At 40.7% G+C, this 139,932-nt stretch overlaps 14 protein-coding genes, 1 long non-coding RNA gene and 1 other non-coding gene across 24 annotated transcripts; 5 read left to right on the top strand and 11 right to left on the bottom strand.

Annotated features, from left to right (window-relative positions):
- Positions 1-15,099: 15,099 nt before the first annotated feature.
- Trnav-aac lies at positions 15,100-15,172 on the bottom strand. The gene has a single exon. It is a non-coding gene; the product is annotated as a tRNA-Val (tRNA).
- A 118-nt stretch (positions 15,173-15,290) lies between these two features.
- Positions 15,291-23,459, top strand: LOC112574169 (fatty-acid amide hydrolase 1-like). 4 transcript variants are annotated; one of them, XM_025255056.1, is made up of 15 exons: positions 15,291-15,559; positions 16,558-16,793; positions 17,090-17,203; positions 17,819-17,874; positions 18,408-18,500; positions 18,700-18,771; positions 19,328-19,389; positions 20,116-20,322; positions 20,447-20,487; positions 20,840-20,964; positions 21,628-21,753; positions 21,894-21,991; positions 22,379-22,476; positions 22,721-22,767; positions 23,420-23,459. In XM_025255056.1, exons 4-13 carry the CDS (start codon positions 17,833-17,835, stop codon positions 22,410-22,412), a joined length of 900 nt encoding a protein of 299 aa, XP_025110841.1. In that variant the 5' UTR covers positions 15,291-15,559; positions 16,558-16,793; positions 17,090-17,203; positions 17,819-17,832; the 3' UTR covers positions 22,413-22,476; positions 22,721-22,767; positions 23,420-23,459. The 4 variants fall into 4 exon arrangements, with proteins under 4 accessions (XP_025110841.1, XP_025110842.1, XP_025110840.1 ...); XM_025255057.1 differs by having other exon boundaries at positions 15,291-15,593; XM_025255055.1 differs by lacking the exon at positions 15,291-15,559 and adding an exon at positions 15,634-15,864.
- Positions 23,460-26,796: 3,337 nt separating this feature from the next.
- On the top strand, positions 26,797-30,366 carry LOC112574182 (putative defense protein). Its single transcript, XM_025255074.1, has 5 exons — positions 26,797-27,065; positions 28,748-28,943; positions 29,184-29,332; positions 29,977-30,071; positions 30,206-30,366. The coding sequence occupies exons 1-5, from the start codon at positions 27,060-27,062 to the stop codon at positions 30,225-30,227; spliced, it is 468 nt and encodes a 155-aa protein (XP_025110859.1). The 5' UTR covers positions 26,797-27,059; the 3' UTR covers positions 30,228-30,366.
- Positions 30,367-33,592: 3,226 nt separating this feature from the next.
- Positions 33,593-39,196, bottom strand: LOC112574176 (putative defense protein 3). Its single transcript, XM_025255067.1, has 5 exons — positions 38,919-39,196; positions 35,994-36,186; positions 35,615-35,769; positions 35,183-35,274; positions 33,593-34,688 (listed from the first exon to the last, which is right to left on the bottom strand). Exons 1-5 carry the CDS (start codon positions 38,922-38,924, stop codon positions 34,502-34,504), a joined length of 633 nt encoding a protein of 210 aa, XP_025110852.1. The 5' UTR covers positions 38,925-39,196; the 3' UTR covers positions 33,593-34,501.
- Positions 39,197-42,964: 3,768 nt separating this feature from the next.
- Positions 42,965-48,680, bottom strand: LOC112574174 (putative defense protein 3). Its single transcript, XM_025255064.1, has 5 exons — positions 48,427-48,680; positions 45,939-46,131; positions 45,596-45,750; positions 45,122-45,213; positions 42,965-44,627 (listed from the first exon to the last, which is right to left on the bottom strand). Exons 1-5 carry the CDS (start codon positions 48,430-48,432, stop codon positions 44,378-44,380), a joined length of 696 nt encoding a protein of 231 aa, XP_025110849.1. The 5' UTR covers positions 48,433-48,680; the 3' UTR covers positions 42,965-44,377.
- Positions 48,681-51,064: 2,384 nt separating this feature from the next.
- On the bottom strand, positions 51,065-52,093 carry LOC112573690 (paraneoplastic antigen Ma3-like). The gene has a single exon (XM_025254269.1). It carries the CDS (start codon positions 52,091-52,093, stop codon positions 51,065-51,067), a length of 1,029 nt encoding a protein of 342 aa, XP_025110054.1.
- A 2,654-nt stretch (positions 52,094-54,747) lies between these two features.
- On the bottom strand, positions 54,748-58,447 carry LOC112574175 (putative defense protein Hdd11-like). 2 transcript variants are annotated; one of them, XM_025255066.1, is made up of 5 exons: positions 58,032-58,447; positions 56,736-56,928; positions 56,409-56,566; positions 56,004-56,095; positions 54,748-55,904 (listed from the first exon to the last, which is right to left on the bottom strand). In XM_025255066.1, exons 2-5 carry the CDS (start codon positions 56,833-56,835, stop codon positions 55,685-55,687), a joined length of 570 nt encoding a protein of 189 aa, XP_025110851.1. In that variant the 5' UTR covers positions 56,836-56,928; positions 58,032-58,447; the 3' UTR covers positions 54,748-55,684. The 2 variants fall into 2 exon arrangements, with proteins under 2 accessions (XP_025110851.1, XP_025110850.1); XM_025255065.1 differs by having other exon boundaries at positions 57,992-58,446.
- Positions 58,448-59,974: 1,527 nt separating this feature from the next.
- LOC112574181 (putative defense protein Hdd11-like) lies at positions 59,975-63,467 on the bottom strand. 3 transcript variants are annotated; one of them, XR_003101371.1, is made up of 5 exons: positions 63,176-63,467; positions 61,963-62,155; positions 61,032-61,184; positions 60,689-60,780; positions 59,975-60,492 (listed from the first exon to the last, which is right to left on the bottom strand). XR_003101371.1 is itself a non-coding variant. In XM_025255072.1 (3 exons), exons 1-3 carry the CDS (start codon positions 61,143-61,145, stop codon positions 60,225-60,227), a joined length of 474 nt encoding a protein of 157 aa, XP_025110857.1. In that variant the 5' UTR covers positions 61,146-61,908; the 3' UTR covers positions 59,975-60,224. The 3 variants fall into 3 exon arrangements, 1 of the variants encoding a protein (XP_025110857.1); XR_003101372.1 differs by lacking the exon at positions 63,176-63,467 and adding an exon at positions 62,358-62,476; XM_025255072.1 differs by lacking the exons at positions 61,963-62,155; positions 63,176-63,467 and having other exon boundaries at positions 61,032-61,908.
- Positions 63,468-65,720: 2,253 nt separating this feature from the next.
- Positions 65,721-68,458, bottom strand: LOC112574173 (putative defense protein Hdd11-like). The gene is made up of 5 exons (XM_025255063.1): positions 67,891-68,458; positions 67,009-67,201; positions 66,629-66,789; positions 66,307-66,404; positions 65,721-66,001 (listed from the first exon to the last, which is right to left on the bottom strand). Exons 1-5 carry the CDS (start codon positions 67,894-67,896, stop codon positions 65,758-65,760), a joined length of 702 nt encoding a protein of 233 aa, XP_025110848.1. The 5' UTR covers positions 67,897-68,458; the 3' UTR covers positions 65,721-65,757.
- Positions 66,000-67,232, top strand: LOC112574187. The gene is made up of 3 exons (XR_003101373.1): positions 66,000-66,134; positions 66,672-66,754; positions 67,102-67,232. It is a non-coding gene; the product is annotated as an uncharacterized LOC112574187 (long non-coding RNA).
- Positions 68,459-69,164: 706 nt separating the features above from the next.
- On the bottom strand, positions 69,165-74,032 carry LOC112574171 (putative defense protein). The gene is made up of 5 exons (XM_025255059.1): positions 73,665-74,032; positions 71,684-71,888; positions 71,315-71,475; positions 70,652-70,746; positions 69,165-70,384 (listed from the first exon to the last, which is right to left on the bottom strand). The coding sequence occupies exons 1-5, from the start codon at positions 73,668-73,670 to the stop codon at positions 70,054-70,056; spliced, it is 798 nt and encodes a 265-aa protein (XP_025110844.1). The 5' UTR covers positions 73,671-74,032; the 3' UTR covers positions 69,165-70,053.
- A 3,240-nt stretch (positions 74,033-77,272) lies between these two features.
- Positions 77,273-84,179, top strand: LOC112574172. 2 transcript variants are annotated; one of them, XM_025255060.1, is made up of 10 exons: positions 77,273-77,408; positions 77,778-77,899; positions 78,667-78,740; positions 78,855-78,921; positions 80,794-80,869; positions 81,324-81,392; positions 81,621-81,689; positions 82,058-82,199; positions 83,720-83,807; positions 83,994-84,179. In XM_025255060.1, exons 2-10 carry the CDS (start codon positions 77,800-77,802, stop codon positions 84,062-84,064), a joined length of 756 nt encoding a protein of 251 aa, XP_025110845.1. In that variant the 5' UTR covers positions 77,273-77,408; positions 77,778-77,799; the 3' UTR covers positions 84,065-84,179. The 2 variants fall into 2 exon arrangements, with proteins under 2 accessions (XP_025110845.1, XP_025110847.1); XM_025255062.1 differs by having other exon boundaries at positions 77,303-77,371.
- Positions 84,180-84,304: 125 nt separating this feature from the next.
- LOC112574159 (histone acetyltransferase KAT6A-like) lies at positions 84,305-105,121 on the bottom strand. The gene is made up of 8 exons (XM_025255039.1): positions 104,207-105,121; positions 92,446-92,608; positions 91,994-92,106; positions 91,373-91,454; positions 91,041-91,217; positions 90,568-90,622; positions 89,455-89,623; positions 84,305-89,080 (listed from the first exon to the last, which is right to left on the bottom strand). The coding sequence occupies exons 1-8, from the start codon at positions 104,825-104,827 to the stop codon at positions 88,937-88,939; spliced, it is 1,524 nt and encodes a 507-aa protein (XP_025110824.1). The 5' UTR covers positions 104,828-105,121; the 3' UTR covers positions 84,305-88,936.
- A 5,698-nt stretch (positions 105,122-110,819) lies between these two features.
- On the top strand, positions 110,820-121,509 carry LOC112574165 (chromodomain-helicase-DNA-binding protein Mi-2 homolog). 2 transcript variants are annotated; one of them, XM_025255048.1, is made up of 9 exons: positions 110,821-111,958; positions 113,482-113,734; positions 115,029-115,141; positions 115,463-115,544; positions 116,319-116,438; positions 116,872-116,946; positions 117,858-117,911; positions 119,222-119,405; positions 119,883-121,509. In XM_025255048.1, exons 1-6 carry the CDS (start codon positions 111,257-111,259, stop codon positions 116,934-116,936), a joined length of 1,335 nt encoding a protein of 444 aa, XP_025110833.1. In that variant the 5' UTR covers positions 110,821-111,256; the 3' UTR covers positions 116,937-116,946; positions 117,858-117,911; positions 119,222-119,405; positions 119,883-121,509. The 2 variants fall into 2 exon arrangements, with proteins under 2 accessions (XP_025110835.1, XP_025110833.1); XM_025255050.1 differs by lacking the exon at positions 117,858-117,911 and having other exon boundaries at positions 110,820-111,958.
- Positions 121,510-121,645: 136 nt separating this feature from the next.
- On the bottom strand, positions 121,646-122,622 carry LOC112574185. Its single transcript, XM_025255077.1, has 2 exons — positions 122,609-122,622; positions 121,646-122,512 (listed from the first exon to the last, which is right to left on the bottom strand). Exons 1-2 carry the CDS (start codon positions 122,616-122,618, stop codon positions 122,157-122,159), a joined length of 366 nt encoding a protein of 121 aa, XP_025110862.1. The 5' UTR covers positions 122,619-122,622; the 3' UTR covers positions 121,646-122,156.
- A 5,513-nt stretch (positions 122,623-128,135) lies between these two features.
- Positions 128,136-138,674, bottom strand: LOC112573689 (degenerin unc-8-like). The gene is made up of 15 exons (XM_025254268.1): positions 138,585-138,674; positions 138,144-138,403; positions 135,838-136,065; positions 134,712-134,894; positions 134,318-134,571; positions 133,751-133,831; positions 133,443-133,534; positions 132,926-133,092; positions 132,487-132,576; positions 131,904-132,027; positions 131,545-131,620; positions 130,938-130,993; positions 130,414-130,531; positions 129,898-129,973; positions 128,136-129,740 (listed from the first exon to the last, which is right to left on the bottom strand). The coding sequence occupies exons 2-15, from the start codon at positions 138,336-138,338 to the stop codon at positions 129,591-129,593; spliced, it is 1,890 nt and encodes a 629-aa protein (XP_025110053.1). The 5' UTR covers positions 138,339-138,403; positions 138,585-138,674; the 3' UTR covers positions 128,136-129,590.
- Positions 138,675-139,932: the final 1,258 nt, after the last annotated feature.

Here is a 139,932-nt window from a genome sequence, read left to right as displayed (position 1 = left end):
GTGGCTACCTGGTCTAGCGATGCTGATCAGGTGCATGTCGGGTAGTGTTTGAGACATCAGCGGGTGTACAGCCCGCTGCATCCTATACCTGGTGTCAGGCTCGGGTACATTGAAACAAAACTGTCCATCATGGCGGTCTGGAGATGGAGTAGAACAGGAGAATGGACTGAAAAGTAGTGCTTTGCAGCTACAATGTCCACCCTACAATTTTCAACCTCAACCCTACAAGAGATATTTATTTGCTATTAACTCTTAATACTAATATGTGTGTGTGTTAGTGTGTTTGTATGTGTACATGCGTGCTTGCTTGCCTGTACGTGTGTGTGTGGTCTGTTTAAACACACTCAGGGACTACAAAGAAGGCTTTGGGGAAACTTGGAGGACAAAATTCTTCTCCACCCCTCCTCCTACCCCATTCACCAGCAGGCTCAGTCGACTTACCCTGATCTGAGGTGAACGCCTTAACTCACACCAAACTGTCAAATCTTTTATTCTCGTATTATTTCTATATCTGTCGTGCTTACAGCTGCCTTCAAAAACTTGCCCTGGATATTTTTGAGACCCCTCCCTTCCCTCAACCCAAACTGTAATAATTTATTTAAAAAGCCCAGGATATTCTCCGTGAGACATAAATCACTGTAAGGAGTCGGGCATGTCCCCTGTTGCAAGGGTCTACAGAGGAAAGAGGAAGAGGAACGACAGCAGCATCAGAGCAGCTTTGTACAAAGGTGGTTGCGATAGTGATGGTGGTAGTAATACTAGTGATGACAGCAGCATCAACTGTGGTGGCGGTTGTATGGTGGTAATATGGCAGCGATATGGAAACCAGTAACGGAGAAAAAAACAACAAAATGCAGTATGATGCAAGGAAACTCTGATTGTGTCTGACATGTCATGGATGTCAGACCCTTCTCCATTTAAACAAGTAAATGTTCATTATTGCTTATGTAAAAGTGTTCAATCCTTTCAGTACTCACTCCATCTACTACACTTGATGTGAAGCAGGAGTCATGTACCTGACCTGTGAACAGACTCGTCAGCATCGCATCTAGTCACGTGGTCCAACACTTCCCTTCTTTGTTTAGGCACGAACTTGTTTACTGGCCTGCTGGCAGACGATTTTTCCAGTTATTTCCTAAAACGAGGCATGCTACTACTTCTGGTTTATTGACTTTTCAGATTAACTACTAAAACGAGGCAGGTGTATACAGAGCTTCCGGTTTGTTCACATTCATTGTTCAGGCTCGCCGAGACTAACAGCAAGAGGCTAAGCGTTGGTCTTGGCAGACAGACAGCAATCCACCTACACACCTCCGTGGTTTAGGTTTCCGATGACCTAACTTCTGAGGTAACAAGACACTCGTGATTTTTTTTTAAAACAGTTATCCAAAAATAGACTAACAGTGAACAGAGTAATGACCGATTTTCAGCTGAATTGCGTAAACGGTTAGGGTTGAATGAGCTGTTAGAAAGGGGACCTGAATATGTCCTCGCTTGGACTGCTGTGTCAGGAGAGTAAAGAAAAGCTTTCTTTCACGTGCACTTTAATAACAATAATACATAATGATTATGCAACTTTACACTCACCTGTCACATCGTATGAGTGAGATATCGGGGGTGAGTGACACCAGTGATGTCAGGTGTGTGATAACAGTGGTGTCAGTCTGCATATAGGGCCTTTCAGCACCAATCTGCCAAGTAGCTAGAGTTATGTACAAATAAAATAATAAAAAAAAAAATCCTGGCGTCGTCCTCGTGATTGGAAAATTGCTCAGGTGGGTCTGAACTGTTGAGGCCGAGCGGATCACCGCGCCAGTCTCCATCCCTACCCACCAACCTCCCGCTGACAGACCAGGCAGCAAGTCTCACAGGGTGATAAACGAGATCAGACAACACATTCAAGTCGTCCGACAAATTGCACATTGTCAGAATTTGTTGTAGCCGGGGTCATGGGTCAGCGCTGCACTAAAAAGTATCAATACACAGAAGCAAGGGGACAGACAGTGTAGGTATAGAATAGGATAAAGTAGGTATAATGATGAGATAATGTAAAGTAGGGATAATGTAGGGATAATTTAGGTATGTGATAATAAAGAATATCATCTTGACAGACTTCAAAGGATCCAGAATACTGCTGCTGGCCTCATCTGTAGACCATCTAGATATGAACATATATCAATCATCATTCGCTCGCTTCACTTGCGTTTGTATCCTACAAACATGTCCACTTTGACTGACTGTGCTGTTTCTGGCATTGCCCTCAGTACCTGTCCTCACTCACTCCCATCTACACACCCGCACGACTTCTTCGCTCATCTTCCGACAACAAATGTATATTTTAAAAAGATTTTTTTTCAATTCTAGTAAGACACAAGACTTACGGCCCCCAAGCCTGTCCTATCCTAACAAAAGACTAAAAGATAATTAAAAATCAAATTAAAGGTCAACACGAACGCAACATCTTGTCTTTATTATCCGATTAAGTTCATTTTAAAATAATAATTCCCAAAATATGAGTAAATAATCATGTTTACATTTCTCCAGGGATACTGTAAGGGGGCCCGGCCTGGTCAATTTTTGTTTTCAGGTCTAACGACAGAAACCAAGGCATTGAGATTCGAATTGTAAACATACATTATATACTGGCAAAATAATTTACGAGTCGGCGGCCTGGGTAGGGAGCTAGCTACCCCGACAACTCCCGATTCACCAGCGGCCGAGCAGAAGAAATTACCAAACCAGTCGACTCAGAGGGAATTACCGAAAATCATATGATTGCGCATGCGTTGTTGGGTCAAAAGTTGAAGGGGCAAACCTGCAACGACAGCGAGAAAAAAATCAAAAAGCAAGCGAGAACTTGCGGAAAGGGAAACTTGTTTGTTGCAACCAAACGATGTTCTCTAAGTAAACGTTAGACAAGAAGACATTTCATACATTTTTTTATTCATAAAACAAATGAAGAACTAGAAAAAATTCAGGGTCGTCCTCTGGTAAAATTAATTGACCGCCTCGTAATTTGATGTGGGTTAGCCATGAGTTCATCAATCCGCGGTTTATAGCGTTTTACTCAACCATGGTAGGGCAGAAGGCTGGATAAGTGTGCTTTATAAATGTGAATCCTTACCTCCTGTTTCCCAAAGTCTATTAGTAAATAAGTCTTAGACCTTTGGCAGAAAGACGAGGACAATACACAGATACGATCCTCAACGCTCCCACCCTCGTCACAGCAAAGCTGAAAGGCAACTTGCTTTAACGTCTGGAAAGGTAAAAGTACACAGTAAAAAATAAGTTTGAAAGTTGTTTTAAAATAATTAAAAAATATTTTTATCTTGTGCTTTGATAATTGACAATTTTATTGAAAAGATAAAAAAAAAGATTTGTGCTTACATACGCAAAAAGACAGAACACACATCTATTCACTAAAAACGGTTTTGCATGTGACACACACACACGCAGAAAGCAGACTTCCTTGCTAACAAAGGCTTTGTGTCAGAAGAAAGCCGTCAATGGTTGTATCAGGAGGCCGCAGGAAGAGGTCTGAAAGGATCCCGAGTCTGCATTTTCAAACTTGAACGAGGACCTCAGTGAATCGCTTTGAGCGCCATTGTGAGTCTTGCCGCCATCGACAATGGAACTGGGCTCGTCGACAGTTCGAGTGTGCGCCCGTAAATGATTGCATGAATGCACGGTTTGTGTGTGTGTGTGTGTGTGTGTGTGTGTGTGTGTGTGTGTGTGTGTGTGTGTGTGTGTGTGTGTGTGTGTGTGTGTGTGTTTACATACGTGTGGACGTTGAAGTACGTTCGTATTCGCAGGGTGCATGTGTGTGTCTTTGCGTAACAGAAATAAAGAAACGAACATGATGAAAGATGATGAAGAGATGGAGAATGGTCGTCTGGCATTAGCGATTGATAATTACAAGTGAACGTTCAGTCCAATTAATGGCATGCATGCATGTGTGTGCGTGTGTGTGCGCGAGCGTCTATACATAGATATATGTACAAAGGTTGGATCAAACAGAGAGAGAGAGATGTTGGTTCTCTTTAAGGCATTCAAACATTTAAAAAATTTTTTAAAAGTCGTTATGTAAATTATTTTGCAGCCTTCGTCAAAACTACAGTCCATATTTGTCTATTGACATCGGGGTTGAGAGAATCTATAGACCATGACAAGTATGGCGCTGTTGTAATCCAATAAAAATAAATGAAGAGTAAACTCTAGTCGCACTTTGGTCCACAATCGCAAGGTTTCCACAGCCAAGCTCACAGTATCTATGGACTGTTATGGATTGTATTTAGTTTCGATGCAAGCCTAACCCTTCACTTTCCACCCTGAGACCCTGGCAAAGCTTGCTTACTGCTGGCATACCCGGGGAGGTGCACCCGGACTGCACCCGGTTACCTCTTGGCGAATCAATACCTTGGCCACGCTTGCCACAGAAATTCCAAGAGAGAGCACTGGACCCTGGAAAAAGCAGTTGATAGAATTTTCATGAGCTTCTGCGATGACATTTTTCATGAGCTTCAGCCACAGCGCGTATTAATAACAATAAAATATATTTCTAACCGCTCCTTTTTCCATACTAGAAGCTGGAAGCTCGCAGTGAAAATTGGAAGCAGAGGATGGTAAAGAGTAATGGGAAAAATATATAAAACAAAGTGGTGATGTGTGTATCTGTATGTGTGTGTGTGTTTGTGAGTGTGGTGGGATGGGGTGGGATGAGGGATTTGAAATCGGTACATGTCCTTTTGCCCATTCTTCATCATTCTTCTTGAAAGGAATATTCTTCATGCATGTGATTTGGTTATAACTACGGTTAATGTCCGTTATTTGGGCATGGAACTTTTTCGTTCTTTACTACTACCAGTCGCTCCAAATGAAAATCACTGCGCAGAAGATATTTTGACATACCTCTACTACGCAGGGTGGATTTGGACAAGTCATTAGAGTATTGTGTGGAAGAGATAAAAGGAAGGGGCAGGGATCAAGCTAGAAAGAGGGAAAGTGAGAGAGCGATCAGTCTTAGAGAGAGAGATGCAGGACGGTTGACATCAACGCCATGTTGTAATATTCCTCCTTCACTACAAAAGTCGAGCTCTCCTTGTCGGACATAAATAAGCTTCCAAGTTAGTAAACATCTCATGAATGGGATTGAGTTAAAGGTGTGATAGAACGGAAAGTTCGCACTGAACTAACAGCTGGAAGAGTTGGAGATAAAAATTAATCTGGGCGAGACTGGAAACCACGTTTAGAGATAAATAAACATTTCTCAAAATTTTTTCAACAAAACAAACCTCATAAGATTTAAGAAAAAACCAACATGAATAGACAGGTTTTGAATAGACAGTCGGACAGTTTTTATGGTGATGTGATAAACATACAACAACAACAACAACAACAACAACAACAACAACAACAACAACAACAACAAGTATTTACAGAAATAACTGCAACAAGTGTATACACACACATACGTATATACACACACGCACACAAATATGTGTACGGGTCACATGTATAGCATTAAAAATGCAGAATGGACAGATAATTATTAAAAGCTCTATCATTATCTGTGCCTAATGACCAAAAGTCTGGATTAACTTGATAACGAAACGTAAGGATGTGCTTGAGGCAAGAAATGTAGAAAAGAAGCAAATGAGGACAAGACTTTATGTTTGATATCACTGAGGTAAGTGGAGAGATAGAATTAATGTTTGATATAAACAAAAGTAATCATATAGTCTTCTTCAACTGTTATGTTCTTATACCAGTCTTTGTTTCAGTTGTCAGCTTTTTAAAAAAATTTCAAAAATGTCCTGATAGCCAAAACCATGTTTGTACAATAAATAACAAACATCAGAAACTGTTGTCTTCTGTTCTGTTACTTATGAGAATATTTGTTTTCCATGAGATGAAGAGTTATTGCCATAAAAATGTTACTAAAGAGATAAGAAAAAAAACTTTTTACAATACAAAAGAATATATATGTTCTTGAAAAACTAATTGTAATTACACAGAAACTCAACTCTTTTATGTCTGCATATATTTATTTACCACAAGTTGACAAGATGTTGCCACAAGAAAATGTTTCCTAAAGATATTAGAAAGAAACATATTTTTAAAATATAAAATAAACGAATGCATGCGTGGCTTCAACAAACAAATGAAAATATCCAGACACATAACATTCATATATATACATATATGAACGTGAATGGGTGGGAGGTTAGTTGACTATACAACCATGCAGACCTTTAGATACCCGTGTGTGTGTGTGTCCACTGCCTCACTAATGTACCTGGACTGAGCCAGCAGAAAGATTTCCCCACAAAAAGTGTGTCAATCCGACATTGTTTCTCGTGGTTTTGTCGGGTATCGACCCGCCAACGAAATGCATTTGATGTCATGCGCTGACTGAGAGGGAAAGGTGGACATTACCCTGGGACTGAATGGCGACGTGTTTCGTTTATCGACTCCGCACAACAGCCTTCTAATCAATCGGTGACGAAGTCGCCATCGCGACCCGCTCCACCACCAGGCTCACGATGACAACGACTGCTTCCCTCAACGTCGCTCTATTTTTAGAACTGAAGATCAGCATCCCCCAACCGCCACTCACCGCGATGTTGGAGATACCTCGGGCATCAACACACACACAAGTGTTCTGAGTAATGATCCTTTCTCTTCTCGATTTATTTAACCAGCAACCAGCGGCAAACGTGTTATCTCCCCTGTTCTCGCCAGTTACCGTTTGCACTTCGTTGTTCTGCGAGATTTGTCTGCTTTTATTTACCTTTTTAAAATTATCAAGTTATTATTATTGGTTTAATGTCTATATTTTTGAGTCTGTATAAGTAGATTTAGGGTCGGAAATTTTTGGATGTTTTGGTGACAGTGGTATAAATAAATAAGTCATGGAAGTTGACTAGACTTGGTAAACAAACCTAACTGGTCTATTCTCCCCTCCTCCACCCGCTCCCCAACCTAACCCAAAAATAGTGTAAAGGAGTTGCACGTATGTAAAGATATGTAGAGTTAATGGCCGCAACTAATTTGTTTCGGCTTTTTGGTATGAGAGGAAGGCAGTGAAGCATGAAATGTTCGAGAGGTGAGCAGCGACTGTGACGGACAGGTGTTGAAAAGGGCGCGGCTTGACATGTACCCTAGTCTACATAACGACTTTGAGTTAGTTCTTGGGTAGAATGACTAGTCTGATGGGCGCTATCTGTGAAAGAAACTAGTAACATTAAAATGATTTAGTTCCACTCCTCGTGGGTTCTACAATGCCTTGATGGCGAGATACTCTCTGTGCCAGTCTTTTATTCTGCTGGCCTAGAGATGTTTGATGTTCATAACGAATTGCATACAATTTGTGGGACATCTTGTGCAATTCGTTTCACTATCTCATTTTTTGTGAATGAACGTAGATAGAGGTAGACATCTTCATCGGCTCGGTTCTAGAAGTACAGTTCACACACACACACATGCATATTTGTCTATTTGTCTTCAAAGTTATTCAACCTCGTGTGCAACTAAGCCTGACTGAGAGACCAATGTAACTGTTTCACTTTATGAACAACAAATTTCACATGATCTCTCGTGTCTTCTCTCCGAGGTGGAGCTGTTGATAATTAAAAAAAAAAAACAGTGACCACAAGGTTGCAGAAAATTCATCACAGGGACCTCAACATCTGCATTGTCTTCTCTGGTGGAAAAGTCTTCATCAGAAGCTGCTTGTCGCAGTTTGTAGCAATCCAGGACCAACCAGGTTCACATTTCAACCGTTGTGTCGGTTGAAGAGCCACCCACCCACAGTCCTCGTGTGTGTCCTCCACCACATTATATTTGCTCCTGACCATCTCCACTCTCCATTTGAAGATGTCCGTATCAAGATGCACGGTTTCGTTGTCGCACCTACTTGATGCTTTTTGTATTTCTCTTTCACTCTGTTTGCCGAGTGATTCATGTTTGGTGGGTGAAGTAGGAAGCTGCTCTCTCTTACTCCGCATTTGACGAGCGGATGTTGTGTGGAGGAATCAAATTATTTGCTGGATTTCGAGAATGAGAGAAAACAAGTCCACTAATTCACACAGAACAAAGAAATCCGAACAGAGAGAAGGTGACTTCTAGCATGTTCTCAAACCTAAAAAATATAAATGAAAAGAAGAAACAAAAAATAGAGAAGGAAAAAGCATAAGATAGAAAGAAAGGTTTAAAATATATTAGAGTGTTGTTCATAGCAGCTTTCACTTCAGTTCCTACTGTTCACTCCTAATGACACGTGCACTTTATGCACTAAAGCCAGGTAGGCATGACATGGCAATTATTTTTATTGCGAAGCATTTGTCAGCTTAGTTAATAATTAAACAGTAGTAAGTAACTAGGGGTGAACAATTAACTGTTAGAATACCTCCTCCTTCTTTCTTTGATCCCATTTCTCCTTCTCCACCCCTCCCTCAATTCCTTCTCTTAAATTTCTCGGCTTTTATTCTGATGGAATGATAAAATCGAAGAAGAAATTAAAAAAAAAATAAATCTTTTGTGTATGTTTGAGCATCAGAGTTAGTAAGTTGAAAAAAGAATGGGATGATTAGATGTGAGTGCCCTATTTCTTTTAATCTGTGTTTGTGTAATTTTGGACAAATATATCTCGGTGGTTGCTACGAGAAGAGGGAAGCTTGGGTGTGGGCCCGACTGCTGATTTGGCGAAAGGAGGTCAGACATACTTTGGTTTCTGTTCACAATGTTCACAGAAGCTGTTTGCATGACCTGTGTCTGTCTGTCAGTGAGTGTGGTCTTGGCACAGACCTGGTGTCAAGCCGCCTTTACAGGATTGATAGAAATGTGTGTTTTAGGTATCTTGTCCGACATTAGTTCTTGTTCTATCAGAGCTCTCTCCATTGTTTCTCTTCCGCCCCACACGCCACTGGGCGAGATGGCATTGTCGGTTATTATTTATATACGGGTATGGGTATGACTACAGGTGGGAAGTAAAAATGTGATTGTGGTCAGTTTGGTTGTTTTTCTTTCAATTCTTTCTTTTTTCTTTTTTCTTTTTTTTTACCTACTGAGGATAAATTCAGTTTTATATAAGCAGTATATATGATGTCCAGAAAATACATATGATAATAATTATATTAAGTAATACTTTACTTTTTAAATAGTTGTATACCAAGCTGCAAAAGATAAAAGTGTTCTGCATTGCTTCAGCTCAAAAAATTAAATTAGTTTTATTTATCGACTTTAATTGCTTTGGACAGGATTTAACCGGTGAAATTGTTTCAAAAAGATAATAAATTAAATCACTAACATTAGTATTGAAAAAAAGTGTTGAAAGATAAAGATACCTTAGTGTTCACATGACATTCCGTGTAGTGAACTGGACAAAATAAAAATGCACAATCCTCTGCAAATAATAAACAAATTATTATGATGAAGGACGGAGGGGAAGACCTCGAATGTAACATAAAAAAATGGAAAGTAAAGTGCTTCTGTACTGACTTTAAGAAATGTCACTGACTTAAGATATCGAAACGGTTTGAGGAAAAGTCATTAAACTAATCTCCAACAGTTGCGACACTCAGAGACTTGTTTGTGTAGTTCTCTACGGAAGTTCTTTCCGTCTCTCTCTCTCCCCTCTCTGCTCATTTGCATATCTCCCCGTTTCTGCTGTAATCCCACCCATTGCTCTCCTTAGGACAACACGTGATCTCATCACAATGGCTCACCAAGCAAAGACGTCTGAAGGTGTTGTAGAGGCGCTGTGTGTTTGTGTTGTCCAGGACACCCGCACGTGCAGGTGGCCTACGTGTCAGCACATGAAGAGGGAGCGGGTGCTGTCAGCTTTTCCATCCCTAGCCCCAGACTTAATCAGCTTTTATCGGTCGATCTTTCTTGCTGTCCGATGGTGGAGCTTGAAACGCCCGTTATTGTTGCTTCTGAAAATTCCGGCTTCCATCTCTCTAGCTGCGGACGCAGAGTTGCTTGGTGCTGCAACTGACGAAACACAAAAACATGAATTACAGATTTTTTTTTTTGGTCCCGAATGGTAATATTTTTTATTTGTCCTATATGTTTTGTTTGTGCTTATTTTTCCTGGTGCAATAGACCGTATCCAGTTGAAACAAGCGCATGCGTACTGAGTCAGAGTGAGGCTGAATGTGCACCGTGTGGTCGTGATTGGTTACAATACTTTCTTTTTTTCTGATGTTAGGAAGAAATGTAACCAATGAATAAATAACATAGCAGAAGAAAATGAGCCAACAAGAACTCGTTTGACGAAGTCACTATTAATTAAACTGCAGACAACTCTATAATTTCATTCACACGTTCAGAACTTCTTGACTATCAGCTATCACGGCAATAGTACTAGAATGGACCTCTCACCCACTTACAGATCAGTACTATGTTAGTTGTATCTGTACTAAAAACTAATTGTTTTTAATAAAGCAATCAAAATGCATGAAATATTTCTGAACAGATTCCAGTCCAAGAGAAAGAGGAGTGCTGTTACCAGCAGCAGTGCCCTCGTCGCTGCCTCGAATACTAAATTAAAAATAAATTACTAACGTCCTGGCGCTCCAGACAAGAAACGATCATAAAGTTTAGCGGCTTTGCATAGTTTCGCTGCCATGGTCTGGTCATGGAACCCATGGTGAGCTAGCGACAAAGCGAATTCTAAATTGTTGTTTGAGCAGCTCAGTGAAGACATCTATTGGTTCTAAAGTAAGGCATCTATGTGGTGACCCACGCCCATTCCCGCAATGATGGTTGCTGAAACAAGTAAATAGAGTAGGTGTAGCTCCCTACCGACATGAAAAGGTCAGCTGAAGACCTTTATCTCATCCACAATATAGCTTATCACATCATACTCTGGATGACAAGAGAATGTATAATTTTGCCAGTTATAGGCGTCAATGTGCATAGCTCTGTCTCTTGTTGTTTATCTCAGCTTTCTTCAGACTTTTATTAAAATGCATTTGCCATAGCTACAAAGAAAGATTTCTCTGTTTGAAATACTCGTGCTTGACTACTCAGTTGAATATTTAACAGCGCTTGTGCGGTCTATTTTCCCTCTCAGTATGCACGTGCACTATCTGAGCACTTACCAGCACCTAATGAGACTGAAACAAAACCAAGAAATAGAGGACCGCTTGGAAAACAGATGCTCAGCAGCATGAAATTAAAAAAAAAAAAACAACTAAAAAAGCGAGAACAGATATTTAGAAAATCTGAGACAATTCATAAAAACAAGATTGTGTATATAGAATGTATTAAAATATTAATTTAAAAATACGAGTTACAAAAAAAAAAAAATAGCGGAAGAGATGTGGGCCATGCAGGCAGGAATGTTGTTTTGCTTGAAGGTAGGAGAGAGAGAGAACACCACAGGGACGGAAGCATCAGTTGCTGTTCTGCTGTTGAACCTTCTCCCTACCACCACCCACAAACCATCGCTGCTATGTTCCCCACATCCTACTGCAGTTGTTGCCAGGTTTGTAAAATATCTCTACATACTCATGTTCCTCATACCTGTCGTATTCAGCATGAACCTAACGGTGACATAAGCTCTCAGACCGACTGAATCTGACAGATATCACTAACTTTGTCACCCAGTGTGACTGTCATGTCACGGTTTTTTGTTGTTGTTGTTGTTTTTTTTTTTTTTTGACAATAAATTAAAACTCAGTAGCACTATTTTCCCAAATCTGGGGGAATACCCCACTTCCGTTTTAGAGATGCGCGTCTACAAACATCACCATGCATAGAAAGTGGTCAGGTCTGTACACAAACAAGACTAATTAACATATTATTATCTCCAATTTGCTGAGGTCTTCACACGTATCCATGTATAGTTTTAGTGTCTGTGTTTTTTACTTCTTTCTGAACAGGTTTACAATGCTTATTCCCGTATCTCGAGAATGGAAGGAATTTATCTCCCCAGATTTGGAGAAAAGTTTCTAACACTAACCTTTACCCTTTACCTTTGCTCCCTGTTAGTCTTTTAACTTGATTTTTAAGTTTACGTAGAAACTAAACAGTCAGCAAGCCAAAACTCTTATGGGTGAATGTCCCTCAAAACTGTCATAACCAAGGCTTTTCGTCTCCTTTTCCTTCATATTCAGTTTTCTTCATGTTTCATCTGCTCGCTCTGCCTAATTATCTTCCTAACGTAAATGCCATAGTGAAATGCTTTATGTACCTTTCCGGTAATTTTCTGTTTTCTGTTGAACTCTTTTGAGTTTAAATTGCCTTTATATCCTTAATTAATTCTTGTAGAATAACGTGAGGCTGCTGCTTAAGCAGGACGGATCTGACAGGTGGAGACTGACTGTCAAAGATGGTAATGTGCTTGAAGGATTTACACTGTCGTGTATGTAAATTGTCCCTAGTTCTGCCGATGTTCCCGTGACATTAATTTGTCATATTAACGAGAGTGAGAGGTATGTAGGAGAAACAAAAGTGGAGACAGAAAGAAATATGGACAAAGAAAGGGAGGCAAACAAGAAGCATGGGCTTAGAAAGGGAGGCAAGCAAGAAAGGATAGACAACGAAAGGGAGGCAAAAAAAATAAATATAAAAACCTGAAAAAAATATATTTGTCAGAAGAATTTTCATCGCCGTCAAGGGAAAGAATTGCAATTTCTTTTAAGCTTAAATATTTAGCTGGAGATCGGAGGGGGGCTAGAAAATATTAATGTGTCCATTTGTAATTTGTAACGGTGCAATATTGGTGGGTCTTACATGATTCTGTACTGTTTTTTATTTATTTTTTTTTTTACAAAAGTTTTGTTAAGTGTCTGCTCAGAAATCGTTCGTCACAACGGAAGAAACTGTATCCTGGGTAGAACGACAGGCGGGTAACGGATATTAGGTTTTTGTTTTAATGAACTGCGGCTGAAGACTTGATGCATTTTCTCATCAAATATAAACGAGGAAGAGAGGAAGATGCTTTACGACAAGCTCGTTAAAGTCGTTAGTGTTTTGTAGCTGATTGAGAGACTCGGCACGAAATGAAAAAGAGATGAGTTGCAACTTTGTAAGTCTTGAGTTAAAGCGGCGAGTTTGTATATATTTTAACAGGAAAACATAAGGAAAGATTGAAGTAAAAACATAAAATGTATTTGATGGTCAGACCAAAACGAATAATTCATTTGTTAAAGATGTAAAAGGGATTTTCTTTCTTCATAAAATAAAATGCACAGAGCCTTTAAGCTCCAAAGAAACTTCAGTAGCACTTATAAGAGTGCAAAGCTTTCTTCACCGGGGATTCTATGAAGTGGGACATTGATAATATATTTTTCATAATATATATATCATAAAAGTTAAACCTGAGGTGTATCGCTGCATCAGAAGTTGCCACGCATTACCTTTAGACTGTAACTAAAGAACTCCAGAGAGTTGGAAGCAATATAATTCAGCTGTATACCTCATATTCATTTAACGTGTGTGTTTGTGTGTATGTGTATGTGTTGTGCGTGTGTGTGTGTGTGTGTGTGCGTGTGTGTCACTGGTGCTAAAAATAGACATGCCGTCATTTTAGCCTCATTGATTTACCTTATTGATTTTTAGAAAAACAAATAAGCAAACAATCAAACAAAGGAACATCATAGAGTACATGTCTAAGCACACGCAAATGTATGCATGTGCCAAAGCACAAATGTACGAGTACACACACACACCTTCTCTCAAAGAAACTACACACACACACCTGAATGTTTTCCTGCCTTTTGATGACACCTCGGCTCACATTAGTTTGGCTTTTTTTTTTTTTTTTGTTTGGTTTTGTTTTGTTTTGTAATCCAATATGCATGCATCTAAATCATCAAAAAAGAACAATAACGAAAAAAAAAAAAAATCGGGAAACTACTTGTAAACGATCGATCCCTTCAAAGCGAAGGAGTCCCGTCGAACTGTGTCCCATTCAAACTGGAGTGGAGACTGTGTAAGTATGTTTTCCGGCAACAGAGAGCTCTGTGGCATGTCAAAACCAGTTTTACTAGAAGGAATGGACAAACATCTTTTCATGTGCTTGAACTACTCACATCTAAGTTTGAACTAACTGTATTTACATGCCTCTTTCACGGTGAAAATCTAAATGAAAAATGCTGAAGAGGCGCAAGGACGAGCTTTGTTCGACTCTTTCTGGCACTAACGGCCACACGTGAAAAGCCTTTAAGAACGATTCATGATCATAGCCAGACCGTTTTTTCCTTTTTCACCCACCGTATTTCTGTCAGGAAAAGATAAATATATTATTGAGGGGGTCTGTTCTTCCTCTTTAGCTGTCTGTCCGTCTGTCTGCCTGCCTTTTTTTTTTAAATCTAGGGATTCTTCTACTATATATATATTTGGTCAAATTACATCAAACTTATTTATGAAAGGCAAACAAATAAATGTTCGCTGTGTTTTCAACACTATTTCGTTTGGATTCTTAAAAAGTACAAATGATTTAGAAAGTATTCTATTTAACTTTAAATTTGAATTTAATTTAATGTATTCAATTTCCAAAAGTTGTAGTCCAGAAAAGACCCAAATGTGATGCACTTTTTTTTTTACATATAGTCAAGGTATTGACTTGTGCTCATCTCTGATCACCTATATTTTATAATGCTTGGTTTCAGGAAACGTTTCGCAGGTCTCTCTCTATATATTTTTTGTTTTGCCATGATAGCACTTGCCATTCTAACATGAGCAAATGAGGAAACAAGGGACACAAGTAATGAAATCTAAGTCTAGAGCAGTTGTTTCCCTTATAAATAGTTTCCCTTTATTGTCCGTAACAATTCGTTCTCTGGATGCTTAGTTGTCACAAGCACAAAAGTTTAAAATCCTGCATATGTGCTGAAAAAAGACTTACCCATTACAGTTCCACTGTGATTCCTGTAACTGATTTCTCACAAGTCTGCTATATACAGCTGTAGTGGCGTCCGTTCCACATATCAAACATCCGCTTTATTTTTCAAAGACCGTTAAGAAAGATGAGCAAGACAGACAAGAAAAAAAGGATTGCTTTTTCTAATATTGAATAAATATTATTAATATACACTTTCAGGCAAATGTCATGTGATAAAAGAAAAAGAAAACTATGAAGAAAAGAAGTGTTTCCGCTGGGGCTCGAACCCAGGACCTTCCGCGTGTTAGGCGGATGTGATAACCACTACACTACGGAAACATTGGTTCAACGTCGACTAAATATTTATATATACTTCAATTATACATTTCCCTTCCGACTCCCTCTTTTTTTTTCTCCCCCTTGAACAGTGAGTTGATGTTGAAATGAAAGTGAAAACCCTTCTGGCGAGCAAACAGTCCTGAAGTCATTATATGTCGCTCAGCCTTTATCGAATAACATCTTCCTTTCTCTTTAACACTAGAAATGATGAACATCGTCTCTTCACTTTTTGGTCATGACTAAAAGTAACAAATTTTAGCGGCGCCTCCCAACACTTCTTTCAGTAACACGAGCGATCGGTGGCTGGGTGGCTGCAGGCTGTCAACACATGTTTTGCTGACGTCACGTACACTACCACAACTACTCAACCGTACAGCTACAGCTGCTGTGAGTAGTACGGAGTAATATATATAGCTCCGTGGTGAGCAGAATGAGTTTTGACTTGATGCACGTATGCATCTAGAGTTCTGTATACAACATCGATATATACGTATATTAATTATAGATACACTAGGCAATCAGTGATTTGTTTAGTGCTGTACATGCAGTCGAGTGCAATGCTATATATATATGTACGTATATAATTATATATAGTAATATCGCGCTCGATCAATTCCCGGAAAAAAGCCAACTCGACAAACAATTAATGTCTCACCATCGTTAACAAAAATTCCGTCTGCGCGATCGTGTTGGTGAGTTGATCAGGGTGGATATGTGTAGTGCTGCTGGTGTAAAATGTGTTTATATTCAGTACGTTACTTATAAACGAAGCCAGTGATTACTTTCTGACGATTACAAACCTCAACCCATTCATTTTCACTATTGTTTGTTGTAAAAACACCGCAGCGATAAAAGTTGATATATTAATAAATTGACCTTGGGATAACACACCATGAGGTGCCGAATTCACCCCATGACTATATATGTGCGATCTATTTCAAATAGAATATGGTGCAAGTCTCTTTAAAGAACGCGCATCGTGAAAACGTGTTCATTTATTGGGTTGGGTAAACTTAACATTATTATTTATTTCTAGGCATTTAAATTGTAGGTGGTTATCATTCTCGCTTAGTGAAGATCAGGTTTTCTTAATTGGGCCAACAGAAGTGGAGATAAAAATACAGCAAGCACTTGTGAAAAGTCAATAAAAGTCGAACGTGTACAGACCTTATCAGTGCATGAGCAGGACTTTAGTCCTTCAACAACAGCCAAAAGGTACTTTGTACAGTATAACTAACCGGTCCAGAAATATTACTACGTATTCCTGTGTGTGTTATTCAAGTACATTGGTAGTGGAGTTTATGTGTAGGTCTCTGTGTATGTGTAACATAACATTATGTGAAAACTGAGACAGTTAATACCTTGTGTGTGTATACTTTCTGCAGATAAAATGTGGATGCCTGCCCTACATTGGCAGTGGGCCCATCAAGCTCACACATACTTGGAAGATATTAGACCTGGGCTGTCTAGAGCACTTATTCATGGAGTTGTAGCTGGTGCTACAACTGTCTATGTTGGTAGCCGCCTCTACCGCAGATACCAAGCAAGAAGGCGGATAGAGGAGAGAGGCAATCAGGCAAGACAAGCCTGTGAGAAGTTAAGACAAAAACTGAGGAATTATGTGAGTTTTAATCCCATACATGTGCCTGAATTTTTCTGTGCAATTGTGCATGAATCACTGCATGAGTGACAGCTATATCTCTTTGCATTCTGCTATCTTTGTTATTCTAAAATAAAATACAACATTCTAAACATAAAAGACAGATATTTTTTGTATACATTATTAAATATATCTTAAGACAGTTGTTTATGCAGTTGAATTCTTGCTCATTACCCTGATAAATTTAAAGTAAGCCTTTGTTCAATTGTTTGGCTTATAGTTGGCTCTGTATTGAATTATATCTGTATGTGTGTTAGGCTGATCTGCAAAAGGAAGAAATGATTGTGAATTTGAGCATACAGGCGCTTCAGAAGCAACTACAAAGTGGTGAACTGAAAGCTGTGGAAGTATTGATAGCATTCCAAAGAAAGGTAAACAAAATTTTGTATATGTGAAAGATGAATTATAATAATGCAAGAAATTCTACATCTGAAAACTCTAAGAACTTGGTTTTTTCGTGTCTTTTATGATTTGTGAAGTTACAGGGGTAGTAATCCATGCGATTTTGGCTCATCGTTGAGCAGAAGTTTGACAATGGCTCTCAATCATGTTTATGCAAACTATAGACATGGATAAAGTGGCTTACATTCAATTTACGTTGTAAGAGTTTATCAATGCCATGGTTGCCTGTCTTTCTTTATTTCCAAACATTTCTTTCAAATCAGCCTTCATGATCATGTGTGGGTCTGGCTTTTAGCATTCTCAAGCCACATCAGCAGATTGTTTACATCAAGCATCTGTGCATTTTCATCATGATGGTGTAAAATAATTTCAGTTCAAGCCTTTTGCATTCAGCTGGTTTGCACCAGCCCTGCACATGTGCTTTAGATATCAAACATTGACAATTTCCTGTCAAAGAATTTCTAAAAAGATGCATATGTTGCAGGACTACAAAACATTTGCCCCAGCTTACACTTAATCTGACTACCAATTCTCAAACTCTTTAAGCCTTCATGCAAGTTATCAAATGTTCTATTTATCTTCAGGCCTTGGAAGTGACATGAAGCTGAACTGCGTGACAGAGCCTATTCAGGAAGCAGAGGTCAATGGAAACTATATTTTATCTTCATCACTTATGTTATTTTGTAAATGATTAGGCAAATAAGAACAGCTCTTTATCCACAATTTTGAATCAGATAGTTTTGGGTGAAGGGCTGTCTTTGATTTGAGGGACTTTGGTGGTGGTTTTTTTTAACCTTGTATTTGCTTAAAGCAGGCACCTTGACAAACAACATGCAGGATTAGTCTTAATATAATCTCTTCCTTTCCTATAAGGTCTAAGGGAAGAAATATATAGTGTAGCTTTTTTTTGAACCAGTAACACTGGCTTTTACGATTTGTTAATATTTTAGGTGAAACCAGAGGTATAAGTTGTTTGTTTGTAATCATGTGGTTGTTTTAATGTAGTTTTATTTCAATTGTAATAAAGAGACGATTATAACAGAGTGAAAAATCAGAACCTGCTATGTTCAGAAAAATACTAGAGAAATAGTTAAGACCAAAATTTGGTATTCCAGTTTAGAGAAATTGAGCAAACTAAAATATTGTGGGATATATGTGATGCCTACAAAATAGGAACAAGCACAACAACTTGACCTGCTGCCTCCAGAAAAACGAGGGCCCCTGCATGGTATTCCTGTCAGCATCAAGGAGAGCATATCGCTCAAGGTATTAAATATGTCTGTGTGTGTGTGTGACTACCATGGATATTTAGCAAGTAAATATGATTTCATTTCATTATTAAGAATTTTGTCTATGATCATACCCTTGTAGGGATGTTTGGTATCATTCCATCAAGAAAACCCTATTGCATACCAGCTTTATTTGTTTTTATTTTATTTTGCTTGTATTCTACCTTTTTTCCAAGGGTTATGATTGTACGGGTGGCTTGCAAGCTTTGGCATTTCAGAAGATGGAGAGAGATGCAGAAATTGTGCAGGTATGCTATTGTAATCCTTTCCTCTTATCCACTAAAGGGAGATCAAATTTCTGTTTAATTTTATAAGATAGTTTGCATGGTCTGCTTCTTGAATTAAGAGTGACCAATTTGTCAGGAAAGAAGTATATTTGATTACCAGAGCACAATAAATTGATCATTGCTTGAATCATTCAGCAACAAGTGTATAATTATGGCACAAAATTGTTGTTTTTAATTTAGAAAGCCTGCGTAAGTTACATACATTCCTAAGAAATGACACAACAGTAAAAACATAAAACTATTAACATGAGTGTGTGTGTTGTTGTTGTTGTTGAAGTATGCTGATTATTAATCAAGCTTCTAAAGCTCAGTAGCTTTCTGATTGTCATTCTCTCAAAGACATCATGACATCTAAACAGCACAGACAGGCTTGCATAAATTCATAATGCAATTTTTATTATGCAATTTTTATTATTCGAATAGCTCGTTGCGCAGCAACTTGAGAGAGAGAGCATAGCTAGGATTGTTCTGTAATAATGCTTGAAATGCATCAGCTCAGTTCATGACAATTTTTTAGGTCTTGAAAAACCTTGGAGCAGTGCCATTTATGCGGACAAATTTTCCACAAGGTTTGATGACGTAGGTGTTTAAATTTTTTTCTGTATTTTTCTTTACTTAAAATTGCAAAAAGCACAGCCTGATTTTGCTGAACCATTGATTCTCTGTCTTTTAATACTTTAATACTCATACCTGCTGACTATCACCCAAAATAGTCAAGAATGACAGGCGCTGTCAGCTACAGCGTCTATCCATGTGCCACTCAAGGGATGACTGACTGACTGACAGTATACTTACCCCCAGCTGACCCACCTATTGAATGAGTACCTGGCCCGTTGGAAGGTTAGGTGAGGAAGAGCAAAGAGGAAGAAGAAATGAGCATTACCCTTTTAAGTTGTTGGTCTTATGTTTGTAAAAACTTTCCAACACATACAGAAGTTTATGGGTCTACCATTGCCTTATTCATTCTGTGTTAAACAGTTTCCCATAATGTTTTTAATAAAATTTATATAAATCTGAAGATGATAAAACAATATTTTGTGTATTGTAGCAGTGATACTTTTTTTTGTTCTGCATTTTGACAAAGTGTGTAAAGATTGCTGCTGCAGTGCATTTTTCTTAACAATTATGTTGCTTCTTTCACTCTGTAGTCTCTCCTACTTGTTAAGCATTTCTTTGCACTGTCGTTATTATGACACTGTTATACTCTTTTTAAAAATATTTTCAGTTTAAGGATAAATGGAAGGAGATAAATCTTTATTATCAATAAACAACAATAATCAACTGAGATATCTTCATCATCTGCAGGTTTGCATGTTCTAACCCAATATACGGTCAGACACTGCATCCACTGGACAGCAAACGTGGCCCAGGTGGGTCATCAGGAGGAGAAGGTGCTCTGATTGGAGGAGGAGGATCAATCATTGGCATTGGATCAGACATTGGGGGCAGCATTCGTATACCAAGTTGTGTGTGTGGGGTGTATGGATTGAAGCCCACTGCAGGCAGAATCGGGTATGTTTTCTTGTGTGTGTTGTACAGCTCATAAAATGAAGTAAAGTAAGTGTTATTAGTTTATTCCTGTGAGTAGTTTTTTGCACTTAAAAACGGGAAATGTTGTGGGTTATTTTCTACTCAGATCTAAGGGACATTATGCAGTTGGATCAGGCCAAACACTTGGTAAGAACACATTTTGTTTTGTCTCATTTTTGGATTGCCTGTCATTGTTATCAGTCATCTTTACAACCAATGTCATCATCATCACCATTATCTTCATCAATGTTTCTTTGCCTTTGAAATTGTAGGGGCACCAGTTTAGTTTATGTTTCTGGACTGTACAGTTGTCTTGCGTGGCATCAGTTTCAAATATTAGACCAATTCATTTATGCTTTAAATGTACCAAGCATGCTGCATCCAAAAGCAGATACCCACATGTAAGACTTTGGTACAGCAAAGCTTCTCGATCACTACTCTGTGATTGTTCGCATTTTGTTAAACTTTTCAATTAAAAGTTCTTTATAACCTTCTGCAGTAAAATTATCAGTTGGACCAATGGCTCGAGATATGGGAGGGCTGGTACTGGCAACAAAGGCTGTGTTGTCTCAAGAACATTGCAAGCTTAGTCCTTTACTACCACCTGTTCCTTTCCGAAATGAGGTGAAGACTGAAAAAAATTAAAATCTATCATTTTGTTGAATGTGTGTTTCCAAAGGATGACAAATGTTAGCTAATGGATTCAGCTTTGTTGCAAGGGATACAACACACTATTGCATTAAGTTTTATAGAACCACACTTATCTGCTGAGAACTAGACGCTAGTTGTTTTTTTTATATTATTATTTTTATAAACCTCAGTTTAATTGATGATCTCTGTTGACACATCTCAACAAATACATGCTTGATGAATAATTTAACGTATATTTTGTATTCTGTTATCCTTGTAGCCTAGGTTAAAAAACTGTTTCTAATTTCAGTTATTTAGCAGCGAGATTATTTCTTACTTAGTGTCTTGCAGTGGACTGTTTTGCAATATAAACCTTCTTCCATTTACAAGATACAACTTTCAAATTCTGATGTGCATGGATACGTTTGTGTGAAAGCTATGTAGCCAGTGGCTAGGAGAGCTAAGACTCTTTATTGCCTGTTCCAAAATATTGGTGATGATTGAGGGCTTTTTTGTTCTAAACTGGAAAGGTTTATTTGCTCAGATGAATAAAGTCTAATCATCTGAGAAAACAAATGTGTAATTAATATATCACTAATGTCTCTTCTATTAAACACTTGATTAAAAGTAACCAGAGAGCATTACAAATCTTTCTAGATATTTGAGAAGAAGAACCCTATGAGAATTGGTTTCTACACAAAAATTGATGGTCTTCAATCCCACCCTGGTGGAGTCCGTGCACTATACCAGGCAAAGGCTGCCTTGGAAAGTCGGGGACATACTGTAAGATCTTCATATTGCAGCTGTTCTTTTTCTGTTCTGCTGATTCTATAGAAATGATTATAAGGTTAGAAGCCTATAATATAATTTTAATAACAATAGCCATTTAGACATATAAATAAAATGTGTTGTGACTGTTTTAGGTGATAGAATTTCAGCCACCTTTGAACCTCTCTGCATTCTTTGAACTTTATGTATCTGCTGTTTTTGGAGATGATGGAAAAGAGGTTCGGAAATATCTGTAAGTAGTTCCCTATTCTAATAGACAAATATAAATGCTATCTCTAGTCAAAGCCCAAAATATTATCTGTAATACATTTTTCTCATATTCTTTGTATGTATGGTATGTATGTCCCTTTCCCTGTGTGTGTGCATACATGCTATTACCTTGTTGAAGCCAAAAAGTAGAAAACAAACGATAAACCAAAGAATGTAAAAATAAGGATTGTGAAACACAGGGCCACTTTGTTACACAAGAGTGGTGCTTTATTTAATTTTAACTCTAATATATTCATTTTTCTTCAGCATATCTCTAGTGCTTTGTACCAGTAGCAAAACTGCCTCATTCATGTTTCACAAAAAAGTACCGCTGTAATATGTTAATTTTTTTGTTTGTTTTTAATTTCAGTGACAAAGATGTTGTGGATCGTTGTAATCATTGACATATTATGCGCAAAAGACATCACTTGTCGTCAGACGCTGATTGGAATGTGTCTTAGGCCATTGGTAACAATGTTTGTCATTTGTCACTAAGTAGTCATCTGTGCTCCAGTGCTCATTGATGTATGGCATGTTTTCGAAGTTGTATGGAAGTAATTAGCCACTGAGGTTGTTTCTTCTCAAAGCAACAGATTTAAAAAAAGAGAGTCTTTGTTGTTTGAGTGGATGATTATATATCCTATTTGTGATTTTGGAACATTTTAAAATCATTTTCCTTACCCATCCCCCTCACCATGTGGAATTATTTCAGGATCCTGTTCTGGGACAAGCATTTCTTGCTCAAGCACGGTTACCACAGTCAGTGTCTTTTCTTATCGCCATTAGTGCAAAATATAATGTTCTCTCTCCCTACCTCTCTTCATTTTTCTACATTTAAATATAATGTAGTCTTAATTAATAAACTGACATGCATATCATCTGTAAATATATGCAATTTTTATAATGTTATACAATTTATAAATTTTCCAGCAGTGGAAAAAGCAGTTTGCTATTATCATTAGCAAAAATTGTGTATATGGGAGGGGAGGAGTAGGAAGTAACCAGTTTTGAAACTTTTACTGTGGGTGATGAGGGTGGGAATGGAGGTGGGGGTACAGAGAGAATTGCAGGGCTTGACCAGATGTCTTTTAAATTGACCATTACCTTCTGTACAGAGACAGATTCTTTTACATTTCTGTATATTTCTGGGGTATTTACAATGTAGTTATTAAAATGATAACTGATGCTGTCCATTTAAGACTTTTTGGCATGTCGAGGTTTCTTTTAACAATAGTTATTCACCTTTGTCATCATATTTTTATATTTGGCATTTTGGTTATTGAATAATCTTGAGTGTTTGGGGGATACATTGAGCAATTTTCTTTACACTCCTATCTGTTTGAACTCTTGGATGTTGTAATTTGAATATTTGATTATTCTGTATCAGAACTCGTTTATTCTTTTGTTTCAGAAAAGTATTGGATTGGTGGCACTTAGCAGACAAAATTCAGGTTAGCAAATGTTTGAGCTCTTTTGTGGGTTTGGTTGTTTGTGTTACGCCGGGCCAGCAACTAAGGATATATCGCGGCAATCTTTCTTCTTTTGTGGATGGTGGAAAGTGTACATATAAGAGAGATAAACAAATTCACCTCCATCTTTGTTTCTTTAAACTTGTAAGTATAATGCAGTTATTCATTTTCATGCAGTTATAAAAGCAGATGCTAGTTTACAGCTCAACTTATGCCATGTAAGTCAGTTTTATTTGAGAAACAAGTACTATATGTGTTGGCAGGCGTACAAGGATGAATTTTTAGAGGCTTGGAAAAGCAAAGAACTGGATGCTGTGATTGGCCCTGTCACTTTGTTTCCAGCTGTTACTTGTGGAAAGGAAGAATTCTTCTTTGGTATTTTATTCTTTTTTTTTTTTTTACATCCATTAGCATTCTGAAAGATATTACCATCATGTTTGTTTTTCTTCTTGCTTTTCATTTAATTTGGCCCGTTTATGGAATGCAGGAATATTAAGATTTTAGAAAAATAATTAAGACATTAACTGTAATGTTTTATGTGGGAAGTATCAAAGAAATAAATTTCTTGTTCATTTTTATTTTTATAATTTTTTTTTTTGTTTTTGCAGTATCTTTGGTAGCAACAACACTGTACAACTTGCTGGACTATCCTGCAGGAAGCTTACCTGTCACTGCAGTAACAGAGGAGGATATAGTTAAAGTGAATGACTCCACGTCATACCCACTTACTGGATTATTTGAAAAAGCAGTGAAAAGGGTGATTAATCTTTAATTACAAGAGTGTTTAAAATTATGCATGCAAACACTAACATAATGGGTCTGACATACATGTATATAAAGTCTCTTCATGCAGTTTTGATAGAAGCATATATTTTTTTGGAGAGGCTTTTTGGACGGTAGCAAAGCTGTAAATGTAGCAAGTGTATAAATGATTTCATGTTTTTTCAGGATTCTGCTGGGACCGTAGGCTTGCCCATTGGGATACAGTGCATCGGCTTGCCCTACCAAGAAGAAGTAGTCCTCCGTCTCATGCAGGAACTTGATGCAGCCTTACAGAGCATGTGACAACTTCAATCAATGGAAACGATCCAGTTTGTGAAATTGCATGAAACACATGAACACATTGTAAATCGACAACTATATATATATAGTAGACTGGGTATTTCAAAAACCTCTCTTGAGAAAGCTTTAACTGTACATCTAGGCGCTCTTTTGAGAAGAGTTGTTGTTATTGTGCCAAGAAGTCAAATAGTTTTGCCCTTTTTGGCTGATTTCATACACAAAATAATGATCCATGTTATAGACATATATATAGTATTCTGAACCTTGTTCTTTATATTTTAGATCACGCTTATTGGATTTCTTATTATACACTTAATTGTCCTTTTGGGTGTTTTTCTTCTAAAACAATAAAGTCATGTGATTCCCAGAACTTCCTTTTATCTGTGTTCACCCCTCAAATAAGGTACAGGCTGGCTGCAGATGTGTTATAATTTTGAAAATTTGCTTTCACTATGTATAAGTGTCTTGAGGAATTGCTTTTCAAAACAGCCGGCGGTGACTTGGAACTGGTGAGGATCCATTTACTTCATCGTTTATTGTAGGTCGACAATAATTATGGCAATGACAATGTGTCACGCCTCTCTGCGTCTGCACGCTCTGTTTAGACGGCAATGTAGGAACAAGTTCTGATGGACTACAGTCTCCTCACAACTTCAGATAGCTATCAGAAATTTTTACCTTTGGGAGGGATGGAGGCGCATGGAGATCACAGACGCTCTTTAATTAATGTCTGTGGGTGGGAATAGACATGTTTTGACTGTGCACGGATGGCATTCCGTTCACGCAAAGAGGAAACCGCTTGAGGGCAAAGATTATGGCGAACAGCTTGATTGGTCAGTTTAAAAAACTCCCTCACCTCGCCCATCACGCACACAAACACAAAAGTACCAGGTACTAGGTTGTCTTGCCGGAGACAACACAACCTAACTGCCCAAGGCTGCTATGCATTCACCTGGCCACGTACACGTGTATTGACGGACCATCTGCTTTGAGGATGCTGTGTATACTTGCTTTGAACTCTTTCATGTGTCACCAATGCTGCAGTCCTCTTTATTAGCTTTAGTGGCGGTCTCCGGTCTCTGGGTCAGTGTCTCTGTTTGCCCATTACTGTTTCCTCCTGGGTTTTACACTGACATGTCTCACCGACACACTTGCCGACCCCTGCAGCAGGAACTGCATACAGCAAAAGGACTGCAGCAGAAGTGAAGGCTGCATGCATAAATATATCTCTCCCCCCTCCACGTTTTGATTATCCTGCCACCTTTATAAATGAATTGTCATTGCCTTAGGCTTGATGGTTGGCATCTCAGGGGTTGACTTTTCTCCCCCTCCTCTTTTTGACGATGCCCACACGCATATATATATACACTACCATGTTAAATTAGAAGTTTTCCAAGTTTGCAGATGTATGTCACAGTTTCTTCTGCATAGTATTTATTTCGAGCCACAAAATATATCATAGAAGGCAGGAAATAAACATTCTGGTGAGCATCGCATACCTACCAACATAGCCTATGGAATATTCTTGCCATGTGTGATTGAGAATAACTGGATTTCTGGATTTGCCAAGGTTACAACCGCCGCCTCTCCCTCTCACACAAGCACACACCCGGTTCTACCATAAGGCTAAATAGTTACCTAGGACACAAACACTGAGGTAGTAGCAATCGTCTCACCTGTGACACACGTAACTAGCCGGGGTCCTGCACACACGCACCACCACACTGCTTTATGCATAAGATCCTTTTATTATTCTACAGTCTACACTCTACACCTTTTGTAAACAACTGTAATTGACTTCCAGCCTGTCTGCTGTGTGTGTGTGAGAGAGAGAGAGGAAGAAATCCTGATTTGAATGCATCATATTTTAAAAACTTGCATTTCCTTCTCTTTCGGTTTGAACAGAACTCTTTAAGCCACGTGAGTTTGTTTAGGAGTTTAATTGTTTGCAGTTCATGTCGTTGAGGTCAGCACGATGTTGTACACACCTTGAGAGCAAATAAAATAAATGAAGCAAGTTAAGTATTAGGAGTTTGTAGTATCTTTAAATGCACCTTTATTAAGTTCTATTGTACTTCAAAACTTTTTTCATTCAATAACTGTTTCCATCTGGTTTTGTGTACATTATTGTGATAATTGTCTTCATTAATTTCGTTTCTCCATAAACTGTTATCATCCATTATATCGTCAAAATTAATTTTCTGATGTACATGGGAAGGGTCTTGATGGGGGTAGAGAGCTGCTGTTCCTCATATAGCTTACTTCTTTCTATTTGCTATTTTGAAGACTTCTCTCGTGTACCTGTACAAAATAGTGTCTATTCACGGACAATGCCAACCCTTGCTGCTTCCTGTTGAAAGACAAACAAACAGCTCTAATTGAGACCAGTGACTCATTTTACAGCATTCTGTGCACACGTTTCACTGTCGAGGGGTTGGACTGGGAGACAAGGATTCCATCCTAGCTGTCTCTTGGATACAGCAGTTGCTGATCATTCTTCCTACATTTCTTTCGATCATCATGAAGGTAAGAGTGCTACCAGTTATTATTTCAACCTGTTTCGTTCGTAAAACCATTGACTTCTCGAATACATTTTTGAAAAAATATTAATTGGACTAAATCTGAAGCTCGCCAAGTTTTGTAAGCATTATTATTATGGTTTTGTAAGCGTTTAGTTTTTATTTAGTTTTTCAGCAAAATATTTTAGCTCTAGTCTTCTTACATTTAACTTTTTCATTTTTTATTGCATTTTTGACAATGTTCTTTTTTGTTTATTATACAATGCATACAAAACATAAAATAATACCACATAAAACAACATAGAAAAAATTTACACAGAGATGGATTTTTTTAACATATATATACACAAGCCATATACCATACATAATGACATACTAACAAATATGGCAATCCGTCTAATATAATGAAAGCTATTACAGATAATGACATTATTTAGGAAGTCGCATGGCTAAATGATCCACTGTTTCCAAGAGGATATCTGTGAGCCATTAGTATATGAATAAATATTGCTCCAAAATATATCGTGACTTTAAAAATGTTGGTATTGTTGGAATCTGCATTTATATATATTATAAATAACAAATTTTGCTAGAAAAATAATGAAGTTAAAAGGTTTAATTCAACTCATTTTAGGTTTATTAAGATTCATAATCGCAGGAACATAAATTCTTAAAATCGTGATAAAAACTGCACAGAAACGTTTTTATTTATTTTTCTGCCATGCCTATTCACATGTATGTTTGGTTCAGGTGAGATTTAGGTTAATTACTGAGTAAAATATTTCGCTGCTCCTTAGTTAAATATACAGGTAAGAACTTGCATCCAGTTACTGTAAAGGCAGACTGTGGTGACTACGGGGTAGCTCGCTTGGAAACACGTGGAATACGGTGAGAAATTCCGCGATGCAGTGTTGACATTTTGCCAGGTAAACTGCCTCACACCCCTGACAAACACAGGACAAGTTTCAAACTAAAGCAAGCAGGTCTCGCGGACCTGACTTTGCACTTGCCCGTGCACAACCTACCTTCCACAAACCTGAGTGTCAATGAATGTCCATGACATCCCTTTGGACACCTTCCACACATCATAGGCTAGTCAGCCTTTATTCTTCTCTCAGTACTTTTTCGTTGTGGCAGAGGGCGCACATCTTTTGCTTGGTTATGTTTCTGAGGTATATGATGTGTGTGTGTCTGGGAGGACGTGGTGAGCTATTTTGAAGGAGGTGTCTAAGGTGCTTGGGTCCACGTATTTGTTGTTGAATTTTTTGAAGATGTTTGCGAAGTTTATTTGTGGGAAGGTCCGGAGTACTCTTGGGGGCTTAGTGTGTTTGGTTACAAGGGCTTGATACAGGATTTTTGTTTTTGTGTCTGAATTAAGGATGAATTTGGGGTTAGCCACGAGAAGGTTAGTGTTGATAGCTGTTGATGGTTGAAGGGGCTGTGTGGGTGCTTGTTTGTGAAGGGGTAGTTGTTGAACCTCCTTCTCAGGTCAAGCCCTAACCATAGGTGGCCAAAGTGCGTCCAGTCCTGTCTCCTGAGTTAAGATTTCATCATCAACATCATCATCAGCAGCAGCCATCCATCATCCATCATCCATCCATCCATTCCCATCATCATCATCCTATAGTATTTATCCTAATAGACCAGCAGCTTATAAAGCACCCAGAACTGTGACTTGTTTTCTACCAGCAGCGGTTAGCGGTCGTGGCTGTGCTATTAGCTACGCTAGGCTCCCTGTCACGTGGTTATCAAAATGGCGCCCCAAAGGATGCGTGTGTCAGCATGTTTCCACGACACCAGGCCGAGGCTCAAACAAGTCCGTCGCCTTACAATATTATACTGAACACTGCTACATACACTCCAGGCTCCAACAACACTGTTGCAGGTAATAATAGAGATGAACATTCAAAATAATACGAGTAATTAACAGTTTTTCTGATATTACTGCATGGTTCTTATATCTTCTAATTGCCTGTTTGACAGGTAATTTTGCATGTCGTCAAATAAAACCATAAAATAAAATAAAAAATCAAACAGAAATTAATAAAACTACCTAGAAAAATGACCATTGTGAAATAGAACTTCTCGGCTTAAAATAACAAGCTGTTGTTGTGTCGTCCCACAGTGCTTCTGACTTCACCTCAGCAGACATTTGCAGGAGTGCTGGTGGAGGCGAGGTCAGCTGCAGACTGCGGTAACACAAACCCTATCGGCACTTTCCTGCTGGCCACAAATGAAAGGGACTTACAGCTGCTCAGCTGCATGGCAGCTGGAGTGAGTAGCGTTGCTGCAGACATAGCTGACACTGTAACCACGCACAGGTCAAAGGTCAGAAAAACAGACGTCACCGCTGTACATGGACACGTTTATGCCGTAACGCCCTCTGCCAATGAGAGTTTGGGACTTTATGTTAATTATCTGTGTACAAACGTGACGTCACAGTTTCGACCTCTTTTTGTGCGCGGTGATGTTTGTCGGCATGTACCTCGAGAACGTTAGGGAATGTGTTCACTCGGATTTTGAAAAATAGTAAAGTAGTCTCGATATTCTCTCTTGTGAACGAGAGAAAAGATAGCCTTGTGACTATTTATCTTAGGAGGGCAGTGAGGTGCTAGAGACTCACATAGCGAGGAGCCAGCTTTTATTTGGGTGGCGCTCATCTCCTCCCTCTTCCCTCTGTCTGTCTTACCTTCCACAATGGAGTCAGGTACCCATTCCACAGCTGGGTCAATGAGTGGGTATTGAATCGTGTGCCCACCTTCTGGTTAGGCCAGTGTTGCTCTGACTTCTACTCGCGAATAATTTATTTTACTGTTTGCGTAGGATACCAACCACAGGCATTGTGCTGAATTTTACTGAGAAAAAAAAAAATGCTAATATTTACAACTTACTTTTTTACCGAATGATTGATTGATCAGGATGCCGTGACTCAGAAGAGCTCTCTCCTTAAAGCTACATCTAAGGTCTTCTTGTGGCACCCCCCTGTCCAGAGCTCGGGCCCCGTCTACTTCAGGCAAGTCACGTGTTTTGTGTTGACTTTTCTATTTTCTCTAAATTCTCCTGTGTCAACTTGTAGAACTGTTCACTTAATGTCTGTTCGCCATTAGAATGTCGTAAGTGACCTGTCAGTGTCATCTTGGTCTGCAGAGCCACCGTAGTGAAGTCCTAAGGCCGTCTTCTGGACATCAGTGGTGTCATCCGTGCTCAGCGACACCACGCAGCGCAGCAACCTCTCCTTCTCTACCCCTCCCTGCTCCAGTCAGACGACGGCCACCACCGCTGCCCCCACCGCCGCCACCCCCACAACCACCACCACTACCGCTGCTGCCGCCACCGCTACCACCACCACTACCCGCTGCTGCCGCCGCCGCCACCACCACCACCACCACTACCACGGCCTCAGCCATGTCAACACAGATTCCTCTGACGTCAGTGATTTTAGCTGTGGCGCTGCAGTTTGTCGTGTGGCTTGACTGATTAACAAAGTAGCGTTTTCGCTTGTTTGTTTTTTTACCTAGCGATAGAAAGACTTGGGCACGTTACACCTTACCAAACCTTCTGCCAATCGCCATGACAGCTTTGTTAATAACTACACCTGCCAGTGCAAGCTAAGTTCAGAAAGCTTTGGGGTCAAGAACCTCTCTTTGTTGTAACGTTAAATGATTTTCTACAAAATAATGTTTATAGTGGAGTGTATCGTCGTTAAACACAACAAAAATAAATGTCAAAAGAATTTTGGTATTTTTTTTTCTGTGTAGCGTTGCCAGATAAAGAAAGAAATTGTATTTTGAGGTCGAAATGAATGGCATGCAAGTCCTTGATCAGATGTCGACGGGTCACGTGACGCCAACCACTGGTACTTCTGCATACCACAGCCAACGGTCTGGCGTGGATGTATTTGTGTAAGTAGTCGTGTGAAGTGCTCGTACATCACCTCGTGCCGAAGTGATTGCTTTCCGATCGTGTAAACAACTTTTTCTATCGGCTGTCATCATCATTTTCAACCCGCGGGGTGTTACCGGGATGGTGGTTAGCATTGGGGGAGGGGAAGAAACCCTTTCAGAATTTTTAAACCACAGCCTTGCCTTCTGGGTGCGATCGCACTGTAGAAACGCACCCGGCCGCGTATCCAACCTTTGCACCCCGCATTTCGGCAGGGAGGGGTGAGTAAGCGCAAAATGAAGGGCAAAAAGATTTAGATGTTAAAACAGGAGCGGGGTCGACGATTTCTTAAAATCTAGTCGGTGGGTCCCATGACACACTGCAGATTTGGCGAGCGATAACACGAGGTTACCCCACCCCACCCCACTCTTTGCTTTAAAAAACAACTGTGCATACTGCGTCTTGCAAGTCGCCATGTCATGTTATTAGCTCCACCACTCGTCTTCCTTTAATTATTATTATTTGGGGTTGTTGTTTTTTTGTGCTCAGAATTTCTTTTGTTCACGTTGCCAGACAAAATAATATTGAAACTCCAACAATGCCTCCTTATTGGAGGAGGGGGAGGAGGCACTGAGTACGAAGTCGAATAAAAGCCTTTGTCAGTCAGCAAAGCCTCTGCACTGCACGGTAAAGAAGGAATGAAAATAACCGTCACCTTACATTTTTAATCTGTCACCTTACAGCTACAGGCGGCATGCACCTGGGTATCTGAGCCCTTACCCAACCCTCACCCTCACCCTCACCCCTTCTCGTGGGAACTTTCGTCTCTCGGTTTGGAATAAAGATCGTCACAAGCGACCGTAACTAAGCTTCCGATGACTAAGAGGCGAGGAGTTGTCAACGCCTCTCGGTTTTCCGCTAGGTATGAGTGTCAGGTCAACCGTGAACACACCTAGAAAAAAATATAAAATAACAACCTTTCTCTTAAGTGCTTGAATGGTGTAGGGGAAGATAATGTGATATAGGGTAATTATTTCTCGCCCCCAGGGCCCCGCAAAGTGTTTTTGTACAAACGTTTCGCGCTGTCAGTGAAGAGTGGTTCAGGGAGAGAGACAGAGAGGTGTTGTGTACATATATTAATAATATATATGTATTGATTTCTCACGCTAATAAACTGTCAATAGTTGGGACACAGAGTACAGTAGTATGTACACATTTTTTCCCTCCAAACGCCGCTCGGCTCTGCGTGGAGCGAATACAGAAGCCCATAAAAATGGCGACCATTGACGTCATTGTCAACCGGCCGGCAAGCGTGCAGTTGCCAAGTTGCCGTGGCGTGTTGTTCAGAAAACAAAAAAGCTTATGAATTAACAAGAGACTCCCGATGACAGATGACAGCTTTTCAATCGGTGCACAGAACTTTAAACCTTTGAGTTCACGAACTGAGCCAGTGACTGTGCAGTTTCCCAGCATGCCTTGCTCGAAAATGATCTTGGTGGAACAAACGGTATAGTTTGGTAAGTTGTAATCCCTCCCGCCGAGACATGTACCTGAAAATTAATCTCAGCATTCTGTTTGCTTGTGATGTAAGTGAAATGAAGCGACAGAAACATCCACTGGATGTGCACCATGTGTCTGCTCAATGTTCTTTCTGAAATACACTGTAGAACATGTACAGATGCAAGATACTACTCTTCATTGCAGTCAGAAAAAGTTATCTGCTTAAACAAATTAACCCAGATGAAGTATCAGAGATATATAAACTGAAAGTGATTAAACAAAATGGTCAACAACAAAAATAGTAGAATCGGCTTACAAAAATCAACACCCATGTGAAATATCTGACAACTAAAAGTGTGAACGGACCTGCATCCAGTTTTGATGCTGTATGACTTTAAGAGCCTGATTATTTTCAGTATTAGCATAATATTTCCATAATATTACAATTATTACCACGTTGTCATTCTTATGGGCGTTACAAAATGAAGTATGTCCTGATCCAGAGGGCATGTGGATTACAGCCTCGTTCAACGTGAATACCGATGTAGTGGCTGAATAAAGAGACTAGGTCTTGGTCTACAAACCTGATGCAGGCCCATGGACATACTTGGTAATGAAAATGGACTTCTTACTGAAGACATTTCGCGCTGACAAGAACGAAGCAGGCTGTGTGATGTTGTCTTCGTGGTGTGTTCAGCATCAGTCGAGCATATTCTCGGTATTTAAACAGATCAGTCTCCATCAAGAGTTCTTCAGCAGCTTCTTCATATTCACATTGATCGTCTATGCTGATTAATATTTTTTAATAATCATGTTTTGGTGGTTGAATAGCATCAAGGAGGGGACGGACAGACCACCAGCTGTGAGTCTTCCTGAACGGGGAGTAGAACATGTCCACGGACTACCACTGTTGTCTCTCATCTTCCCCTCAACAATTAGGTGGGGTGTGTGATAGATGATCAGCTTTTCTGGCAGTTTGTTGAGTTCTTTACAGTCAAGTAACCAGCAATTCTGTAATTATTCCTAAAGGGGGTGTGCTGTCTAATTTTTTCTTTAAAATATTAAGAAGCTCTCAGAATAAACAAGTTTTGCTTAACTACAATAGACGAGCTACTAATTTTACCGGCTGCCAAAAAAAGGACAAGAGCAAAGGTGTTTAAAAAATAGCTTTGTTGTATACAAAAGACATGATACAGGTGTTAAGCAATAAACAAGTAAGTTGAGAAAAATATTTCTTTTCACACTTTTTCATGGCAATAGGCGATGAAAGACTAGTAAAGGTATTACCATGTGATAGCTGCATTAGTCGGGAGGAGAAAATAATAGAAGAGAGTGTTGATATATTCTTCTTTCTTACTAGTCCCTCTGCGGCAAAGTTTTCTTAATAGATCTTGAGAGGGGAAAGTTTTACGCCTTATCCCGACTACTCATCTTAAATTTACAATGAAAAATATTTTCGTTTATAAAATGAATCAGTAAGCATACAGAAAAAAAAGATAGGCAAGTACAAGTTTATTATGAGTTCTAGGATGTGCATAGTGAAGCAATATCCGAAAAAAAGATTCGGTTCTAAAGAATTTGAATTGGTAAAAGATATATTGTCAAAGAGAGGGTCATGTGTCGACACAGAAGCCAGTTGGTCGACCAGAATATCGCCTCATCTTCTACTCAGTTCAGGTGTTACATTCTCTTGCCGGTCTGTCGAGCTTGCTAATGCAGACAACACCTGGCAATAAAAGCAGATGAATAACCAGAGTTCAGCAGTTAAACTGTCAGGAGCTACTTAAAAAAAAAAAGGTCAGCGTATGAGGCGAAGTAATTCGAAAGCTGTTGTGATCGTGAACAGTACAGATGATTGTTGCTGTTAAAGGTAATAATTAGTGCATTTCATTCAGGTGTCAGAGCACTAAAGGTCTTCTCGACACACCTTGTCAAATAAACGACTGTAACCGGCAAACGTTTACATGGCGATCCTGTAACAAGAATGACAGAAGTCACATACTGGGCAATGAGTGTCCTAAGAATACGCCTTGGTGCCTAGTGCCTCGACACTCGGCGAGATCAAAGCACAAGAGCAAAGGAGGTGAGAGCGAGGACAGTCGTCAGCAGCACAGTGGCGGCGACCGCAGCTCCACCTGACGTCTTCTGTACAGTACAGACCTGTGGGGTCCCCGTGGCGCCCGACGGCCTCAGGAAGTCCGAGGACACATCGGTCCAAAAGGTTTTCTCATTGTACACCACCGTCGCCCTGCGAACCAATCAAAGAACATCGGTCAACATGCGAACCAGTCAGATAGCACCAGTCAACAAAGATAACCGTCCGAAGGGAAAAAAGTAGAATAAGATCTTCCAATGGGAGAATATTATCGTTCAATGGGAGAAGTAGGATATGATCGTCTAATGCATGACCAGACCTACTTATTTACTCCCGCTCGTAGCTTTTTTTTTTTTTCTTGCATTAAAATTTTTAGCTTTACAGTTTAGTTCTGCATTTTATCAAAGTCGGTTATTTCATATAGAGACGCAAAAGTGAAACATCTTATATTGTTTCTGGCATCATGATTATGTGATAAGAATCGGATAAGCAGTGGGAGAAAGGAGCAAGGTGAAACTGTGGGTCATCCAACTGTGTCTCGACATAAAACATTCCCCCGACTTTGGTAACTCCGCGTTAGTTGTAAATTACGAGTGCTTCAGATTCCTTCAACTAACACACCTCAATCTTTAATGAACACTTGTTACCTGAAGTAGACTGTGCCCGGGATGGAAGATGGTGATGTCCAGTTAAAGGTCTTGGTAGTCTGGGGGATGTCATTAATCTGAGTCACAGCGTCCTATGGATCGCAAGAAAGTGCCAAAATTGTTTACTTCTTATCTATGTCGCGATATTGGTATGGATAAGTAACTGTATAGAATTGTTGGTAGACATTAGCATGTATTAATAATTTAAGGTATGTTTATAGTATAACAAATGTAAGAAAATGACGATATCAAGAGTACAGGTAGAAAGTTCAACAACAACATAATTATGAAATACGTCGGTAAACAGCTCGTAAATAACAACATAAATTAAGTTTTGACTATTATGTGTAAATAAAAACTCCAACAACAATTATAACATATGAAATTCGTTGCAAAAAGCTTAAACGAAAACATGCATCCGTTCACACGTACATTTGCTACAGTGCACGGCGTTAACTTCAGGAAGCCGTCGCTCGGGACGGTGAAGGTGCCGTGGGGAGAAGTGTTGTTGCAGTTGTCGGCAAGACGTGCCTGCACGAATAATCCCTTAAAGGTGGTTGTCTGGCCGGACTTGACCTTCAAAGTCACTGTGATTATTCAGAAAACAATAGATTGTGAAAACAGACCTGTCTGTCCGTCTGTATACTGTCTTCACTTGGCCCCTGACACTGTCTGTCCGTTTGTGCATCTGCTTGCCTGTCCGTTGTCGGTCTACCTGAAATGCCTGGCTGATTCTCTGAGTCCGTGTGCTTGCCTGTCCCAGTCCCAGTATCTATTCTCAGGTCACACACACAGTTCCTCGCTCACTTACCAGTGTACACGTTGCTGGCTGTGAGGCTGGTGCTGCTGACCGTTAGCTCGTATGGCGGCGTGCTGGACTGGGCGTCCGCGTGGTGTCCGCTGGGAAACATGTTGGTGCATGCTTCTGTTGGAGCGCCGTCTGGGTACGCCAGAGATGGTCCGCAGCACGACAGCAGCACAGCAGAGAGCAGCACGACCCACGACTGAAAAAAGAAGCAAAGAGAGTTTACACATACAGAGGGATGAGGAATGTCCGGCCACAGCAGCCCTGATGTCAATAAAACTATCAGCTTTGTTCATAGCAACATACAGTTATATTAAATGAATCCTAATCATAACGATGTTTCATGCAAAATATCGCACGATGCACGTAAGATAGTACTGAGATGGTACTGTGAAAAACTTTTGTATTAAAAAAATTATCTCATTCACATGTAATCATTTATACCTTTACAAAACAGAAACAAACTTAACACAAATCTTAAATGTTTCGTTGACAAAAGATATGTCATAAGATATATCACAAAGGGACTATCATCACTGATGTGTGGTTCTGCATGGTTTGTCTGCCAGTCCTCATGGTATTGTGAGTGAACGTGAACTTGTTGAGATTAATTACATGTGCGCTCATTTCAGTGGAGAACATCAAATCAGTTTTCTAGCAAGAAATCCAGCGAATTGAAATTATTCACTGATAATGAAAAAAAGGAGTTCAACAAGGCTAAAGGAGTAGGGTGGGGGATGCTGCCAATTGCAATGTTTGAAGATGTGGGAAGCTCTAAGAAACTCCTTTAAAAGAATAACATTCTTAACATGTGTCTATAATGTCTTCCTGCATGAGAATTTTATTTCAGGTATGTGCTACTTAGCATAATTAATGACTTCTTTGAAATAAGTCTGAGTTTATGAGATGCTTACTACAGCAGTGCAATTGCAACAATGGTCAACCCATCTACTTGCTGAATTAATTGCCACACACTAAAGGCAGTTGAGGTTCATTGTCTCATTTACCAATACCTCTAGACACAACTAAACTATAACAAGCTTTCATTATAATCACCACATTCCCTTGTTCAAGGGTGCTGCCTTAGGTTCATAAAAGGCCATTTCTCCCTACTTATATTTGTATTTTTTTATTTCATATTTTTATTGTCTTCTCTGGAATTCAGAGAAGAGCTTGCTTTCAGCATGGTATGCATGAAAACATGTATTTATAGATATAATAACACACTTTCAAAATTTACATATGCCTGATAACAAACAAATAAATAATAATTGTAGATTTGAAGAAATGAAGTTCACCATCTGATGAAGTGAATAAAAAATAAACTACAAAATTAAAATGTGGGTAAGCCCAAATAACCAATGGTTATCCAGGTTGGTGCTAGCCACAACAGTTGCATGAAAAGTTTGCCAAACATTAAATAATCATCATTTTATCAGAGGAGGAGGTAATTCTTACTACACATACACAGTTCCATATATTTCAGGGTTTTGTATATGTTTGCCACAAATGAAATACCATACTGTGAGACAGAATATTAAAATCTTGCCTTCGTCTGATCGCTTTTCTCTGTGAACGCTACATCTGTATTTTCTGTATTATTTTCGTTCACCTTTACAAGGTGCTGCACGACTATACTTCTACACCCTGTCTGTTTTCAAGAAAAGTAAAAACAGTTGAAGATGCAACTTGTTTACTATAGCAGCAGACAGCAGCCGTGTGGTTGAAGAGAAAGTCTACTTCAAAAAAATGATTCTTAGTGATACATATGGCTGCTCACAATTCTATCAACTCACGAAGCACAGAAACCTAATCTTCAAGTTTCACATTTCGAAAAAGCGGACTACACCAGTCTGACCTCTCAGTGGCGTAGGAATCGGAGGGAGCAGCCTCCCGCTCCAAAAAAGAAAAAAAAATACTGACGAAACAATAATGTGTGAACGTCGTTCACTGTCAGCAAGACGTTTGTACCCATCCACCCCTACAAAGCCAAGCATCTTCCTGTTCTCCCATACAAGGAAGTAGTCACTTTGCGGCTACACCAACAACGGCCATGAACACTCCCTCGTGACCCCGAAAAGGGTCAGGGCGTGGCTCAGATAGTGTGAGGGACATGGAAGATAATAACGACCTCGAGACAATATAGCTGAGATAATCGAAAATAAAACAATATAATAAAGGGCGTGACTGTTGAAGCATTCTGGTTACCTGACATTTTTACGACTTCTTCCCGACAAAGACAATGGATTATATTCGATCAGGTGAGTGCGTGTGAAATCGAGGCTGGTGAAGGCCAGTCAGTGCACCGAGCTTCTCCATTTAAATGACAGCGTGGGACAGGTGGCAGACAGAGTATAATGTTCCCAAGAAAGCCGCCAAGTTTCTGATCAAACCTTTACTCTGGCGGTAGACCAATTATTAGTTTTATCTTTTTCTTTCTCTTAATGATTAATTTGATCAAATGTAATTAATTTGGTATTTCCGTTTTACAGTCGGAACACAGCGAGATGGAGAACCTGCATCCTCATCATGATGATAGTGTTAAAGAACTGCAGCTGTGACAAGTATCTATATTGATGTACTTTGCTGACGTCACTCAACTGCAGCTGTGACAAGTATTTCTTATTTTGTAACTGACAACAGCAACTTGTATCACAAGTATTTATATTTATAATATCGCGTACTTTACTAAATACCTCACAACTACATTATTTTACAACTGTCAATAGCCGACTCCGGCAGTTAATGTCTGATGAGCAAAATACAATATAAATATGAAGTATATTGTAAAGTAATATACTAAAGTAACGATAAATGTATATCACTGTGAATTGTTGAACGAGATTTACACTACAATGATAGAACGCAAGCTATGTCAACAAAAACATGTAGACCCTAGGTCCCAGGAGAACTAGGAGAATACCAGCCTACCTGCATTGTGGAAGGTGCGTCAATCGATCGCGTGTCAGAAGCGTTAAAATGACAGGTAATAAAGGTGTCCTTTGGGCCTTCTGCCGCGCACTGGATGAAAAGAACACAAGGTTGTGTTTACCACAAATCCAGGTCAGTGGGAATGACCTGCAGTAGCTGTGCACTACTGTCTCAGTAGTTTCCACCAAGATGGACTTTCCTCGGAGGCTTTCAACAAGACTGAATCTGCTTGTAGCTTCTCTATCCACGGTTAGCTGATCACTGCTCGGGCGTCAATAAAATTGTCGCTGACGGGTGGAGGGAGACTGGCAGGTGGAGCTGCTGTGACAAATGTAGTCTGACGTCCAATCAGGGCGTGACCTCTCCAGCACGCATGCGCAGATCATAATCGACAGGTATTGGGCAAGGAGCAACGCTAGGAGGGTGAGGATTTCATGTAGCTTCCTTAGTCATGCAGACAGGAAATTCATTTACATTTATTTCTAACCACTCTTAAGCTTCTAAAGGTGTGTGAGTGCGTGAGCGTGTGCTTGTATGATTCTTATTTTCAAAAATAGATTGTGGTGGAGTTGAGGTGGGGAAACGGTCTACACCGTATGAAACGTTCTCAGGCGTGACGAAGACAGTACTGAGGACGAAGATGACGCGATGGACTGTTGTAGATGAGGAAAAGTAAGTGAAGGTAAGAGGAGTGTGTCCTAGCAAAGATGTTTAAGCGCCGTGTAAACAGTTCTAAGGCTGACGGCGACTAGTGTGTACATAGTGCAATGGCTTGAAGGATGGGGTGGGAGACGGGTGAACATGGAAGAGATTAGCTTTGATTTTTAATAAAGTGCTGAAAGCTGAATCAGATCACGTGATACAACAAGCTGACCTACGTTTCGGTTTGTTCCCTAGTAGTAGAGAATGGCAAAAACATGCCCAACTACAAACAGCTTCGCATTACACAAAGAGCACACAGCCATTGACATCCACGCTAGAAAAGGAAGAGGGCGTGCAAGCAATTAGGATAATTAGGATAATTGGCAGTTCTTAAGGACTTTTATGAATTGAAAAAAAAGCGTGCAGGTCTGAAGTACGAGCATTATTGACTTCTAATGATCGATCTCAGAGCAGACGTGAACAGACAGGATCTCCGACTGATGACGCCATCGGTCATGCGCGCAGATGACTGACGAGGGCGGGTCCTTGCTTTGGAGTTTCAAAGTTTCCCAAAGTTGTTATCAAAGCGTGGGACGAATGCAGAGTGAGGGTAGTGAGGTGCCACACCTCAGGCTCACCTGTGAGGACCTGCAGCATGATGATGCACACTAGTCGGTTAGATAACGCAGCGCGCTTTTTCATCCCTTCCCTCTCCGCAGCCCTTCTCCAGCTTTTCAATGGGTACTTCACCTCACAGAAAGAGTTGGAAAAAATAAAGCAACAAAAAGGTAAGAGATTTGAACCGCCCTCAAAAAAAAAAATCCTAAACAAGGTCGTCTTTATAGACGCTTTTCTCCCCGAAATATTCCGGGACTACCTTTACTGTCTTCTATTTTGTTTTATTCACGCACCTGCGCGCTCAAGAGAGAGAGAGAATCGGGAGACAAGTGAAATCAAAGCCTGTCGGTACTTTAGGTATTTCTCAGTTGACTCATAAGATAAGAATAGGTAGAGCCGTCATGCTCGCGACCTCTGACCTCGGTCAGGGTAGTGATATTATAAGGCTAAAATTAGGGTAGTAGCAATTACAGCGATATCCGACAAGTAGTTCACCCTGTACGGATCAACCTTGTCTGCTGAATGGAATCAGGAGTAATAAACGAACAAATAAGAGGGTGGGTGGAGCGAAACAAACGTTCTCCGACGCAGTTCTCTCCTCCCTCTTCACCTCCTCCGTCGGTTTTCCCACTTGTTCATTCCCCTCGTCTGTAGATCGGACTTTGTACACTATTTTCATTATAATGATTTGCTTATTCAAAGACAAGGTGTGGTGAGAGAAAAATAATCGTAAAATGATGATCAAGCACACACTCTAGGGCGCAATCATCATGTACACCCTAGCAGTTAACGTGTTCCGTTACCTGAGGCTTGGTCTCGCTTCATTGCACTCAGTAACAGAGAGCAGATCAATGCAGAGGTTGACAACTAGGACGGCAGTCTCACCTGCTTCAGCGGCATTGTGGGAACAGGTTCGTGAGCACTTAACGATCTCCATCCCTGTTTTTACACAGGTACTCCACACGCATAAGAACACACTCACTGTGTGTATGTGTGTGGAGGGGGAGGGGAGGGGATCGGTGTTTTACTCCGAGCATCTAAGGCTATATCACCAAGGCAGCCAGCCCTGTAAACAGATGTCACACGCACAGAAAAAACGTCGTGCCCGAGACGAGAGCTGAACCCAGGACAACCAACCCTCACTGTATTGGTGACCGGTGGTAGCCGTTGCCTCACGGGACCGCCCTACACAGTCACCGAGACAGAGGAGGAGAGTAGAGGGAGAACGAAAAGAGAGAAGGAAAGTCAAGGGGGAAATGGAGGTAGATAGAAGTGAAATCAAAGCCTGTCGCTAGTTCAGTTAATTCTCGGTAAAATGTTATCCGTTGACGCACAAGATAATAATAGGCAATGCTGTCATACTCACGACATCTCGAGTCACCAGGCTAAAAATAGGGTAATTACTAGTTAAGCCATGTCCGATAAGGAGTTCAAAGTTCAGTCCTCTATTTGGAATGGGAAAACGAATGAAAAACCCCGAACAATAGAGCAAGCAATGACTTGTTGCGTGTGTAAATTAAATTATAATTTTATCACCAAAATTAAAATTGGATCGTTATTAACGAGAGTGATGGATCAAACATTCGATGTGCTTTTTTTTCTTAGATCCAGTCCTCACTTTAAGAGGGAAGGTATGTAAAAGTACAAAATAATATTATTAGAAAAATGCATGAAAACAATTTAAAAAAGGTATTGCACGAACTTGCACAAGCAGTAATTACGATCTTTCTTCATGTCCACGATAAGGTGAAGAAAGGGAAGGAAGCCTGGTCGTGAAATGATGACAGGCATAACTCTGTATGCGATATCAGCCGACCTCTTCCTTCTGTGACCCTTGGTCTCGCTTGACTGCACTCAGTACACAGAGGTGTGTACTTTTCTTTTGGATTACAGTCCGGTGGCGCAACAGTTAATATAAAATATAACGACAAACTGCACCTGTCTACTTTAAGCATATAAATTTGTTATATAAATATATACTGAAAATATTCTGGAAAAAATAAACACACTCGCTATTCTTACTTCACAGCCAAAAATGACCTTATTCCTACATCTAAATAACTATGCTCCCCGCTAAGTTAATTAAGAATTATAAAATTCAGTTCACTACTAATGGTGTAAAAAGACAATTCATTAAGTACAATTACAACTAAAATCACAAAGTAGTCAACAATTGTGAATTTAATTTTCAAAATCCAACTCACTTCTAACGGTGTACAAGAAAACTCAATTACTATAAAATAAATTGCAATCACAATAAATAAATAATATACAGCTGCAGGTTATTACCGTTTGTGAACGTATACTCACGAAGTGACCGCAGCGGCTGAACGTCCGAGCACGAGGCTTTACTCACTGTCCTGAGAGTAGTTGCCATGACCACAAGAATGTTTGACGCCGTCGCTAGGGATCTGACGTCCTGAAACGAGACTCGAGGACGGTCATCGTCGTCGCTCTGGAATGAATTGAGGTCCTTCCAATTTACACACGCACACGCACGCGCATTCCAAATGAACAAAAAGGAAAACTCTTAGAGGTGGATGAGTTGATGCTGAACTACTCTGAGGGATGGACCACCTTGCCACGTCTCACATCGTCCAGTCTGGGGCCAGGGTTCCTTCAACGTAGTTGACGAGGTTTGAACCTCTGCTGTAACTCTCATCTTTGACTACCCACGTAAACAGCTGTGTTTGTTTAATAGTTTCACACTCGGTTAATATCTGTCTTTTTATTTAAAATAATCCTTGAACTCGGTTTACACAGCTTTCAAACCCATTCAAATCCAAAAAAAAAAAAAAAAAACCCAAAGTTCCGACAGAGTGCGGAAGAGAAATTTATGCAATGAATGTACACAAATTTTTACATAGCATACAGCATAACATACCTTTAGGACTTTTAGCAGCTGGTATACTAATAATACTCGGGATAATTGAATTGAATTTGAATTTATTGTAGAGGGTCCAAGCAATCCAACAATGCAAGACAAAAAATACAATACACATAAGTTACACAGACAGCATAATGCACTGAGTAATCAATTGTTAATTAAATTTCGTACTTTGAATATCTCATAAATGTATTTTGTTACACTAATAACTACAGAATTAATTGCAGGCATTTTCTAGTCATGTGGATAAACGAAAAGAACACTTGGACAAAAGGGACATAACAGGATATTAGCATTGTCACTTGGATTGATAACAAAACACAAACAATGTGGCTTCGGATCCCTATATTGTAAACATCGTTCAGATATGTACATAAATAAAAAGACTTTAAATGTTCGAAAAAAAGAAGAACGATCTACAACTTTCGTAAGCATAATATAATAATCGGAGATAGAAAGACAAAGTATTCAGGCTGTAGACGAATAAAGAATGTATTTACTCTTGTAATGGCTGTACCTATCTCCTCTCCACTGCCTTACCTTCTGTTACCCTGTAAGGTACTCACTCCACAGGGTGGTCAAGCAGGCGAAGTGGGATGTGTCGCTCGAACACCACTGCTCTAACCTTTCGTCTTTTGATGTCGATCACGTGACAGTCATTGTGCTCTGTCTTTCTCTCTCCTCCTAATCTCTCTCTCTTTTACGCTCCTATTTGTTTTAGTCTCTGTCTATATCGGGTAGCACCTCGCTCTCATGTCAGGACTACGCCTCACCATCTTCGTTTCAGGTCGGAAACATGTCAGAGGTGATAATCGGGAGGTCAAGGCCAGGAATAAACAACACAGCGCTTTGCACCCGGGGTATGGTTACAGCTAAATGAGCTTCTTCCTTTCGGCAGAAGCGTTAAAACAAACCACTTGGACTGTATAATATACATATTATGTATGTGTTGTGTTGGACTGTGTACTGTACACAACATTTGTGCAATGTGTAAATCAAACAGCTGCTGTGTACGGACATAATGTACCTACCCTTTGTACCTGAGTAGATTTCGACAGAAAATTAAAGGCAACCATGTGATCTAAAGAATTGTGCTTTAAACAAATCATCTAACATTTACGTTTTTAAACTTAATGCAAACCGGCATGTAAGTAGAAAACAACCGCCCACAAAATAAATAGAAAAATCTGTTTAATATCCTGCGCAATACTTTCCATCTGACTGTGAGATTAATTTTAGCAGACTGTTAATAGTGCACTGTTACACAAGAGAGAAAGAGTTTTTGTTTTCAAACGACGAGAGTTTTACGAGGTCAGATCCTGGCAGCAAGAGCGACAACACACACGACAGCCGTCAGCACCCTAGCAGGGGCGACAATCGAAGCATCTGACGTTCCCTCCGTTGTTGTTAACGAAGTTGTCGATGTTGTTAACGAAGTTGTCGATGGAGCCAATATCTTCTGCACAGGACAGTACTGCGGGTTTAGTTTAGCGCCTGACGGCAGCAGGAAGCCTGAGGACACATCAGTCCAAAAGGTCTTCTCACTTTTCACCACCGTCGCCCTGCGAACCAATCAAAGAACATTAGTCAACGTGTAAACCAATCAAAGAGTCAACAAAGATAATCGTCCGAAGGGTAAAGTGGAGAAAAAAATCCATTAGAATAGAATATTATATTATCCAATAGAATATTATCGTTAATTGGGAGAAATATGCTAAGATCGTCATATGTTTGACCAGACCTACTTATTTAAATCCAGCGAAACTCTTTTTTTCTCGCATAAAATTTTTTAACTTTACAGTTTAATTCTGCATTTTATCAAATCGGATATTTTATATAGAGACGCAAAGTGAAACATCTATATTTGTTGCTGGCATCAGGATTATGTAATAAGAAATCGGATAAGCAGTGGGAGAAAGGAGCAAGGTAACTGTGTCTTGACTTAACAGAACATAAAACATTCCCTAGACTTTCGTAACTCCGCGTTAGTTGTAAATTACGAGTGCTTCAGCTTCCTTTAACTAACACACCTCAATCTTTAATGAACAATTGTTACCTGAAGTAGACTGTGCCCGGGATGGAAGATGGTGATGTCCAGTTAAAGGTCTTGGTAGTCTGTTGGGTGTCATTAGACTGAGTCACAGCGTCCTGTGGATCGTAAGAAAAGGCCAAAAATGTTTACACTTTATCTATGTCGCGATATTGGTATGGATAAATAACTGTACAGAATTGTTCGTAGACATTAACATGTGTTAATAGTTATAAGGTATGTTTATAGTTTAACACATGTAAGCAAATGACGAAATTAAGAGTACAGGTAGAAAGTTCAAGTACAACAACAACAACAACAACAACAACAACAACAACAACAACAACAACAACAACAGAATTATGAAATATGCCGGTAAACAGCTCATAAACAATAACATAAATTAAATTACGATTATTATGTGAAAACAAAAACCTCAAGAACAATTACAACATATGAAATTCGTAGCTTAAACAAAAACATGCATCCTTTCACACGTACGTTTGCTACGGTGCACTGCGTTAACTTCAGAAAGCCGTCGCTCGGGACGGTGAAGGTGCCTTGGGGAGAAACGTTGTTGCAGTTGTCGGCAAGACGTGCCTGCACGAATAATCCCTTAAAGGTGGTAGTCTGGCCGGACTTGACTCTCAAAGTCACTGTGAGTATTCAGAAAACAATAGATTGTGAAAACAGATGTCTGTCCGTCTGTATACTTGTCTTCACTTGGCCCCTGACATTTTCTGTCTGTTTGTGCATCTGATTGCATGTCCGTCTGTCTGTCTACCTGAAATGCCTGCCTGTATCTATTGTCAGGTCACTCACACACAGTTCCTCGCTCACTCACCAGTGTACTGTGTGCTGGCTGTGAGGTTGGTGCTGCTGACCGTTAGCTCGTATGGCGGCGTGCTGGACTGGGCGTCCGCGTGGTGTCCGATGGGAAACATGTTGGTGCATGCTTCTTTTGGAGCGCCGTCTGGGTACGCTAGAGATGGTCCGCAGCACGACAGCAGCACAGCAGAGAGCAGCACGACCCACGACTGCAATAAGAAGCAAAGAGGGTTTATCACAGTCTCTCACACAGAGGAATTGGGAATGTCCGGCCTATCAAAGCAGCCCTGATGTCAATAAAGTTATCAGCTTTGTTCATAGCAACGTACATTTATATTAAATGAATCCTAATCATAACGATGTTTCATGCAAAATATCGCACGATGCACGTAAGATAGTTGTGAGATGGTACTGTGAAAAATTTTTGTGTTAAAAAAATTATCTTATTCGTATGTAATCATTTATACCTTTACAAAACTAAAAAACAAAATGAACACAAAATCCTAAATTTTTAGTTGACATAAGATATATCAGAAAGGGACTATTATCACCAATGTATGGCTTACTACAGCAGTGCAATCACAACAATGGTTCAACCCATCTACTTGGTGAATTGATTGTCAGACACTAAAGGCAGTTGATGTTCATTGTCTCATTTACCAATACCTCAAGACACAATTAAACTCTAACGAGCTTTCATAATAATCATCACATTCCCTTGTTCAAGGGTGCTGCCTTTGGCTTCATAAAAGGCCATTTCTTCCTACTCACATTTGTATTTTTTTAATTTCATATTTTTATTGTGTTCTCTGGAATTAAGAAAGAAATCTTGCTATCAATATGGTATGCATGAAAACATGTAAAAATAAATATAAATAAAACACACTGAAATTTTTTCATATATCTAGAACAAACAAATAAATAAATAATAATTATAGATTTGAAGAAATGAAGTTCACCATCTGATGAAGTGAATAACAAATAAGCTATTTAAAATGTGTATCAGTAAACACAAATAACCAATGGTTATCCAGGGTGTAAATGAGGTTGATGCTAGTCACAACAGTTGCCTGAAAAGTTTGCCAAACATTAAATCTTCATCATTTTATCAGAGGAGGAGGTAATTCTTACTACACATAAACAGCTTCATATATCTAAGGGTTTTGTATATGTTTGCCAAAATTGAAATAAGAATACTGTAGATAGAATATTAAAATCTTCCGTTCGTCTGATCGCTTTTTTCTACATCTTTGTTTTCTGTATTATCTTTCGCTCACCTTTACTAAAAGCAGAACCACTACTTCTGCACCCTCTCCGTTTTCAAGATAAGTAAAATCAGTTGAAGGTGCACAATTGCTATCAACTCATGAAGCACAGAAACCTGTTCTACACGGTTCACATTTCGAAACAAGTGACTACACCAGTCTGAACTCTCAGTGGCGTAGGAATCGGAGGGAGAATATCCCCATTTAAAAAACAAAAATACTGACGAGACAATAATGTGTGAACGTCGTTCACTGTCAGCACGAAGTTTGTACCCACCCACCCCTACAAAGCCAAGCATCTTTCTGCTCTCACATCTCAGGAAGTAGTCACCATGCGGCTACAACAACAACGGGCAGGAACGCTCCCTCGTGACCCCGAAAAGGGTCAGGGCGTGGTTCGATACTCATGGAAAATAATAACGACCTCGTGGTACCAAAGAAAATATAATGGATAAAAACGATAACAAACAGTGTGACTCTTGAAGCTTTCTGGTTTCCTGACTTTTTTACGACTTCTTCCCGACAAAGACAATGGATTATATTCGCTCAGGAGAGCGCGTGTGAAATCGAGGCTGGTGAAGGCCAGTCAGTGCACTGAGCTTCTCCATTTAAATGACAGCGTGGGACAGGTGACAGAGCCTGTGTAATGTTCCCAAGAAAGCCGCCAGTTTCTGATCAAACCCTGTACTCAGGCGGTCGACTAGTTATTAGTTTTATCTTTTTCTTTCTCCTTATGACTAATTTGATCAAAAGTAATTAATTTAGTATTTCCGTTTTACAGTCGGAACACAGCGAGATGAAGAACCTGCATCCTCATCATGATGCTAGTGTTAAAGAACTGCAGCTGTGACAAGTATATATTTTGATGTACTTTGCTGACGTCACACAACTGCAGCTGTGACAAGCATTTAAATTTTTATTTTGTAACTGACTATCAACTTGTATCACAAGTATTTATATTTATACTATCGCGTACTTTACTAAATATTTGTACAGAGACATTATTTTAAAACTGTCAATGGCCGACTCTGACAGTTAATCTGTCTCATGAGCAAAATACAACATAAATATGAAGTATATTGTAAAAGTAATATACCGAAGTAACGATAAATGTTTAACTCTGTGAATTGTTGAACGAGATTTACACTACAGTGATAAAACGCAAGTTATCTCAACAACAACAACAACAACAACAACAACAACAAGTAGACCCTATAGGACCTATATAGACCAACCTACCTGCATTGTGGAAGGTGAGTAGATTGAGCGCGTGTTAGAAACTTTTAACTGACAGGTAGTAAAGGTGTCCTTTGGGCCTTCTGCCGCGCACTGAACGCTTGGATGAAGAGAACACAAGGTTGTGTTTACCACAAATCCAGGTCAGCCTAATGGACGTGAGAATGACCTGCAGTAGCTGTGCACTACTGTCTCAGTAGTTTACACCAAGATGGAGTTTGTTGGTTTGTTCCTCTACCCACGTTTGGTTGATTACCGCTGACGGGTGGAAGGAGACTGGCAGGTGGAGCTGCTGTGACAAATGTAGTCTGACGTCCAATCAGGGAGTGCCCTCTCCAGTACGCATGCGCAGATCATAATCGACAGGTATTGGACAAGGAGCAACGCTAGGAGGTGATGATTTCACAATACTTACTTCCTTAGTCATGCAGACAGGAAATTCATTTACATTTATTTCTAACCACTCTTAAGCTTCTAAAGGTGTGTGAGTGCGTGAGCGTGTGCTTGTATGATTCTTATTTTCAAAAATAGCTTGTGATGGAGTTGAGGTGGGGAAACGGTCTTCACCGTATGAAACGTTCTCAGGCGTGACGAAGACAGTAATGAGGACGAAGTTGACGCGATGTACTGTTGTAGATGAGGAAAGTAAGTGAAGGTAAGAGGAATGTGTCCTAGGAAAGATGTTTAAGTGCTGTGTAAACAGTTCTAAAGCTGACGGCGACTAGTGTGTATGTAGCAGGGTTAGATGTGATTCTTCCCCCAGTCTCTCCACAACACCAAACACAACACTGTCGTGGGTTCTAGATGGTTTTAATCCGACGCCAGTCGATATTTCTGGCAGTGGCGAACCTTGATCTCACATACTTTCTCTCTCACACTAACTGCCCTGTCTCCTTATATACCCCTCGGGTGGGTCACTTTTCGCGGTCTTCTGCATCAGCACTATTTCCCGCAAGCATCAGCACTTTTTTCGCATGCATCAGCAAAACTATTTTCGCCCTCTTATGAATCAGCACTTTTTCCCGCAAGCATCAGCACTTTTCCCGCATGCATCAGCAAAACTATTTTCGGCCTCTTCCGGCTCCACCCACCATCGCCGCCCCCTTGTCTACACACTACCATATACACCCCCTCGAGGAGAAATGTTGTCCTCGACATTTAAAACTAGAACCCATATTTTTTTCCAAATGTAACGTGCTATAAAAATATATACATCTTAGGCAAACTTATAAACATAAATGTACAAATTGTTGCTGTAGCCATGTTGTGTTTATAACAGTGGCCAGACAGCCTTAATAAGCGTGGTCACCACAGTCTCAGGCAGTTTTTCTAAAGATAACTTGCTCAGCAGCATTTTCAGTTTGTCACATTTAAAGCTATAATTGTCTAGTGTTTGCTGCTGGCGAAGTATGTAGTCGTCGCTTCTCATCCACGTCGGTTGCTGACGTGGCCTTGTGGACGCTCGCGAGGCGTGGCGTGGTGACAGGGGCGGGGTAACCACTGCACGCGGCTTAGCCCCCTCCTCATCTCTCCCTCCTTCCTGAACATCCGGCACTTGACTGTCGTTGTCATTAGGCAGTGGAGGAAGGGTGGTGCTTTCTGAATCTGGATCAGGGAGTGGCCTGGGTGGTTCTGCCTCATTGTCCTCTCTTGCTTGCTGTTCTTGGTCACTGTCATCACTCGCCGGCGGCTGTCCTCTTGATCTGGTGGTTGGCGGCCGGGTATGTACGACCACAGAGCTAGACGTGTCACTGTCGCTCTCATTTTCACCGGCGGATGACTCTGCACTAGATGTGTCGTCCTTTCTGAACTGGCGGCGTGGCTTTCGTTTCCTCCGATAAAGCGAGTAATCCCTCGCATCTTCTGGTTGATGCGCATCCTGTATTAATCCGCCCACTGGTAGCAACATGTTGCGGCGAAGAGTCCGTTTTTTCTTTGATCCATTTGTATGCTCAGTTGCGTCCTTTACACGTGTGAGTTTGCCACTATTATTAGTTCCACTGGTTCCAGAATTGTCGGTCTGGACGCTAATCATGTCTCTGCCCGCCTGCTGTTTCACTGTCAAATCAGGCGAGATAACCACTGAGTTTACAGAGTTTGGTGCCGCTTCCGTCATACCTATGGCACTTTCACACGGAACATTGTTAACTGGTCTGATGGTCGTTGTCTGTAAACCGCGCGCGTACGGCTTGTTGCGATTCATGCGCGGCACTCTGTTCCGCATCGCTAGGCAGCGAAAGGAACGATGCAGTACTGGTTGCAGCTGTGCGTCCTGCAGGAATTGGGATCCTTGCTTGTCTTGTGCCTGGTGCATAAGCTGTTCCAGGACATTGGTACCTAGCTGCACCGGAACACTGTCACTATATCTGGTTGCTGGGATGACCAGCAGTAGGCAGGGGAGACTATCAGCCCCGCCCCCTGCCCCCTCCACTCGTATGTCCGCTTGGATGTATCCTAAGTACGGGAGCATTCGGCCGTCCGCACACTCAATACGTAGCACTTCTTGAAGCGGACGGACGGCCAGGTGTGCCAGCTTCTGGCGATGGAATGTCTCCGTCACCGTTGATACAGTGGCACCTGTATCCAGCAGCGCTGCGTGGCCACACCTCGATGCAGACGTCTACACACGTGCTGGGACCTATCAATGTTTTCTCGCCAGCGGGCCGTGTGCCGGCGGACGCTGGTCAACCCGTTGCCCCTTTCTGCAGGTCAGCCTGTAGTTTAGGGGCTTGCGCAGATGGTCAATGCGCATGCGACACCCCACTTTGATGTGGCCCTTGCCGCCACACCTGAAGCATGTAGGCCCGTCGTCCTCGTAGCTGGAGCGTGGTGGCCGCTGGTTTAACGCCTTGCCAGCCGCAGGCTCGTTGCGTGGTCCTTGTTGCAGTTGGCGCCGCAACGACTGCACCTCGGCCGACAGCTTCCTCACCTCTGCACCCCAGTCTTCGGCCGGGATGGCTTGTGCAGCGTTGACCGCCGCTTGCTTTCCAGCGCCTGTCTTTGGTGCTGGTCCCTCGGCCTCCTGCTCGGCCTGCCTTAAGCTGCGAAATAGAGCGTCCACGTCGGTCTCCATTTCGAACTTGTAGGCAGTTCGATCCTTTAGGGGTTGCCGTAGGCCTCCCCACAGTCTGCAGCGCAGCGTCTCGCTGTATGCGCGTCTTTCGATCAGGCGCGCACTCAGGGCTTGTGTCAGGATGTCTTCTATGCGACACCGCCACTGCGTGACATTCTCCCCGGCCTCCTGGCGCGCAGTGTAGAAGGACCCGAGTAGGTCTTGGTCACACACCACGAGATCAAAAATACTGTCAAATTTCTGCAACAGCTCGTTCAATGTCGCGTGCGGGCCCAGACGCATAGCCACTCTGGCCGCCTCGCCTCTCAAAGAACGGCGGACAGCCTCCAACACAACAGCGTCTGTATACCGCCCCCGCAAACACATCAGTTCATACTTCCACAGGTCCAGCGCTGTGTCGTTCTTGCCCCCGGAGAATGGCGGCAGTCGCGGTGTCTGTGGTCCGCTGGCATTCAGCGGGGCAGCCTCCACTCCATCCCTTGTCGCAGCGTACCCTGTCGCCCATTGGCGCAGGTCGGCAGAGGTGTCTGCTGTTGGCTTCACTTCCAAATTCCTGAAGGCCTCCAACACCCGCTTCTCCTCCTCTGTTAGTTCCATTGTCTCTGGTGGCACTAAGCTGACTTGAGATGTTCAGTTTCGCCCAGTGTCCCACATTGGGCGCCAAAAATGTAGCAGGGTTAGATGTGATTCTTCCCCCAGTCTCTCCACAACACCAAACACAACACTGTCGTGGGTTCTAGATGGTTTTAATCCGACGCCAGTCGATATTTCTGGCAGTGGCGAACCTTGATCTCACATACTTTCTCTCTCACACTAACTGCCCTGTCTCCTTATATACCCCTCGGGTGGGTCACTTTTCGCGGTCTTCTGCATCAGCACTATTTCCCGCAAGCATCAGCACTTTTTTCGCATGCATCAGCAAAACTATTTTCGCCCTCTTATGAATCAGCACTTTTTCCCGCAAGCATCAGCACTTTTCCCGCATGCATCAGCAAAACTATTTTCGGCCTCTTCCGGCTCCACCCACCATCGCCGCCCCCTTGTCTACACACTACCATATGTACATAGTGCAATGGCATGAAGGATGAGGTGGGAGACGGGTGAACATGGAAGACATTCGCTTTGATTTTTAATAGACTGATGAAAGCTGAATCAGATCACGTGATACAACAACCCGATCTCCCTTTTGGTTTGTTCCCTAGCAATAGAGAATTCCAAAAACTACTAACAGCTTCTCTATACACAAAGAGCACTCAGATCCATGCTAGAAAAGGAAGAGGGCGTGCAAGCAATTAGGATAATTAGGACAATCAGGGTTAGCAGTTCATAAGGACTTTTAGAAATTAAATAAGGCGTGCAGGTCTGAAGTAGGAGCATTATTGATTTCTAATGATTGATCTCAGAGAGGTCGTCAACAGACAGGATCTCCTTCGGCACGTTTTGACTGATGACGACCTCGGTCATGCACGCAGATGACTGACGAGGGCGGGTCCTTGCTTTGGAGTCACAAAGTTTCCCAAAGTTGTAATCAAAGCGTGGGACGAATGTGGGGGTGGGGAGGGGCAGAGTGAGGGTAGTGAGGTGCCACACCTCAGGCGCACCTGTGAGGACCTGCAACAAGACCCGCTATGCACCTCACTGATGCACACTAGTCGGTTAGATTACTCAGCGCGCTTTTGTTCCCTTCCCTCTCCGCAGCCCTTCTCCAGCTTTTCAATGGGTACTTCACAGAAAGAGTTGGAAAAAGATAAAGCAACGACAGAGGTAAGAGATTTGCACCGCCCACAAGGAAAACAAAAAAGATTCCTAGCCAAATAAGGTCTCTATTGAAGCTTCTCTATCCCGAAATATTCCGGAACTAACTGTCTTCTATTTTGTTTTATACGTGTACCTGCGTGCTCACGCGAGAGAGAGAGAGTATCGGAGACAAGTGAGACAAGTGAAATCAAAGCCTGCCCGTCCTTTTTTATTTTTGCATATTCAAATACCAGGTGGGGAGGGAGGGGGAGAAAGAAAAATAATCGTAAAATGAAGATCACACACACACACACACACACACACACACACACACACACACACACACACACACACACACACACACACACACACACACACACACACACACACACACACACACACACACTTAGGCGTATGCATCCTGTACACATTCTCAGTTAACATGTTCTGTTACCTGAGGCTTGGTCTCGCTTCATTGCATTCAGTAAACAGATAGCCCATCAATGTAGAGGTTCACAACCAGGACACTAGTCTCACCTGCTTCAGCGGCATTGTGGGAACAGGTTCGTGAGCACTGAACAATCTCCCCCCCTGTTTTCACACAGGTACTCCACACGTATAAGAACACACTCACTGGGTAGGGTGGTGGGGGTTGATCGGTATTTTACGCCGCCAGCATCTAAGGCTATATCACCATGGCAGCCAGACTTGTAAACAGACGTCATACGCAGAGAAAAAGCGCCGTGCCCGAGACGAGAGCTGAACCCAGGACAGCCAACCCTCACTGTGTTGGTGACAGGTGGTAAGCGTTGCAACACCGGACCGCCCTACACATTCACTGAGATGGTAGAGGAGAGTGGAGGGAGAAGACAATTCATTAAGCACAATTACAACTACAAATCACACCGTAATCAAAAATTGTTAATTAAAATTCTAAAATCCAACTCACTTCTCACGGTGTATAATAAAACTCAATTACAATAAAAGAAATTGCAGATCACAATAAATAAATAATAAACAGGTTATTACGTTTGTGAACGTGTACTCACAAATGACCGCGGCGGCTAAATGTCCGAGCACGAGGCTTTACTCACTGTCCTGAGAGTAGTTGCCATGACCACAAGAAAGTTTGACGCCGTCGCTAGGGATCTGACCTAAGCATCGTAGATGGTCATCGTCGTCGCTCTGGAATAAATCGAGAACCATCCAAATGAACAAAAAATGAAAACTCTTAGTTCGATGAGTTGATGCCGAACTACTCTGAGGGATGGACCACCTTGCCACGTCTCACAGCCTCCAGTCTGGGGCCAGTGGTCCTTCAACGTAGCTGACGAGGTTTGAACCTCTGCTGTAACTCTCATCTTTCACTACCCACATAAACAGCTGGGCTTGCTTAACAATTTTACACTCGGTTAATATCTGTCTTCTTATCCTTAAAAATCCTTCAACTCGGTTTACACACCTTTCAAACCCATTCAAATCGAAAAAAGACCAAAGTTCCGACAGAGTGCGGAAGAGAAATTTCTGTAATGAATATACACAAATTTTTACAGAGCACACAGCATAACATACCCTTAGGACTTTTAGTAGCTGGTATTCTAATAAAATCGGGAGAATTGAATTGAATTTGAATTTATTGTAGAGGGTCATAGTAATCCAACAATATAATACAAAAAGTACAATAAAGTAAGCATCATAATTTACACAAACTACATAATACATTGAGTAATCAATTGTTAATTAAATTTCGTACTTCGAATATCTCGTAAATGTATTTTGATACATTTATTAATACAGAATTAATTGCAGGCCTTTTCTAGTAATGTGGATAAACGAAAAGCAGATGGATATTTCAATGTATCTTGGATAGAAAAACAGAACATGCAACTCTGACTCCAGAACACTTGGACAAAAGGGACATGACAGGATATTAGCATTATCACTTGGGTTGATAACAAAACACAAACAATGGGGCTTCGGATCCCTATATTGTGAACATCGTTCAGATATGTACATCAATAAAAAGACTTTAAATGTTCTAAGAAAAAAAAAGAAAAACTATCTACAACTTTCGTAAGCATAATATAATAATCTTGAGAAAGAAAGACAAAGTATTGTACACAGCATTTGCGCCTCATTTGTGCAATGTGTAAATCAAACACCTGCTGTGTACGGACATAATATACCTACCCTTTGTACCTGAGTAGATTTCGACAGAAAATTAAAGGCAGTCAAGTAATCGAAAGAATTGTGCTCTTAATAAATCATTTAACATTTACTTTTTTTAATGTAACGCAAACTGGCATGTAAGAAGAAAACAACCGCCCACAAAGCAAATAAAAATTGTTTAAAATCCTGCGCAATACTTTTCAGGTGACTGTGAGATTAATTTTAGCAGACTACACTAGAGAGAAAGAGTTTTTGTTTTAACACGACGAAAGTTTTACGAGGTCAGATCCTGGCAGCAAGAGCGACAACACACACGACAGTCGTCAGCACCCGAGCAGGGGCGACAATCGATGCATCTGACGATTCCTCAAAGGAAGTTGTCGATAGATGCATTGTCTTCTGCACAGGACAGTACTGCGGGTTTAGTTTAGCGCCTGACGGCAGCAGGAAGCCTGAGAACACATCGGTCCAAAAGATCTTCTCATTGTACACCACCGTCGCCCTGCGAACCAATCAAAGAGCATCAGTCCACTTGGTAAACCAGCAACACTCCTACCAGTCAAAACTAAAACACCCCAAATCTCTTAGAAATACCATTTACCTGAAGTAGACTGTACCCGGGATGACAGATGGTGATGTCCAGGTAAAGTTCTTGTTAGTCTGGACAGTGTCATTCTTCTGAGACACAGCGTCCTGGGGATCGAAAAAAAAGGGAAATATGTTTTTACATCAACTGTCTTAGATGTGCGAACATAAACTAGTGATGTTGATGTGGATTAGCATCTTTATGTAGGTGTTTCCTGGCATTTCTACTTTAACAAATGTAAGCAAACTGCGATATTAAGAAACCTCAACAACAACGGCAACAGAATTACGAAACAATTCATAAATAACAACAGTGATAAAGTTTAAATAAAGTTTAAAATAGTATATGTAAGTAGGCCACAATAACAATTACAACATATGGCAAGAGCTGAGTCAAAAACATTCTTTCGCACGTACGTACGTTTGCTGCGCTGCACTGCATTAACTGCAGGAAGCTGTCGTTGCTCGAGATGCTGAAGTGGCCGAGGGGAGAAACGTTGTTACAGTTGTCGGCAAGACGTGCTTGCACGAATATTCCTTTAAAGAAGGTAGACTGGCCGGACTTGACTCTAACTGTCACTATAATTAATTAGAAAACAGGAGATCGTGAAAAAGTCTGTCTGTCTGTCTGTCTGTCTGTCTGTCTGTCTGTCTGTCTGTCTGTCTGTCTGTCTGTCTGTCTGTCTGTCTGTCTGTCTGTCTGTCTGTCTGTCTGTCTGTCTGTCTGTCTGTCATCTCACTTACGTACCACTGTACTGTGTGTTGGATGTGAGGTTGGTGCTGCTGACCACCAGCTCGTAAGGCGGTGTGGTGGTGTGAGCGTCCGCGTGGTGTCCAATGGGGAACATGTCCTCGCATGCGTCTGTTGGAGGGCCGACTGGGTACGACAGAGATGGTCCGCAGCACGACAGCAGCACAGCAAGGAGCAGCACGACCCACGACTGAAATCACCAACAAGCAGTTATTACAGCCATGCACGTATTCCAGAATCAAATTTTTCATTTTCTGGGCAAAAAACTCGCTTCTTGAACATGACAACCTGAGAGATGTTTGTTTATTTGACTTGAAAACATTCAAATGTTTACTAAACTGAGCCACACTCACTGTTACAAATATTACTGGCCCGTAACAGAACTCTCCAGCGTAGGAGAGTAGCTTTCTCCTGCTTTCCTGTTGGCAGGTGAGAATGCCGATGTTTGAAAGTTTATATCTTTAAAATTAAACATAATTCTGTACTTAAATTTTGGGATTTATTATTTTAAAATGAACTTAACCCGATCATAACGAGAAAAAAATGTTGCACTCAACTTGTCCTTTAACTGTTTACATTTTTAAATCAAAGCCACATACAATTGAAACAATCAAATCAGTTGCTGAAGCACACAGCCTCATCATGCCCAAAAAGAGACAAAATGCCTACGATGTAGCTTTTAAGTTGGAAATATTTACGGTTTATAAGCCAGTCCGACTTAGGTCTAAAAAAAATAGAGATTAAAAAAAAAACCGAGTGGGTGGGGCTTGCATACAGGTGAGCTCAATAAAAATTTACAAGTTCATGCTGCAGTGGTCGACCAATAGTCAATTTATCTGTGTTCTTTATCTAGTTGTGATCAGTTAGTTCAAAATAATTAATTTGATGTTTATTTTATAATTTGCATTTTACAGTTCGGGACACAGAGACAGAAAAAGTCAAGGAACTACAGCTGGGAAAAGTATCAATGTACTTTACTAATACCTGACAACAACAGCTGTGACAGGTATTTATAATAAAAAATGTAAATGTAAATGAATAATAAAATGTCGGACCACCTCGACAGCTAATCCGATTCTGACAAAAACGATAGGTTAGAAAAATAATAATAAAAGTATAAAATATACTATAAAGGAGACATAACCAATCAACAAACTGGTTGTTAATTATTGAGCAAAATTTTAACAAGTTTTTAAATATGAACTATGTCAATCAACAATAAAATTCAAGCAACTTCACGAAGAATAACCTACCTGCATTGTGGAGAGTTAGAAGTGTGGAATGTGCACTTACGATGACAACACCAGTTTTTCTTTAGCTTCAATTCAGGGTATGATGAAAGGATAGTGCAGCAGTTCTCTAATTAGTTCACAGTAAGATGAGGTTTCTTCAACTGCTTTCTTTTGTCGACTGAATGTGACAGCAGCTTCACTATCCACACTTGTTCCTCCTCTCGTCTCAGGAAGACTGCGGCCCCAGGTAGAGGGGAAGAGGCAACAAGTGGTTAGCTGTGACAAGTGGACCTGGACGTCCAATCAGGGCATGCTCCTTCCAAATGAGGGTGCGTGCGCAGGTCATTTGCATATTGATAGATGTTTATGATAGGGAAACGCTGAGGGTAGCAATTTTATGTCTCTGCCATGTAACCAAGAAACTCGTGAACAGTTTACAATCCTGTCCCACTCATACCCTAGCACATTTTTACAAACCAGAAAACTGACTTTTTCCTTCACGGTTGTGTGGCCACGCATATGTTTGTTTACTTGTTTGTTTGTTTGTATCTTGGAAGTTGTGTTCTTACATTAATAAACATGTGCTAAAGTTGAGGAGGTAAAGAACTTTTTTCCCTTCAGATGAGTCAAATGTCTCATGAGAACCATTAATAGTAGATATGCACCATCGTCAACACAAACTACAGGCTCAGACAGCTCTACCCAGTGTGCACTTCTCTCTCCGGTGACCAACAAGTCACCTTTGTTATTGTTGTTGTTGCGTCTGGAAGGGAAAAGTAATTTCACCGTAGTGCAATTTTGGATTTTGCTGGGATGAGGGTCTTGGGAATATATTTCTCTGCAAAATAATGATATCTGTGCTCGTTATCACAGAAACTCTGAAACTAAATTGATCCATATCTGAACGAAACATCTGGAACACGTTTGCAAATTTCGACAGGACAACAACATTTGTGACTCAGTCACACAAGTCATGTCGGAACTGGAAACTCGAACCCTGTGGTTTTCCTCTGTACGAAAAGGCGGATCCCAGGTACAGGTACAATATATCTCTTTTATCTCGAGGATACTTTCTGGAGCTTTTAGACTTAGTGATTTTATTTATAAGGAAGTGTAAGAACAGTGGGTAATACTTTCTTTGTCGGTTTAATATAAGTTTATATTTGTTTCGGATTTTTTTTTAGTTCTTCTGTTTCATTATGCTCTAAAATGACATGTAGGGTCTATCTTCACAGCTTCATACTTGTACATAGCATGATATTCTCATTTTAGTCTTTTTCTGGATAATTTGGATTGACAAGAGCTAGTTGAATTGTTTTTAAAAGACAAAATATTGCTAGGTTGTTGGGCTGTTCTCTTGTTCTTTGGCTTTCATTTTTTCAGATTTCTCTTCCACAGGGCTTGATGATTACCTTTTTGCTGGAGTTATAGGAATGTCAAGGAAGAGAAAGAAGAGAGAAAGAAAATAAAAAAAAAAGATGAGGGAGAATGACAACAGGGACGGACAAACGCACGAACGGAGGAGGGGCGAAGAGGGAAGAAATGGAGGTAGAACAGTAATTAAAAGTTGCCGGTATGTCAACTAGCCCTCGGTAAGTAGATGTTAGACATGAGGTAATACCTATATAGTTATTTGACATACGGTGATAACAGAGAGTGCTGTCATGCTCCCCCTCTCTGTAGTCATTTGGAGCCGGGGAGTCACGAGACTAAAAGCAGGGTAAGTAGCACCCAGTGAACAAGTCAGGACGGGTGGCACGGACCTGACAATTTTTCTTGCTATGCAGTTCATTCTCCCTTCTCCTCCCCTCGCCTCTACCACTGGGGTAACGTGGCAGTTGCCTCGGGCGCGAACATTGGTGTCGAAAGGCTTCACTTAGTGAAGCATAATGTTAGGGGAAAATATTCTTTCAGTCAATCATATGTACGTATATCAGCTACACAGTCATCTGCAGATATTAAAATATAATGGCCATTATTTTCTTAACTGAGAATTTAATTGACGAATCTAGGCGAGCACACAGGTACCAAGGAATGACTCCCCAAACTTAAACTAAATCGCTAAAAAGTTCTGGTCATATTGTCCCAATATGAGCTGCCCTCGCACCTTCTAGATTTCCACTCAAATCAGAACATTTATGGAGGTGGCCATGGTGGCCGGGGGTTCAGGGGCAAGACATACAGCACAGCACTCTACACAAGTTGTAGGGTTAGTTCGTAACGGTCATCTAAGATTTTATAGTTTATGAACTTCTCAAGCAGAACCGTTACAAGATACTGCTACAACAGCGACAACACACACGACGACCGTCAGCACCCGAGCAGAAGAGACAGTCCATGCGTCTGACGCTCGTACAGTCGACGACACCTTCGTCGATGTGACCTTTGTAGCAGACGACGTTGTCGTTACAAATGTCTTCTGTACAGGACAGTACTGAGGGTTTGGTTTGGCGCCCGACGGCAGCAGGAACTCCGAAAACACGTCGGTCCAAAAGGTCGTCTTGTTGTACACCACCGTCGCCCTGCGAACCAATCAAAGACCATCGGTCAACGTCACGTGATAGTCTGACAAGAAGATGGAAATGGCGGGACGATCTGCAACCAGATGGTGAGTCCCCTAGTGGTCTCGCAAAGTACAAAACAATCACAGTAAAAATCATGTTTTGAAATCACGACTGCTGAGCTAACACACAATCATCTTGGATAAGCACTTGTTACCTGAAGTAGATGGTACCCGGGATGGTAGGTGGCGGTGTCCAGATAAAACTCTTGCTATTCTGCGCGCTTTTCATTCTGTGAGACACCGCATCCTATAATTCGTAAAAAAAAAATTAGCGGTGGGGTGGTGGCGATAAAAAAGCTTTAACATTAAATGCCTTAGGAGATCACGCATGCACACAATAATGTAGACAATAATGTAGACAATAATGTAGACATCCAATTATGTACACATGTTCGTAGGCATTTAAATACTTCAGTGAGTGGACAATGTGTGCAATTATTACAGCATCCATTCAAACAGAGATGTTGTTTAAAAAAAAAACTATCAGTTTGAACGTACGTTTGTTTTGTCGCAGACCATTTGCTGCATGAAGTTGTCGTTGACCGGGATGTTGAAGCTGCCGATGGGGGAGGTGACGCTGCAGTCATCGGCAAGACGCGCCTGAACGAACATTCCCTCGAATGTCGTCTTTGTTTTCACTCGCCAATATCACTGCGCATTATTCATGGTTAGCTGAGAATGAGAACTTGTCTGTCCGTCTGTCCCTGTCCCTGTCCTGTCCTGTCCTGTCCTGTCTTGTCTGGTCTTGTCTGGTCTGTCTGTCTAGTTTGTTTTCGTGTGCCTGAGCAATCAGTCAAGGTGTTCATTATCTACATGTGGCATATGTAGACATGGCAGGTTGCGTTTGGTTTCATACAGCCTTGGTTGATGGCTAATTAACACTAATTTCACACCCATGTGGCTGAATACCCACTATCGTTTTCGAGAACAAACACGCCTCAAAACATCACCATGAACAGAAAAAGGTTAACACTACAAGTACATAGGTTCATTTACGACTGTACACTGTAAAGGCCTTGGACAATATTTAAGCTGAGAGCATAATTATGTTATCTTATGTTTTCTCTGCATGGTGATGTGTGTATAAGTGCGTCTGCGTGATGTGTAGGTGTGTCTGTAAGGTGATGTGTGTACAAGTGTGTCTGTAGATAATGTGTATGTGTGTATAAGTGTGTCTCTCAAAAACACAAGGGGGGTGAGCATTCACCCAGATTTTTTTAAATATGATCTTGCTCTGAGTTTTATCCATCAATCAGAACCGAACTGGCACCTCGCTAGTCCTTTAAACTGCTAACAATTTTTTTAAAATCCATGCCAAATCCTGACATTAGAGCAGTAGATGATGCATCTACATTATATTTGATCCTATTTTTTCTTCCTCTTTCAATGGACTTATTTAATAAAAGAGTTGGCTACTGAGTTCACCTACCACTGTACTGTGTGCTGGCTGTGAGGTTGGTGTCGGTGACCACCAGCTCGTATGGCGGGGAACTGGACTGGGCGTCCACCTCGTGTCCGTAGGGGAACATGCTCTCACATGCGCTTACAGGAGGGCCTGTAGAGTACCCTAGGGATGGTCCGCAGCACGACAGCAGCACGGCAGTCAACAGCACGACCAGCGTCTGAAATCAAAACCATCGAGGGTTTGGCAAGGTTCGTTCGTAAAGTCAATCTATCACGAAATCATTTGTATCGATAATTTACCTAGGTTTCTTTTCCTGATTTGTGCAAACCTTTAACTGACTCTCGATTTTAAAAAAAATGTTCTAAACGTTTAAGTCCAACGTTTTCTCTATCAAGGTAGAATCCTCTCTTCATAAATACCTGTAGAGATTAGTGAGTTATCGATCGTTTTGCTTCGCGGAGAAGATCCGGGGCTTTTGTATTTTGTTGTTTCCGGTTGTAAACTCCTGTAAGCCATGATTGTTTTTGTTCTTTTGCCTTCATGCAATTTCTGTGTTTTGTTCCTTTTCTCTGACAAAATTTGACTGTTGTAATTCTCTCTGAGTGCTCTAAATTGCCGGAGTCCTATTTTGGAAAACAAAAACAGATTGTGTGCGGATCCCTTGTTTTGTTTATGTGCGAGGATGTGTACAAGCTCTGCAGCCAGTACAACAGGTTTCAACGCAAGTCACAGAGGTTCGTTTAGTTTTGCAAAGGCAGTTTTTTTTTATTTATTACACAGAGAGAACGTTGGCCTGCCAACTTCTCCCACCATCACTGCCATAAAAAAGCATGGAGTAGCAATATTGAAACATTAGGTCCCTGTTTGAAACATTATCCTCTCTCACGCCAGCATTCTTCATTTCATCTTGTCATCATTGTGCCAGCGATGTTGACGACCCTACTACGGGAGGAGACTAAAGCTGCTAACGACACTACACAGGTGACTAAATGCTCTGAGTGCAACGGTTCAAAGATATCACTCCACAACACAACATGGCGGACTACTTAATTAACCAGCCTCAGATGTGTTTTAGACGCGATTGTAAGTAAACGATCGTTTTGCTACCCGAAATTTTGCATGATTACGAACGTTAGTATCTATCATTTAAGCCAAGTGTAACATTTACCTTGCTTTTCTCATTTAAATGGGAAAGCACACTTTTATTTAGCTGTTTTGAAAATATAACCCAACCTACCTGCATTTGGAAGGCTCGGCGAAGATCAAGTGTCATGTATCCGGTAAGTAAAAACAGGATCCCCTTCCAAAGCCAGGCGGCAATTAATGCCCTTCGTATCTTCTGTCAATCGCTAATTAGTACACGTCATATCATAACACAGTTTGTCGTTGAATAGGAATCATTGGTCTGGCATTACGTTGAACGGTCAGTTTGAAACAGAAGTTGCCGGAAGGACGTTGAGAAAATCGACAACAAAGATCACCCACCACCTGTTTGCGTGACCTCTTTAGTCAAGGCCGTGTTCCGGTTACTGCGCAGTGTTACTCGTTTGAGAGTGCGCATGTTGTGGGTTCGGTATTTTGTTTCTCAGCTTCTTTTGTGCGTGGGTTTCTTTTTGACTTGGGTAGTTTATGCTTTGTTTTTGTTTGTTCTGGAAAGTTTTTATGCGGATGTGTGTTTTAACGGGTAGCTCGACATCAATAACATAGCCTTGGGGTTTGGGTTAGAATTCAGGTTCTGGTTTTGGGGTAGGATTAGGGTTCGGGTTAGGGTTTTTCTTACAGGCTTTTTTTTTTTAACAGAATGACTGAGCAGAGAAAACTAGCTTCTGTCAAAATCTGTTGAGCTGACAGCCATGCCCACGCATTTGATTAATAAAACTTGTAAATATCATATTTTAAACGAGGTCACATATTTTAAAGGAATATATTTTTGCATCAAGCTTATTTTGATGATATTTGCCAACTTTGGCGGCAAATATTGCATTAACCGTAATTCATACAGTCTTCAAAATTTTCAGCAGCCTAATTGTAGGATACCAAGCACAATAATTATGAAACTTAATATGAGAAATAATTGTTTTTACCTGTCATGTTTTAAAAATATTATATCTTGTCCAACATTATGATACAAACAAAAACGATTCGAAATTGGTTTTGTTTTAAGTTCATAACTTCCATTTAAAAATTTTTGCTCACCAGCAAATGTGGAACGAATAAATCAAACATTGAGCAAAGTATAAGGATATATGGATTGATAGAAAGGGAGCTGTAACGTGCACTGCTGAAATATCTGCCTTGGTTAAAAAACGTAAAAAAAAAAAGTCCTGGTAACCAGACAGTACATCTCAGTAATTCAATCAACATAATTGTTGCCATGAAGTCGCGAGCTACTCTTATTCATGAACTATTTCAAGTTCCCACGCGCTGAACTTTAAAAATGCTAACTCAACCAATCTGAGTTATGTAAATATTTCACGTTCAAGAACAAAAGTCTCTGAAATCCCAAAACAATGTTGTTGCTGACGAATTCCCACGACTCACTAAAACTACAGGCGCCCATCATCCTCTGCTCCAAATTGTCACGTCACACCAGTCACAACATTTTCGTTTGCTGTGTTTAGAAAATTTAACGAGAAACAATGTCGGGCATTTGACAATAATCTTGAACATGGTTTACAACAGTCGCAACGGGAAGAGGTCGAGCCGACATTTGGTGTGAAGGTCTCATGCATGCAAAGCTCTCTATAAAGGACTGGCTAAGGAATGTAATGATGATGAGTCCTCTGTGTATACAGTTACATTTATCTACAGAAATATTGTAACATAATCAGTGTGTCAAGGCACGGGTAGCTAATTAGCAACTCAATCAGCCAGACAAATGCGCGTTCTTTCAACACTAACAAACCATTCCCTGAGGCTGCCCACATCATCTTCATTTCGTTGTCGAGTGGCTCGGGACATTACAGACTTCAAGACAAATACTCATTCATAACAATTCGCCTCAAAACCTCGTTCTAAAGGCAACGAGAATCTAAACAATACATGCCATGTTTACACCCGGGGTACTTCCCTAGTAAATCTCAACTTAGTCTAATCTTACAATGTAAATATGAAGATTACACGCCTCGCACTCTCTTCTGATCATGAATGAATGAAGTTCATTTCTGTTATCTAGCTTATGACGCACTAGCAATCATTGAGTCTGTTACTCACAGCTCAACGTCCCTCTTAGGGTTGTCACCCACCACATGTCGAATCAACTAGATTCAATAATAACACAAATAAACACGCGAAGGCGTTCACACTGACCGTGTCGTGAGGCGGTTTCCGGGGTCACAGAAGTACTCCGCAGTGACGTCACGGGGTTAGCGTGTGAAGCTGCGTGATTAGTTATTTAAAATTCGTCATTTTAAAAGGAATATTATTTGCATCATAGAAATGACGTAACACGTGTAATTAAAAAGTGACGTCGTGTATGGGTGTGTCTTTGAAAAGTGAGATCACTAGTATGACGTGTAAATCAAATGTGACAGCTTCTCTTGTATACAATACGCTGACTTGAGGTCCTCACCTGTCGGCCTGACTCCATTTTGAAAACAAATTGAAGGTAATCATGTGATTCCAAAAAGAGACCTGAACAACCTAACACTTTGTTTATCATAATGCAGACTGCAAACAACTAAACACACAGTAAACAGAAAATCTGTTTGAAACGCTGTTCAGTAGTTTCAGCTGACTGTGAAAGTAAAGATATTTTAGCCGGCAGTTAATGGCGGACTGAGGGAAACTTTTGTTTTCAAACGACGAAGTCTCGCAACGTCACATCCTTGCAGCAAGGGCGACAACACCCACAACAGCCGTCAACACCCCAGCAAGGGAGACAATCGATGCGTCTGACGTTCGTACAGTCGACGACACCTTTGTCGATGTGACCGTTGTAGTGGACGACGTTGTCGTTGGTACCAATGCACAGACCTGCGGGTTTGGTTTGGCGCCCGACGGCAGCAGGAAGTTCGAGTAGACGTTGGTCCAGAATGACGTCTTTTCATACACTACCGTCGCCCTAAGAAACAATAAAAATAAGTCAACGTAAAACCCAATCAAGTAACACCAGTCAATTTGCTCAGAGAAGTCGTGTGATTATGAGAGCCCTGATGGAGTTTGCTGATGGAGTTTGCAAGACGACCTTTAGGAAGGTAAAATGTGGTCACCCAATGGTCTCTCAAAGATGTCAGTACATAAAACATTCCCGTCAACAACAACAACAACAACAACAACAACAACAACAACAACAAATATGTTTACGATAATTTCAGAGCTGGGACTGCTTTGGCTAACACACATCTGTCTTCAGTAAGCACTTGTTACCTGAAGTAGATGGTGCCGGGAATGGTAGGCGGCGATGTCCAAGTAAACCACTTGCTCTCCTCCATACTCATAACTGCATTGTTCTGAGTCAACGCATCCTGCAGTTCATAAAAACGGGAGACAGAAAATTTTGCACTAACTGTATTAAAAGCATGAGGATGGACACAATAATGTCCACGTAGACGTGCAATTGTCTAGACGTGTTCATAATTGTCTAGATGTGTTCATAGACATTCACATGCATTTGTAGTTCGATAAATGTGTGCAATTATTATTAAAATGTTTTAGTGCGATATATAAAAATACTCAGTTTAAAACCCACGTTTGCTGCATTGCAAGACATTTGCATCAAGAATTGTTCGTAGGATGGGATGGAGAAGTTGCCGATGGGGGATGTGACGCTGCAGTCATCGGCAAGACGCGCTTGCACGAACAATCCCACGAAGTGGTGAGTATTCGTGTCCGCCTTCAGTTGCAGGGTCACTGCACATTATTCATGGTTAGTTGAGAATGAGAACTTCTCTTAGGAAATTCATATTTCAAATCCTAACTTTCAAATTGTACATAATGTATCTATATTTTTACTTTGAATATACACTTGATTATTGTTGTTGCTGCTGCTGCTGCCGCTGTTAGCGTTTACCCATTGAAAAAGGCCAAGGGATATACTTAATAAACGACTTAGCAATGGAGTTTACGTACCACTGTACTGTGTGTTGGCTGTGAGACTAGTGCTGCTGACCAACAGCTCGTATGGCGGTGTGGAGGACTGAGCCTTAACGTCATGTCCGCTAGGGAACATGTCTACGCATGCGCTTTGCGGTGCTCCTTCCGAGTACGCCAGAGATGGTCCGCAGCACGACAGCAGGACGGCAGAAAATAGTATGGCCAGCATCTAAAATCATAGGCAATCTCGAGGGTTTGACACCTTTCATTTTGAATTAAAAGCTACAAAAATACGAATTAACTGGTTTCATGTAAATCTGTGATCTAGCTTGCGTTTCCGAATGTTTATAAACCATTTCACTTCAAACCTGGCTGCTCTTAGACTTGCGACTTATGTTCTTTAACCAGCAAAAGGAAAATGTCCTAGGATGATGCTAGCATGGAACTTTCTCGTGCTCGTTTATGCCTTGCATTGTAGAATGTTTCATTATATTTGGAACCGATGCTCGGAGTGGGTTTTTTTTTTCTAATTAAGAATTAGGGATCTATGATAATTATTGATCAGGTTCAGACCGGGAAGGTTTGGTCAAGTAAAGACAGTGCGTAACGAAATTTTCGAGCACATCTCACCCCACTCCCCATATTATTTCTCATCCCCACGCCAAGTGAGTATTGTCTCCACCTCATGGCTCTAAACTAACCTTATAGTTAGTACAGAGGTCCTTATACACTCCAACCTCTAGCGGACATAAACAGCGATACTTTCTCCACTTCTGGGTAGAAGCGCAGCAAACAGACAAAAGACTGCAGTATATAATAATAATTATTAAAATTATTGTTGTCATTATTATTTTAAACAACTTGTAAAGAGCAAACTCTGTCAACAATGACATAGCTGTATTGAGAAGAACAACCTACCTGCATTGTAAAAGTTCATTAACAGCGAGACTTGAGTGTCAGATTTTAGGAATGTCGGAAGAGGATCCCTTGAAAAGCCAGGAAGTAGTTGGTGTCCTTCGAATCTTCTACCACACAATCAGCACAGGGATGAAGAGAAGACAGGTTTAACTGATGTGAAATGAAGTTGGCTTTAGATTCGTGGCCAGGTGTCGAACAGAAGTTGCAGGGAGGACTGTCTAGACGTGTACTTTTCTCGGAGAAGTACACAGTATACACGGTGAAAATTAATCTGTATGACTCGATCTTTGCTTACCACCCTGTTCACTCCCGGGTGTCGGAAGACTGCTGAGTAGGCCAGCCACACGATCAGTTTGCGTGACCTCTTTGAGGGTCACTGTACCGTGAAGGTTATTTCATGTCATACCTTTTGGTGGTTTTCGCAGGTTGTGTTATGTAAAACTTTCCGGGCTTATTATTTTGATTGTGGACAAAATGACTGGGAAGACAAAAATTTAAGATAAGGTAAAGCATAACCAAGAAGACAAAATTAACCGTGTCCTGAACATTTCATGTCATGTGCGGTCATTGACCCTCCCCGCTCCCCGGTCCATTCTTTAAACTGATTCCTTTAGTCCCTGACCCAGTTCTAGTGATACGAGTGACAGGAAGGGGGTCAAATAGCGAAGAGTGGTATCAAAGGGAGAATAAGAATAACGGAGTGTGTAACAGACTGGAAGAAAGTGTCGTGAACTGTGAGTGAGAGAGCGCAGTCTGTGACATCAGCAGTATCATCGGATGTGTATGTTCTTTCTTGGATTTAATTCTTTTGTCAATGAACAATTAGTTTTATCCGTGTCTGACACCTTTAAAAGCGTGTGTGTGTGTGTGGTCTACGTGCGAAAGCGTGTAATTGAAGATATTCTAGAAAAATATAAATAGGAGCCAGGGAGCCAGAGGTGAGGGTTGTACAGTTTGCTCAGTGAGAAAAATGGTTGTTACGAGACCTAAGCAAGGGATAAGGTCAATTGGAGTTCAATGCAGCATAATTCTCAACACAGAGTAGCTTCCATACCTGAGGTCATTTTCTTCACGTTTGTCCAGATAAAAAAAGTCGAGGAAAAAATGCATGACCCCCTACATTGGTAACATCAGGAATAAAAAGAAATAAACGTTTGTATGAATGAGTCATGAAGACCGTGTGATGCTAGCTTAGGAAAACTTGCGCGAATTGCTTTTTGGTGGGCACACACTGACACACACACTGATTGAAAAATGAAAAAAAATTCAAAATACATTATTTCTTTTATACTAGTGGATTTTTTATCATATAATGTTTGATTAAAACAAGGCCTTTCTATTAGAAGTCAACAGTACGTGAATAACCAATAGCAATAGCAATTTACAAATATACAGGATTGCAAAAAAATTCATGTAAGTGTGGACAGTAGATGTGTCTTCATCCTTTTTTTTATTTTTAGACGAAGCTCAGTTTTATGGTCAATTCGTCTCCGTGGGATATTTCTTTCGATCGTATTTTAATAATCATCAATTGCTATATTACTTAACCTGGAGTCCACAGTACAGACTTTTTCTCTTTTTCTTGTGCTGTTCTTGTTCCCACACAAATAGTAGTGTTCCGTGTCTGAATCTCCCTACTGGAAAACTCTCCTCCCCTCACCAATGCGTCAAAAATAAGAATAAAAAATTTTAACAACAACAATAATAATAATGTCTATGTAAAGAAGCGAACATGCCCAGTGAATCGAATGGTAACAACGATAGCTGCACAGACACACTAGATATTTCGAAAAGATGATATACAGGTATGAAAGAAAGTAAATTTTTGTTTCAAATGTTATATCATTTCAAACCATTTATGTACACAGAATAATCTTGCTATTTACAGGCAGACGATAATCAGGAAAGAAACCTATGCCTACGGCAATTCAAAATGTCGCCACTCATTTTCTTTTTATTTGAAAACTTAATGAGAATGTAAAGAATTAAATACACAATTTTTTTAAATCCGTTATTTTATAACTTCTAGCATATTCATTTGACTATGACAGCAAACATATTTCAGCAGGCAGCTAAAGTTGAAGGCACACCGTTAAAAGTACCCATAAGTAAAAACAAGAGACAAATTCAAATTTTTTTCCAGCTCAAAGATGCCTTGCGACATCAGACCCTTGCAGCAAGAGCGATAACACAAGCCACAGCCGCCAGCAGCCGCGCAGGGGAGATAATCGATGTGCCTGACGTGTATAGCGATGTTGTTCTTTTCGTCGTTAGCCTCGTCGTTGTCCTCGTCGTCAGTGTCGATGACACCCTTGTACTCGACGACACTGTCGATGATGTCTTATAGCTGGATGATGCTGGTGTCGAGGTCTGTACGAGGGTCTTACGCACCTCACAGCCTGTTGTGGGCGGACTACTCGTGTCTGACACAGGCTTGACGTAGGGGGAGAAGACGTTAGTCCAGAACTCCTGTTTGCTCTTCACCACGGTCGCCCTGCAGTCAGAAAACATACAGAACTTGGTAAAAGTCCACATAGTATTCTCTCCAACTGATTCATGTCCAACCCTTTATTGCTACTGTCACTTTGTGAAGAGGTAATGGCCGTCCAGTAACCTTCATTATTCTTATTACTTGATAACATTTCAGTTCATAGCTGTGGGTAGGAAAGGCTGTACCGAGAGGGACATGATGGCAGGGAGTCTAAACGCTTTTTGATATTTTGTTTCACGACTGTTGTATCTACCTGTGGTCACGACTCACCTGAAGAAGATGCGGCCAGTGGCAGTGGACGGTGCAGTCCAGGTAAAGTTTTTCGAGTGAATCTGGACTAAGGAGTTCTTGTGGGATATTGAGCTCTGAAAACAATGTAAAGAAAATTATGATCAATCTCTTTATAGAGACTGACCCCAAAATCCCAGTCAACTTTACTAAAAGTTTTCAAACATTTTTTTTCCACTTTTTTAACGTTCAAGTGATGTTGTTGTAGCTGAGAGAGTACGTGAATGTTTGTTCTTACACATGGGCTGAACAATTGAAAACCTCAAGCAGAGCACTGAACGTTCTACGACTAGAAAAATAAAATTATTAACCATGTTATGTACAAAAATGTGTATATATATATTATTTTTACGTTTTTATATATAACTTTTTGCATTTTATCTGTTATATATTTATATAATTCATGAAGGCATCTTGTTTGTGTATAGTGGCATTAAATAAAGTTACATCCAGATTCCACAGGTGTTGCTTTACCCTTGGAACTGTATTTATTAATCAGTGTCAAAATACAAAACAAAATATTCGGGAGGTTTGGAACCGGGTAACGACCTCTCCTTGTTTTATGAATACGGCCTTAGACATTGAATACAAACAACCAATCCGCAAATTAAAATGTATCGTGTGAATTTTTCACTAGGTACGTACAGATAATTGACCACAGGACAGTAGCTGCAGGTAGGTGTCACCTGTAGGGATGGAGAAAGTGCCGACAGGGGAAGTGTTGCTACAATTCCCAGCAAGGCGGGCCTGTACGAACATTCCTTTGAAGAACATGGTCGGCATTGAAGACTTGACCTGCAACGTAACTTCAGACCCATCTCTTGCCTCAGTACCTCCAGTGGCTTCTTTATCTCAACCTCCTTACCCTCCACACCCCTTCTTTTCTGTTTGCATGTGGCGTTATTGTTGTTGTCTATACTACTACTACTAATAACAACAATAACATTTATAGATTTATACTATTAATAAAAAATAGTAAAAGTGCGCAAACCTCACTTCCAAGAATACACTTACCCACAATCTTTGCATTAGGTGTGAATGTTGTGTTGCTGACTAAGAGTTCAAACGGAAGGATGGTGGTCTGGGCATCAGCATTGTGCCCTTCCGGGTACATGTCGGTGCAGGCCGATGTCGGCGGACCTGTAGAATACCCTAGTGAGGGACCGCAGCACGACAGCAACACGACAAGTGGGAACAGCATCGGCATCAGCACCGGCGTCTGACGTCACAGGAATTATACATTAGTCACTCTCACAGCATTCATACACGTCAACACCAACGTCTGACGCAGAACACATCAATAATTACAAACGTAGATCAAATGATCAGGAGAATGTCCTACTGATCACAGAGCAGAAATTACAATAAAATGTTAAAAGCACGTGACACTAATGGACTGTCTGTCGCAGGAACGACTTGTATAAACGAAGAAACTACGACGGCGACGAGAGTTGATATCAGAATAGGAAGAATAACAAGCCACGGGTGAATAAACAATCCAGCACAATGTCGATGTTATCATAAAAAGTACAGGTCGGTACATTAAAACCACAAAACACCAATAAAATTCAAGCAGAAAACAAAAATGCAAAGAGCGAACACCCTCAAACCTGTTCAATAAACGAGTAGAGAACCAGAGGTTACAAGGACCTACTTCTAGCTACACGAAATATAATGTTTCCATTTCATTTGGTCAACTCTGTCCATTCACCCGTCTCTCTCTCTCACACACGTGCGCGCGCACACACACACACATACATATTGACCTTCCCCGACTGTCTTGGCGATGGTAACCACAAAAACGTTCACACGTACGTCATTGGTAAACTCAAAGCAGTCTCAAGTTTTAAATTACATATAGAACTCTGTCATTTTCTCAGGAAAGAGATCCCTGGCACATCCCGCCACAAGTGCGCAGTCGGTGATTGTCGAAAAAGCGGTGGCCATCGTTAAGATGTTTTCCTCGTGTATTATCATTAGGTAAATAAATTCTTATCCTAGATGAGGCCAGCCACCTAAAGACCACAGTCCCAACGTCCAAGTGAGTTAAATGTGTATGGCGGTCCTGCATGCAGATAATATATAAGTGTAGCTAGCAAATCGGATTTTTTTTCAGTTATTTTGCGCAAGAAATGATAACAGAGAAAAGAAACGGAGAGAAAATGCCTGAAGAAACACTTTATACAGTGAATTTATCTTCAAAGACTATCGCCTTCTCCTCCACATTGCCCCAAAATGGAGGGGGAGGTTGGGAAGACAATGATGATGTTGCGTTAATTTGCATTCTCCTTGAGCAGATTAGAAACTGAACTATGACCCTGCCAAAGGGCATCGTCTGATCATATTAGATAGGCAAAGTTTTGATGCATGGATCACTTTTTTTTAACCTATATGGGGCTTATGTCGAATGTCTCTTCTTCTCCACTCGAACTGACTCGATTGAGTTAAACTATAACCTCATCACTGTTCGGCTTAGATCGCAGAACCTACTGAAAACTTAATAATGAAAACATTGTGTTGCTCTTGTGCGTTAAATATTGCAAATCTTGTAAACAAAAGCATACAGACAAGTTAAATGAAAGCACACGACTTATGAAAACCGACTGGTGATGATCGACCTATCTTGTCGGAAGGAGCCAATATTTTCCGCTCCACTGCTTCTCGGTACGACAGCCCCACCGTGTACAGTTCTCCATACAATATCAGTTGAAAGCGAGGATGAATCAAAGAAAAAAAAAAAGCTAAAAAATGAACGTGTAAATATATTTAGACATGTCCTTTCAATGAACCCGACCAGTACATTTTTCATACATCTAGGTGGAATACTCAAATTCAAGGCGTAATAAGACAAAATTCCGTTATAAAAACCTCTGTGGAAATCTTCAGTTTATCCTTCGGCCCGTTAGTGAATGCGATCAACTACTATGCTTTTAAGAAAATGTTTCGCTATGCATGAGTGGCCAGAGACTCCATCGAATCATGGACCCGAACCTACCTTCATTGCAAATGTCGGCAAGGCGCGCACAATGAAGAATCTTTGCTGAAGACCGTAGTCCGGCGTCCAGTAAAATGCGTTTGATGACGATGGCAACGATTGTGACGATGTCTCCGAGCTTGCTTCCGAATGGAGTGTCACGCCACGATGAGTTTGCAGCCCAGTCGCGCGCGTTCTTCTCTCAAAGCCTCGGTAATACTCACAGTACTACAGACCAGCATCAAGAGTGGCGTGCATGGATCACGTGATCACCAAAAAGTGGGGCAAGCGACTGTCAGAGTTCGTTCCTCACCTCCGTGCCCCAAAGCAGGAAAGTGTCGCACCTCACCAAACGTTGCTGTCCTTTCCAGACTGTGTCGTGTCACTTGTAGCAGCCGTTCGCTGTGTTACTGTTAAACTTTGACCTAACATGAACATTCGGTCGGACGATGAAACGGAGAGAAAAACAAAAACAAAAAAAAAGTGTCCAATATATTTCTAAATTTAAATTTTCTGGATTGGAAAAGAAAAAGGAAATCTGTGTTGAACAGCTAGCAGCGTTTTGCGATCTGTTGATTTCATAAGGCTGTTATAATGCCATATATAAATAATATTGGCTAATATACAACTAAACAAGTGCTGATCCGTGCACACGCGCACACACACACAAGAAGTGAACTCGTGGAACAGCTGTCATAAAATATGCAGACACCTTTGACTGTGAACTATCATTCTGTGAACAACACACTGCCTTTGGGTCTTTGAATAAATGACGATAAAAAAAACAACAACAAAAATCTCCCACCCAAACCGACTTTTACTTTTTTTACTTTTGGTTCTCTTCAATATCACATTAGCTGGTTATGACAGCTTTAAATGCTTGCACGGACATAAACATAGCACAAGCTCTTGACGGAACAGGGTTTTCAAATTCAAATATTTCATGCAGCCATTTGTAAAGGGATACCGATAAAAAATGTACCACGTTTTGTAGAAAGAGAACACCAAAATACCCTTTTACCATTACCGATCGTGTATTCCTGCTATTCTGCAAAAGAGTTTTGAGCCATCTGTCTTTTGTCGTTACAAAATGATTGAAACACAGATCATAGCTAAGTCTGTGGCATGAACCCTATTCACGTTAGCGCCATCTTAAAAGCAGAACGAGGCTCTGTGGGCTGATTTAGTGTGGCTGCTGAAACATATATTGACACTGACTTAAGTATCAAAAACCCACCATTTTTTTTTTAATTCACTCATTTACGATTTTAAAAAAGTACTGATTTATTTTGTGTACGAGAAATATGTGTGCATATAACGTTTTCCCAAGTAAAACAAGCCTGCCATACACTTAACACCTAAGCTTGTATCGTCCTCTACCAATTTTTTTTTTTCAAATTCAAAGTCTTTCTGATCACTTTCAAACGAAAGAAACGACAGTCTGGCCGCCATATCGTATCTGTCATCGTTAGTACAGAACAGCATACAGCAGTGTCTGTGGGATTTGATTTTCTTTGCGGAGCTTTCAGTCATTCTTCCTAACAACGTGGCCCACGAATACTCTTTTCAAAAAGCCGGAAAAGCCTACTTGAATAACGTTCAATGTATAGTCATAGAGTGCATTGCAAAGCTCCAGGAGAGTTTTACCTGTCCTGTTTATTCCCATTCTGTCTTTCTTTCTCTCTCTCCTTTCTTTCTATCGCGCTCGCGTGTGTGTGAAAGAGTATGAGAGAAACTTTCGGCTGTTAAGTCATTTTCAAGCATATAAACTTAGATACCAACACACATTTACTAGGTGAGAAAGAGAAGATAAATTGCTCCAACTAGATGTAACCCCCTTATTAGAACTCATGTTACAAGCTATGGATAGAAGATGTGAGACTTGTCTAAAACCATTTTTTTAACTTAAAAAAAAAATCGGTCTTGACTGAAAGCTTATTCAGAAATCATGAATTCCTTTCTCGTCTGAACTTTTTTCTCGTTCATTTTCGCTTTTCTTAAAAGATATATCGAAAGCTTATGGGGGGGGAGGGTGCTTGTGTGGGGCATGGGGGACTGCATTTTTCAAGACAAAAGCGGCGTTCAACACACATACACTCGAAAGTATTTTGGTAAGGGCATGGCTCCTTTTCTCAGCAATCCGGTTTGGGTTTCTTTTCAAACTCGCACAAAAAATAACCGTTTAAGCTTATTCAACTTTACAGCAAACTGCAGCTGATGTCGGGTCAACCTTCAAAAGTACTCACAACCTTCAAAACGTGGTGTCACTGCCATGGACAGTACTGCCGCGCTTCGCCAAGCGAACAACACCTGCTGTGTCACAGGGGAACAAAGTGAGAACTGCAAATACAGTGAGAGCTACACATTTTGAACGACCCTTTGAAATGGCTTTAGTCAGAACGCCACCGCCTCACAAATGAATCGGGGATGGCAGTGAAATAATACTATGAGGGCTGAAGAGAATCAGACTTTGCACCAAGAATAATCTATCATGCACCTTGATGGAAATTAACTTGCGAACACAGTTATGCTCTCGGTCGTCAAGTCTCATATCGGATAATAATACAGCTCTGTTATACAGCGCCTTTCTTCCCTTGGCATGCAGTGAGCTCGATCGGTGTGTTCGTCACTGATTATTTTTTACACTCGTGACGGCCATTGCGTATGCTGCTTTAAACGTGATTAGCTCATAGTGTTTCGATGCGTGGCTTGTAGTGTTTGTCGTGGTGGTACATATTTTCACATACAACGGTATTACAAAGTTATTTTGTCACTTGATTGTCGTCATCTGGGTTTTTACACGGTTTGGATTAAACTTGGAACAAGATTCAATTTTAAAAACAAAACTGATGTAAATTGACCACCACATCGGAATGTATGTAATTATGGCTGAATAGGGTTAATAAAACGAAAACAAAATGCTGAAGAAACCAATTAAAGCGTCTCAACAGTCAGTAGTCCCTTGACTGGCACCTGTCGCCGGGGAGAGGGGGTGGGGTGGGAGCACATGGATTGACGGTCTTGGCGTTGTAAAGCCAGTTCTTTCTTTGGCTACTGCGACGTCGGCTACCCTCTAAGGTGCCTTGAAAGATAGTCTTCGACAAGGTGCGGTGCCTGGTCACATGGCCAAAGAAGACCAGCGTGCGTCGCCTCACTGTTGAAAGTAGAGGTTCCTGGAGTCCTGCGAGTGTGACGATCTTGTTTCGTACAAAGTTGTTGGTTCTATGTTCTTAGTATGAGATCCGGAGCACTTGTTCTGAATGCCTGGATTCTCCATTCCATTTCGGCGATCAGAGTCCGAGTGTTACATCCGTAGCGGAGAATCGGCACTACCAGGGAATTATACAGCTTGTAGTTTTTGGTAGTAAACCTTATGGCTATGCCAGATCATCCAGTCTAGCCATTGCCGCTGTTGCTGTTGCGATTCTGATGTGGATATCTGGCGTGGAGCTGACGTCCTTGGAGAGGGTGGGTCCCAGGTACTTGAAGCTGCTTACCTTTTCGAGCTGTACCCCGTATAAGGAATGACCCAGCCACGGAGTTTTAGATAATAATTGTAATGTAACTCCGTGGACATGTGAGACGTGAAAAGGGAAATAACCGTCCATCTGCGTACACCAAAGGGACGTCACTTTCACGTTTCAAGTAGAGTAATCTCTCCCTAAACAAATTCCCATTGGCGGTCTTTTACAAGTTTGTTTGGAGTACACTTCTGCTGCAACGAAAATGTAAATTCGAAGGGAATGTGACAGTTCGTATGATACGGTATGCTTAATTTGGTCCCAGAAACTAAAACAATAATCTTCCTTTTTGAAGTTGGAAGCTAGTGTTACGAATTATAAGTCGCTGCTGTGTTAACTGTTATATAAAGACTGGTTTGTCAGCAGTACTATCACTGCTAATTGTCAAGATTAGGGAAATGTATCAGATCAATTTATTAACGAGAAATGTCTGGACGGGTATTAGACGGTACAGGTTAGGTAATATTTCAGATGATTTTACAATATATGACAATATATCTGAGACCGTTGATTAATTTTTCATACCAACGATTAATTACATAGTTCATTTGGTACTAGGACGCGTTTTGTATGGAAATGATAGTATATATATATATATGCAATATAATCTCAGGTGACCTTTGAAGTAATAGACGATGGGTGACGACCATCGAAAATCCAAGACAGGGAAGAGGAGATCAAGCTTTGTCCCTGCCCGGATTTCCATAAGGAATCATGAATCCAGCACAGCCTCTGGTTTGATTTAAAATGCTCAGCACCACTCACATCCCATCACTAGCATAAACAACACCATTGCTATAGAAATTTTTTTCATATGTTAGGTTATATGTTTTCATATTGTAACATAATCGGTACAAATGCTAATGTTAATTTACATTCTTACCATTGCCACCACCCATGACAAAAATTGCAGAGTAGGGTCTGGAGTTACTCAAATTGTGTCATGTCACATCACCCATTTGATATATGACCATTTCTCAAAGAATCTTTACATCAATCACCCTAACTGAAACGCTGATAGTAACCCTTAAACATAATCTTTACCTTATTCTTAACCCCCCGTAAGTAGTTCCATCAAATGTCACCAGAAAAATGGTGACTTTCTAATCACAGGTGGATCCCTTGGGGGTTTTTTTTAATATTTATAAAAATATTTTTGTATTGTTTGTATTTTAAGTCCGATTGCAATATCTTATTAGCGATTTTTCTAAACAGACTCCAAAACTATGTTTAAAAGTGCCCAACTAATCATATGTTTGTTTTCCTGCAAATGAAATGTTATTTTTTTAAAATTTTATTAATAATTATTTCAAAATATTGTGTGTTAGGCAGCATTTTACTTTGTTTCTTTGTTGGTGAGCTGCTCCTTTATGGGGCTTGCTTTTTTCATAGGGAGACCAAAAAATATTTATATAATCTGCAATGACTGAAACGTTAGTGCAATAGATAGAATAAATGAATTAGTGAGAGATATTTCACCCTTTTATTTTTTTTTTTCACAGAACTATGCAAACAGATTCCATTAGACCTCACACCATCAGATCGTTTATGTCGCCTTGTCAGACTGACCTTGAAAGTGAGTAATAAGCTTACCGCTCCTGTATTAATAATCACAGTACATTTTGTTCTGGTAAGGGATGAATGGTTGAACTTTTTGTCAGTTCTTAACTGAGTCTGTTTATATTGCTAGCGTACGCTGGATCATCTTCAGAGGGAGTTTGAAGACTTGCCCGGAATTGAGACCTTCAATGTAGAGGGTGAGTTCATGTTCTTGAGTATAAAAAACATCATTAACAGTGTGCATATGTAACAAACTCTGTTTCTTTGTTCTTTTGCTCTCTATTCATGCTAGTCCTTTTTCCCACCCTTCCTTTTGCAATATCATGCTACTCTCAGCTCTTGTTCTTGTTATTTGGTTTCTCTTTGTGTTTTCTGTATTTGATTTTATTCTTCGTTAAGTACAGTTGTTTATTCTTTTATAGTTCATATGTTATTTGTTTTCCTGTCCTTCATATTCTTGTTCTTAAGTGCTAAGAACATGCTCCTTAGGAGTGTGAGTATGCTGTTTACAAATTTTGCATTTATTTTTATTATTCTAGCCCAATTATCCTGCAAGGTTTGTCTCTCAAATTCTGGATTTACTGGCAAATTGTAGTTAATAGTTCAAGTACCATGCTGAGAGGTGTAAAATATAAGGATATTTATATTTTACAAGGATGTTTTCACAAGGTTCTGTTTCTATACCTGTACCACTTGTTTAAATCTTATATTCATTTGTTTGTGCATCTTGTTTGCGCTACAAAGGGAGATAAACCAGCTAGCCAGGCCATGTAAACCTGCTCAGAATGCGCTTCTATGAGGCTCGAAGCTCCTCATGATATAAATTCTTAAAACCTGGCTGAGGTTGAAGTGGCATGTTTCAGTCAGCTTTGCTTATATGTGTATTCAAAATATTTTGTTGTTGCCATAACATAGCTGAAAACCAGATTGACCGTATAACAGTTGCTCGAAAGTGGAGAAGGAGCCTCCAAGATGTGAGAAGAAGTGCAGATGTTGCTTCAGACCACCAGCTCCTAGTGACAGTCTTCAAGATTAAGCCAAAGTCCTTCATTGATTCAGCAGGCAGACCACACTACAAGTTTAATACTCAATACCTCAAGAGCAACGAAACAAGAGAAATTTATAACTGTGAAGTCAAGAATAAGTATTAGGCTCTTTCAGGACTGACAGAAGAATCAGTGAAGAACACTGGTCAACACTCAAGAACATTTAGAAGACAACCTGTACAGATGTTCTAGGGAAGAGGGAAAAAAACACAAGGAATGGATGACCTCAGTGACCTGGGCAAAGGTTGAATCAAGAAAGGGATTGAAACAGAAGCTCAACCAGTGTCAAGACCAGCAAGAGAAGGAAGGTCTCAGAGCCGAATATTGGGAAGCCAACCGCCAAGGAAAGAGGTCTGTCAGGGAGGACAAGAGATGTTTCACCCACAAACTGCCAGAGGAAGCTGATACAGCAGCTATACAGGGAAACATGGAGCAACTATACAAAATAACACGAACTCTGTCAGGCAGGAACATTAACCCAAACATGCCAGTGAAAGACAAAGACGGCAAGACCATACCAAGTGATGCAGGACAAAGAGACTGCTGGATGGAACACTTCGACATCGTCCATCATCTTTACCAGCAGCTGGCATTTGCCAAACATTGTGGCAGAACACATTTTCCTCAACGTTATCTCTTGTTATGCCTTTTTTTGTGTCACTAGTCCTGTGTCTGGCCAAACATTTGTGGTAAAAGGATAGTGGCAAAATTACAAGTTGAGACAGATTATGTAAATGCAAGCTGCCCAGCATCATTATTTTACATTTCATTAACCATTCTTCTGATTATCTTTCACTTTTTTGATCATCTTGTTTTGAGAAACCTTCAAGCATTCATGAAGATACTTATTTAGTGGTGTTTTGGGTTTACAAAATTATATTTTGCATATATTTTATTACTCTGGCTTCAGCTGAAGAAAGGAACAGCTGAATAAACATGTTTTCATTTACCAGAGTTGATTATGCTTATAACAGATTCTGATGACATGTGTAGAGTTCATATACAATGATGTTTTCTTTCCAGCTCTTGAACAAGTAGATACTGCTTTAAGCAGAATGGAGCAGGAAGGTGTCTTTGAAAGTGCTGTTGAGACTGGAAGGTAACTAGTATGGATTACAATATTCTTGAAAGCACAAGACTTCAAGCAGAGTCTCCTGGATGGCTAGCTAGCAGATTATTAAAATTGGTCCTTATGCAGTTGCAGTAAGCATTTCAGAGAAATATGGACCCACCAAAAACAAATGTTATACTGAGGAAATCATTACATCAAGGATCACAAAATTGAGGTTTTACTGTATATATATTTTATGCTGTATTGTGATTAAAATCTAGCAGCCTGCATTCTAAAAGGGTGAATTTGATCTTTTTTATTTGGTTGCAAGTTTATGCGATTGAGATGATTCACCTTAATAAGTTAGTAATTGTTTCCACAATAAGATATTACCATTGTTTGACTTTTTATGAACTGTTGATAATGCCAGGGATGTATTACTACATAGGTTATATATAAACTAACAAAACTAACCATTCCTCTTATTTCATTATGATTCTAGATGTCTGCCTAATCCTATAAACACCCAAATGGACACAACTATTGCAGAACTTGAAGGAAGTATTAAAAGGTAAGGTGATTTTTTTTTCATAGAAAAGGTTTCGCGGCTGTCTTTCCTTCCTTGGTGACTCAATGAAAGCCATGTTTACCCTTGTACACATACTTGAATACATGGACGCCCCTTCATTCACACAGTGGTGAGCAGTGAAAGATGTAAAAGTGAACAATGTTTCTCTGTTTAAATGAGTTGTGGATGCATATTGTTGTCTCATATAAAGGTGAATTTACTATTTTGCAGACTGCAGCAAGAGAGTACCAAGTGGGATGCACTAACAACTGAACTGCAGCAAAAAGTCCAAGAAGCAAAGTTAGTTACATTTCATGTGCTGCATGTTATTTTGCAAATGACTTACACTGTTCTGCTTATATATTTTTTGGGAACATTTAAAACAAAAATTATTGCCTGTACTAAATGCCTGTATGCACTTAAAAATTGGATATCCAATTTTTTAAAAGTAATCTGAGGCTGTCTGCTGAGATAAATAAATAATTTCATAGAGTCAATGTCAAAATGTTATTTTGTGTATGAAATGAAATAGGTGTCTTTATATATGTATGCTTTATATTAGTGTTTGCATGTATAAGTTTTCTCCCTGATTTGGGGGCTCTAGAAAACTTTATAATGCTTGTATTTTAGACTTGCTTGTTTATATTATATTTTTATGATTATCACAGCCATTTCGAACAACTGGAGGTGGCAACCAGCGATTTGCCATCTGATGTTCAGGAAATGGCACAGGAGTATCTGCAAGAATTGCCTGATATGAATGCTATGACAGCAGATGTTTGCAACATGATAAAGACAACATCACTTTTGGTATGCTATTAAGCATTTGAAAACATTGGGTAAACCACAGTGGGTATACAAATGAGTGCGTGGGCTCCTGTTTCAAGTGTAATATTAAAGTTTTGGGTCTGAAACTTTCCATAATTAGGTGCATAAAAGACATGCATGAAAGAAATATCATTCAAGGTTCCCTTAAGGTGCGGACACACGAGAAGCCAAAAGCGGCTTCGCAAGCTTGGCTTTCGAAGCAGCGCTTTTCCGAGCCGCTAGCGGGCTGCTTGATAGCTGGCTTGTGGGGGGCCGCTGGTCACACACACGAACGCTGTATCGGTCTTTAAATTGTTTGTGCCGATATTTAGGCCGTCTCGAGTCCCATAGCTCGCTATGGCAGTTAATTAATTTGATCAAAGGACGGTCTGGTCCTCGCTGAGGTTCGCAGAGGCCTGTTGCTTTCACAGCCATGTGGAAACGCGTGGAAAAGTAGAACAGTTCTAAAGCGCGAAGCAGGCCGCAGCTAAAGCCAAGCAGGCTTGAGAGCCGCTTTGGGGATAGTTGCAGTGGTGGTCACACGGCAAGCAGGAAAAGCAGGGTTGCTTCGGAAAAGTTTCGCGCTTTTTGCTTCTCGTGTGCCCGCCGCTTTAGTTTATGTAGAGTCCTCGTTGTTAGCATGGTTGAGGCACAGTCCTACTCTGCTAACTGATGAAGTGCACAGCCTGTCACGAGTATTTCATTCAGAGAGAAATCATCTAGTTTCAAAATATGCATAAGATGAGGCAAGTATGAACATGAGCCCATGTACTTAACAATAAAAATATGAGCTTGATAGCGCAACATAGAGAAGAATGTAACTATTGTAGAGTTACAGTAAAACTGATCAAATCAGATGAAGATATAAAATCTAAAATGGAGAGAATTAAACAGATCTCAAGAGCATAATAATCATGGTACACATTTTTTAAAAAATAAAGCAATTGAGCAATGAAAGAGAATGCAGCAATATAAATTGACTGCTAATTTTCACTTTCCTTGTCGGATTTGATTTTCCATTTATGTATAAATAGTACTAAACTTTAATTAGTTTTTATGGTTAATAAATTGATAGCTGTGCATGTCTTGACTTTTAATTGTATCCCAGTCAAAGTATGACTTAAAACATATTTTGGTGTTGATTTGAACATAATTTTCCTTATCAATTTGATTAATGGATCATGGCTGCATGATTTTTTGGGGGAATGAGGCTATGACTATGCGAAAATGATTCAATCTTTTTAAATTCCATTCTTTGGAAGATTTGAGAATCAAGCTAACATTTGTCAATCATGCATTTTTCCAGATGTGAATTTATATAGGGGCATTATAGTGAACATGATCAGAGGCATAATGATCATTGCAGATATTTACTCTTAAAAAGTTTTCAGTAAAGTGTTTACATGCTTTTGCTTTGTTTTCCTAGATACAATGTACCATGTGTCTGACATAAGGGTGATAAATGTATGAGTGCGTGCTCTCTGATTATAGGAATACCGCCATTTTGACTTTTCTATTTGCAGATTGATGATTACAGGCATGATGTGTCAAGGTTACAGCAGGCAAATACATTGGCCCACAATCTGCGCACTTCTTTTGCCAACAATCTGAGTAAGGATTTTCTCTAATATCATGTCTTCAGTGACACTGTTTAGAGCACAACGTGCCTCATAGCAGGGGTGAATGCTAGTTAGGAATTGGCTAGAGACTTGCATGACTATGACTTCCAACAGAAAACTTCAGAAGTGATCTTTGCATGTACTGATATTGCAAGCAGATGGCTGTTTTACATTTCAGATGCAGAAACCAGCAGTGGAATCTGCAATCCCCAAGACCTTATCTCAACACTGATTTCTATCAGCAAGTAATAGCAGTGTGTATATTCATGCAAGTGTAAACTACATACACGCACGAGTGCATGCAGGCGTGCGCACATATTTTGTACTGTTACAACCATTAAAGCATGTAATCTCATACCCATTGCGCAATTGGCTAAGATTTGTAATTTTAAAACCACAGACTTTTTTCCTACTTTGTTGCTTTTTGTGGCCTTTCAGCAGTGAATTATGGGGCAGCATCCATGCAGATTATGTTGACAATCTGTGCAGTTTCAGATAAAAACAGTTTATTGCAAACCTGCCAGTTTTTAGAAACAATATTAACAATCTGCCTAACAGCACTTTCTGGTTGGCCAAAATTTAAAAATCGTTATTCGCTAATATTATGTAATATTGGCCTGAATAAGATCGAGAATGAAATATCGTAAATGTTACAAGTGCCATTGTATGATAATAGATGAACTGGTTAACTCAACTGTTTAACATTTTATTAACTCAGCCACAACATGGGGCAAGACTGACATATTTTATGGATTTATTTAGGGCAAACATCTTGGATTATGTTCCCTGTTTTGACAGGATGAACCAAAAGATGGAGGTATGGCACAGTCTTGAAACTGAATTTGCTGTGATTTGCATACAATCATGCACCACATAGCAATAGTTTGGTCTGCTATAGACCATATACATGTACATGCTATGATGTTCACACAACAAAATTGTCTAGTGATGCATTTCTATTAACATCATTGACACATAACTGTACTCAACTGGATTTAAAGAAAAAGCCAGATCTAACCTTACGACTACTGTGTGTAAAATGAGTCAACAATAAAATCATCATATGATGTCAAAGATATGGTGAATATAACAAAAGATGAGACTGATGGATTAAACAACCTCCAGGTCATAAATCCCATTTTAATACAAATGAGCTGAAGGTCACAAGTAAACCCAATAAAGAACGTACTAATTCAAAGGGGAACTCGCCAGCAAGTTGTTTGTTAACTTGCATTGTTTTCATACAACAAAATGTTTTTGACTGCACTTGTGTTAGTAATACAATTATCAGATGAGGATTCTGCATTTCACGCCAGACTTTTTTCTCCTGTGAGAAGTAGATGGTCCTGACAAGGTGTTGCTATTCCAGTGGTCAGGGTGCAGACACACAACCCATTCCAAGTGAATCAAAAAGTAGTATGCAGCAAGCACAAAAAATACAGTGCTTCAGCTTAAACCAACAGCCAATACAAACAGCTGATGCCCATTTGACATCACAAGAAGCTGTGCAAAACATGCAATTTTGGACAGTTTCAAAGCAGCTTTAATTAATTTGTATGCATGACAATGAGATTCCTTCCCACAAGCTGCAAGAAAATGCTAAGCACTTCTAAATACTTGCAGGGAGCAGACTGTGATGTACCATGTGACATCAGCAGGCATGCATAGTGAAGTGAATGAGGAGAAATGTGGAAGACCTTAAAAAAAAAAACCTATAGAAAAGGAATGTATGAATGAACACAGTATCACCTGGGTGTAAAAGGAATCAGAACCCCAAGGCTCAGGCAGTGTCTACTGACTTCCCTAACAAAGAAAACAGCAATCAAACCAGTTCATAAAAATTATAACGCTATCTGCTGCTAGGTGAGTTTACACCCACTTTATGTCAACACCTATCAACTAACCCAAACCAGGCCAAGTGGATTGCCCTTCAAGCAACTGACCAGAAAACGAAGTCATCACTCACAGTGCACTGCATGTCAGGTCCAGAGACCTAGGCTCTTATTAAATTGGAAGCCAAAAGAAACAACAGGGCACTGACACAGCTCACACACATCTAGGACTTTGAGCAATAGCTGTGGACTATCATTCTCCATCTGAAAACAAACCACAGAGCCAAGAGGGAGAAGCAATGACCTAACAACAATCTTAGTATGACTACAACATCTGAATGCAGAAAGATCGTGCTGATATAAATTGGAAAATTAAGATCAGACCATCTGATATTTCTTGCACAACAGTCAGGTGCTCCAGAATGCGAACTTTAGATTTCCCTAGGCATATAAAACAAGCTACTTACTACTGAGTTACAGATGCCACTTTCCCAAAAGATGAAAGTTAGGAAATGTATTTACTTTTGCACTACATGAACAAATTTGTCTAGGCATCATTTACAACTACTGAGAATGATCGATAGAACCGATTATTCCATAAAAACTACTTGTAATAAACACTAAAGGGCTGAAAGAATATTACCTTTCACATCTCAGGATCCATAAACTGAGCTTTATCATGCTGACAACTGCTAAGAAACTTGCTTTTGGTGAACACAGGTGTCATCTCTGAGATTCAAAAAGTAAAATATTCAGCTCTACAAGGATTGCAAGCAGTAAGGTAAAAAATAAAGTCCTAGCACCAGGGCCATGCTTAGGGACAGGGAGACAAGGCATCGACCTAGTTCCCACACTTTTGATTAAAGCTGTGGCGTCGAGGGCCAAGAACAGGCCTGTCTAGCATCTTGGGTGTCCATAAAGGCAAAGAAATGTAAAAGGTTGGTCATGGCCTATGAAATGAAGACATCCTTCCCCTTAGTCTTCATTAACCTTTACTGATGCACACCGTTTCTGGGTGGGTAAAGGGGCAACTGTTTAAGTCAGAATAGTGTAGCTTGGGATACTACAGAAGTGAATTCCATCACATCTTGCCCCCCTACCCTCCACTTTCAAAGCAATGACATTGACTTAAACTACGCCTGCAGTACAAGCTAGCCCTACTGGAATTTCAATACTTTAACGAAAGCTACCCCTATGTTATTCTTCCCTCTCTTGTGATTGTTGTCCATTCCAGACTCCACATTCATCAAGCAACTGACTGTTTTTGGCCACAGAAGTTTCCATTATGTAGCCTTCAACAATATGGAGTACATTTCCAAGCCTGATTGAGAAATGTACGAACCCTTTTGAGCTGTACAGGGGGGGGGGGGGGGGGGTCTTGAAATATGCTTATTCTGCAGACTGGATTACTAAGTTTGTGAGTGTTAAGGTCCGTGTTTGTGTGGGTGTTTTAAGAGTCTGTGCTGCAATGCAGGAAAATTTTTAATTTATATATGAGACAGTACAATGATATATCATGGTTTACCAGATTTTTTTCATCTTCATGTCCTCTAAAGCTGAGTACATATCTGGCAAAAAAATTAACATGCATTTAATGATCATAATGAAAAAATGAGATACCATCACCAAAGATATCACAAATAAGGGATCAAAGATCAGTTCACAGACAGCAGACATCATTTAGAGACAGATTCCACATTTAGAATAGACTGACAGATGAACTGACCAATACTCAGGACTTTCTAATGATTAACAATTCTTGAGGAGTTCACAGAACCCAGAGTTCAACAACATTGCAGATCCCTATCTCCAGTAAACAATTTTTTTTTTTAGGGATGAATCTGGAAAAAAAAACGTTTCCTTTGCACATCAGTGATGGAGTACGCAGAGTACATAAACTTGTGTTGCTGCCAGCGTAGCATGCATGATGCTATACACACTGCCATGGATGCATATCCATCCATCTATATGGATGTCCTCTCATACACACATACACTATCAAGAACAGTATGCACATGGCTGCTAGAAAGTAGTAATAAGAGAAAAAATGTAACATCACAAAAGTGCTTTGTCAAACTTAACTACAGAACATAAAATTCATTTGCATCATGCTGGCAATGATTTTGCAAGTTATCTGACTAGCATGGCTATTTCAGGGACATCTTCAGCAAGGCAAACTGAACAGCTGTGAGCTCCTTTTTTCTAAAGATTCTCCGTTAGTTGAAGTAGCCTCATACACAGTGTCTGACCTGACCTGCTGCAAGCCAATGCAAGATAAAGGACCTCTAAAGAAGAAATAGTGCACGACTCATCATCACTAGGTAACCTCATAGGTCTTAGCCCCGTTCTTATAAATGATCTCCTGAGCACAATATAACTGTTTGCCCAGGAAAAAAATATGAACAATACACCTGCGTGCATTCAAAATTATGCATGAAATGATACAAAGCAAATAAAAATAACCTTCCCACTTTGTGAGTACAGAAAAGCAGCTTGCTACACTGTTTGCGTCAAAGCTGGCATGGCAAAAGATGCTTTTTAAGAGACGATCCTTTTCTCGAGTGTCTCAAGTTGAACATCTATAGAATGCACATGCTGGAAAATAACTTACATCAAATAACATTCTTCATAGGTGAACTTTATACAGAAACTGTTTCCACTTTTTGAGGAGAAATTGTTTATTTGAGCACAACACTGTTTTCTCCTAATATCACTTGACATGCAAAAGGCTGCTACATCACTCACAATGTAGCACATCAATTGTGTGTCCAATTTGGCCTGAGCGAATTTCATCAAGCACACATCTAAGTCCATTTTTTTAACTGTCTGCAGGTCTAACTTCAAACAAAACATGCTTAAGAAAGGTTTAAGTAATAATGGCACATCATTCACTTTTTTAACAACAGTGATGATTTCATGCAACAATATTCGGAATCTGGATCATTCATAAACATTTGCCTGCTGAGTATGGCAATCCAAATTATGTCTGCTGTCAACACATTCTGTTTCCTGGTGTTTAAAGATCCGCTCAAGCAACAGACAAGTCACAAGACATGCATTCTTGCTCTTTAGCTGCCATCTCGTACACATTTGGAAGTTATCCTGCATTAGCACAGCTGCTCTCCCTTTGTCTACACCACCAGAGTCTCATCCTGTACCGATCTGGAAGATATCCAGCATCAGGACATCTTAGCTGCTCTCAACTCCTCTACACAGTGTCACAATAGCTTAGCTGCCATCACACGTATGTTGGAAAAAAATGTTCAGACTCCTTGCAACCTCTGTATCATTATGCTGGAGACCCAGTTCGCATCCCTGCCATTTGAAGCCTCTGAACATGGCGATGGATTTTGAGAGCTGGACCCAGTTTGATGGATAAACCCGTCAGTACATCACTTCTCTTCATCAGTAGAAGGGACTTGCCATCAATTTCCTATGAAAACAGAAATAGTGGATTTGTGGAAACCAATATGGTCCCTAAAATGGCTATACCTGATCTATTCCGAAAGAAGTTATGCATGTTCAAAGTTTTCTATTTCATTGCCTGAAAATGAGAATCTGTTACATCTTGCAACTGCAATATTAAATAAAAATTATCTCCCCTATATTAGGGGTGGCTGTGCGTCCTTTCAAACCCGCCAGAGCACACACAACATACAACAATCTGCCACTAATCGTGACAATACTAGCAAAAGAACCTAAGCATTAAACATAGCGATTTGAACTAAATGGGCATTTTAATTACCAAACAAACACTGTCTATGAACTACCTTCAATACAGCTCAAACAAAATGTGAGTTTGTTAACCTGGTCTCGGAATGCGAGTGCCTGTTCTGAGAAACCTGCAGAGGTAAAGAAATGGACCACGTCATCAATGGACCAGTCTGATGCATCAGGATATGTATTGCCAATAAGTCTTGGAACCTTGGATAATTTCCGTCGAGATGGACCCTGGTCAGCTCTTTCAAATCTTGCACTTTAAAAAAAAAAATTAAATGCATGATTCACTGACTGCATTTATTTTCAAATGTCATCTAGATATAGTAAAACCTTTCAGGTCCAAACAAGATAAAGCATATGCAGGTTTCCATTATGTTCGATCCAGTTAATCCATGTGTCTGAGAAGAAAACTGGTCACAATACTACACTGTACTTCCAAAACATAAATACAATTCACTAGTTATATTTTAAAAATGAAATACATAAAAATAGCCAATTTAAATATTTAAGCCTATAAGGTGCTTTTATGGTTACATTCTGCATATGCATGGATATCTGATGAGAAAATGGCTCGAATTTGTTTGGTAGCACGTAAGGGGTTTTAAGATGTTTGATCACTCCCTATGTAGTTCATTGATTACACTTGAATTTTTCAACTATTAAGACCCAACCACCTCAAAGGTTTACATCTGATCTCTAACAGTCACAATATTCCAAAATGCACAGCTGGGGCTGCAGGTTGTCACAAAAAGATAAAATTATTTTGTATTAAATGCCAACCATCATCAGCATTTACTGTTTTGGTCATGCTGGGATCACACAGCTACAGGTAAGCCACAAGAATAGGAGGATATTTTCATATGACAGAGAGCGTCATATAATCATGCAGCAAATTAATCATGAGTAATGAAAGAAAATGAGCAAACTCTTTACTGTATTATCAATGGGCTTCCGTGAGTATTTACGTAGTTTTAAAAAAAATGGATTGTGATACATATCATCATAATAGTTTATATGCCTGCTAATATGAATCATTGATGGGGAACACTCAAACACAACAGTTACTTGGTGGATTTACACATTTCCTAACAGTAAAACATAAAAAGAGGGAATGTCTGTACCATAAACAAAATAAACTGCAGAGGCATTGTGGTTTTTTTTAGCTCTCTGAATCTCTAAAAGATGTAGAATTTAGCGTACCCTGCTTCTTCTGTAGGTGACTCAGCAGGTGTGGGTGGCAAACCTGAGCCTGATTCTGAAAGAAGCGGGCAATACACACATCAACAAATGTTAGACACCTCCTTAATGGTCAAATGAAACATTTTCGACAGTATTTACAGAGTTTTCCCAGTAGAAGTTTTAGCCATTCATGGTGATGGTAAATGTCCTTATGGGCAACATTTTAGGAGAAATTTGTGGTCTGTATTATGCTGTCATGTTTGCCTTCATGAAAAGATGCTGTAGTGAAGGCAGCCATGCTTGTGAACACACGCACATCAAACTTCTATATGTTTTAAATTACATGACAACAACTATGAACAACACAGTAATATTTAACAAAACAAGAATAAACCCCAAAAAAATCCCTTTTTTTCTGTAAGGATGAATTTCTCATGCTACCTACCCTCACTACACCTAGCAGATAAAGCCAGTGACAGATAATGGTCACTCACTGTGTTTGACTAGGCCTTGTGCTGGGAAGGGTGGGAGGTCAGAAGGGGGGCTGGCAGCTTCATGCTCTATTTCCTGTTCTCTCTCCTCCACGAGCTCCATCCCTCGTTCTTGCTCTTTCCTCTCCAACTCTTCTGCCACAACACCATCCTCCGTGCACTCTAAACACACCCACTTCCCTAGGACACAACAGTTGCAAAAATATAAATCTTGAGTCTTTCAGCAAAACATCTTTTAACCAAAACAGGATCTTGAAACACGTAAAATGGAAGAAAACAAATTAATTCCAACAAAATTTTACTAAAGAGTTCATGCAGAATTTCGGTGTTCCTACCTGATGGCTTTTCCATCACTTGAGGATTGTGGCAATTCATATGGAACCCTTTATCACAGCCATCACAGAACAGCATCAAATCCTAAATTAGCAAAATGATGTACATTTATGTTTTGCTTACTTTAAACACAAATCCTTGAGATACAGCATTTTGTACAGAAGCATCCCTACAACACTAACTTCATTTTCATTTACACACTCATTCATAAACATATTTATGTTCAGATAAATGTTACATTTATTCCTTCTAGCAAGAATTACAGTGCATGTGATTGCCAGTTTCAGAAATGGATTATAAATCGTGTGTGTGAGAGTCATATATAATATATATTGTTATACATCATGTAATAATATGTATTAAATATATTATTTCAAGTTAAAGTAACTGAAAGTTAATTCAAGAATTAAAAAAAAACCACTGTCAATTTTAACTCAGTCATACACATATCTAATTGTTCAGTATAGTTTTAAATATCCCAAGAGGAAGTTCAAGGTGCGACTAAATATCTCTAGCAACATGAATCTTGGCATCATCAGTAAGCATGGCCCAGCTGGCTGTTTTCTCACTAAGTAATTACCACAGACAGCAAATTGTAGACCCTACACGCAAGGTGTGCTTACTGGATCACCAGCATCTTGACATATGTAACACGTTTTGCAGTCAATGCACTGCCATGGTCCTTTCCGGGCCCGCATGCTTAGCTCATCAGAGTAGTCCATGCAGGAAGGGTGAGCTGTGAAGACAGGATATCTCTGAACTCAACTCTTAATGTCAGAATGTATGCCTAAATGCCAATGATGTAAGAACTGGTCTTGTGTTACCACACTGTTCATCCTTTCATCTATAAGCAGCAATTCTTTTGGTCTCATATCATAGATCTGAGTTTTAACTGACCATGTTGTATACCATTTGCTAGTCTGTATCTGCTCACATAATATTACAATGATATGATCTACCTGTAGCTTCACAAACCTTGCCAAAATGTTGAAATGATGCTCATGCTATAGTGTAGCATTGTCATATTAATTTTAATATTGTTTAGCATGACTGAAGGAAAAAGCAAGTTCCCCACCTTTAGCTGTGCAGTCTTTGCAAACCAGAAGAGCTTCAAAGACTCCTTTTGTGTTGTGATTGGCTGTCTGATGGCAGTAGTCACATCGCTGGTCTGGCTGAAAAATTGGTCGTCGTTCCAACTCTGGTGCCTCCATCTCAAAGCCAAAACTCTTCTTCAGCTTCTAAAACCAAAAACGTCGATGCAAAAACGTTGACACACTTCTCTACCTAACACCAACACACATTATGATTTTCCTCCTGAAAAGCCTACAGAATAAAAATCAAAGAAACGGTTGCTTCTTCATTAAACCAAACCGACAAGCACTGAGGAATAAATAATATGTAACCTTCGTTGGCATCCCTGCTGTCGGTACTCAAGTTTGTTTTCAGCTTGCGCGATGATGATTACGCGAATAACGACAGTAATAAAGCTGAGAGCAGAAACAATCCGCCTTCTCTGACCGCAGCTTCATCGCTTTGCTGCTGCGTGACTGACGCTGGGCGACCCCGGGGTCACTTGTGTCCGTGGTAACTGCCTCCTCGGCGATATGTCTGCGTCTGCAAGCGCATCTCACGAACCGTGGACCTGAAATTTCTCAGTCATGTCCAGACGGCAAGGCAGCCCGCCAGTCACGTAACAAAGCTACCGACTGTGACTCCAAGTGTTTGCTTTGTGTGCTGCTTGCTGACACGCTAACCTCTCTCTTGTTGCAGGCTCACCGTGCTGCATGATGCGAGCGGCTGTAAGCGTCGTGACTCAGCGTTGTGCGCCCCCCCCACTCCACCGTCTTGCCCTCCACCCATCCACCCCGTGCTGTGCGTGCACCCACTTTCCTTCTTCCCTCATTTATCAATATGGCCGCCGGTCGATGCTCTGCGAGAACCTAATCGAGTTTCAGGCACTAAATGGCTTTGCCGCTTTGTCACGATGTGTGTCAAAGGGCGAAAAACGAAACCCACGAAAAAGGACAGGAGGAAAAAAATGAATGAGAAAAAAAAAAACCAGAAGTGATAACAGTGAACACGACAGTGTGCTATCCGCGAAGTTGTTTCTGATCGCAGAAGATCCACCTGCGCATATTTTATTTGTCCATCTTGCATCTTTTCATTCATTCATTTGTGTGTGTGTCTCACGTGCTTCGATGATGCAGAAGCCCTCCTTCTACTATTGGCAAAGAGTGGGTGAGAGTGATATTGGAGGCGCGAGAGTATCTGACAATAATCTGACATAACATTTTTTTTAAATCCCTTATCCCTTTAACATGGCTAATAATTAACAAAACATCACACACCTAACTGCCAAAACAAACAGCAGATATGGTCGGACCTAACACACCGCACACTGCTTTCAATCATATCTTAACTTCTGCCGTGAGGGAAGAGTTGGAGAGTAGCCTCTGTTATTACACCTGTATCTAATCACACAGGTACACCTACATGAGATGATCTCTCTCGCCAGCATCCAAACCTTGCTCCCTTCACCAGGCGGCATTTGGGGGCCGCTCCCTCTATCGGTGCAGGGCTCGCGTTTTGCCGCAGTGCTGCTGCTGTCGCGTCGACGACTGCTGGGGATGCTGGGGAGGCTGGGAGGACGTGCGGGCGGAGAGGGAATCGATGGCATCGATCTGGCGATTAGGCAACGCTACGCTGTATCACTGCGGCGGGTTTCGCCTTCTCCCAAGCAGAGGTCTGCAAACACGGCGCTCCAGAATATAAAACACAGCCTTAGTTTTCGGGTTTTTTTTTTTTTTTTTTTTTTTTGCCAAGAAAAGCTCGTCTACAAGAGACGGCGATTATTTTGTGTTGTTCCTGCCGCAGCTGGAATGATTTTAGTGAGCAGCGTTCAGGATCTCAACCTTTGCTCTACCGGCCAGCCTCCAGCACTTGCAGACGTGAACCTGTCCAGTAAACCCAGACCATCAGAGAGGGGAGAGAAATACTCAGCTTATTGATGTCGTTGAAATAAAATGATGTCAGAGGTCACAAAGCTTCGGTATTTACACGAAATTGTATTACTGGACTGCTGGCAGACGATTTTTTTTCCAGTTCACTACTAAAACGAAGCAGATGTGTACAAAGCTTCCGGTTTAGTCACATTCATTGTTTACGGTCATCGGAGAATTTCTCAAGAGGTTAAGCGTTGGTCTCGGCAGATAGCAATCCACCCATACACGTCCGTGGTGTTTACCTATCGCCGCCCCGTGTGACGTCATTCTGAACGACAAGCAGAGCTGACAACTGGACATCAGCAACCCTTACGTCAAGCGGTCAAGCGGCGTTAGCTTGTCTTTTTTGCGCCAAGTGAGCTGTCACGACACTTTGTCAAACCGTCCTCCAATATGCTTTGGAGGGTGGTCGACGCCGTGGTGGCCAAAGGATGAACTGCTTACGAATGTGAATGTCATCCTCTGCAGGACCTGCTCACCATCGCCAACAACAGGCGTGTGTAGCGGGCCTTATCAGCTGCCGCGTCTGTTTATGTGCTCCCCCTTCAACGACCAGTGCCAGTCAAGGGATGACTGAAGACTGGGGCTGCAGAGAGCTATTGACTAGGGAGAGAATGATAGGGTCGAAAGATGTTTTGAAGGCAGGTAACTGGGGAGCTCAACAGGTGGGCGCGGCGCGCAGTCCAGCAGCTTAGTTTTTGTTTTCACGAGACACCCTTCAAGCAAAAACAACACTGGATAAACAATAGAAAATTAGCGTGACGCGATTACTTAACAGCAGTCTTCTTATCAAAGACAATCGCTCTAATCGTTTTGGGTTTTTTGTTTTTTGTTTTGTTTTTTTTTGTTGTTGTTTTTTTTTTTTTGTTTTTTTGTAGTGGCAGTGATGATGGATGACGATGATGTGTGTTTGCATGCATGCACGCGCACCACAACTTTATCCTTCACAAATGAACTTGCGATGTTTCTTTAACACTCCTTCACCTTGAACTTTGTGCTATGAGATTGTCAACAAAATAATCGCAACAGACACTCATACCCAAATAAGCGATTTGCCGTCCATTTTGTACCACTCGCATATCGCTGTGATGCGGGGGAAGGGGTTTGGTTTCTGGGATGGGAAATCCAGTCGCTGTGGTCCCACCTTCAGATAGAAAAAAAAAACCTCACTCTAATAGACCAGAAGAGGCCGAACGCCAAAAGGCAAAGAATCGAGCGATTCTGAACAGACCCGAATTCAAGTGCCTGAAATAACACGCAGTTACTAGAAAACAAAAAAAAAAAAAAAACAGCGCAGTTTGGGTGGGTGGGGGAATAGAATCATCTCCCTTGGAACCCGACAGCTGCACCTCTGCCAATTTCTTTTCCGTCTGTGCTTGCACGCTTGCCTGCGTGCGTGATTGGACATGTGAAATCCATATAAAATGTAGGTATTAAGTGACTGACTGTCCAGTGTGTTTGTGTGTCAGCTCGAATGTCTCCGACTATTGTTGCCTTCCTACGTATTACGCAATACATACAATAATTAGGAGACAGTGACGGCCATAGTTGGTACCGACGTGCAAGATGAGTTTTGGACATTTGATATCACACTAACACACCACATGCAACAGTCACACTGTGTTGGTATTCCATGGGCGCGTGACACAATGGGTTACATTTTTTTTCTAATTTCATAAATATCGATGTAAAACAACAGGATCACGAAGGTAGCAAATAATGAGACTGACAGGCAAACAGACGGAAGCAAAGTCAAATAGGGATGCAGTTGTTTATGAAGACATTATTTTCCTCTTAATTTCCGCAATGCCTGCTGGAAAATGAATCAGATACATGAACCAGATGTAAGCAGCCCCCACTCCCCACACAAACTCATCCCGCTCAGAATCAACGAAACTGGCGGCAAACTACGTCGTCAGACCGTAACGTTGGTGGTGGGGCATGTTCGTTGCTGAGAGATTCTGAGACTGGTACCAGCAGCGCTCCTAGTGGTGGTGGTGGTGGTGATGGTGGTGGAGGGGTGGAGGAAAGCGTCGCGGCTTGGCGCACTGTAGATGCTGCTCGTGTCTCTTCCCTCTCACTGACCCTCCTCCCTCCCTTCTTTGTCGAGCACGTGACTCCATAGGCCCCTCCCGGCACGCGCGTCGGCCTTCACCTGACTGGAGGGCGACCTTCACCGTGTCACCTGCCTGGCGACAGCGGGCCGCACCGTTGCTCGGGCCATTGATCTCGGCGTAGTCTCGCCGCCACTCGCGAGATGTTGCCGTCGCAAGTCTCCAGATGCGGGGGCTGCCTTAGATGCTGCATTGCAAATAACAATATATCTACAATGGCATAGGCATGCAAGTCACAGAGAAGTAAAAACTGATCCTAATTCTACTCATCGTGAGGGCCGCCAGAGCGAGGGCTTGGGAGAGGGGATAGGAGACAAAAGTCTGCAGCAATCAGACTTGAACGTGATGTCTTCGCAATGAGCAGGCAGCAGTCGTTAAATACAACATCAGGGTTAGTTTGTCAAACACGGTTCGAACTCGACAACAGACAGATGATATGGCAGTGGAATGTCTTTGTAGCTTCTGTCTGGACGCATGACATCTCGGCATCACCTATTCCTTGTTGTTGTTGAGTTTGAGAGAGAAGCGCTTCTGGTGGGATGGGGACCAGGGGTTGATGTCGTAAAAGGAATGGATAAACGGGAGTGAGGAGGGGAAAGATCTGTGAGTGCGTGTGTGTGCTGGGGAGCGTGCGTACAGGTGCTTGAACGCGCACGTGTGCCTGTGTGTGCATGGTTAGTAAGTGTAATGAGAGGAAACGGAAAGGTTTTTGATGAAAATGCAGTCTAGACTCGCTGTCTCGCCATCCGCTCTCCTCTGGCCACCAGTTGTGGCAGAATTAATTTCCACAAGAATCCCATCCCCCCTACCTTTCAGAAAAGTCGCCACACTTGCCTGCAGTCCTCAATAACCTGTGCTAGTCCACCTGTTAGACCCCAAACTGGGTGATGCAGGAAACCAGTGGACAGGTCTAGACAGATATTGTCTGCTGGTTCAAAGGAAATAGTGTTTAGCTTTAAACAAACACAATACAATACAATCAATCACAGACAGCTGGTTTTAATCATTTAAAGACACAAAGAAAGCGCAAAGTTCAGGCAAATGTCGAACGTTTGGCCAAAGCTGAAGTGTGAAGATCAAAGTTCTGGAGCGAACTTTCAGAACATCGGAAATTTGGTCAACGTGCTCAGTCCTGACTTCTTGCTGTTGTTATTGTCGTTGTTGAAGCCTTTGCATTCCAGCCACGTTTATCAATATTTGGATATTCGGGACACTTTGAAGTTTTACTCTTCGGAACTTTTCTCAGTTAAGAACGGCGTTGAGTCTGACTGGTAATAATCGCTTTGTTGCTAGGACATCTTTGCGAGCAGACAAATGTGGCTGGAATGTGGAGCATATGCGTCACACAAAATGCGTGCTAGGAAACATTCAAAAATCGCGCTTAGTTCCTAATTCGATGTATTAGACGCCCTCGCTTCTCGCCTAAAAATGTGTACTGGACACATAGTGGCCAGATAACGAGTCTACATACAAAATCTTTCGCAACTCCAAATATAACTACGACCGTCACTTTGTCGGAAGAGGAAAGAGATGTGCAGACATATCGCTATGTGTGATAAAGAAGATACGAACACTCGCACAGCTCGGCTGTTTTTCATTATATTCCGAGAATATGGGTGGGCAATCCACTGTGCGAACTGGGCACTGGAACAATTCACATAGTTTATCGGCTGATGACCGTGAGATAATACCCCCGGTCGGTTCCTCAGCTGATAAGCAAACGTTCTCATCAAGTTTCGCTATCATGGACCATAGCGAAACTCTCCAAACCAGTACACAGAGTGGTCAGCGCAAGGGCGTGGACGACGGTGACCACATCGCAAGGGGTAACAACAGACCTTTGACCTCGCCGCTAGTTCCAAGCGGGGTAAACACAACGAACGAGAACACGTCAAACTGTTGCGTTACGTTCCCGCTCCGACGGCAACACGCTGGTCAGCATGGCCGGTCAGAAATCACCCCGTGGCCTTCCGTATGTGCAACTCAATGCTATTCATCACTGCGTACTGCCGCAGCCCTCGCACTTGCCGAGATTATCTTTCTCATTACATTCCTTTTCCCTTCCTCTACAAGCTGACGTGCACTGTGTGGAGTTTTACAATGATGCTGTATGCACAGTGTATGCATTTGTAGATCATATGATGTTGCACAGACATACCGAGAGGTAGGGGAAGAATTAATCGTTATATCGTCTCTAAGTAATACCTTTTAGCCTTCATCCTAAACACACAGTACCGAACATGTGACTATAGCAAACATTTACATGACGATCATATGAAACCGTTACCGAACATCGCCACATACAGGCAGTCCTTGATTAACTAATGTCCGAGTTATTACAGAGTTATAATACGTTGTTATTGTGTTTAGGATATTTTATGGTACCTGGAACTGTTTCGTAAAAGGTGCTATGTTCACATACAGGTAAAATATTGGGGTAACTGATGCTAAAGACGAGGTGTATGTACTTGACGATAATTTCAGAAAAGTAATTCCTGGCTAACTCAGAGACCGCATCCCTGTAGTCGATGATATGGGTCAAGCTAGTCCAGAGAGCAGGGGCCAGTCACGACCACCATTCACGTTGACCTGGAAGCCGATAGTCCACTGGTGCTCCCTGTGAACTCACAATTTCATAACTTGTGTCTACTGAGGACCAACAGGTGTATGCCCCGCCTACCTCTTGTCTTGAGTAACTGGTTAGCGATAAGCTGGCCGGGTGGCTGTCCACCGAAAGAAGAGTGCTGACGTCACCGACTTCGACGTAACGCGTGTGTGAGCAACGTGAAGTGTGGAAAACGTAGTACGCCGTAGGTCAGTAGCCGGTCTACCCGTGTGCTGTGACTACGTGCTATTGTCCACAAATCCGAGAACCATATGATGCAGCCTCTCATCACTTTCCCCTACCTCCCCCCAACCTTCCCGGACGTCTGCACTGCTGCCTCATTCTGCGCACCCAGTTCCCAAGCACACTGCGGGTTCACAGATCAAAGGTCAAGCATAGCTGTTCTAGGAGCGTCTAAAGTGCTGGTTCCATTACCGAGTGGATGGACGAGAGCCGCGCTACAGCACTCCACAGCTCACATACACTCATTTTAAAAAAATATAAAAAAAGGGGGGGGCTGGACCAGACCCTGAAGTATTATCTCTAGCTGGCTGGGGAACCCTTCCCTGGATCCAGCAAAGGACCGAACTAAATTTCACACTACTGTGACTGACAGACCGACCTGGTGTCATGACGAGCGGGGCGAGTCGGAGCAGTGGTCGTGGTGGAGAAGATCGTGGCACAGAACACGAGGCGATTAAATTATGCCGCTCACGTCTTCATTTGCTGCAAATCTCCGCATATGAACGTCGATTGTCACCCTAACCCCTCGTAAAGCATGCCTAGCTGTTGGGTGCAGATAGCCGACATACTTTTGTGTCCTGGCCCACCATCAGCTCAACTGTTACTAAATGTCTTTCGCCTTTCGACAGTTAAGAGGTCAACCGCGGTAACATTACCGTTGAGGTCGAGGCTAGCGTCGTACCAGCTGTCGCTAGAAACAAGGCGGCGGCTGAAGGCTGTTGTTTCCAGTGCACAACACTCCTGCCCCAAGAGAAAAAAAAAAAGTCAGTTCCTTGCACGTGTAAATCAAATTGTGTGCAAGAGTGCGAGGTTCTCTTTGTAAATCAGATTGTCTTATCAAAATCGATTTTGTTTTATTTACGATGGTAGACGCACTTTTTTTTAAGTCAAGCGTTCGATGGCATAACGCAGAGGGGCTTGCCACCAAGCTCATGAGTAATTCATCGCACACTCGCCAGCAACAAGCTCATGAGTACGATTCATCTCCACCAATTTACAGGGGTGAAATACCGTCTGTTTAGGTTACTTGCGGAGGGTGGGGAGGGAAAGGAGGTGGCCGCCCGCTCGAAAAAAAAAAGAGGGAGCTGGTTGAAGTGGGAGATATCTTAAAATTCATATAAGCTAGTAAATAAGTCTTCATTAGAATAAAGGTCTAATCGGACAGTCTCTTTCAAATAGTACCTGCCTCAGCCTTTTGTGTACATCAGTGTCATTCAGCTGCGCAATCTGACTTCAGTCTTCCAGGTACATTGATTTAACCCATCTCACTTAATTGCCATGTCCGTTTCCCAAAGTGTGAGCTGCAGAGGTGATGGTGGGCGAGAAAATGTGAATCCGTTAAACTGCGGGATGCAGTCTCTGGATCCTGAAATTAAAACAGCCAGCCAAACTGTAATTCCCCATCCCCCTCTCCAGTTGTCTGGTCAGTCGCAATCACTCCCCGAATCTCGAACCCTGCCAGGGAACGCCCCCATGCAGCTGGCAGCACAGATCCACGTGCGTGCACCTTTTGTCAAGGGCAGCAACCGGCGCCAGAGGTGACGCTGACCCGTGACGGGTGACGTCCCACGTGACTCGGCACGTGAAACTTTTGCTCAGGTTGCCATGTGGCGCTAACCCGCCGGACACTCGCATGAAAACTGCTCATATACGGGACACACACACACTCTCGCCTCTCATCCCTCAAACCCTCAAGCTTCTGGAAAGCGCGCCGATTAAAAAGAAAAAAAAAAAGAAAGAAGAAGAATCTGTAGTTCCATGTATTTAGAAGCCAGTTCCTGAATTATACATTAGTTTTCTTGAGTGCCTAGCCACCGCGTCTCCATGTCTTTGGTGTTTAAAAAATAATCGTCTCAAAAACAGAAAAAACAAGCAAGAAAGACAGATCGCAGCACAGTTCTCCCTTTTATATGCGAGCCCCTGCATCCTGCGAAGTAGCAGTGAAAGGAAGGAGGGAGGATTGCGGAGTGAGGGGCCAGGAGTCATTATACAACGGCCTCACTAAATGTTTGGCTGGGTGGTGGTGATGGGAGGAGGAATGTGAAGGTGGTATTCGTTACAGTTTATGCGAACCCTAATTTAGGTAGGCAGGGTTATGTCCCTTATCATGCGTGACGACACCAACAACGTCTACTACCCTGTACCTACTCATCTTTATATCCCGTCTTTCTTTTCCTTAGGTGGTTTTTTATTTCTTCTTTTTCGATTTCTAAATTCTCTGACACTGAACTGATTCCTAATCAGCTTTCTGCGCTGCCCAGGGCATCTGAGTTTCTCTCGTGGGTTTTGATGTACGCGGCAAGCGAGTAAATATTCCATTTTTACTTTCATCAACTAGCCATTGCTGTTCTGTTTATCAGTGTAATTGTTATCTAAATAATCAACTACCCTACAATCAGATTTTTTGTTTAAATGCTCCTTTTTAAAGTCATGAGCACTCAGTGTGAGTGTATTACAAGGGATGGTCAGGTCCCGCCTCCTCACTTTTCAGTTACGTGTGCTGGGGATTGGTTCTCAGAAAAAAACAAAATCTGATACGTACGCAGGAGTGACTTCTGCTTTAGAAAAATTCATGAAAAATAAAAACGGATAGCTTTTGACGAGTAAACTGTTTCAACGTTTCCCTATCCGTTAAATGCCAGTTTCCTGACCTCGACTGAAACCATTAGAGATTTTCATACCATCACTTAAAAATTGTTGGGGGTTTTCCTAGACCCTCATATAAATATATCAGCAGCTTTATCGACCAGTCGCGGAAGCCAAGTAATCACTCAATAGACAGGTGTTAATATTTTCGCGATATTGATCTCCGATTTCAATAAACAATGAAACCATGAAAGCTTATGAGAGACGCGTTTCGGTGCCTGTAAAACTGCCTCACAGACACCTGCTTAACTAGTAATGACAACATGTCATCTTGTCCTACAGTGTTCATGACAAGATGTTTCGATGTTTAACGCAAAGAGACCTCTGACCCAAACTCACGTTTTCTCAACCCTCGACAACAGATTTTCATACCTCCTGGGCCACTGTTCTTTACAGCTCTCTCGCGTGATTTACGCATGTTTCTAGGCGAATGGAAAAAGACATTAAGGGAATTTGATTACTTGGTTTGTTATGAATTTTAAAGCAAAGAGCAGAGTCTGAGGTAGCGGAATATTATTTTCAGTAGTCGTAATGTTCGTTGCTGACTGACAACTGGGTTTGCGCCCTGTGTGTGTGTTTTCTAGGGACGGAACTGCTGCATTCAGGAACGGAATACATTAAGGAGTTGTATACCTTGACATTTCCTTCTGATATGACGTCACGATCGAGCTATCTGTTTATTTAATTTTAATGCCCGCATAGAGTGCGTGCGCGCGCACGTGAGTGCTTGTGTCAGTGTGTGAGTGAATAAACAAAAGTGGACATTTACACCAGGCATTAGTCACCTCGTCGCAATGTGAGCCTGACCAGCAAACAATAACAAAGTTCAGCACTGCACAGCGGTATATTATCAGTTCGCGACATCTTGTGCAAGGTCAGTAAGTTCTCGTGACACCAGTCGAGGAAACCGTGATCTGCAGGTCACCGTTGTAGGCCAGCTGACTCAAAGAACACCAGCCATGCCACCGCCAACACCTTGCTGTCCAACTGTCCTAGCACAGTAACACGGCAAGGTGAAAACACCGACCAACTGCGCTAGTACAATAACATGGGGCGAGGGTGAAAACAGTCCAACTGGGCTCGTGAATAATTCGAGGAGAGGAAAGATAAAAAATAAAATAAAAAAAAAAAAAAACTCGGACAGTTCTCCGACAAATGCTACGGCAGAGAACTGCTCGAAGCGGGTAAGTACTCTCCTTGGCGAAATACTTATTGGCACTCTGCTATTCCCCAGGCTCTTGTAATGACCAGTTTTGTCGTTGATTCTGTAAACACGCACAACGCGTCCAACAGTGTGTGTCGATGGAGCACATTCTGACCATGGCGATTTAGGTCTGTCGAGTACCAAAACAAAATGAATAAAAAGAAAAGGGATCTCGATTTAACAAGGAAGCGCCTCTGATTTAAAAAAAAAAAAAAAAAAAAAAAAGTATTGCGACACGCGGTTTCTCACTTTCCCAATAAGGCAAAAACGTGTTTGCAAACATCGTTGGCTGCAGCCATTTCTGTCGTCAAAAGAGTGAAAGTGGTTAGTGGGAAAAACGTGTTGGCAGGCCGAAAACGTTCAAACCACTTCACTTGTATTGCTACCTTTATTTGTACAACTGTATTAAGTAGACACTAACTGCACACATTGTTTTGAAACAAGCCCCCGATCGGCGTTACCTCAGTCAGCAGCCACACCTTTTCCGCAACGACTGAAGGCGAGGTCTACAGAGCGGCTGCAACTCCCTACTCACGGGGTTTCCACTCACGTGGCAACCAATGCAACAGCCAAGTAGTACTGTGTGCACTTGTACAGCCAGTATCGACAGGGGAGGGGTGAGGGAGAAAGGAAGGTGAGCCAGTACGAAAATAATACTACTGGCCCAACTTGGAATTCCAGGCAATACCGGAAACCTTAAAAATAAAATCCGCAATCAAGAGAGGACTATTTGGAGACGCAGTAGTGCTATCATAAACAGGAATAAACTGCTTCGTGGAACCAACTGAAATATATTTTAGTCACAGATCATTAAAAAAACATTTCAATAAATTCATGTGTTAAATGTCAAAGAAAAAGAACTAAGAAACAAACTAGTTAAAAGAGTAGGAAGAATGGGAAAACGCTTGTAGCGTTTTTTTGCTAAATAAACATTTTAACAACTTATTAATATTATCAGAGAAAATGTTGTTTATAGTCTGGTATATGTCATCAAGCAGTATCCTGAATGAGCATGTACGAACCTTTTTGTTTTTTGGAGGCCTACCGCGCCTTGCAGGCACAGAGGAACTCTTGTGGAGGCCACTGGAGCCTGAGTGAGGGGAGGAAACAGAAGTTTTGGCAGTTTTCATGCTGTCTGTGTGTTTTTCCACAAACACGTACGACCCGTCTGATACTTTCTCTAGGCGTCCGGACTCAACTTCCCTCAGCAGAATGCTTGCCAAGGGACTTTTCAGTTCATGAAAACCTTCAAAGTTTTCCTCCAGCCAGCTCGATATTTCTTCTTCGGTCACGCCTTGTCTTCCGATCGTGTTACTCGCCGAATGTTTATCGTGCGAACAGCTCAGTGTCCGCACTGCTTCCAGCAATTTTTTCCTGGCAGCCTTAGAATTCAAAACGACACCTTCTAGATGGCTTTTCTTCCACTTGGCAGCGTTTCTGTAACTGGTGCTGCCTTTGTAATCGACTTTGATTACGGTTTCCGAATCGACTAGTTTTTCTATATTAGCTTCCGTTTCGCGAAAACTCAAGCCGAATCGGCGCTTTACCATGTGGCAAATACGCTGCAGGTCAGGTCTCGCTTTGCGTTTCCGCAGCTGATCGATGGTTTCCAGTATCCATTCAGCACAGCGGGGATGAGACATGGTAGACCTCCAGGGAATCCTGTACTATGGCTTTCCTTGACATGGGAGCGGTTGTGTCTGGGCCCAAACTGACCACACAACACAAACTTGCAGCTTGTCGCCTGCGACCCAGGACACGGAGCGCAGCCACTGCGCATGTGCGTAGGCGCTCAATAATGCATTATGGGATTGGAGGGCCGCTGGCTGGCTGTGCGGAGCGAGGCGGCGGAGGCGGCGGCGCGGCGGCGGGTCAAAAAGCGCGTGCGACGAAAGGGATGTTTGTGTTCAGACAGTTCCGCATTCCAATCGCTAGTCTATGCACGTAGCTTGATATTAAAATTCAATCTCATTTTTCGTCAAAAAAAAGAGTTGAGCAATTTTTTGGAAGCATATGCGACTAAATATCAGCAGACGATCGGCTGTCAGTTTCAGCAACAGCAAAAATAATTGTGTACCTGTTTGCTAGGTTTTCTAATTTTTTTCAAACTTTATATGGAGAAAAAAATAAAATCTCTATTGTCCATTCATTTTAAAAAATTATTATGAATATCGGAGGAAAAGGGAAAAAGTACACGTGGAAAAAGTACATGTACACGAGGAATAGGGAAAAAAGTCCGTGGTTTTGATCTCGCTCGTTCGATCGCGCGCGTGCTAGCTTACAAATACAAATTAAGACTTGATTTTTAAAAGATGATATATGATATTTGCTGGAAATGATCTTAACCTATATTTATTTCAAATTTTTTTGCCTAGGATAAATGTCGGTTAGATAGCTGGTTGTCCAGTCACATGACTGATCTACAATCATGGCGGAAATATATATAGTGGAGGTTCAGGCGGTTGAGTTGAAATAATTTCCTCTTGCTGCCGTGGTCGACAGGTTTACACCACTTACGTCACGGACCCAGAGAAAGGCGATATATTCTGGGTTTGAATTAGTTTGAAGAAGACAATGACCAAATCCTTCTAGCTGTGAGCAATCACGTGGTGCGTAGCAACAAGGCAAACGTCACAGACACTTGGCCGGCGTCGACTGGCTGACGTACAACCATCATAATCGCACAGTACATTGTGATATGTGCCACACTAAACTTTGACCCTTGACCTCCGTGGTCGGATGAGAGACGAGGCAGATGACAGGGGTTACCATATGCGACCTGTCCTCTGTCATACGAAGCGTGACCATAATTAGACGAGTAACTTCGATTTAGTAAATTACAGCAAATTATTTTGGAACTACACATTTGATCCCTGTCCACACAAACAGCATAACTAAGATTCTAGTTTATTTTTCTCAGTAATAACTTTCTATGGTAGATTTTAATACATGATAAACGTGAAAGGGCTTCAAGCTTGTTTTAATTTCTTTTTCAATGATGTGAAAGGCATGACGAGATTCGTAAATCTGTATCAGAATGGAAGAACACTGTGGAATATCTAGTGAACAACACACGTGACCCCTTGATAAATACCAATAGCTCTTTTTGAAAAAAAAAGTAGATTATGCGGTCGATTTAAAAAAAAAATTATTTATTCCCGCGCACGCGTGTGTGTGTTGACTTTGTTTTAGAGGCCTTTATTTTCATCACTCCAGTGCCATGCGTTGTCAAGGTTTGTGTGTAAAATCAGATATCACTCAGGTCCTAGGAATTTATAGCTAGCGAATACAGTTCTCTGATTCACTGAAAATTGTTTCTTCACATGATATCTGGGACCAATTTTGGTGCTTCGCGTGTTTCATATTTATGATGGATAGTCATCTCCCCATACCCCTACCTAAAAAAAAAAATTGTGTCCCATGATTCGCTTTACTTGCCTGTATATGCAGAGAGTCCCGCTTTCAGCTATGAATAATGCTCATCATTTTCGTTTTGTCCTGATCTTTATGGCTCCCAGGGCAGTACAAGCACAATTGCTGCTGACGTCACATGCCTGTAAGAGTTATGTGTGGTACTATTTTTTGTCAATTTTTGATGATTAGAAAGGTAAGAAAGGTTGAATACCACATAATAAAATATGCTCCAGCGACTGCCTCCGTGTAAACAACATTGAATGTCATCCTTCAGCAAAAGAGAAACAAAAATTGCAAAGAATTGTTTTTTAACTCTCAGATGGTGGAACCTACCAACCACAACCTACAAAATAAGAAAGCAGAATGTGACCGGGCATTGGTGATGATGTGAGTTTGTCAAATCCCTTCACACGGCTCACAGCGAACATAACGACATTCTAATGACATTTTAAGGACTTACTCTAAGGACCATTCTAAGAAATTTTCGTAACGTGCAGACAAAGCTAATTACAGATCATCTGTCACTCATTTCATTTCATTTATTACAGATTTATAGATTAAAGAAAGAGGATATAACCTAGCTGAGCACAATTTTATTAGCAATTTTCTTACCGGGGCTGAAGAAGTAAGTTCAGCTCTATGGTGTTTCTTATTCTTCAGATGCATTGCAAATTACCCAATGCGCTTTTTATCTTTTTTTTCCTACAATATCTAGTTTTTGTAATTTTTTTTCTTTTAACCATCAATATTGGAAACTGCACATTCCAGCTTTCCAGGCATGATGACTTTATTCGCTGCCTTGCCACTCGCAGAAAAAATTTCCCCAAGGTGGGTTGTTTTTTTTTCTTTTAGTTTAAAAATGGTTGCCTATCACTGCTGTCCACGCCAGCAAACCGAACTTATTCCTTATGCATGGGTGAAGGCTAAAATGTTTCTTGGGACTGAAGTAGGTCAAATCTAGACAACACACCGAATTTTTTCCCCATGATGTCTGAAGTTCACAGAAAGTGGCAAAAATGAACCAAACTGAATATGCTGGCAATAAATGCTACGATTTAAAGTATATATAAAATAGATATATTTTAGACAATCAAACCAATTATTTTCAGCTCGATTAAAAAGTAGTTTGCACAAGTGAACAATTACAGTTGCCTATTAGATCTTTGCCTTGGGCAATTGTTATAACTGTAGAAAATTACTTGGTTCTTTTTTCACCTATTAAAAAATCTGTGATCACGTTCATCATAACATTATCCAAATGTACTACAACACCTTTGTTCGTATGTCCACCTATAATATTCATTTCATCAAGTTCTGTCTTTTTTCTGACATTACCTGCTTCAATATGAGACACAATGACTCTTCCTCTTTTTAATGGTTCCGTCTTCTGCAGAAGGGTCTGTTTTTGCTCCCTCTCTCTCTATATATATATTTGGCTTATGTGTGTGTGTGTGTGAGAGAGAGAGAGAGACAGAGACAGAGACAGAGACAGAGACAGAGAGAGCCTTTAAAATGGTGAGTGGTTTTTTTTTTCCAAAATAATAAGGCGAACAACTGGCTTTTTTTTTTTTTTTTTTTTAGTCAAAAGTATGGGATCTGAGCAAGCTATTCTCAAAGAAACTTTGTATAAATTAGATTATGCTCATTTCTACAAGTTGTTTTCTTTTTCTTTTCTTTTTTTTCTTTTTTGGCTGTTAAGCTTTCATTATTATTTTTTTTTTTACCACATCATGCTAATTTCAGTTTTATAAATGTCTGTATTTACGCTTGGATGGTTTTGATCACTATACTTTCCCCTTCAGAAATACACCCTTTACCTCTGAACCCTCTGATCCCTCCAGTTGTCCCAGCGATCTTTTAATGAGGAATTCAAAGCCTTTCATAGCCCCAGCCTCATTACATTTCTGTTCTGGACCTTTAACAGTCGCGAATCATTTTAAAACTTGTACTACGAGCAAAGACTTTATAATTTATCATCTTTGCTACAAGTAACTACGATTGTTAGACCTGTCTTCTTATAGTTCCTCCTTATTCTTACCAAGTTCAGTTCCTCCTGCTTTTTCACTGCCCAGACTCCCAGTCATTCTGAATTTTTTTTTTCCCTCCAGGCTGGTCTTTTTTCGTGATGGAGATGTTACATCCATAAGAATGGTTTGACCCGGGGGTAGGGTCATGGCCTGTCATGTATCATCAACTCTCTATCTTCCCTGAGTCGAATATATTCTCTATGCCAGACGGTAGAAGTTTGGCATTTTGAATACAGTATTTATTATGTCCCCTAGATTGTGACAGGACTGTGATGAGATTTTGAAAAATGGAGCGCGAGAAGAATAACGTGAACACACTTTACACAAAAAGCACCAAGAAGTACCTCTCTCTTCTTTTAAAAAGACCTGACCGCCATTTATAAGGACCCATTAAAAATAAGCCTTAAAGCCTTATTTTGCCCATCCCCAAATCCACAAACTTAGAGCATCTTTAAGAACCGCAGGCACCTGTTTCAGATTTCTGACCTCGTGACTTCCTTCTTTCATGAATTAGCCTGGAAATCAATTGTTTAAAAAACAAAAAATCAAATAAACAAACTGTTCATGCGCGTACTATAAACGGCAGTACAGAAAAAAAAATTATCGCGTTTTGTTTTGTTTCGAAAATGCCAAAATTGCCATGGCTTTGATCAAAAGGTGGTCAGATCGACCTTCTAATATGATGTTTACCCTATAGACTTTCTTTTTTTCGACTGCAGCTTCTTTGACGATTCTGAACTAATTTGTTGCAGCACGTTCAGCCAGACGACCGTCCGGCCTTAAAGTGGTTACAAACCTGTTTCTCTTGACAAAATATGTAGCGGTCCTCCTGCAATGTACACAAGACTCAGCAAAACAAAGTGTTGTTTTTGCCTGAGCCATTGGTGAAGTCAGGAGTCACTGAAACTTTTTTCTGACCGATGGAGTTGTGCAAGATTGGATGATTTCTTTAAGAGAGAGAGAAGGAAGAGCAAAAAAGATTGAGGGGGAAAAGTGCATCAGTGTTCTAGTGACATTTCTCTCTAAATCTTGCCCGTACCTTCAGGCTGTATGATGTCCTCAGGTATGCAAAGCAGACATCCAGACACCTGACGCGTTAAGAGCAGACGGCAGGATCGCGAGCGACATTTTAGTGACGTCAGAACAAACGTCAAATACAGCTGACGTCACGGACCAAGTACTCATGGCCTTTGTGGCTTACGCGCACTTTTTTTTTTTCCTGCCAAAACTATTTTTGGGAAGAGAGATGCTTGTTTACGCTGGCAACTGTTTGGGCTGTTCGTTTAAAGTCTTCGGGCCACGTTTGGCCTGATACAGTATGACCACCCAGTCGCACACCAACATCAGACTTGCTGGGAGGGTCATGGCCGCTGCTGAGCCGAAGCTGAAGTAATCTTTCGGCGCTCTAATCGATTATGTAATGCGGTTATTTTTGAACCGTGGACGCCACAATGTTTGTGGGAACATTCTGATGGTCAGGCTTTACACAACTAACTGTTTGTGGGCTTATTAAACGGGAGGGTTTTTGGTCAGTAGTGGGTAGAATTTTTGGTAGAATTTTCCATCGAGTCTCACTATACAGTCTTATAACTAGGAGTCCTTCAAGTTCTTCCAACAGATTAATTTATTTTCGCACTACATCTAATTTTCCTTTCAAAGTAAAATGAATATCACGCACAATTACATAAATTTTGTACAGATTGCAAAATAAATAAATAAATAAAGACAAAAGTCATACAATTATTACATCAAATTACTGTTAGACTCGTCCCTCTAAAATTGAACATGCCAGGCACATATCTGGTGAACAGTATATATTATATATACCTTTAACTGGTTTGGCTGATTAGTTTAATTAATTATTCCTTGTTACTCTTCGAGGAGCATAGGGGCACAGCTTGGATGATTAGTTGGTTTATGTGATTGGGACACTGATCCTTTAATTCTTCTTAATCGGTGACTGTAGATGCGGTGAAGGCGATTATGTAAGATATCCAGGGAGGGAATCATGGCTAGACCTCCAACAAATCTCCACGATAAGAAATGCACACATGTCAGAGATACCTAATCAAGACAGTGCCGGAGCACGAAGGACGTTTGGTACATACCCGACTATGCATTGATAATGCTTCCAAAAAAAAAAAAAAAAAAAAAAAGTGTGTCAACTGGATGAAAAACAGAGAGAAAGAAAAATCACGAGTTATCGGGCCCGACACGCGTGTGTTCAGAGGTAAAGAAATTCTTTTGAATGAACGACTTGCGCCTTAACAATCATTTTCCCCAATCAGAATTCGCATAGTATTAATGAATTCCCTTTTTTCGTTCAGCAAGCATGCGTGCGGCGTAAAGTATATGGGGTGAATGCGTTTGAAAGTTTCGTTTTCAATCTAATTCTGTCAATTGTGTATGTCGGAGGCTAGCACGCGGTTTGCTGTCGACTGCGCTGATTGGTTGATAAAGCAGATGTCAACACAAAGTAGTGCTGGCCACCTCCCAGGGTGCACCTCGCTGGGTCATCGCGCATGCGCTCTGGGTTACAGTTGCGACAAGAAACCTCGTGAAGACCGTCCGTGCACTTTGAATGAAAATTCTTGAAAGAGAACTAGCGTTTGATGCGAGAAAGATTTCATCATGGCTTCTATAAATCCCAAACGTTTTATTTTGCAAGCTATTGAACATCTTCGAGGGCGGAAAGCGCGACCCGATCTTCACCGAATCTGCAACATGCTGAAGAAAAGGCACAGTTTCAACTTTGCGGACACGACGCGCTGCATCGAAAACCTGATGGATATGGGAATTATTATCAAAGTGGAATACAAAGGAAGTATCAGCTACCGAGATGCAGCGAGGTGGAAAAAAGGACATGTGGCAGGACAGATTATCAACTCCGACGTTCTCGTGTCCAAAATTCAAGGTGCCATTGATGCCATTGAGAGTCAAGCTAGAGCCGCAGACGGCAACCATGCAAACGGCTGCGGAGACAGTGCCGATAGTACAGAAGAAATCGGAGGAGGGACCAAAGAAGAGATTGAGCAATATCTTAGGTCGCAGAATGGTGAAGCAAACTGTCAGCTCTCGGGAGATGCCATGTTTGAAGCGCTGATACGAGAAGTTGAGAGACAAACTCTGCGCAAAATTTGCGACAGGTATTTCGTCGGCAAGCGGGTTATCCCGTCTCCGCAGCAGCGCCGCAGCCGCTCGCCCGTAAAACTCTCAGAATCGTCCCCAAAAGCGAAGCGCGCAGTGTCCGCTTCTCCCAACCCAGATAAAGAAGATTCTTCTTCTGATGCCGGCAGTGTCAGGAAGAGAGGTCGCCCCCCATCTAAAAGAAAGGTGCGTACATTTTGAAAAGGTTTGGTCCGTCTAAGGATTCCGCTCTAGCGGTCAGTATTACATTAGAGAGCCATTGCATATTGAAAAGGGAAGCGACTGCAATTAAATACGATTTTGTAGGCTTTTCAGAGTAGTCCGAATTTCAACGCACGGACAATTTCATGTACAACAGAGGATATGCGCATTTATAAAGTTTTGTGCGCAATAATTATAATTTATCCAGTAGTATTTCCAAATAGCAGAAGTGTGAAGCGCGCACAGGTGTTTTGGAGGAAAGACTACGCCCCTTTTGGTCAAATTTTTGTAGTTGCCTGGCCCTTTGTTTGAATAAAACTTTAGCTGAATCCATTGTGCTTCATTTTGATGTAGAAATGGATAATTTCTTTCATTGTTGCTAGTTAATGCACAGAAAGTTACTAGACTGAGAACATTATATTCTATGTCACCATGGTCTGCTAGTTAGGCAAAATAGGTTTAAATATAGCAAGAACTAGGAGTACAAGTTGACATTTGCCCTCTTTCTTTATTGTGTTTGCTTTTCTCCAGCTGGGGAAACCTTGAAAACCAGAAGTTTACTGCAGAACAAAATAAAGCTGTATATTTATATCTTTGTACTTTTGCAGTTGGCTTTAATTTGAAAGCATTTATTTCAAAGAGCTGTTAAAGGACATCAAGTATTGTCAACAAGACTTTCAGATTTACAGATAGGGGTGGATCATTTTGCCCCCAAATCATATTGCCTCAGGTCACATTACCCTACCACCTGAGTCAAGTTGTCCTAGCCATGACCATATCATCCCAAGTAAGACTGTATCTCAAAATCAAAAGCTAAATATATATGCAGAGATTTGCTGTTTATGCACACACATACACAGATGCGTGAAGAAAGATGTGCATGTAGGTCGATTCTGATTACAACACATTAAAATACTTGTACACTAGTGTAGTAAGATGATCTTTAAGTAAATGAATACTCAAACATCGACACCTGCATATAATAATAATTATCAATCATGTTTCTCAACTCGAGTACACTGTATTTGCAAAGAAAAGTCAAAATAAATAGCAAATCTTCAAAACGAGATTGAGCATGTAACAGTATCACAGAGATATAACAGCAGACGATTCATTTGTCATTTGTCATCTAGCCCTGGCCTGGGACGATTCGGCTTTTATTGTTGGGATGATGTGATCTTACTTGGGACAGTAATTATGGTCATGAATAGGATGATTTGACTCAGGCGATGGGGCGATATGGTTTTGAGATGAAATGACTGGTGACCTTACAGACTTGGAGCTTGTTATTAAGTGATTTATGTATGTTTCTATGTATTAGGAAACTCAGATACTAGTTTCAGAAATTCTATTGTGTTTCTTTGGTTATTTATATAAAGCGTTTCCTGGGACAAACTTGTTGCTGTTACCTGCACAATTTATCATTGGATTAAAGAAATGTGGTAGAGGGAAGAAAAAGAGATTAATAACATAGTTTGAACTTGTTTCGAACATTATTTCCCCTCCAGAGATTCAAGAAAAATCATGGGGATGACTTTGAAGTTCTTCCCATTGGAAAACCAAGAAAAGTTGCAAGTGCAGAGACTCAAGATGCTGATACTTTGGAAAGAAAAGAACTTGATTTACCACCAGAGCTGGCACCAGAATCGTCACTGCATGAAAAATTCCGGCGCTGTAATGATGACCACCTGACAGAAGTGCCAAGTCGCCATGAGGGTCAGGAGCAGGATCTGCTAGTGTGCACCATTTGTCACATAAAGGGTGTGCACGTCTTTTTTCACCTTTAGTGATATAAAATGGCTATTCAGATTCACAGGAATGGCAAACATACGAGCAAGTTTCTGATGCTACTAGAGATATTTCCACTTCTGATTTTGGGTCGCAAAATAAAACTTTTTTTATCGAGGGGATAGGTTTTCATCACAATCACATGGAAATTGTCAGAATATAAAAGTACAGTAATCCCTTGTTTATCACGGGAAATAAGTTCCAGAACCACCTGTGATAACCAAAAATCTATGAAATAGAAACGATATATTTATTTATGTCTTTATACACTATATTAAGGCTTCATAAAACCCTCCCCCATACTTTTACGCTACATAAACCATTTCCCATTTCCTTAATAACCATTCCCACACTGTTCTGTATTGTACCTTTACAGTAAATAAAAGAATAAACACATAATATGTACTGTAGAGTAATACAGTACCTGTAACTAGAACGAAAGACGAAAAAGTACACAGTGCGCCACTGTACTGAGCCAGTTGGGGGCTGGGATACAACGCAGCACATTCTGGCTGGTCGCTTCACCAGCAACCAACCAATTGTGTGTTGTTTACAATTGTGAGTAGGCACGTAGCGTTTCAGGCAAGTGATGCTGGTTTTCGTTTCAGAGTAAATACATGCACTATTTACTGTAATTCATATTAATTTTATTAGTTATAATATTTCTTTAATATTAGAATGAATTTTAGTAATATATTTTTATACACTTTGGGCTTTTTTCATTTAAAAATTAATAAAATATATATATTTTCCACTGATCGAATTTAGCAGAAAATCCGCAAAGAAGCATAGATCCGCAAATCATTTTTTCCATTAATTTCTTATAAAAACCAGTGAAAGGTAAGGTGCGAACCGGGAAGGGATTACTGTACACAATGCGAGTATTGTGGTTAAGATGACAAATTATTATTCTTGAGAACATTTTAAAGCAAATCAATTTTTTTTTCACTTAGCTTATGACGTGTTTTCTCATTCTTTATTTGTTTTTGGGTGTTTCTTTGGCATAGATGTACATTTTACAGTCATTTTTGGCACAAGTTTTCTTTGAAGCACTCATCATTGTCACAGTTATCAAGAATAGGTCTAAATGCCAACTGAGCCCTGTGAAGAGATGTGCTAGGAGTACAAATGTAACAGGCTGTTTATTCATTTGTGAGAAGTATGTCATAATGGAAACATTTGAATGAGTTTTGTCAATATCCAGAGATTTTCCTTGCCTGCGTCAACGAATGTGTGCATGCCTAATCATGCGATTGTTTATTTTCAGCTCATCCTTATTGTGTCAATTATTCTGAAGAACGGTTAGAGAGGATTGACCGTAATACCTGGCGTTGCGTGACATGCAAGCAGTGCTCTGTGTGCAACTCTTTTGTAAAAGCTGTAAGTAAATCAAGTAATAGGTGTGCACATTTGCATGTATGTGTGTGCATGCATGGTGTGCACAGGTGTGCAGTAGAGAGTAGGAATGGAAGAGAGCCAAGAACTTTTATGATGTAGAGAAAGGCAGAGGTACACATGTTGTAGGTGAAATATGAGTCCTGGTTGCTAAACAGTTTCTTTACTCTAATAATATTAACAGTATCTGCATAGAAAATTTATCAATTTACCCTATTGTTGCACATTTGTTTAGTTGTTTATAGCCATGCTGCCAGCATCGCACAAAGCAAGATTAGTATTATTAGTATTATTTAAATCTTGCAGGCAATCCCAGTTATTTGCAGTGGATGTGACAAGGCCTATCACAGATCTTGCCATCAGCCAATCTTGAAGAAACGACCCAAAGGTATGTCTGATTCTTGACTTCATTAAATGAAGTTAAATTTTAATGTTCAAGTGTGGTTCTTACCTTCTTGCTTCATTGTGGCTAGTGCTTTTTAATGTCATCTCTAAGTGATCTTCTTAAATCTTATTTGGACAGGTCGAAGGGCTGGGCCCTGTCTTCTATATGCTGTATACATCCTACTGCCTCTATGACAAAGTTTTTAAACTTATACCTTTTATATAATAGGGTATCTAGCACCCAGATTGATTTCTTTTGTGAACACTTTTATGTGGGATTTTATTGTCAGCATTGGATCTGGCCGTTTCATTTGAGTAAAAGTTTGTAGACTTATAGCATCAGTGTAGCCTTGAAACACTTGCTTCAAGAACATGATGCACATGTTATCCAAGAACCGTTGGGCTTGGAATTGCACGATGTACCTTGACTAACTGGACAAGGCTGACAGCTCATTTTCATTTTGTTGCAATTGCATAAGCCACATGCCGCTGACCAGACATAGTCTGTGACCTTCCCCGAGACCAAAGAGGCATTCTCAGATCAGGAAAATGCTATCTTTAGTTCTTACTTTCTTTAATTTTTTTCACTCTTATACTGTTTCTCTAATAAGAGATGTTAATGTCAGTGATGTGAAAACATGATTAAGGTCAGTATCTTTTAATTTTCATTTGAAGCTACTGATGACACAGACTTTTGTTCATTATTTCTGTTTGTCTGCATAAAATTTCCATCTTAAGTTAAGCATTGATCTAAAGTGGCTGCTTATACCTTTCCCAGATGGCTGGAAGTGCTCTGAGTGTGTGACAGATGCCCAGGTGATGGGTTTAGTGATCAGACAGCAAGTTGACCATGATGACTTAAGCCTGCATGACTCCCTGCCGTCATCAGTCCACCCAGGTATTGTATTTCATGTTCTGTGCTACTGCAGTCTGTCCTATAGTTTCTGCTTTTTCTTTTTCTTTTTTTTTTCCCCCTCACAGGAATTGAATTTATTATGCAGATAGCTGCTATCCTCATGTGAAAGTGTGTATGAGAGAGAGGAACATGCTTGCATCAACTATGAACATCAGTGTGTCACATGTTGGATCAGACAGACTGGAAATATGTGCTAATTCTCTTTTTCTTTTTTTTTTTTTCTTTTTTTTTTTTTAAAGCAGTTTAATGTGAAGAATAATATGTGATTTTCTGAAAATTTGACTTCGAAATCGAGGAACTGTCTGTATTTTGTATGTCTCCAGTTACATCACGTTCCCTGAGTTTGTATACCTGTGTTCTGTTTTGGTTAATAAATATTGTCATTATTCAGTAAGATTTTTTTTTTTCTTGATAGAAAATGCAGAAACAGAACATCTTTTCCACCAACACCCTGTGACTCACCATCTCCTGATAATGTAGATAAATTGAGGTAAGTAGTATTGTGGAAATCTACCTGAGGAGAAGTCCCAAAGAATGTGGATGAACATTGAGAATGAGATTTTAGAGGAGGGCTTAAACATTTTGATTTTGCTAATGTCATGAGAGTATGCTCCCTTTGTTATAATCTTGAGCATTTTGAATTGTCATTTTCTCATGAATTTTCATGTTAACTTCTTTGCAAATATTTAACAACAGAGCTAAAAACAAGGCTATTTTGGGCACAGCGAACACTGTGGTTGAAATGAAAATCAAGGAGAGGGGGAAAAAAATTAAATGAAAGCACTATTTACAAGTAAACTGAGGGGAGATCTGGTCTTGTGAAAAATATGAAAGGTCTGAACTTTGACCTTGGTGTGTCATTTGTTTCTTCGTCTTCGTGATAAATAGTTCATTTGTATCTTTCTTGAGTTGTCTTAACTTGAATTTAAACAATTCTGCCTTGTGCTTCATTTGTGTTAAACGTGGCGCATTTTATTTTGAGAAGATTAAATGTGAATTTAATTTCACCTGAACACTTCTCAGCATGGGAAAATGAAGGAAATCTGTACAGTCGTCTTATGTTGTATAACAGAGTTTATGGAACTAGACCCTTTTGGAAAATTGAATCTTGTCTGCACCACTTGTTAAACAGTTTTTTTGTCTTTCTGCCTCAGTTTGGTTCATAGTGTCAGGAGTCAGAATCTGTGGCCTTTTGCCCTTTGAGTAATCTTAACCTTGATCTTATGTTTAACAGACCTACTTTCCATGTCTCTGTTAATTTTCATGTCTTGCTGCAACTTGTCAATTTGGCAGCTTTCCTTGGGTTCCTTCACTCCTTTCACATGGTCCCCAGGTTTAATCTTTCTTCTCTGTTAGCCTACAGCTGGCTCCATGATCTTTTGAAGTAACACTATGTTGCAGCTATTCAGCGTGGTGGTGCAAGAACCTTAGGGGTGGCAAGGAGGCCAGCTTGGGGTAAGATTTGTTTATTGTGCGCACTCTTCTTGTGTTTGTCACCAGGAATAGATTTTTGCAGACAGATGTTCACTCCACCATTAATCATGTGCTCATATCTTTCGTTTTTGCATTGCATGATGCGATAAGCAAGGCAGATAGAGCACATGGTCAGTGGTAGGGGAGAGTTTAAGTGGCAGTATCCACAATTTATATCAATATTTTCCCCATTGGACAAAATTCAACATAGGGAAAATTTGGTTTGATCAGACTTGCAATATTTCTCCAAAAAGTTGATGCAAAACAGCTTTTCCAGTTAGGCATGCCATGACAATTGCTGTTCAGCAGCTTTATATATGATTTATTGATAAGAGCTCAAAATAGTTTTGGATATATTTTGTGCTAATTTGATTTCTGAAAGGACTTACCCAATCTACATTATTCTACAGGAGAAACAATGAAATATTGGGTGATATTTTATGACAGGCACAAGGTTTGCAGAAGACATGCAGACTGAAGGGGTTTTCATGTGTCCTGAACTGAATCTGTTGTGTGACACACACATGTGCTTCTTTGTTACCGAAGGATTTTTAGGGGCAGCAGGCGTACACTAACTTACTTCTGAGAGTGTTTGCAATATAAATTTTTGTGGGCGACATTTCACAGTGCTGTACATACAAACGTATAGTACAATATTTCAGAAGGCTGGGAGTGGTTATATGACAAACATAAATCTTTAAATTAGCACAGATATTTACCTGGAAAGAGTAGGGATTGATGTCTGTTGAATATTTCAGGACTAGTGATAATGAAGAGTGCCTCATGTTGCAAATGTGTTTCTGTATTCTGACAGTTTCAAGTTATTCTTCATTCTCTTGGTGCTAGCATTCTTACGGGCTGTCAGTTGTTGAGGCATTTGTGCTTGCAGTCTCTCATATTATTGGCCTTGCTGTGTCATTGTGACCACGTCTCATATGGAGGATTCTTATATGAAACTGGAAAGCTAAAGATCTTGATTATGTCTTTTATCAGCTGGTGGGTTTGAGACTGGTTCACCTTCAGTCCTCATAGTTCAGATTGTCAACATCACCAATTGACCACAAATACTCGGTGACCAAGTGGTTATATCTGATCATGTAATAATTGGTTGCGTAAGAAATAAATAGAGTCTTTTTTATTTGGAGAGGTAATTATTTTCTGAGATGATTTGACATTGCTGTTAATTTTGTATTGCTGTTATTAAATCCAGAGGTAAGATGTAAGAAGGTTACACTTATTTATGATTAAGGCCATTGGAATATTTTCCTGATAAATGGAAGACTTTCTTCCAGCCCAGAAATGCCAGTTTTGGAACCAATTCTGCCCAGACAAGAAAGTAAAGAGGAACGACGCTTAGTGGTCAGTAAATTCGATGGGCAGTCTTTCCCTGATGTGACACACTGGTCAGTGGACAAGGTCGTGGAGTTTGTAGAGTCTGCAGGATTTTTGGATCAGGCACAGGCATTGAAAGCAGAGGTAATTTATAGCAGACATGGCAGGCTAATAGTTATTATTCAGAAATGATGCTATTATATATTTGAATAGCTTTAATGGTGTCATTAATTACAAGTTTCTTTGATTTTTTTAAAAAAAACACGAACAATTGTGATCCAAAGTATTTGTGTATCTAGTTACAAGAGACAAACAGAATATGCCTGGAGGTAGAAATAATTTGTTCTTGCTTGCCATCCATCAAGCTGTTTATCAACCTATTAATCATCTTACCTTTCTGATATAGTAAAAAAATTCATAATCTGCAAGAAAGATTAAAGTACTTATTTTCGCATTTTATTAATTCTTTTTATATTGAACATATTTTGCTTTTTATACATATTATTTTACTTCAAATAATGGGAATTTCATGTTCATTTTATTTTGTTTTTTTTTTTGTTTTAAATAATTTGTAATGTAATTTTATTATCATTAATTTTATTCCAATTATTTTCTCTGCAGGAAATTGATGGAGAAGCACTTATGGACCTCAAGCGTAATGATGTGCTCACCAGGTTTTCTCTCAAGCTAGGTCCTGCCTTGAAACTGTACCGTCTGATTCTGAACATGCAGACCAATGGGAATGCAGCAGACTTTATTTAGTGCACAACTCGTTCACAGCCACAGCCACAGGACAGTCATGCTGCACAGGTGTACTGAAAGTAATGGCTAATTTTGCATGGTGGCCCTTTTAAGTATTTTCAAGAACAGAAGTCAGCCAGTTGGCTGATATGATTTAAATATTGTGTGTCTGCTCACCTGCTTTGGCCAAAGTACCATTGAGTACAGTACTTTTCCACTTGTGTGTCGGACCTCATTGTAACCTGAAGAATGTTAAATGTGATGTTTTGAGGACATGACCATTATACTTTCCACAGTTATGCATATATTGACTGCGAAATAATTTATTACAAGAGTTGTTTCAGAGGGTAGAGAAGGTGCTGTAACGAAAGTAATTTTTTTTTATGGCACCAAGCTAAGGGGCTCACTGGGATAACTTCTTTTTCATCATAATGGCACAAATTATAGTTGATGCCATCAAAATTGTGTGAAGTGTGGAGTTAATTCAGTAATAAATTATATTCGTCTCCCTTCAGTCTTGGTGAAAAAGAAAAAAAAGCAATAAAGAATTTCTGACATTTAAGTAGTAGTTGTGGAAATGCTTTAAAGCTTGCAGCTTGGGTCTGCACAATACACAATACAGAAAGAGAAGGCAAAGAACAATGTTAATAGATATTAAAGAACAAGCACATTCAGGGATACATTTGAATGACGACAGCCTGTCTTTAGCAGTGAAAGTACTTGGTAAAATTCTTATATATGACCTAGGCAGGAAAAGATGTTATTGACAAGTCCGGTTCTTAGTCCCTGCAGGGCCAAGGCATAGGGCATGTGCAGGGCCCTCAACTCCAAGATCACTAGTTACCATATTTATCAAAAGCATTTGATGGCCTTTAAGCATGGCCCTGGTCATCGATGTGAGCTAATGCCAAGGGAGTATGAAATTAATGCTCTAAATCGAAAAGGTTACATTTTAAACTTATTAAACTCTTTAACCGTGTGGATTGTTGACTGATGTCTTATGTGTTAATTCTGCAGACTTGATTGTAATCCTGACAAAAATCAGAATCAGATGCTGGAACTATTTTGACTTTTATCATAGCAAATGAGAGCACCAAGATTACTGGGGTAGGGGGGAAACCTATAACTTTTTTCACATGATAAACTTTACTTTCTAAAAAGTTCTGTGATTGACGAGCACAAAATGCCATTTCTTCATAAACTTTCCTTGCAAGCATTTGTGTTGTTTTGACTAATGAGGATAAAATCAAAAGTATAGCATAGGCGCCATGACTTTTCTTTTAGCTGTTGTAATAAACTAGTTAGAATCTCAAATTTTTAAAAGAGAAAGGTTAAAAAGTTGATATGTGCTTACTCAGTGCTGATGTGCAAGTAGATTTTGAATTTGTTGCCTTTAGTTCATTCATGCTTGTTTGCTCTTGATCAAAACAAGTCTTGCATTTTTGGCTTTTTAACAATGTAGGTTGTGAATCAAATATATTGTAAGGTATAATTATTTCATAGTTAAATGAAAGAGTCACCTCATGATTACTTACTGGGAGGATGTAAAAAAATTTATAAAAGCCTACCAGAACAAAATGGCAATACTTTGTCATACACCATGTTCACGGCATTTCTTTTTTACACAGGTGGATGCAAGCAAGTTTTTTTTTTTTAATTACATAGAAAATGGCATTTTAATGTGTGGGGGCTAAATTTAAAGTGTGTGGCAACTGTTAGATTATTTTTATTGTGTGTGTGTTGCAAGAAGACAGACAATTCAGTTTACTCATGCTTTTGCTTTTTTTCCCATTATGTGGATCATTTGTGTGGAGGTCAATAACTCATTTGGCACTGATGTAGGTGGTTTACCAGAGAACTGATTGCACACAACTTGTGCACAGTGCATTATAAACTAGTGCTAGTGCTAGACAAGGTTTCTACTGTCATTGAAACTGCTTTTGTTGACATGATAAAACATTTAATTAACACTTAGGCCTACTGACATGAAGAGCAACCTCCTACTCAATATTCTGTTTTGTGCACAGAAAGAAATCAGATCCCTGACATTTAGAACATGCTCCCACTTATTCCACTACAGTCAAATCTCGCCACTATGCCACCTACCAGGTCCTAGCAAAAGTGGCATAGTAGTGAGGGTTCGTAAAAACGGCTTTATTTGCTCAAGTTACCCATCAGTCCAAAGCTCTCGAGAATCGTCGGCTGGGGCATGTTCTTTTGGCGGATCTCGTACAACTTGTTGTCTAGTCGATGGCACGCTTGCATCACACTGGGCTTCCCGCTTCTCTGTTGTAAGAACTTCCGTACAGTGCTCCAAGCGTGCTGGTCTTCCTCGATCGGAACAGTTTCTTCCTCAATCTTCTCGTCTTCGCTTTCCACCGGCTCCTCACTGCACAGCATCTCCTCCGCAATCTCCTCCATCGTGAAAGACCCTCCAGTTGCGAGGCGCTCGTCAGCTTTGAGAAAGTCAGACAGCTTGATCTCCTCGTTCCCGTGCATCTTTTCCTCGGCAGTAGTGAGAGTAGGTGGTAGCAAAGTAATTTATTTTGCATTGAATTTTGTCGGGACCGAGCAAAAGTGGTATAAACGGAGAGTGGCATAGTAACCAGGTGGCATAGTAGCGAGATTTGACTGTAGCTGTAGTTTTGAAAAGGTCAACAATAAAATGGCTTAGTAGCTTTTTTAAAGGTTATGTCTTGCTTTTTTTTCCCATTACTTTCACTGCCTGCAGTAGTACAACTGGTTTTCGAAACTTTCTAGTCACGCTTAAAAGATTTAGTCCGCTGATGCATAATTGTAGGAAAGAACAAATACACCTCTATACCTTTACAAAATGTTTGTGGAAAGTTGATGTTAAGTTAAACAATATTTTTATTTTGTCGGACAAAACTATTTTGTACAAATAAAAGCAGTAGAATATTGATATGGGTGTTCCTGAAAAGTTTTGTGAAAAAAAAATTTAGGTACAGGTGTCTTGCTGTGTGAAGAGTTTCCTGAGCTATGTTGAGGCATACTTCTTGATAAACATAAAGAATATAACATACAAAATAAAGAAAAGCAATGTAGTTTTGTCAGCGATTTTGACGCACATTTCAGGTTTTGTGCCATTCACTATCCTGATTTCAAATATGAAACCTAACCTAACCTTATTACCACAAAAAATGTCCTTTAGTCAGAATTTCAATCTGCCATGTTTATTTAAAATGTTTTGTACTTAAATATTATTTTCTGCGTGACCTATAGTTTTGTTATTTCCATAATGGATGCTTCTTTGTTGTAGATATTTATTGATGATTATTGATTGTATTATTATGATTGAGCTCATCTCATTAGTGATGAAATTAATAAGTGATGTTGCACATATCAAGTGACTTCAGCTGTCGGTCTGAAGATGCTGTGTAAACAAGATTAGAAATCATTACATCATTGCTACATCAGCCTAGATTGTTGTAGAACATTCGAGCTATATATAGTTCCTCCTGGAACCTTCTACTTATCTGTGCATGTGACAGTGGGGGTTGTATTATTGATACAGTGGGACTAGTGATTTTGATACAGTGAGATATAAAGTAACTGAATAGGACAGTGAGATACACCCATAGTGGACGAATAGAACAATAGTAAAACTGTTAAGTAGTTGTTCAACTCATTACGATGATCCTCAACGTCAGCAAACTTAGTAATGACCAAGCCTACGTGTACGAAATGGTCACAGTTATTAGAAGTGAGTGAAAACATCAGTGATGATTTACTGCAGGGAAACATGCGCTCATGTCGGTGGCCAAATAGCAGTGGCAATGGTGCAGCCAAGTAACAAACTGTAGTCCCTGACAAACTTCATTGTCTGCTGCTATGGACTTACATGGTTAGCATCAAGTATCACCCAAGGTGCACTGATGGACCAAAGCACTTGCTTCAACAAATTAAGCAACAGAGTTTGTTATCAGCCTGCAGGATTATAACATGACCTGTTGTCCAATGGAACACATACCTGGGCCCATCAGGAAAATGTTTTGGAGATTACAATGAAGTCAATAGAAAGGCAGCACTGGACATAATAAAGACCATTCGCCAAGCAAGCTAATGGGTCTTAACGGCAAGTCAGAGTTTTGACCTCCCAAACTAAAGAAAGTGCTCAAACATTTCAAGATTGCTGCCATCAATGGAGGAACTCACAGTGGAACCACCTCTGAAATGAAGAACTCTAGCAGCTTGTCACTCAGCCCTTTGTTAGTCAGATACCTTGCCACTCTCAGGGAGTCAAATGCTGTGTCAGGACAGTGAGTGAGGCATCAAAATCAGTCTATGGGATGGATGCAAGGAATGGTTTCGTTCAAAGCTGTCATCGTCAAGAAACTTTATGCTCTCATTTCAGACTAAGACTTTTGTTTACCGTGTGACTAGAAATGAAAACCGGTGCCTGTACTGTTTATGTTGTCTGACTGTGCAAATGTTATCAGAAACTGATTTTTTTCTTGCATTCAATTAAATATAGAACTTTTGACAAAAAAGCAAATTAAAAAACATGACTTTTGCATGTTTGGGGGCAGGAAAAAAAGATGTTCCTGAGGGTGGGAGAGGATCATGAATGCCCAGGGTTTCAGGCATGTTCTAGTCAAATACTATCTTTTAATTTTAAACTCAATGCTATTTTGTTCATATTGATTCCGTGTATTAGGTACAATGAAATGTTGGTGATATGGCTGAATATTAGAAGTAGATTTGTGTTCAAGCTTTAGTCTTTTTTGCTATTGGATGGTATAGTAATTTTTTTGTAAAATTATTTGGAAATGTGTTTCAAAACTGGTTGAGAGGCATCTGCAAGGGACAAAATTTATCCTGAGAAGGCATCATGTCAGCATTGTGCAAATCAATGCAGTGGAGAGGAACCTCTTCACGATGTTCACACTAAAGCATGTGGCTCTCGGTATTAGTATACAATGCTTTTTTTCTTAACCAGCAGCGCTGCTAAATCCCAGAATACGATGCTTGCTTTTCTTAACTGGCAGAGGTGCTGAATTAATAGTCAGGTTAAGCTCTACAGCCATATCTTAAGCTGTTTAGACAATAACTTGGTGCATATCAAGAACTTTATAGAAATGAAAACATTGCTGTTTGGTTCCATCCCTTAGCATTTAAATCCCATTAGTTAGCCATTAGCTCTATAGCTCATTTGAATAGCTTTGTTTTGTCGTAGACTGATTTGACTATAATACTCCTATTTTTTTTGCATGTGAGTGTATGTACACAAGTCTTTGTTTGCCTCTGGGACGACTGATGAAGAAAATGCAACCCATTTCTTGTAGTATTTCTATGTCTTCCACTTTCAGCTTTGATTTTCTTACTTGACATGTTCCTTTCAGAAAAGCACTCTCTTTTTATCCAATGGAAACTTAAACGAGAATGCTTTTCAGTATTTGTAAATTTCATATTTATTGTAAAGTACATATCAGCTTCATCCTCATGTAAAAAGCCAGTATAGATTCGAAGGAATAAGTTGCCAGTATTTGTTGAAGTAATAGTGGAAAACACATTATCTTGAATGTTGATGGTCTGTAATATTCTTTCACTTTCCTACTCTCAGTGTGTGTGTGTGAAGGGGATGTTGGAGGGAACTCCTGTCTTTTACTGCTTGCTTCAGGTTTTTGATTTACTAGTTGCTGTGCCATTTTGTTTATATGGATCTGTGCATTATGGTTTGTATTGGTTTATCCTTGCATAGAAACATTTGTTACACTGATTGTAATTCATTTCTCTTGATATTTTTAAGTTTGCGGCAGACTTTGTTAGTAGTTGGCTGCATTTGAATCAAATTATAATTTATTTTTAATGCTGGTAGCACTGACATTCAAAACACCTGAGGAGCTTCTTTTTGATATTTATCTTTTAAAAAGCTTCCAAGCACGGTTCAGATTTTGTATTGTGAATGCATTTATAATTGTCAGCGCTGTTCCTTGCCAGACAAAGAAAGCACACTTAAAACATTTGAGAGCTTGTTTTCAAGGCTTTGATGTTCATTTCAATATTGATAGCTATTACCAAAAAAAATTTCTTTTTTAATGCACAACTTTGAAAGTCACTGCCAGGATGTGCTGTCAGTATTTGGTATGAAATGTGCTCATAGCTTTAAATTATTTATGTTTATATATGCTTGTGGGAGATATATGTGTGTGAGAGAGAGAGAAATGTGTGTGCCTGCATGTGCATCTGTGTGTGCATGCCTGTGTGTGTGAGAGAGATTCAGGCTGTTGTGGTACTCATGTCCATCCAAATTATGTTTCTGTGATCAGGAGATACCAGTAGCACTGTCATGGATGTTTTACCTCAGCTTCTACTGTCAATTCCAGAATAAAATAAGAAACTTCAAATGATGTACAAAACCTCCCGGAAACGTTTGTAATAAACGTGTTTCTTTTTGTTTGTCTGTAGAAATTGACAGTGAAGTGTAAAGCATCCATTACATTTCCTTTTTCAGTTTTGTTACTCATTGTTGCAGTGCAGTCCTCACAGATTGAGGGAAGCAAACATTGAAAGTTTTTGCATAATTTGTGTTCTTATTACCGGCTTCGCAGTGTGACATTTGCCTACTGCCATTACCATGTGTGTGCTGTGGTAAAGACAAATTAACAAAGCATTTAGGGTAATGATTATTTAACCAGTCCTGTTAAGGTACTCTGTGTGTGTCTGTGGTCATAGCTCTTAGAAAACGCCTAAAACCATTCCATAGGAAATGGCAAATACATTTGGGAAAGAAGACAGTGAGCTATGTCTACATTTAAAGCTTTTTGAGGTTTTTATTTTTTAAAAAGGTCTACATTACAGTGAGCTATCAATGTGCTATCAACTTTTCACAGAAATCATCTGTAAATTTCTACATTCATGAGCTGCAAACTATAGATGCAGCATGTAGTCTACCTGAACAACCAGTTAAAATTACCTAGCACTGCCATTTGCTCATGCTTGATAAACAAATTAAAACAAATCAGATTAATCAAAAGCAATGAGATAACTCTGTATATTTTCAACACATTCATTGTCAAGGAAATTAAATTAGTCAATTTAAAAGCTTAAAACAAATTGTTGCCATTTTGAGATTTCAAAGACTTCATGCAAATGAACTGGTTATTTAGGGTTATCAGTTGTTTAAAGTTTCTCAGAAAGTTCATCTATAATATTTGTTAACTAAAGTATAGAAAAGAACAGTGATTTTTTTCTCCTATTAAAATTCATATTTCCTCGCTTGCTTACCTGACGGAAACTGGGAAGTTAGGATTTCATTTATTGTCTCTGCTCCTTAAAGATTCTGTGTTTGTGGGAGAGTTTACATAAAATCAGCACATGCGCATGTTTCATAAACAATATGCTTTCTCAAAACCACTTTACATTTGGAAATTTTTTTATACTCTTGAGCACAAGGTCAAACATGAACAAACTGCAGCGATTTTTTTTCTCTTGGTATAACAGAGAAGCTGTTAAAGCATGTGGTATTAGTTCTTTTATTTTTTAAAACCAATTTAGTTTTATTTGTGTTAGTTTGTATTCTTTGAAGTTGCCGAGAATTAGGAGGCAACGAAACATTTCAGCTCGCTGTTACAAGCACGTTTGTGTCAAAATATTCTGTTAATGTACTGATACACTTTCTAAATGTAGAGTTGACATGATTATTTGGTTACAACGAAGTACTCAGCTCTGTTAGCATGTAATGGTGTTGATCTGAATTTAGCGACTTTCTGAGCGTGAAATAAACTGGTGACGACAGGTTGATGGAATCATTATTTCTAGTGCAAACAACAGAAATGTGTTGTGTGTTGGGTCAGTAAATGTGCATATGATCATTCTCTCACTTTCTCTCTCTCTCACATACACATATCTTTCTTTGAAAAAGGTGTTTCGCCTCTAGTCACTTGTCATTGTTTTCTGACCATGGCGAGCTCCATATGTGAGGTGTCTTGATGTCCAGCAAGGCAAAACACCTACCAACTAATCACTGGCATTTTTAAAATGTCTTCTTAATTTATCCTGGGGTTAACCGTGCATATCACGACTACACGCGGTTCAAATTCTCACTTCAGGGCAGTCACTGAACTCTGTTCACAGGGCTTGCTGTCGGGGATTTTTTTTTCCCCAGATACTTCTATTTTCTTCCTCTTGATCACTGGAGGTGTCACGAGAACTGAAATGTGATGTTTACCCAGGTGTTTGAAAGTTGTATCTTGCACTGAGCATTATTCAGTCATTAGAAAAAAAATTACACCCCACTAGACCTTTAACCTCTCAAACTTCTTCCAACTGCTTCAATGTGAACAAAGATTCTGGGTTTTTTAAATAAATTACTATTTCAGCAGATATTTACTTTCCCAGGTATGTCTTTATTGCGCAGTTCAGAACAACTGTAACGAAGGACAAGCACATTTACTTGAGTATTCTGCAATTTAGTTACAACCACTGTAGCAACAGAAAACAGTGACGTCACTATGGTACAGTTAGAGTTGCTGAAAGAAGACAGAACACCAGTCTAAACACAAACTTTGTCACAAAAAAAGATGAAAACATTGAAAATTTTTTTTAAACCTGGGAATATAGCTAAAGCATTACTTCTAAAACAACTATGAGTCGACAAGATGCAATCTCAGTTTAAAATTTTAAAGCGCGATCCCGTGGAATATGTTATGGTTTAAGTACAGATATAGGCTAGATGATAATGAAAACATATCAATGATCGAGGACAGCCATGTCTACAATATTAACGACTAGCTTTGAAACTAATAGACGAGACCAGTTTCAGCCATAACACTAACAATATACAAGATTGAAACATGTCACCGACACCTAATCTGAAATCTGTGTTGTCTTTAACACATTAGCCATAACCAGAATAAATGTAAACAACACAATAACAGAGCTACGACCGCAGAGGTAGAAAAGTTGAAGAGGGTCTAGATTGCAAGTAAGGCAAAATAAAACAAAGATTTGGGAATAAGGAACAGTAATTTTTTTTTTTTTCTTTTTTTTTTGCAAAGTTGCGGCGACTTCTGAAAGAGATGCAGTAGGATTTATGTGATGAGCTGGAATGTTTTCAGAGGTCCGTTGACAACCGACGCAATAGTTCCTCCATCCATCAAGGGAATAACATGGAAGGGGAGCTTGCCATGCCACCAGCTCAAATTTCGCTGAACAAAATTACACCGCCATGCTGTGCACACATCCTTTCATCCCAGGAGATGAGTTTATAGACAATCTCTTGTGTCGACTCCAATGCCCCAAAACATCCACAGCAATGTTTGTTTCTGTGATTGCCTAACTGTTTCCATTGAAGAGAAACATGCAAATCGATTATGTCCATTAACATTCTCCTAATGTCTGAGGATGCACGAGACGGAAAAACAGTTTTAAATGAAGTTTTTATGTATTTTTTTTTTAATTACCGTGGAATCCACTCTCCGAAGAAAAGTCTACATTTGCCGCAGACGCATAAAGAAGAATAAATGACGAACACGAAGTGCAGGGTCTGTTTGTTGGTGGCGAGGTCTGCAGGGAAGTGTGCCGGGGGAGGAAGGTTCTGGTGGTCATAGCAACCTGCAACATGTCTCAGCGAGGACTGACTGGTTCCCGCCATTTGCAGCACAGGAAGTGACCCATCAGTTCTCCGGCCAGCTGCAGGATCTCAAAGATGCTGAGAATGGACAGACCGATCCACAGTCCCACTGACCCACCCACGTCAGACAGGAACTGTACATCCTGTGGACAGGAACATTTCAGATGGTGTAGAGTATTTCAACCTGTCACTCTGCCTGTAGAATACAATACTGACAGGGTCTCCCCTCCATCGTCTTTCATCGCAGTTATGCAAATAACCTAATGGCACCGACTATCGTGGATTAAAAATGGTTTTTACCTCATATGCCACTTCCTCTGAGAGGTTCTGGTAGTTCAGGTCCTCGAAGAAGATGTTCAGTTTCAGGAACTCGTGTCTGCAAAGTGGAATTCAAATAGTTTTAGTGGACAGGAGGGCTACATCAGTGTTTAAAATAATGAAATATTTGTAATACTGAATTCATCAAACTCCTGGACCTTCGAAGCCAGCTCTCTGCTTCCAGACCTGCTTTTTCATTAGCAGAGTTTTAAACAATGTAGCACCACGATCCATATTTTTTTTAATTAACAAGAATTATTTAACTAAGTTTTTCTGGCGAGTTTTGTCCAGACTTTGTCTCAAGACCTTTCTTAACCAATAAAAGTGTGCACGTGACCTCAAGTGCCATGTATTGGCAAACAAGTTTCAATATAGTTCAGCTTGTTGACCAAAGTTTCTATATCCCCCACCGTTTGCCCCCAAACCATTAATTTCCCGTGAGACACACACACTTTGTGCGGTTAAGAACGGCCTTTGTCTGAGCAACTACGTTACTACGTCACGTAGGCCGCCAGCCGCTCACGTACGACAGCGCCCGTGCGTCCGTCTGCTTGCTCTGCAGCTGTTGACACACCGACGACCCTTTCTTGCGGCATATCGTCTGCACCAGCAGGTCCTGAACAGACATAATCAACCGTTGATTGTTGTCAATACAAACAGAGGGATCCATGACAAACTGGATGATGTCAACACACAAACACGCAAATACACACAAACAAACACACAGGTAAATTGTTACATTTGTTGCTTCATCTCCTGCTCTTCTCATGAGTATTTGTGTCGCAATCTCTCTATTGATAAATGTTTCAAAATTTAAAAAAAGAAATTCAATATAATTAATTATTTTAAGTACTTTATTATATTTATTAATTAATGTTTTACATTTTTAATATTCAGTATATGCATGGTGATAGGAGGCAATCGGTTGTGACATGTTATTGTACAAAGAAATGTAATCAAAAGACGAAAACAAATATTCCTTGTGACTACAATCAAGTTCCAGATGTGAATGTGCAGCTCACCGCAAAGGATGACTGAGGCCAGGGTCGTAGAGACAAGTTTTTCGTATTTTGTGTCCCTGGAGAGAGAGAGAAGAGTCGATGATGAGGCAGAACAAACATCATTTCTCTACAGACATCTGTCTTCTGTAAGTCAATTATTTGAGGGAATTCTCTTGGAAATTAAATAATAATTATCTTATTTATAGGGAGTTTATATGGGGGTTGACTTGGTTGACTGTCGAGGGTCTGTCTGCCATGTTACAGAGATGTGTCTTTTCTTCGCAGGTATTAGAGTATGAGTCTAGTTTAGTGGGGATTTAGAACATTATTAAATTAAAATCATGTATATTTATATCATTTGTATCGGTATATACAGTTTATTTGGAAATACATGGCAGTAGTGATCTAGAATTGTCCTCGATGTTTAGTTAATCTGTCAGAGAGGTTAGAAAGCTTCATATACTGCGAAGGTACTGAGAACACTGACAAGAGGAAACATGGACATTATTAAATAATTATGTTAATTAATGATTTATGTATTGCTGATGATGTCAGATGAACGTTTGAACACGTGTACAGTTTGTATAGTTTGGATTAATGTTTATACAAGTCAGTGAATAGTCCTTACGAGCATGGATTGTTGCAGGGGCAGTCTATCAAGCCTTGGGAATAATTCCACTGGGCTGCTTTCATGCACACCATTTCTGTAAGAATAAAAAACACACACACACACACACACACACACACAACACACAGATTTCCTTTAATGTCTTGTCCACACTGAACTTCGCTCACTCCATTTACTCATGTGCTTAATGATGTATTTTAGTGGAAGACTCACAGTATGGCACAGAGCCAAAGTCTTTTTAAACAAACGTGCAGGTGGACATGGTGGACAAAGCTGTTTCAGGTGAGCTGTTCTGTTGCAACATGGCGAGGACTGTTTGCATTGACTGTGGGGATAGAGAGGGAGGCTCTGGCACTGACCTGTCATGTTCCGGCATGGCAGCAGGTTCAGAGCGTCCATGAGAAAGTTGAGCTGGTCCTGGGTCTCATCCCGACACCCACACAGGGAGTGAACAGCCGACTGCTCGCAGATCTTCTGGCATGTCTACTCAAACAACAACAAATAACAGAGATGTTTATTAGATTTTGAAACAAAAGGATTTGTTTTTCAATATTTTTCCGCATATTTAGATTCATATCTGTATCTCTTCTTATTTATTTCTATGCGTTTTGTCTTGTAACCGGTAGGTTTCCTATCATACATTGTAGACCTCTTGTTTCAGCTTGTGTGCCCCTTTCTCTCCTTCCCCAACTCCCCGTCCCTCTCTCTCTCTCTCTTTTCGTCGTCGGCATGTTCCTTTATCTCCTTCATCGCCGTGCCTTTATTTTGTACATGTTCATGTACTCAGGGGACATCATGAATAACCATGTATATATATATATCCTATAGGTGTATTGCATGAATGTTACCTAGTCATTAGAAATTAATTTTCATCCCATTAGTCGTCGCTCAATACATCGACAGAAGAAGCAAGTGACAACGAAGGTCTGGGAGACAACTCACCTGTCGTGTATAGATGACATTATATTTCTTGAAAAATGAATCTGTGTCGGTGCAGGTGCCGTACGGGGGCCCCTTCCTGTCCACGTTAACCTGTTCACAAACATTCCAATAAATAACGTGGCACGTAAGCTCGCACATGCGCAGAAACACACGCGTGACGTACGTATGGTACACAGAGACACTCAACCGATGTAATATGAGACACACGTGACCTACACAAAGTACATAAATACACAGGTGACGTTTGTACACAGAGGCTCACAACAACGACTAGGGTAAAATTCGTATGTACTCTGAAAAAAATTGTGCAAGGAGTTTGATGGTGTCCATGAAGTGAAGATTTCTAGAACGGTCTATGACGTCAGGAAGCCTCAGTGAGGTGGTGACTGGCGCTCAGGCGAGACAGAAGGCATTGTGGGATTGTGTCCCAGAGACTGACCATTCTCATGGACACGAAGGTGCCGGACCCTCCGCCCACAGCAAAACCCTCGTCATCAGGGAAGGGCATGGTGTTGTAGGGGTGCACCACTACCTGCAGCCCCCCTTCATCTGCCGTCCAGCCCCTGATGTACTCGTCCGTCTGCACGAAGAAGATCAGTTCCAGACCTGCACAGACGACCGTAGACACAGGTGTGATCGCATACTTTGGGTGGTTTTCAATGGCTTGGGCAAACACACACATTTTTTCTCCTGTCTTTGAAAAAAAAAAAATTCTTTGCTAATTATTATTGCTCCTCCTACTCTTTTGTTACACGGTAAACATGAAATGGTAATTAAGTCTTGAGAGAGATGAAAGCATCGACCCAGTTACACTTCAGGTGCGAATACTGACGAGATTATCAGGGAGATGGACGACTGCATGCGAGTCCTGCTTAATAACTTTTGTTTCCCCACCTGAAAGAATCAGACTTTCCCACCATCACCATCACCGCCCACCTCTCAAAACCAAAACTGACCTCCACTCGGTCCGCTGGCCTTGCTGACGAACTTGTCATACTGCAGGGTGAAGCAGTTACCGAAGGTGGAGGACGTGAGGCTGGTGAAATTTCTGGGGAACACGATTTCACGGTCAGTTGTTATTAAAGATAGTCAGGTTTTGTTCCTTCATGCATTTTCATGCTTCTTGTTTTTTATTGTTAGTATCATAATGTGTTACAAATGAGAAAATTAGGATAAACAAAGGAGGCTCATTACACGCAAGCATCTCGTCACACCTGTCCTCTCACCTGGCAAGACAGTGAGAAAGAAAAAGAAGAAAACTCACTCTGAATGACATTGTTTTCCCGAGAAGGCGCAGCTGACCAGCATGTCGCTGATCTGATGACCGACTTTCAGTCGTAGCTCTCTGACAAAGAAAAACAAAAAGCTGACAGCTGTCATATTTTGATATGAATCTGATCACTCCAGCATTGTACAGACAAAAAAAAAAAAAATGTAGAAGCAGAGAAGTTCTTTCTAACTTTAACTGTCGGTTGAAAGACCGACTTCTTCGTTTAATGATCATCAGTTCACTCTGATATTAGAATCATCCTTACTAGTAAGTATAGACAAATCCTGCAGACGGGAAGGTCCAAAAATCCATCCCAGAAAAAAGAATATTTCACTGACTAAATGATTGTAATTGAAATATTTACCATAAAAGTAATGACAAATAAAATGTAATGACTCGGCATAAAGGTTGTAAACCCTTTTTACTGTGAAGCTAGATAAGGTTTTAGTGTTTAATGCATCATCATCGTCGTCGTCATTATCATCATCATCCATCCATACATCCATCAGCTGATCCTCGGTCAGCTGGCCTGCCAGTCCCGTCCTAGAGACGTTGACATACCTTGACTCCGAGGCCAGGAGTTCCTGGAATGTCGAGCTCATGGTGGACAAGGTAGCATCTTCACCTTCGCTCTCCCACGAGCTGCTGTAGCCGGGTAGTGACTTGTAGTAGTTGTTGGTGGGCTTCTCTCGCTCGTTGTAGTCATCAAGGTTGAGGCCGAAGTTGTAGCCACCCAGGGAGAAGCTTTGCTCCCCGCTGTCTCCCTCTCTCTTCCTCCGGCGCCGGTTGTTTCCGTGGCTGGAGGAGGGCGCCTGCTGTCACACGTACAGCAAGGACACGTCAACAAACAGTAAAAGACACGTCAGCGAAGTACATCAGTTATACCTCAAACTACATGTGTGTGTCAACAACCTGCAGTGTCCAGGCGCAAAGGGTGTGAGTGAAGTCTACTCACGTTTTGCACGGAGCTGGCGAGGTTGTCTGGAGAGGACGCGTTGACCAAGCTCTGGAATTTCTCCGACAGCATCGACACCTGCGACTTGCGCACGGCGTTGACGTTGCACACGGTGATGGCGGGGAACTGCAGGCTGGAGAATCCCAGCGAGATGCTGTTGGTGGTCGGGTAGGCCAGGTAGGTCTGCAATGTCACCCGGGAAATACAGGGAGTGAGACACACAAAGTTAAACAGTCAGATATTAGGGCTAGGGCTGCAGTATTGAACAGTTGATTAAGACACGTAGGTCTGTGTGTGTGTGTGTGTGTTCAGCTATGCGTGCTGTGTACGCAGCACAAAGGGCGGCACGCCAGGTGACGTCAGCTGCTCAGTCAGCATGACGCCCTGCAGTCACCGAGTCACGAATGGCGCGCAGCACACTTCCGGTATTCTTTGTTCATTTGTCGCTCACTTTGCTCTTCTCTAAAAGCCTTCGATTTCTGCTGGACGACTGAAATCTTTGCCGTTGTTTTGTATTGAGACATGGTTTACTAAGCCACAACATGGCCTGGCGTCCTCCCTTCCCCATTCCATTCACTTGCTCGTGCGCACGCACACACATACATGCACACAAACACACATACATCATGCAGCACGATCAAACAGCTTTCATTGATCTAATCACTCTCTCCTCTCCTTCATCTCTCCCTACAGTCATCGGTATGTCCCAAAGAAAAGTCAAAGGTCAACACTGGTTTCCCAAACACCAGACGTTGTCCAGGGTAGGTGATTGCCGAGGGCAACATGGGAAACTTAAAATTAAGCACCTCGTTACTAAAATGTCCCAGACCCCCGCAGTTGACTCCCGAAGTTATAAACCGGTGAAAAAAGTTCCCTGGAGCAAAAATACTTGAAAGTAGTGTCATCGAGGTATGGACACCACTCAATAACTTTGGAAACTAGACGCTCTTCCTTCTTCAGATTTTACCCCGAGAAAACTACTTACTCTCACTTCATGAGTATGACCCCAGGCCATGTTGAACCTTTCATTACGAAGTCCTACACCTCTGGGTTTCTAACCTGTCCCTAGGTCACTTCACCTGGACATATTTGTGGAAATTCCGGAGACAAGGGAGAGGTCACTCACACAGAACAGTTGGTACAGGTGCAAACCCATCACACCGATGGCGGCAATCAGAAGCAGGCTCCAAACTGTCTTGGAGAACAACGAACTGGAGACTAGGATGTAGAGGGCACCCTGCATCGAGCAGTTCTCGGCAAATCTCGTGAAGATCGGCGAGAGACCTTTTTCATTCTCCTCACTTCCTGCGGGGGCGCCATGGTTCCCTCTGCGTCGTCGGTGCCTTCGCCTCTCCTGCACAGAAAACACAAAATGTTGTTCTTCTGATGAAACTAGTGACATATTAACATATACTATTTATTTACATGACACGATTATCTATTTATCTAGAAAATCTCCCGATGTCCACGTTTATTCTCTAGTAATTCTTCTTCCTTCCTTTTCCAAAATACCCTGATCTTTGAACTCTATTTTTTAATTAAATATTTACATTACTTACTCTCGAGAATTACAGTAAAACAATAATTGTTTCATTAATAATTGTCTCCCCAAAAAGATGTAGCTGGCGAAAAAAATAAAATAAAGATAGATATATCCTCTGGTCACAAAGATTGTGAAAATAAAGATAGATAGATACTTTGGTGACTACGACTGTAGGAATGTCCGAGCCTTTCTTGGTGACTGTCTCCATCTGAGGTCCGAGGGCGTGAGCGGACACGAGCCTGTTTGATCTGCTTGGCGTTGAAGCCAGCACTGACGAGCACGAGCTTCAGCTGCTGAGCCAGAAAGTTGGACACTCCTGCCCTCGGCTCCGACATGGAGGCTCGCAATGCTCGTGCCACGGACGCCTCGGGAAGGATGAGAGAAGAGAATTAATCACTTGCCGATGATCGATGATCACGAAAACATTAATGCCGGGGATGTCAACCAGAAACCTGTTTACTGATGTAAACAACGAGACCTCACGTTTCCAGTTATCCACTCAGGTGAGTGATCTTTACTTAACAACTCAGATCAGTCGTCCGGATAATGGGTTCAAATCTCTCAAGTAATGGCGATGACAGTGATGTAAATGAAGAGTCAACTCCAAGTCGTTCCCAGGCTGAAACGTAATCCAAGTAAACACGATCTCTGACTTTTTCTCTGTGTGTGTGAACGTGTGATCAGACATAAATATTTAGTGCAGCTGACGTCCTCTGGCGTGGACACTGGCTGCCCGGCGTCATCAATAGCCCGGATGATGACTCAGCAAGAGAAAGCCGCGTGTAACACGGAGCAAAACAGCAGGGCGGCGTTTTCATTGAACTCTGATTGGGGAAAAATAATTTAGAGTCGTTTCTGTGATGATACTGATGATGACCATCCGTCAGTCAATGCACTGACTCTACACTCAAAGTCGGGGGGTGATGTGCCTAGCTGCCTGATGTGACCTCTGACCTAGAGAAAAAAAAAGTGCGCACGGTCGTGGAGGGTCACGTAACAGCACAGCGATGATCGCTGATTTTTTTTTTACTTTCATGCAAAGTGTCTGTGTCGTGTCGTACACAAAGGAGAGACAGGAGGTGAACTTTTATATATTTGCGCTTTATTTATTTAACTTCTCATCAAAGAACTTTATTCAGATGTTTGTGACGCTAAAGACACTTTCCCGGCCTGCCCACGTGACGTGTAACGGATCAAAATGTGGACACAACCCCCTTCTCCCTCTAACCACGTGCTAAAGACGAGAAGCAGGACCCTGCAGACAGAATGTATGAGACTGGAGAACAACACGAAATATAAATGACTACAGCGCGGACACTCTTTGACCCCTGGATGACAATGATGACAATGACGTCAGCCATCATATTCAACAGAAATCTAGCGTTACGTGCAGCGTCATGGGCACGTCATCTACTCCTCCCCCCACTCTGTCTCTCTCTCTCTCGTGCCATCAGTCACAGGTTCAAGGTACCCGTACATCACTTCCATTCTTACAGACTCCACACGAAATGGAGAAAGAAAAACTCACATCAGACACATCCATTATCGTCTGCTAGAAACTGACTGGATGCTATGACGAGATGCTGATGTAACATCAGACTGTTTTGGGAAAACGATGTTGTTTTAAATGTTTTTATATATTTTTAATAAACGGATTATGCTATACAAGTCACGTGAGCGGTAGAGAGGAGCTTATCACCTCTTCAATATTGTACTCCATATGGAGAAATAGGATTCCGCTGTAACTTCAGATAATTAATTATATGCTTTCATCAAATATCCTTTAGGTGTTAGTGCTTTAAGAAGCATTTCTCTATTTCCGGATGTCAGCCAGGCAATCAGTCCCTACATGGTCATCTGTAAAAATAATGAAAACGTCAACTGCTTACATCATCTGACAGCTCGTCATAGTCGACCTCCACTGTCATCGGCGAAGAGGACGCCGGGGTCACAGCACACCTTCTGTGTACATCGCTGCCCTGTCTACTGGCTGGCCTGGTGTCCGGCCGGTACCAGTCGTAGGTCGTCCAGTGATTGCTGTCACCTTTGTAATATCCCATCATTCCCAGCGGCCTCTTCCGCATCTTTGCTTCCCATAGTCGGCGAGTCTTGGATGTTTGCCTGATCCAACCAGCCGCTCATGGTTTATCTGCGAGTTCATGAAATGGAATTCTTAATTACAATGACAAGCTAATGGGATTTTCGGAGGGAACGTATGCTAATTCCAAACATCATGGTCAGGTTTAGATGACAATTAAGCTAATTTAAGTGCCATCAGTAAAATGACACCTATAGTCGAACTTGCTTTTATCAGACGGAAGTAACATTACCTTTTGTTGTCGAAAGTCGGTTGATGAAGGAGACTAACGAGCTGCTCTCTGACCACCTATGACAACAGGTCTAGTACAGGATGACACCCGGGTGCGAGCAGCAGGTACCCGACAGCAAGGCCAGGCAGCGAGCAGCGCCACCTGACGACTGGCTCACCGTGTCTAAAGTCTCCCGCCGCAGGTTGCAGTCCGCGAGCAGTGCCCGCCCCTCCCATATCCACACCCCAACCCTCACCCTTTACCTCCCACCTCGTCCATGCTGACTCCGGAGGTGAGGTCTGGCGCACACGAGTCACACCTGATCTGCTTTCGATAAACAATGACATACTTCCGTCCTGGAGGTGGAGCGGGGGAGAAGAAAATCCGTCTGCAACCATCCGTGACTTTGTGTCGGTCGCCACCAAGACTGACACAGAAGTGGGGAGTGCGAGAGAGAGAGAGTGCAAGCTGATTCAACCTCAGTGTGTTCAGTATATGTGCACTCTGACATGAGTGTAGACAGTACAGGTACCCATTCCCCACCTCACCCACCCACACAACCCAAACAAAGTTCACAAAGCAAGTCTCAAAGCAGAAAAAGCAAAACCTCAAATGATTACACAGTCTAAAGCAAACAAGGTTGGAGTTTAAAAAAAAAACAGAATTAGGATATTCTAGTCAAGGAATGAATGAAAAAGATGTTTATATAAAAACCCGTTTGTATTTTTTTCTGCAGCGGTGTATGAAAAGAAATCTGCTCAGTGTTTGTTGTCTACATAGAAGTGGGGAGGAATGTAAGTGGTTCAGCGTGTCTAAATCGCGATAAATGATTTCCCTTTCCCTCCTCTACCTCCCACGAAAACTCAACTACCTCGCTACTGGGTCACGTGATTAATACTGTACACTGTGAACAATGGGCTAGAACTGACCTAGTGTCATATAATTAATACTGTACAGTGTGCTAGAGCTCGTGGTCTGCACTGTACAGTGTCTTGTGGTCTACACTGCTAACACAGACGATAAGCGAGAATTATTTTATGAAACACGAGAACCGTGGAGACAGAGGTGTTCATGTTTGCTACGAAAACACTGATGAATGATAAATAATATTTACTTCGCATCGACTGTTGATAAATGTTTTGGGTCGAGCTGCAGTGAACAAAGGAGAGTAGCACGTGAATCACACACACACCGACACACACATACCGACCCATCCATCTACCACCACCACCACCACCACCACCACCCCCACACACACACGCACAAGCATGCAAGTGAACATCTAAATTTTGTTTGAAAATCTCTATTCTTGAAACGACCAAGAATTGGGGGCTGGACAGTAACTCCACGAACTAATATTCCTGGACTG

This window comes from Pomacea canaliculata, linkage group LG10, assembly GCF_003073045.1.
Source record: "Pomacea canaliculata isolate SZHN2017 linkage group LG10, ASM307304v1, whole genome shotgun sequence".
NCBI classification, from domain to species: domain Eukaryota; kingdom Metazoa; phylum Mollusca; class Gastropoda; order Architaenioglossa; family Ampullariidae; genus Pomacea; species Pomacea canaliculata.
The sequence above is the reverse complement of the archived record's forward strand: the minus strand, read 5'-3'. Positions and strand labels throughout refer to the sequence as shown.

Excerpts from the sequence above, each read along its gene's own strand:
- LOC112573689 (XM_025254268.1), bottom strand. The coding sequence starts at position 138,338 with ATGCGGAAGAGGCCGCTGGGAATGATGGGATATTACAAAGGTGACAGC. Across the intron at positions 133,093-133,442 it reads GGCCAGCGGACCGAGTGGAG|GTCTGGAACTGATCTTCTTC; the intron begins GTCAGTTTTGGT and ends TCGTCTGTGCAG. Across the intron at positions 130,994-131,544 it reads CCCTGCAACAATCCATGCTC|GGACACAAAATACGAAAAAC; the intron begins GTAAGGACTATT and ends CTCTCTCTCCAG.
- LOC112574159 (XM_025255039.1), bottom strand. The coding sequence starts at position 104,827 with ATGTCTCATCCCCGCTGTGCTGAATGGATACTGGAAACCATCGATCAG. Across the intron at positions 91,455-91,993 it reads GTCAAGATGCTGGTGATCCA|GATTTGATGCTGTTCTGTGA; the intron begins GTAAGCACACCT and ends TTGCTAATTTAG. Across the intron at positions 89,624-90,567 it reads TCACCTACAGAAGAAGCAGG|TGCAAGATTTGAAAGAGCTG; the intron begins GTACGCTAAATT and ends TTTTTTTTAAAG.
- LOC112574174 (XM_025255064.1), bottom strand. Across the intron at positions 45,214-45,595 it reads CGCAGTGCACCGTAGCAAAC|GACGCTGTGACTCAGTCTAA; the intron begins GTACGTGTGAAA and ends TACGATCCACAG. Across the intron at positions 44,628-45,121 it reads CCGGGCACAGTCTACTTCAG|GGCGACGGTGGTGAAAAGTG; the intron begins GTAACAATTGTT and ends ATTGGTTCGCAG.
- LOC112574175 (XM_025255065.1), bottom strand. Across the intron at positions 56,567-56,735 it reads ATCCAACACACAGTACAGTG|TGACAGTTAGAGTCAAGTCC; the intron begins GTACGTAAGTGA and ends AATTAATTATAG. Across the intron at positions 56,096-56,408 it reads TGCAGTGCAGCGCAGCAAAC|GACGCTGTGTCTCAGAAGAA; the intron begins GTACGTACGTGC and ends TTCGATCCCCAG.
- LOC112574176 (XM_025255067.1), bottom strand. Across the intron at positions 35,275-35,614 it reads CGCCGTGCACTGTAGCAAAT|GACGCTGTGACTCAGATTAA; the intron begins GTACGTGTGAAC and ends TGCGATCCATAG. Across the intron at positions 34,689-35,182 it reads CCGGGCACAGTCTACTTCAG|GGCGACGGTGGTGTACAATG; the intron begins GTAACAAGTGTT and ends ATTGGTTCGCAG.
- LOC112574182 (XM_025255074.1), top strand. Across the intron at positions 29,333-29,976 it reads TCAGCTGCATGGCAGCTGGA|GATGCCGTGACTCAGAAGAG; the intron begins GTGAGTAGCGTT and ends TTGATTGATCAG. Across the intron at positions 30,072-30,205 it reads TCGGGCCCCGTCTACTTCAG|AGCCACCGTAGTGAAGTCCT; the intron begins GCAAGTCACGTG and ends CTTGGTCTGCAG.
- LOC112573690 (XM_025254269.1), bottom strand. The coding sequence starts at position 52,093 with ATGGAACTAACAGAGGAGGAGAAGCGGGTGTTGGAGGCCTTCAGGAAT.
- LOC112574169 (XM_025255056.1), top strand. The coding sequence starts at position 17,833 with ATGAAGCTGAACTGCGTGACAGAGCCTATTCAGGAAGCAGAG. Across the intron at positions 18,501-18,699 it reads AGGAGAGCATATCGCTCAAG|GGTTATGATTGTACGGGTGG; the intron begins GTATTAAATATG and ends CTTTTTTCCAAG. Across the intron at positions 18,772-19,327 it reads GAGATGCAGAAATTGTGCAG|GTCTTGAAAAACCTTGGAGC; the intron begins GTATGCTATTGT and ends ACAATTTTTTAG.
- LOC112574165 (XM_025255050.1), top strand. The coding sequence starts at position 111,257 with ATGGCTTCTATAAATCCCAAACGTTTTATTTTGCAAGCTATTGAACAT. Across the intron at positions 113,735-115,028 it reads CACCATTTGTCACATAAAGG|CTCATCCTTATTGTGTCAAT; the intron begins GTGTGCACGTCT and ends GTTTATTTTCAG. Across the intron at positions 115,142-115,462 it reads GCAACTCTTTTGTAAAAGCT|GCAATCCCAGTTATTTGCAG; the intron begins GTAAGTAAATCA and ends TAAATCTTGCAG.
- LOC112574173 (XM_025255063.1), bottom strand. Across the intron at positions 66,790-67,008 it reads AGCCAACACACAGTACAGTG|TGACCCTGCAACTGAAGGCG; the intron begins GTACGTAAACTC and ends AATAATGTGCAG. Across the intron at positions 66,405-66,628 it reads TGTCTTGCAATGCAGCAAAC|GATGCGTTGACTCAGAACAA; the intron begins GTGGGTTTTAAA and ends TATGAACTGCAG.
- LOC112574172 (XM_025255060.1), top strand. The coding sequence starts at position 77,800 with ATGGGTGACGACCATCGAAAATCCAAGACAGGGAAGAGGAGATCAAGC. Across the intron at positions 78,741-78,854 it reads TTGTCAGACTGACCTTGAAA|CGTACGCTGGATCATCTTCA; the intron begins GTGAGTAATAAG and ends TTATATTGCTAG. Across the intron at positions 81,690-82,057 it reads CAAAAAGTCCAAGAAGCAAA|CCATTTCGAACAACTGGAGG; the intron begins GTTAGTTACATT and ends TGATTATCACAG.
- LOC112574181 (XM_025255072.1), bottom strand. The coding sequence starts at position 61,145 with ATGTTCGTTCAGGCGCGTCTTGCCGATGACTGCAGCGTCACCTCCCCC. Across the intron at positions 60,781-61,031 it reads TGGTCTGCGACAAAACAAAC|GATGCGGTGTCTCACAGAAT; the intron begins GTACGTTCAAAC and ends TACGAATTATAG. Across the intron at positions 60,493-60,688 it reads CCGGGTACCATCTACTTCAG|GGCGACGGTGGTGTACAACA; the intron begins GTAACAAGTGCT and ends ATTGGTTCGCAG.
- LOC112574171 (XM_025255059.1), bottom strand. Across the intron at positions 71,476-71,683 it reads ACCTAATGCAAAGATTGTGG|TTACGTTGCAGGTCAAGTCT; the intron begins GTAAGTGTATTC and ends ATGGGTCTGAAG. Across the intron at positions 70,747-71,314 it reads TGTCCTGTGGTCAATTATCT|AGCTCAATATCCCACAAGAA; the intron begins GTACGTACCTAG and ends CATTGTTTTCAG.